The 119,251-nt window shown below is 36.0% G+C and overlaps 8 protein-coding genes and 3 long non-coding RNA genes across 13 annotated transcripts; 6 read left to right on the top strand and 5 right to left on the bottom strand.

Moving 5' to 3' along the window:
• Window positions 1-3,679: 3,679 nt before the first annotated feature.
• LOC139431284 (E3 SUMO-protein ligase ZBED1-like) lies at window positions 3,680-4,132 on the top strand. Its single transcript, XM_071198929.1, has 2 exons — window positions 3,680-3,688; window positions 3,833-4,132. The coding sequence occupies exons 1-2, from the start codon at window positions 3,680-3,682 to the stop codon at window positions 4,130-4,132; spliced, it is 309 nt and encodes a 102-aa protein (XP_071055030.1).
• A 23,134-nt stretch (window positions 4,133-27,266) lies between these two features.
• Window positions 27,267-28,136, top strand: LOC139431283 (histone-lysine N-methyltransferase SETMAR-like). Its single transcript, XM_071198928.1, has one exon. It carries the CDS (start codon window positions 27,267-27,269, stop codon window positions 28,134-28,136), a length of 870 nt encoding a protein of 289 aa, XP_071055029.1.
• A 3,022-nt stretch (window positions 28,137-31,158) lies between these two features.
• Window positions 31,159-31,973, bottom strand: LOC139431060 (uncharacterized). The gene is made up of 2 exons (XR_011641369.1): window positions 31,746-31,973; window positions 31,159-31,679 (listed from the first exon to the last, which is right to left on the bottom strand). It is a non-coding gene; the product is annotated as an uncharacterized lncRNA (long non-coding RNA).
• Window positions 31,974-34,143: 2,170 nt separating this feature from the next.
• Window positions 34,144-35,020, bottom strand: LOC139430981 (uncharacterized). The gene is made up of 3 exons (XR_011641329.1): window positions 34,731-35,020; window positions 34,392-34,551; window positions 34,144-34,232 (listed from the first exon to the last, which is right to left on the bottom strand). It is a non-coding gene; the product is annotated as an uncharacterized lncRNA (long non-coding RNA).
• A 16,430-nt stretch (window positions 35,021-51,450) lies between these two features.
• On the bottom strand, window positions 51,451-52,407 carry LOC139431282 (uncharacterized). Its single transcript, XM_071198927.1, has one exon. It carries the CDS (start codon window positions 52,405-52,407, stop codon window positions 51,451-51,453), a length of 957 nt encoding a protein of 318 aa, XP_071055028.1.
• A 2,316-nt stretch (window positions 52,408-54,723) lies between these two features.
• LOC139431281 (uncharacterized) lies at window positions 54,724-56,595 on the bottom strand. Its single transcript, XM_071198926.1, has 2 exons — window positions 56,429-56,595; window positions 54,724-56,374 (listed from the first exon to the last, which is right to left on the bottom strand). The coding sequence occupies exons 1-2, from the start codon at window positions 56,593-56,595 to the stop codon at window positions 54,724-54,726; spliced, it is 1,818 nt and encodes a 605-aa protein (XP_071055027.1).
• A 966-nt stretch (window positions 56,596-57,561) lies between these two features.
• Window positions 57,562-58,314, top strand: LOC139431280 (uncharacterized). Its single transcript, XM_071198925.1, has one exon. The coding sequence runs from the start codon at window positions 57,562-57,564 to the stop codon at window positions 58,312-58,314; it is 753 nt and encodes a 250-aa protein (XP_071055026.1).
• Window positions 58,315-58,394: 80 nt separating this feature from the next.
• Window positions 58,395-59,459, top strand: LOC139431279 (uncharacterized). Its single transcript, XM_071198924.1, has one exon. The coding sequence runs from the start codon at window positions 58,395-58,397 to the stop codon at window positions 59,457-59,459; it is 1,065 nt and encodes a 354-aa protein (XP_071055025.1).
• A 233-nt stretch (window positions 59,460-59,692) lies between these two features.
• On the top strand, window positions 59,693-62,566 carry LOC111416825 (uncharacterized). Its single transcript, XM_071198923.1, has 2 exons — window positions 59,693-61,961; window positions 62,004-62,566. Exons 1-2 carry the CDS (start codon window positions 59,693-59,695, stop codon window positions 62,564-62,566), a joined length of 2,832 nt encoding a protein of 943 aa, XP_071055024.1.
• Window positions 62,567-64,344: 1,778 nt separating this feature from the next.
• LOC139431278 (uncharacterized) lies at window positions 64,345-65,820 on the bottom strand. The gene has a single exon (XM_071198922.1). The coding sequence runs from the start codon at window positions 65,818-65,820 to the stop codon at window positions 64,345-64,347; it is 1,476 nt and encodes a 491-aa protein (XP_071055023.1).
• Window positions 65,821-80,660: 14,840 nt separating this feature from the next.
• LOC139431108 (uncharacterized) lies at window positions 80,661-81,920 on the top strand. Of its 3 annotated transcripts, none has more exons than XR_011641409.1 (3): window positions 80,661-81,210; window positions 81,264-81,718; window positions 81,776-81,920. It is a non-coding gene; the product is annotated as an uncharacterized lncRNA (long non-coding RNA). The 3 variants fall into 3 exon arrangements; XR_011641410.1 differs by having other exon boundaries at window positions 80,661-81,568; window positions 81,627-81,718; XR_011641408.1 differs by having other exon boundaries at window positions 80,661-81,718.
• Window positions 81,921-119,251: the final 37,331 nt, after the last annotated feature.

Genomic DNA, 119,251 nt, shown 5'->3' with positions numbered 1-119,251 from the left:
AAGTGGTAATGAATTTAATCGTCCCACCAGAAAAGGTTGAAGAGGAGATCATAAGGCGGACCAACCCAATCCAACCAGAAAATGTTGATGGAGGGGGATATACAGTCTTGCTCTTTGAACTGTATCCTTGATCAGCCAGATCAACGAGCCCTTTCAAATGGTCTGTTCTTTGATCATGATTTTTATATGTTCGCAGCTTTCCAAACAGATTTTATCTTGGGACAATATTCATATAATGGACAAACGATTTCATTAAGTAGCTCTGACTTTAGAACGCTAATATCAACCGAAAACATGATTTGTTCTTCGTCCAAGATGTACACAAGTTCATGGGTTGCAGATTATTGCATAGATTCTCTGGCATTTACCTTTTTTAAAGACCGCGAAGATATTTATTACATCGACACATTATCCGTCCAAATTTTGTCTTCAGATCAGATAAAGAATTTGTCTAAATTTTTACCTTTTATAAAATCACTTAAATTGTAACAACAATCATTGGATATTAATTATATTAGATTTGACTACTAACTCTATTTGTATTTTGAATCCTGGTAAATATTATCGTATATCACACGAGGAAATTATAAAAAAGGTTAAAAGACTATTTCCCACTAGAGACCGTCTACACCTACACGAAGACAAACTAAATGCTAGGAAGTGGAAACTAACAATAATAGCATATCCTACCCAAGAGACTGAGGATTCAATCAATTGTGGAGTCTATGTACATGATGGTTTTGCAAAAAGTGAGACACTGCAATATTTGTCAACATCATTATTACAGAGTAATTTTAATCCTGATCTTTTCAGAATTTTTTTACAAAATGTTTTATTACTGTCATCTCACGTTATGTATGATAAATGTTTTAAACGTGGTATAGGATCACAGGAAAATTATGTAGGCTGCAACTTATGTAACAGATGGTTTCATATAGATCGTTGCTCGAACATATCTAATGTAATTTCTATAGATACCTATATATGTCTCTAAAATATTTTGTTATTCATTACAAAAACGAGTTACAAGAAATATACAATACCAGAGATACAAACGATTTTTGTGAGCGGTACCGTTCTGTTGATAAACCAGAGTACCATTTGAAATGGGATATGTCAACTCCGTTTATATCATTTAGTGCGGCAGTCTATATATGTAGAAAGATAGTGTCAACAACCAATATACCAGACAAGGCATTTGTGAAATATGTTCTTCTAGGATTTCTGAATTTAAAAATTATACGTAAATATTACGGAATGAACGACGAAGCAAGCTTGTTTGAGCAATATAAAACGCTTTATGATATTACGGAAAGGAATCATGTTTATTCAGATCACTACACATTAGACCAAATTCAGTTTTAATTACAATTATATATATATACATTTCGAACATGTTATTTAAAATAAAAGAACTTTTTATTATTAATATTGTTGTTTAATTTTCTACAGATTAGGTAAAAATTTCGTCCAGTTAAAAACGGTAATCATATCTTTTAACCTTTTCAACAAAAAGATTATATTAAAATTTTAATCGACGTCACCAAGGAGATAATTACCAAAATTCATTTAGATACCGATCACTGCACACCTGGTCTATTGGTTTATTACCCAACCGGCAATAAACGAACGGCTCCTAATAAGGGTAGTAGTCTCGGTCGACGGTACCATAAATTTAACTGTCATTTTATTTTTCTTAATTTTTGTCGTAAATAGCGAATAAATCGCCAATTTTTTTGGTGTGAATTTACTTTACTATAACTCCCCATTTATTATTATACACCCCTTATCAACATAATTTCCGCGTGTCTCATAGATAATATATGTTATTCGAAACGTTATTTTCGATCTTTGGACTGAGTTTGGAGGTGTCACAAAATTTTTAGACAAAGTTATCAATTTTTTACGTATTTCGGGGGTGATTTTGAAACCCTTATCCTCTGAATTTCCGGGTGGTTCTTAGATATGTTATTCGAAATAATGATTTTGATATTTGGAGTGATATTAATGGATCATCAAGCTTTTTCAATAATATGAATTTTTCACATAATGAGAGGTTGATTTCGATCCCACATTTTTATTTAATAATAATTAATTTTCGTTATACATAGTAGTATCGTTTTGAAGGGATTTTCTATTTTATTGTCTCCGTAATGCTAATTTTGATGTTTTTTAGTTGTTATCACTAATAAATACGAAATTATAGATAGAGTACACTATTTGTTTGGTCCGTTGTAAAAATGTGAATTTCGTTTCTGAATTCGTTGCCAACTTCAACGACATGATCAAAGTCAAGTGTTTTTATCAAATTCATGTGCTGTATTAAACATGATGTGTTTGCCAAAGTTAGAGTTGTTTCGTGTTAAATGTTCTTTTATTCTCGTGTGTAATGCTCTCCCTGTTTCCTCTATATAGGTGGCTGAACAAGTTGCACATTCCAATTTGTACACTCCATTCCCGTCCATGAATTTGATTGGCTCTTTGTTGTTGATTAGGTTGTTATTGATGTTTTGATGTTGAGGTTGTTATTGATGTCAAAACAAATAAGTTTTGATTGTACGTTTGATGTTGTTCCTTTGAAATACTTTTTTAATCTTAAGACAAAAGTGACCCGGGGATCGTATAGTTCTGTATTTAGTTTCTTCGTTATTGTTAGTTTCATGTGTTAATGATAAACTATTGTTTAATTGGCTTTTGTAAGTTTGTCTATTGATAATTTTGGTAATGATATTTATTGGAAATTTATTATTGCAATTTCTTTGATAATATTAAAATTATCAATATATTATCAATATAATATTAAATTACTGCCAGTCCGTCCAATACAAAATCTATTACAGTCGTCGCAATTATAATTGGAAATAGGGAACAATATTAAATAATATATATTGAAAACAAATAATTTAAAATAAAAACAAGGTGAGTGTTACTATTAAAAATGTGTTAGTATTACGTAAAGTTATATGTTTTAATTTATAGAATAAATTGTTTATTATAATAGCTAAAAAATTCGTAGCTTTTGACGGAATGCATTTAAAGACCATACAGCTTAAATATGGAAATCTTTCTGTTTCAATTTTAGTCTATGACGGTAAACAAACGCAACTTGTACTATTAACTTTAAGACGATTAATGTAAACGCATTTTTGTACTCGTGCCTAAAGAGGAATGCTAAGCATTCGAAACAATTGATAGCACCGATAGCTGAAATAAATAAATGTTTACTCAAAGTTTAAACCAACTTACAATGTTTCATTAATATTTAATTACTCTAACGATGAATATAGAATCAATACTCGCAAAAGTTTGAATAATTCATATAGCATCCCAGTAAACAAGAAACATCTGTGAAACATTTCAATTTTAACGTACAGTAAATTAAAGGAAATATCTTATAACTATGTTTCATATACGTGACAAATACGATTTTTACGAAACGTATGTAAAGATATGTATCAAATACATTTCAGTAGAAATATTTATGAAATATCATTAAAATATGTAGCAGAAACATTTCATTTGAAACATTTCGCTCATCAGCGCCTGTGAACGTATGCGCATGTGCCAAGACGCGGTGACGCGTTAGCGTCTTGTCATATCTTGTTCAATCTTGTTCTAGCGTTCTGTTCTCAGTTCGAATCAAGTCGAATCGTTCGAATGGTTCGAATATTGGTTTAGAATGGCGCAGGTAAGTTTTGTATAAGTTTTTTTATATATCACCACCAGATTTAGTTAATGAAAATACGGCTGGTGAACACTATTTAAAGAAAGAGACCGTATGTAAAGAATTTTACAAAATTTCAAAATTTTTCTAAATCATCTAACTCCACAGGACACAAGCGACATTGTTAAAAAAGAAATGGATAAATATATAGAGGAACCCTTACTAGCAAGAAAAGATATTTACGGTGTGATACAAGATCCATTAGTGTGGTGGCATCAGCGAAAGCATATTTATCCAAATTTATTTCAAATAATGAAGAAACAAATGTGCGTTATGGCAACATCCGTTCCTTGTGAAAGAATTTTCTCCAAAGCAGGGCAAATTGTAAGCGAAAAACGTGAGCGTCTAACGACGAACAAAATAGCTCAAGTGGTATTTTTAAGCTACAACTTAAACAGTAGGGATTAATGTTGTTTTAATTCATATTTTTTACGTTGTTAAGTTTTTATTTCAATAACAAAGAATGTACCTTTATTTTTTTATACTTGAATACTAGAAATGTACTTTTATTTTTTTATATTTTATAGTTCGTTTTTGATATAAATTATTTATTTTTACCTATGACATAGGTCTTGTATAAATAGGAACTATGTCATGTATACAAACTTCTGTGTATTATTGAATATACGTTTTCCATGTTATACATGTTGTTTAATTGAATGTATTAAAATATGATTCATTAGTTGGTGTATTAAGTTCTAGCAAATTCAGGTTTTATACGTGATTAAATGATTTATACGTCATAAAAACTGCTTGGCAACAAATTCTGAATTCATTTCATACTTTTACCTCATCATGGATACTCTAAGTGTGGCAAAAAAGGTCGAAATGATTTTTATTTATGGAGAAAGTGGCAGAAAAGGTGCTGATAGTATAGCTTTGTATCGAAAACGTTTTCCTGATCGAAATACGTCTTCGAGAAGTACCTTTTACAGAGTTGAGAATGATTTCACTTACACTGGAAATATGGAATCAAGAAAACGAACTCGGCGAGCAACTGTAACTACGGAAGAAAAGGAAATTGCGGTATTAGCTAGCGTTGAGGTAAATCCTTAAGTTAGCACTCCATGGCGTGCAATTGACGCTGGAATATCGAAGACCAGTATTTTAAGAATATTAAAGCGCAACAAATATCACCCATACCACATTTCATTGCACCAATAACTTTATGCAGGTGATTTCGAAAATCGATTAATATTTTGTCAACGTGCTATTCTCGGATGAGTTTACTTTTACAAACAAAGGACAAGTCAATAGACATAACATGCTTTATAGGAACGTGAAAATTGATGGTTGCGTGAAGTAGAACATTAACGACCTTGGTCGGTTAATGTTTTGTGTGGCATAATTGGTGATAAATTTATCGGTCTATACTTTATTGATGGTATGCTGAATGGGGAGAAGTACCGAAATTTTTAGATGACGTCTTACCAACGTGACCTGTAGATTTGGGCAGGGAAGAAAGACAAAATATGTGGCTGCAAAAGATGTTTCACCGTCGTACTGGAAAAACCATACGGTATTTTTTTTTTTTTTATATTTTACTTTTATCCATAGATTTAGATTTTGCAATAAAAAACATAGGGTGCCGTTTAAAAAATTAGTCGTGACCTTCATAACACCTTGAAAATAAGGTCAAGGTAAAAAAATGTTATCGTCATATGGTTTTCCCCTTCGCACAGAACAACTTTCATTTGGTTCATTTTTATGTAAAATGAACGGTTTTCGAGATAATCGCTTGTCTCACGTTAAATGCCACACCCTGTATGTATATTTTATGTAGTTTTGTACTTTTATGTAAGTTATTCAAATTTTAGTAAAATTTCTTAGTCTTGAACAATCATAAAAAATTCTCTTCTCAACTATGTTTCAATTAAAACACATATGACTACAAGTAAAGAACACCTATTTATTTTTTATAAATGTTGTTGTTATAAGTGAGACTACATGTTGTAAAAGTCTTTTTATCAAGAAAAAAAGTGTCAGTATAACAAAATAAGAAAAACGAAAAAAAAAAACAATTCCACAACTTTAGTATATCTTTTGTGGTACATTACTTGTTTTATTGTATTATCTGACATGCAAATTGTCATGTAACTGTTTTTGGTCAGTTATTTTGTAATACTGATAGTTGTTAATAAAAAAAATTCATCAGCATCTACCGTCTGCGCCCCGGGTGGTTTGCTCAGAATTGCTTCCTCAGCATATGCATTTCTTCTGAGGAAGCATGTATGAGCATGTTGTCCGCGATGCAGATGTTAAACGCCAACGAAATTATATCTTCGGGTTTTCTCAAATGTCAACGAAACCTTTCAGAAATTATTTTTAAATGTTTATGATACATACTAGTAATGTAATGTAAACGTAAACAAAACATTTCAGAAATAATTCAAAACCGTTAATGAAACATTTTAGTAACATACCGTAATTGTCAGCTGTATGTTGCAGAAACGTTTTAATAGAAACGTTTCAATGAAACATAAAAAGGGCCGGACATTAGCAGTTTCAGACACGTTTCAACTATGTTTCAGAAATATGTCGAAGAAACATTTCATGTTTCAATAATATGTACCAGAAATGTTTCTGAAACGCAAATTTGTTTACTGGGATTACTGTATCTTCATTATTACCGTTTTCGGTTATTAACATTTCTTTTATGATCCCTACCGTTTGTTGAGTGGGTATGTTAGTGTATAGATTTACAATATCATATGAGGCGAGGATAAATGAATTAGGAAGATTTATGTTATTAAGTTCCACTAAGAGTTGATCTCTATTTTTAATGGTATAGTTAGGTTTCAAATTTAATTTTGTATTAAGGATATTTAACAAAAATTTTGATATTTTATAAGTGCTTGAGTTGTTAGATGAAATAATGGGTCTGACTGGTTTATTTTCTTTATGAGGTTTGATCATGGAGTATAATCTTGGTGTTCTGGGGTTCATTGGTAATAAGAAATTTGGTTGTTGATTATATTTAGCTAGGATAAACTTACTATCATTTAAATGTTTTTATTTAAATTATTATAAGTTGTTGTGGGGTTTCTTTGTATAATTTTGAAATTCTTATCTTTTAAAAAATTTTCTGTTTTTTGAATGTAATCTATTTTGTTAATAAATATCAAACCTGCATTTTTTATCTCCTTTAGTAACAATAATTTGACCTCCTTTTTTGTTTTGAATTGATTGTAAGGTCTTCATTTCTTGTTTTCTTCTTTCTTCGTATACTTTTCCTTCTGTTGTCTTCTTCTTTTTTTTGTTTCTTCTTTGATGAGAATTTGTTGGAGATCAATCATAATTTATAATTTCTTGTATATGGAGGCTTTATTATTATTTTAATATATGAAATACGATATCAATTTCGTCCTTTAAAATGTTTATTTCTAAACCATTAAAAATAAGTAGACGTTTCGGGAACTATTCCAGTCATCACTGATGACTGGAATGATGACTCATCAGGCTTTAATAAATTTCTTACCTAAAGAAACAACGAATTACAAAATTAAACGTTACTATAATTACTTTTACACAAATAAAAAACATATTTTATAATAAATGTAATAAGTGTATAAATATTATATCGTATTTAAATACGATACTAAACAAATAAAAACACAAAACAAAACAGCTTTATGCCAACATTCGGTAACTTTAAATCATAAGTTTGATTTTGAAAATCCCAACATATTAACAACAAATAAAAACATACCAATAAGGAAAAATTTAGAGTCAATCTTCATAACAAAAAACATTAATAAAACAGTTAATTTTAAAACTGATGTGGGACGAAAAGGCGCATCATGCTGATATTTGAAATAAATTAGTTCTATGATGGAGTGAGGGAGATGAAAACAGGTTTCCGACAAAGAATAGAATTGCAATTGACCGTGTTATGAATTAGTAAAAAGACCTGAACGTGTTAAGAATGTATATTGAACGTATATCAAGAAAAGTATAATAAAAGACGATCAATAATTATAAAATTGATGAAATGTTGTTGGGTAAGAATCATATTCTGCATGTTGTGGTTTAAGTGTAAGAAAATAAATGTGTTTTTTTGTGTGTAAAAGTAATTATAGTAACGTTTAATTTTGTAATTCGTTGTTTCTTTAGGTAAGAAATTTATTAGCCTGATGATGGGAATATTAAAATCAATCATAATGTTTTGCTCTGTTTCTTTAGGCAATCCTTTGGTTACAGCTTCTAGTTCGATAGCAGTTCTTCTCAAAGTTGGTTTATTATGAATCTTTATTATGATTCGACTTCTTCCAATCTTCTGTACTTACGTGGGTTAATGCTTCATGGAATAATTTCAAAACATCTGCAATTTTAAAAGTATTAGCGCGAGCAACATATCCATTTATTTGAGCCCATATGAGCTCTATTGTGTTTAACTCACAGTGATACGGAGGCAATCGCAAAACGAAGAATGAACTAATTTTTTGCTAATTCATCTACTGCATACGAAGTTGTCGTTGCGTTTTCTTTAACAAGACGTAGTAGATCACTTTTCAACATGTTTTCTTCGTACGAAACATTCTTCTTCTTCAACCAATCTTGTATTGTTGCCTTTTTGTCCGATGTCGTTGGGCGCTTATCCAGTTTCCTGCTATGATACGGGGCATTGTCCATTACAATTACCGCATTCTCCTTCAACTTCTCCAATATGCTAACAAATCATTCTTCAAAATGCGTTGAATTCATTTCATCGTGGTAATCTCCAGATTTCTTCGATTGGAAGACCAACTGTCCTTTCCTTTCCCGGATGGACTCCTTAAACCTGTGGACAAACCATCTACTACATAATACACTAAAAGTTTGTCTGTCCGAATTAACTGACATATCTGTACAAATCTTACCCACAGTGCGTCCTGCGTCCTGCATTGCATTTTTCCCCTTTTAACATACCTATAAGAAATGTAATAGATTTTTATTTACTGCAGATTTTAAAACACTTACCTAAAATTCATTTTATGCAATAGTGTACTTAAAGAGGTTCTTTTAAGATCTGGCAAATCTTCGTTACTTTCAATATCTGCTACTAATTTCTGTACTGTTGGACATATGTTCCTAAAAAAGTAAGAATGAATTATTCTACGAATAATACCTTTTTGTTCCTCACAAATTTTGTCCAAGACTCCCCTTGCTCTATGGTATATCTTCGGGGGTAAAACGTGACCATTTTCGTTGACTTCCCTTAAAATATTATATACGGTCCTCTCCGACACTTCTACAAAAATACAACAAAATAATTATTTATTGTAATACCGTGCTATCAATTACATTTGCAATTGGAGTATGATATGATTTCTAAATATTATATTATCCATTTTGGGTTAATCACATTGAAATGTCAAATGAAATAAAATTTACGCTCCGTTTCATAATCAAAATTTCCAACGTCACTTTAAAAAATTACATTATGATCAAAATTGTATTTAAATTGTAATTAAAATTTATTCCTCTTAGTCCTACCTTAGTTACAAATTGAATTGGAAGCACGATGCGATATACAATATAGTTACCTGCGGCTTTTACAGTAAATTGTACGCTATTTACTGTTGATGTTGGATATTCCTGGTGAGTCCTGAAAATGTTCAAAATTCTTACTTTTCTTCTATACATAACTTACCAAGTTTTCTCTTCGGAGTATCCATGATAGTGTTACGGTTCTTTTCGATGACATGCCAACTTGATCTTAATAAAGACTAGGGGCTACACGAGCCTTTGCGCATAAAAGCGAAGATTCAACAGTACCATGGACTTGACAGCGTAAATAAGCAACAGCACAGTGTCCAACTTGAGAGGCATCAGAGAAAAGATGCAATTGTATGGACTCAGAGTTATTCGGAATAACTAATCGAGGTAAATTTAAATTAGATAATTGAATGAGCTCATTCTTAAAGATTTTCCTATTTTCAGAAATGAACAATGGAGGCGTGTCGTCCCAGGATAATTTCAATTGCCACAATTGTTGCATGAAAGTTTTTGTTTTAAGTGTGCATGGCGTTAAAAATCCAAGAGGATCATATACTCGGGCAATGTCAGATAGTATAGAACGTTTGGTACAGGATTTATGTATGGGAGTGAAGGAGTAAGTAAATAGATCTCTTTTGGGGTCCCATTGAAGGCCTAAAACCTTTACGCAATTAAATTCTCCATAATCCATGGATATTGGCCTTTGTAAATCAGTCTCCGCAAGATCTTGTAGAAGATCTGGACAATTACTCGCCCATTTTTCAGTTCGAAACCTCCTTTTCGCAATAACGATATCTATTAAAGAACTCGCTCCTGTGACAATGTCATCTACATAAGTATCATTTTGTAGAATCTTTGAAGCTTTCGGAAATTCATCAGAATATAAACGTGAAAGTTCAATAATTGTTCTGATCGCCAAAAAAGGTGCTGACGAAACGCCATAAGTCAGGGTATATATTCTTCAATGGGATCATCAGGTGAGAATCGCTATAGAATTTTTTAATAATTCCGGTGATTTTCCGAAATCAAAATCTGTCGATACATTTGTTGAATATCGCAGGTAAAGGCAAATTGATGGTAACGAAAATTAAGTAAGACTTTGACGATATCCTGTTGCAATTTAGGACCAATAAATAAATTGTCATTTAACGATTCTCCATTTGAAGTGACAGCTGATGCATCGAAGACTACTCGAATTTTGGTAGATGCGCCTTCTGCGCGTGTGACACAGTGGTGAGGTAAATAATATGAAGTAGAGGAGAGAAATGGATTAGTGGCGATCAAACTCGTATGGCCAGATAGGAGGTAATCAGACATAAATAATATGTAATCTTGGTGTAAGGAGGGATTTTTTAGAAGGCGATTTTCTAAGGATTTGAATCTTCTAATAGCGGTTTGGTAGGAGTCTCCTAAGGAAGGTTTGCTAGATTTAAAAGGTAAAGAAACGACGAATCTACCATTAGTGATGCGTTTGTCAGTATCTCGAAAATGTTTTTCACATGTTTCTTCTTCCGAAGTATTCAAAGATTTTACGGGAATGGATTCAATTTCCCAAAATTTCTGGATAGTATTATCTAGAGAGAGTGACGAGGAAAGAGTTGACAGGCAAGTTGTTGGTGATGCCGAGGATGACGATGATAAACGTGGCATAAGTAACCATCCGAATATAGACTCTACAGCAACAGGATCGTAGCGAAGTTAGACATACTCCCTGAATAAATTAGTGCTCGAACGAGGTGTAATTTGCCAAATTGACCCTTGACGTACAGGAAAGCAATAGGTAAAATTACTTGATGGTTTAAATCATTGTTCGGTTGGTTAACGTAACAAGCCGTAGTTCCAACGGGAACTGGTGATGATTTAGTTGATTCGAAATGTAGAGAAGTATGATGCTTTTGATGGCAAATCTTGCAACAATGCGTCGATATACAGATATTGGTCTGGTGAGATTTGTTAAGACAATTACGACATAGGTTGTTATCTCTAGCAATTGATAATCGTTCTGCTGGTGATTTTGCCTTAAACATTTAACACTGAAGACAACATTTAAACCTTGAACTTACTACGAGGATTTTGATGGAATTTCGATTGATTAAACGTTTTCTCATTTGAGGTAAGCACAACTGACTCCAATGCTTGTTTTTCCAAGAAATCCATTAATTGAACATATGTTGGGATTTGAATCGATGCTTCAAAAGAAGAATGTTGAACAAGAGAAAATCCCATTCGTCAACTGGAAAACCCAGCGCGCGAAAACCCTCAACGTTTTCTTTGAACGTATCGATAAGAAATGTTATTGATTTTGATGATTCATCACGAATAGCTTTTAGGTTAAAAATTTCATTAAAATACAGCGTTGCTAAATGACGTTTATTGTGATACATTCCTTTTAAGGTGTTGTATGCAATCGAGTAGTTGTCATTGGTGACAGGAAAGCCCTTTAGTAGATTGAAAGGTTCTCCTTTTAAAGAGGTTAGTAACTATTGATATTTTGCTATAAGTGATAAGGAGTCATTTTCATGAATTCATTCATGATTTCCATCAAATATTGGAATGGTAATTTTATTTAATTTGGGTGACGACGTTGATTGAACTGTTCCGGAGGTTGCATTGGAGCTGGGCTGTAGTTGATTAAAGATAGCTTTAATTGTAAAATAAGCCAAATCACCCTCTCGGCGAATATCATCTTGAGAATTGAAGTCGGTCTCATCAATGCGTCCGATAATCTGATTATGTATCGTGTTAAATTCTTAGTAAGTATCGTCAGCATTTTTGGATTGTTCCAGAAATATTAATCGTTCGGTTTGATCATCAGAAAGACTGCGACCACTATCTCGAGCTTCAAAAAGACGATTCTGAAGGACGTCTCGACGTAGCTTTAGTTTCGCAAGCTTCTCCATTTTTAAGGAAAATTGGAAGAATCGAGGAGAGGTGTAAATATATATAAGGATATATACGTAAAAGAATATTAGGCAGCCAAGGAGACAACGAAAAAAAAAAATTTAGAAGAAAAAAAAATTAAATTAAAATGTATCTCTCTTATAGTAAGAGTGTTAAGATAAGAAATGTATTTCAGGGGAATAAATTCTCAAGGAAATAAAAATAAATGATTCCAAAAATTCGAAAAGAAAAATATTCCACGGGGAATAAGTTCTCAAGGGAGAACTGAAAAAATAAGAAAAAATTTAAAAATTCCAAGGGGAACAAAAAGAAACTGAAATTAACGCTTAAACAGCACACGTTGAAAACATGCATAAAATGGCTATCGACAACCGTGAAGAGGATCCGGCTCGAAGGACCAACTGAACACGCTAATAAAAATCAGATGTTCTAAATTTTAAATCGGTGCTGATTCTAATTTATTATCGAAGGACCATAAATTATGTAAATTTAAACAATAAATTTTAAAAGTTCTTACCGTGTCTTTATTACACGCGCGGTAACCGGTTCTCTTGCTCGACCCTTCAATCACGACGGTGACAACATGAAAGAGGGCGAGTTTAACGGTGTAATACAATTTAAACACGGGCGCTCGTGGTGGGGGTGCGATTAACAAAACAAGACGAATTTGAATGAGAGAGTTTTATGCGGAACGGACAGGGATAATTAGTCCCCGAAACTAATAGAATAAATAATAATTAATTATAAAAAGTGTTTTAATTGATTTAAATCCTACGATGTCAAAAAATCAAATGTTATCGTGTGCGTTTCGGCAGTTGTATCCATCATAGTTCTAACGTGAAACATACCTTTTCAAAATGGATAAGAAAACTTTAGCTACATTAATTTTGTTAGAAGAAGAAGATGATGACGATTACATGAGACTCTTGCTATCCACACGTGAAGAAACTAATGAGATTTACAAATCTCGGAATCAAGAGGGATATACCAAATACTTATAAAAAGCCATTTAAATTCTGACGATGAAAAGTTTCGCAGTTTTTTTAGACTAAATAAAGATCAGTTTAATTTTGTGTTGAATGTTATCGATACAGATTTAACTAAACAGTCCACAAATAGTATGAAAATCCCAATTTCTGCAGAGGAAAATTAGCATTAACATTAAGGTAAGAAAAACTTTTAAACACTATTTATACCAGATTCAATATAATTATTATCATTTACAGTTGTCTTATTTATTAACGAAATTATAATGTTTTAAGTTTGTGAAACATTAACATTAGATGATGCAGCAGAGTCTTGCATGTTACTAACCAAAGTTAGGATTTGCAATTTCGCTTGGTTAACCAAACGGGGCGGTAGTTTTTTTACCATTAAGGCTATACTTTTCATGAATCAACATCATCGTCCTCTTTTTATTGTGTTAATTGTGTTAACATTTGTAAGCGCTGGTTTGAACGCTCTTCAATATTACGGAGCAGTTTAGATTTTGTTGAAATGCTCGGTGTGGATCTTCTTGATACGGGAGTATGTTATTTTTCATAGTTGCTATATAAATACCGATGGTTTCACTTGATGCTTGAGTTCTCTTACGAATTTCTTCCAACAATCTACCATCATAGTCTAAACGTAATCCTTCAACCAATTCTTCCCAACTCGTAAACGAGTCTCTATTGGCTCTATACCATATCAAGGCTTTACCTTTGAACAAATCAATCGCTGACAAAAATAATGCGTTTCGAAACACCCTCCTCGCAACGCTCAATTCTTTAACTCTCTCCAGGAATGCGCTCAAGGAACGTGTTGGTTCTCCTGTAAATTTAATTCCCCATTTCGTCACAGGAATTGGTTTCATACACATAATTTCTTTAGCATCATCAGTTGAATCACTTGTCTCTTCTCCTGACGAAGAATTTCCTGCCATTAAACTTAATTCAGCTACTGATTTCGTAGGTGTCGAAGTGTGAGCTTTCCCTTTAACTTCCAATCGTGAAATTAAAGAAACAATCGTAGATATTAATTTTAATTTATTATCCTGTTCTGCTTTAGTTGTAGGTTTTATTCGTGTAGCTCTATCTAAGAGATGAGTAAGTCGACTATCTAACTTTTTGTAATTATTTGAAGCCTTACTTCCTGTAAAATCATCAACTAACGGTGTGAGTGTGTTGATTTTATCGTCCACAGCTTTTGAATCCTCTTCATAAGTAAATGGATATGTGGGCCATTCAAAACTTGAATCTTTTTCCATCTTTCGAAGTTTTCTAAGAGTATGTCTCATTTCATCGCAAGAAAATTTCCCTGTAATCCCTCGGATAGCTAATTCGTAGTTTAACTCGTCGACATTCAACCTGTTCACATCCATGATAATTGAATTTGACTTCTGCTTTACGTAATATAATAAATGTGATAATTATTAAAAAAAAAACTAACAAAATCAATATAATATGATCACAAGAAAATATACACTGGAAAAGAAAATTTTGTATATATTTATTTATTTGTGGCCCCACGTTGGGCGCCAAAATGTTACGCCTTCAAAACAAATTGAGAAAAGAAGATACAAAACAAAAATAAATTGATTCCTAATTCCCAATCTAAATAATATGAGGCTAGTTCAGGGTTGGAGGGGTAGTTCATTTATTTGGCGCCACACCATTGAAATCCCTTGATCCACACTAATGGTGAAGTGGGTTGTTGGAAAAAGAGAGGGAAAAGGAAATTTAAAATCAAAATAACGATATAAACAATTCTATTCAAGAGATGCAAAGGTAACACAAAAAAAAAAAAAGTTAATATGAAAGATAAAAAAAAATCACACATCAAATTCTTTTTATAAGAGATAAAATGGGAAACAAAAAAAAAAACAAATAACAAAAATATCGCGAAACTTAATGATTCGCCCCCCCCCTCTACAAGCTTGTCAGGGAAAAACGTTTAAATCAAATTAAAAAAAAATAATAAAAACGACTAACTAATCCCAATTTTAAGTCTTTTAACAAACGAAAATAATTAAGTTTAAATCTAACTGTGTAAGTATTTATTTAAAAAAAGTTATCTATTTATTTATTTATCTTTCTTTAAGAAAAAAAGTTAAGTTGAACGAATTAAATTAAAAAAAAATAAATTATAACAAAGGTTTGTTTACATTTTCTTACAAAACTTTTGAACAACAAAAAAAATATGTTCATTTCCCTACAAAAATCGTTGATTCCAAAAGAAAATTGATACGTTCTGACCTTGAAATTTTGTTGACGATATGTTTTCCAAAAAAAAGTGATATCCTCCAGGGACGATCTCCACAGTAGTAGCAGTAATCCTTCTTCGTGAAAGGACAATGATTATTGTAATGGCTTAGGTCTTAGATTTCACAAACTGTCTAATTTTTGCTCCTTTTAAATAGGATATGAATTACCCCAAAATTAAAAGCCTAAAGTGGAAAGAAAATCGAAAACGATGTATTAGATTTAATTAAGCAAAAAAAAAATATTTAAATTTGATCACAAATGTAAATGGATTAAAGGTAAATTAAATGACTTTAATAAAAGTTAAAAAAAACTAGATGAAACCTACCTCCGATCTTCGAGGCCTTAGTCAGTAAAAAAACTGTTTAATTTTCGTTAAAATAATTAACTCCGGAATAACTCCGTAAATTTATATTCCGTCAGGAATTATAAATAAAATGAATATCTTCGTGATGACTTCGCTAACAGCGGATATGCCCAAAATAATCCAAAAGTTAAATCACAAAACTCAAAAATTTTGGCAACAAGTTCACTAGATATGTCTTTAACGACTGACTTGGTAAAAGAGAGAGAATCTCATATCCGGATTTCTTTAAATACCGAATAAAAAAAATGCGAACTTAACGTCACATCTGGTACCAACAAAATCAAAATATGTTCAGAATAAATTTGTTTATTAAAAATTACTATGTGAAATTTATGAAACTTTAATTTAAAATTCTAATAAAATTAAATAAATGAAATTGAAAAGTGAAAAGAACTGAATTAGAGAAACGATAGACTAACTAAATTGAATAATTTAAAAAAAAAATCTTATCAGAGACAGCCATTTTTGGAAAGGGTAACTACAGAAAAATAGGACTCTGCACCGCCGTGAATATCGTCACTGTAAAAAAAAAAAAAAACATATTCTCTACAAATTAAAAAAAAACTTTGCATCTCTAAATAGAATTAAATAAAAGAAAGAAAATTGGGAAGGATAAAAAAAAGGAAACAAAAAAGGTAACAAGTACCCGAGCGATTTATACTAGCAGCACGTTTTTGTTTTTTGGTTCATTTACATGTACAGGAATATCGCTTTCCGGTCATCCAACGTTAGGTACATGTACAGGAATATCGTTTTCCGGTGATCCAACGTTATGTACATGTACAGGAAAATCGCTCTCCGGTGATCCAACGTTATTTCCATCTTCCAAATCAGTGACAAAGTTTTCTTCGTTTGCTTCGTTGGGATTCGGACATTCAAAACTTTCATGGCGGCTACAATAATAACAAATAAGATATCTTTGAAACATACATGAACTGTTAAGTTAAACCTCCGTTCAAATTTTACACCATTTAGAAATTAAAAACGCTGCTGAACCGGTCCCCAATTTCTGTCTTCTTTTTTGTTGTAAATAGTTATCGCGGATACTTTTCCAGCGACCTTTACAGTCTTCAGCTACAAAAATAATAATAAGAAAAGCACAAAAACGTCAATAAATATGAAAGAGAAAGCATTAGATTTTTGGAATAAGTGGAACTTTCCGAATTGTGTCGCAGGTGTTGATGGCAAGCATGTCCGAATATTTTGTCCCAAGAAGAGTGGCTCTCTATTTTTTAACTATAAAGAGTATTTTTCGATAGTTCTACTTGCTATGGTAGACGCAAATTGCAAATTTTTGTTTGTGGATGTTGGTGCTTACGGCAAAGAAGGAGATAGTATAACGCCGTTACGTACCGGAATCAACAAAAAAAATTTTTGACCAAGATGGTTTTCCCTTAACCCTTCCGTGCCAACCCAAAAAAATGAAAACATCGCCGAACCTCAACTAGCTCAGTGAAGACGGGGAGGTTCGTTAATTTATATCTGGCGCCACGTAATTTATTACAGCGATGTCCATCAATTATGAAATGTAGATGTTCCGGAATAGGAATAGGCACACAAGGATCACATATACAAAATTTCTATAAAACACCTGATATTACAAAAAAATAAGTTGGTTTATTAAAACAAAAAAATTGAATTGTAGAAAGAAATTGAATAATAAAAAAATGAAGATTCGAAAATATAAACTAAAGTATTATAACATAACTCAAATTTAAATAAATGGGAAACCCACTGTTTTGGGAGAAGTTAAAATTAACTTTAAAATGAAAATAAAAAAAAACTGTAGAAAATATTCGGTAATAAAAAAAATTCAACAAAAGAAATTGAAACAAATTGATCCCGATACGTTTTGTTTAAAGTACAAGCTTGTCTTTTGAAACGTAGTAAAACCAAAAAAAATTCGACGAGAAAAAAAAATAAAAAAAAATCACCCCAAAATTTAGGTTTTACCCTTACAATCTGCAATAATTTATTTGCAAGGTAAGTAAAATTTTTAAATGTTTATAGTAAATTCTCAAATGTAAGTATTATTAACTTTTTTTTTATAGCGATTCAACACATTAATGAACACAAAATAACTTTACATATACGTTCTGACCTTGATACGGGTAAGATTCTTCTTTATGCAGCGATTCCTCTGGAGAGGGAAAGTATTCGGAGTCGGCAGAGGGGTGGCACTCCACCATACAATTATATTATTTGATTTTTTTTTTCCTTTTGGAATGGAAAAATCCCAATGTAAAAATCCAAAGAAACTATTCCCGGAATAATAATATCCCAAAATAGGAGGCCTAAAAATTAGTAAAAGGACGATACAAAAAATTAAAAAAGAAGGAGAAAGAGAAGAAAGAAAAAGAATTATTAAATTATTAAGTTAAACAATTTTTTTTTTTTTTTGAAATTATCAAATATTATAAGTATTGATTGTGTCTGAATAAATGATTGAATGATTAAATTTCTATTAAATTACTATCACATACCTCAGATGTTAAAGGCCTCGCACGTGTGAAAGGTAAATCGACTCAAAACGCAAAATAGCCGGGTTAACCGTAAGAAAGAACTTAAACTTGTTCTCAAATAAATTGTCGATGTGATGATCCCGATTAATTCGGATGCGTTAAATCAAATTATGACCAAATGAATCACTCAAATGTCAACCAAAACGCCTACACAACGACGTTACACGTTGAGTCTCGTGCCACCAAAAAGAGTGAGACTTCCTCTTCCAAAACCTAAATCCAATTTCGAAAAAAAAAAACTCGACCTGCGCGCAATAACTTTTCCGTATGAAATTTAAAATAAGTAAAGAATTAAGAAAATGACATCTATTAAAGAGAAGGCGAAATATAAGAAAAGAATGGAAAGAAAAGAAAATTTATAATTATAATTCCGTACAAATGAAGGAATAATAGGAAGGGAAAAAAGGATCTCCAGATTCTGTCGCTTAAAAAAATTACAATATAAAAAAAATTTACAAGTAACATAAATACAAAACATTGGAATAAATTAGACTGTAACAATAGTACCATATTTTCTAGCTCGAAAATAGGTAATCAAGTATATTCCGGCAAATTATTTCCAGAAGATGAAGTTCTTCCTAATTCAAATAGAAAGCTACCATACGTCGTAGTTGGCGATGAAGCGTTTAGACTACACCGACATTTAATGAAGCCATACAGCAAGTTATCAGTTAAATCTGATAAAAGGAAGAAAATTTACAATTCTCGGTTATGAACGAGTAACTGAAAACGCATTCGGATTATTATGTAAAATTTTTCACATTTACTATACACCGAAAGCTATAAAACCAGTCATGCGATAAGCTAATCATAGCAACTTGTTGTTTACACAACTTATTACGAGACGCATATTTGGAAAAAAGCCATTTTACGCATATGAATCCGATGTAGAAATGCCGAAAAATATAACTCCATTAGTAGCGAGAGGAGAATTTGCAAATGCAAATGGATTGGAAGTAAGAGACCAGTTTGCAGACTGTTTTAATGAAGAAGACGCAACCCAATGGCAAAACAAACGTGTTTTTAGATTAAGTAGTTAATAATAAAATTATTTGCTTCGTATTTATTGTAAATTAAATAAAATCATTAAAATGAAATAAATGAAATAAAAATAAAAATATATGAATATTCTCTAATAAGTAATTGCATGTTGGTAGTATTAAATAATTTATTTATACTTACGATTCTTCGATAATATACTAGAAATTTGATTCCATGCATTTTCTCGTATCTGAAAATCCCTAAAATCTTTATTTTCATGGCCATAAATGCATGGATATTCACGCACTTGTTCAACCAACTGTTCGTCGTTAATACGAGAACATTTTTGCGACATTTTTATGATTATCCTAATGAACGTTCTACTCAATTGGTTAAATTTGATAGGCGTTTGTACAAAGCCTTGGCGTTTGACTGGTACCGTACCAGTCGAGACGCAACCGTTGACGTCTCGCCATTTTGAGCCGCCAAGACGGCGCGTCGATTCGCGCCGTCGTCATTATCGAATTCGAGTGAATTCGATAATGCGGCGCGCATTATCGAATTCACTCGAATTTAAAAACACTTGAAACAGTTCTTGATTGTCGGACGTCGCGGCTAGCCGCAGATGCTGGACGTTGCAACGAAATATCATATCATGATTCTTAATAACTTTAAGTAGGTACACATTTTGTATTTTGGTGAAGGATTTTTCATCTTGTTATGTTGGTCTCTCTTCGGACAACATACGGCGTCGTCTTTCTCTCTTTTTCGCCTTTAGGGAGTTTCACTGTGTGAACAGGGTTAGGTTGGCTGTTTATTGACGGTTATAGATTATCGATAATGGTGCGTTCTCCCACCTTATGACCTTACGCCATCAATAATCGCTATAATCAACATGTCTCTTCTCGCTCGTACTTTACCCTTGTATCAAGAGCTTCACGAGAATGATTTCTAAAGCCCAATTTCATTTTGTCGTTGGGCGCAAACATCCATTGCTGGTCAGTAGAAAATCCTTATTAGTTACGTGAAATGAATTATCAACGATCTTGGGTGTGGTATTATTATTTGTTATAATAAAGCACAATTAAAATGTTCAAAACTATGTTATAATGTTTATTAACATAAAACAACTTAAATGCTTAAACAGTTTGGTTTCACTTAAACTATGTATATCACGCTAGGTGATGCTTCTCAGTTGGTGGTCGTGTGTTAACTGTCCTTGGTCGTCGTTGCACTCGTTAACACGTGAGCGTTCTACAATTCTGCCGCTAGATGTCGTCATAATACTACTGAAGTGGTTGGTAAGGGTTAATGAATTTAAACTCTTAAACGCCTTTCAAATCATTCGTCTATTTTATAAGTACTTCTTACAATAACTTCTTACTGACTACTTGCGTAACGTATCGTTGACTGTCGTCAACTCTACTGCTATTATCGCTACAAACTACCTTTACTCAATACGAATTGAGGTCGATGCTTACACTTCAATAAGTGCACTACACCTTCCCCTTTTAAAAGATTATTTTATATCCCATATACCTACCCCCTTAAAAATTTCATCTACAACTTACGTTTTTATCTAATTAATGTATATAAATTCATCTTTTTTTTTTTTTTTTTTTTTTTTTCTTGAAATTGGCCAATTTCTTCGTATTCTACTTAGCTTACTTATACATAATTATAATATTTAACTAACCTATTCTTATGTACCTTATTTAATTTTCCTTTATTATCCTTAACAATACAATTATGTTCTTCAATATTTTCTACAATAAACGGTCCTTTATAAATGGAATCTAACTTATGTCTAGTTTCGTCTGTTAGTAACACTAAATCGCCTTTTTTAACATTTAAAGGGTTTAAGTTTACATCAAAATAATTCTTTCGTTTCTCTTTAATATCTTGCAAATATTTACTGGACCGAGATAGTGCAATTTGCAATCTATACTTAACTTCTGTAGCATAAGAATCAATATTATACAGTGGATTGATGTTTCCTGAATTTTGGGAAAGATTTTTCGGTAATGTACGAGCTTTCCCAAACACTAATTCAAAGGGACAGTACTGATGTACTGAGGAGGGAGTGGTATTGTAACAATAGGCGAAATATTGGACCCACTCATCCCAATCATTCTTATGATCATTAATGTACATCCGTAAATATTCATTTAATACTCTATGGTTTCGTTCGATTGACCCTATCGTTTGAGGTCTATAAGCGGTTGAAGTTTTATGACCAATATCCAACATTTTAGTTATTTCCGAAAAGGTTTCATTGACGTATTCGGTACCTATGTCTGTGCGTATCTCTTTCATAGGCCCATATTTGAGTATAAAACTGTCAAAAATCGCCTTAGCTATTGTTTTTGAATCTTTAGATGGTACGGGTGCTGTTATCAAATATTTTGTGAGATCGCATTGCATAGTAACAATATAAACGTTATTATTCATTGTTTTTGGAAGTGGTCCTACAGTGTCTATCAAAACCAAATCAAAAGCTGTTTGCGAAGTATTCGTTACACAAAGAGGTTGTTTAGTTTTAAATTTAGGTTTATTTAATTGACATTGTTTACATGTTTTTAGAAAAATTGATACATCTTTACTCATTTTTCTCCAAAAATAATATGATTTTAATTTAGCTAGTAATCGTTTTCTACCGCAATGACCACCTAAAACTGGATTAATATGAAACATTTGAAGTAATTGTTGTTTCTCGTCGTTATCGGTAATTGTTTTTATCGGTTTTGTGAGTAGTATTTTTAAGAATTTAAGCTCTTTGCTAACCCTACATTTAAATTCTGACAGTGGGATATAATTAAAAAGATTATTATTTGACTCGAGTCTCATTCTTGTTATCCCTTCTTCACCGGCTTTATTATCTAGCCTAGAAATAACTTGCTCTAATGCAAATTTTCCATTAATGAAGTTTCTGCCTAATTCAATTACTATTCGCGCGCGCTTTTCTTTATTTATTTTTACTTCTAACCTAGGAATTTCCGTATTTAATATAAAATGTAACTTGGGTAACTGAAAAGCTTCAAAATTCTCTATTACTTCGTAAATATTCAATTCTACATTAGTAGTATTGTCGTTATTGTGATTCTTAGTTTCTATATCGTATTTCTTAGCCATTGACCTTGTTTGTACAGCAAATATTTCAGCTGTTGAGACATTCGTGTCTTTTAACTGTTGAATATCTATTCTCGATAACGCGTCACTACCTACATTATGTTTACCTTTGATATACTCTACGTGAAAATTAAATTCCTCAAGATCCAATCTCATACGCGTAAGCTTCGAGCTAAGGTTTTTCATAGAAAATAAATAAATCAAAGGGCGATGATCTGATTTAACGATAAATTTAGTTCCATAAACATACGGTCTAAAATGCATAATTGCCCAATGAATTGCACTTAATTCTTTTTCAATTGTTGATTTATTTATTTCTCCTTTCGTGAAACTTCTGGATGCGTAAGCTATTGGAAGTTCCTGATCATCATGCATCTGACTGAGTATGGCTCCGACCGCAAATTTTGCAGCGTCTGTTGTAATAATAAACGGTTTATCAAATTGCGGATATTGTAGAATAGGTGGATTCATTAAGGCATTCTTTAATAGTTGAAATGAGTTTTCACATTCATCGGTCCACTGAAACTGCGCTTTTTTACGAGTTAATTTATTTAAAGGATAACTGTACATTGCAAAATTTTGAATGAATCGCCGGTAATAATTACAAAAAGCTACGAATCCTTTTACGGAATCTGCATCTTTAGGTCTCGGATAATTTTTTATTACATCAAATTTGGATTGATCTGGTAGAATTCCCTTATCAGTAATATGATGTCCCAAATAAGTTACATCTTTTCTAAAAAATTGACATTTTCCTGGGTTTAATTTTAAGCAATATTTTCTACAGGTAGCAAACACCGATCTCAAATTTTTTAAATGATGATTTTCTGAACACCCTATCACAATTAAATCATCCATGTACATGAATGCTTTCTCCGGTGAAAGTGCAGCAAAAGCAATACTCATCATTCGCTGAAAACTGTTTGGGCTAACCGATAAACCAAATGGCAGCCTTTTAAAACGAAACGTTCCAGCATCTGCTGTAAAACTAGTTATATTACGCGAACTGGTATCCAACGGTATCTGATGAAACCCTGACATCAAATCTAACACACTAAACCATTTTGCTCTACCTAGATGATCTAAAATATCATCTACGCGTGGTAAAGGGTAACGGTCTGCTATTAATTTTTTATTCACTTGCCTAAAATCAACAACCAGCCTCCATTTTTTCTCCGTGGTGTTTGATTTTTTAGGTACTAATAAGACTGGAGAATTGTAAGAACTTATTGAGGGTTCAATAATATCATTTTTTAACATTTTCGAAATTTGGCTATTTATCTCCGCCTTTTGCGAATGAGGTATTCTATAATTTTTTACATAAACTGGAATGGTATCCGTGGTTTGTAGTGTTTGTTGATAAAAATTATTGTGTGTCAACTTATCATTCTGTAAAGCAAATATATCTGAAAATTCCTTACACAAATCAGTCACATTTTTAACGACAAATTTTGGTACATCATTAGTGTTTAAATTTTGTAAAAGTTCGAATTCCCTGTTATGATTTTCATTTTCGATTGAATAAATATTATAATTATCTAAATTTTCATTTTTTAATTTTAAATTTTGAATAGTGACATTAGTTGTATTTGTATTAATGAAAGTTATTAACGCTTTTGATGACTGTGTTATAGTACGTTGAGTAAAAACACCGGGTGCAACTTCCTGACTGGGAACAAAAACGTATTTATATGGTTCTTTTATTGAAATTAATCGAGTGACTTCTGACCATGCTGGAAATATGAAACAATTCTCTTCTGGACCAGTTGTTATAGGCATAAAACTGCAAGTTTTAGCTAAATTGATAGTTAAGGTCCATTTGTCGTAATCTACTATACATTTATAGCGAGTCAAAAAGTCTCTACCAAGGATTCCGTGTGAAGGTATAGGAAAAGAATCATCAACTACTACGAATTCTTGTGTTACATAGTTATTGTTTTTTAAGAAAATTTTTGTTGATATCGCTTATGAAGATTTTACGCAAGAATCCGTAATACCACGAATGCTATAATTTTTGAAATATATGTAATTATTCGTAACAATACAACTTTCTTTGATTAGTGAAATATCTGCTCCTGAATCAACTAAAAAAGTACATTCTTCTGAAGAAATTTCCAGATCAAGTGTAACAAAATTTGAATATGACAAATTTATTATGTTTACAATTCCCCCATCCGTGTTGGCTGGGGGCGAGTGTCGTTTCCCGAATTACACATTCTTACACTCGCCGAATTTTGGGAATTATTAAAGTTTCCTCTGTAATTACCTCGAAAATTTCTATTTGAATTTTGTTGAAAATTTGAATTTCGGTAATTTTGATTATCATTAAGGTTTTGATTATTATTAAAATTTTGATTATTTCGATAACCATTATTTCTATTATGTCCGCGGTTTCCAGAAAAATATGCGCAGTTTCCGCGTGTATGGGAATTTCCTCTACGGTTTCTTTGATAATTTGCATAGAAGACATTTGGTGAATTATTTGTTTCTGTGTCAACTGTAAGAAATTTAGTAATAGCATCTTGCAAGGTCTCATAGGAACCTGCCTCCATGACAAATTTAGTTTTTTCGGAACGCGCGTTCGATGCCATTGCTTTAATTGCGCGACTTTTAACGAACGTCTCGGCCGTATCTTCACGAACGCCTTCCGAAATATACGCTAAAAGTAAATTTGCAGAAATTTCATCAATTTCTTTAGTAAATACGGTCGCGTCTTTACCATGCTGCTTTACATTAGCTAATTTAGCCTCTATAACGTGTGACTTTTCACCTTTACATTTATATTTTAAAACGGTAATTACTCCTTCTAAATCTACAACATCAGATGTTATTGCAACTCTAGCTTTACCCGTTAACCTGGTTTTAATTAAACTTAAAGCTGTGACTTCATGTCCAGCACAATTTTCTTTTAAGATAGTTACTGCGTCTATAAAAGAAATAAGCGCAGAAGGGTTACCGTCAAAATTTTTCGGTAATATTTTGTCAGCAAAATTTATGAACTCATTTAATGACGCCATGGTATCAAGTTGAATAATTTCGTTATCTGAGTCGTCGTTATCTGACTCAGCAGTTGTTAACACGATGTTTATTTGTTTAATTGGATCACGGGGAACAATGTATTTTACGTCTAATTTGGCAAAAGCTTTTACTGTTCGATCTCTTAAATTAGAAAAAGAATCATTAACCCACTTTTTATGATCAATTGAAAGTTTATTCCCATAATTATTTGCAAGATCTGAAAAATCGTTAAATTGAATTACTAAATTATCTCTAATATCATTACGAACTGATTGCTGTTTCGGCGGATTTGTTTTAATCGCTCGTTTAGATTCCCTATAATGTTCTAATTTAATAGTTGTAAATAATTGCTCTAATTGATCCCATTTTAATGACATAACGCGTACATATTTCTAAATTAAATTATTGCTTACGTTATTTTTATTTGTAATCTGTTTGTGTAATTAGTAATCACCAACTCAGCAGAAATTGTTTCCGGGCGTTGATCCACGATGACCCGATTGAACACCTCTCTCTGGGACGTACCTTTTCTTGTGGTAGCAGATTTTTCTTTTTAAACTAACGATTGGGAAGCAGCCCTTCTGACAGTCCTCTTCTTAATGCGTCTGGAGTATTCTTTCAATGCTTTCATAATGAAATTCAGGATCATTATTGCAAACATGATATACAACATTATCTTCACATCTACATCAACTCTTATTTGTTGTTCTTGTAACATAAAATTCGCATTTACGGCTCCTGTTTCCGTAAGTTCCTGGTTTGCAGTAGCTTCTTTACTTTTCGTATTGCCCATTTTCTTCCTTTTTTCTGTTCTATTTTATTATCCAAAATAAACGTGTCACGGTCGCCATGAAGTGGTTGGTAAGGGTTAATGAATTTAAACTCTTAAACGCCTTTCAAATCATTCGTCTATTTTATAAGTACTTCTTACAATAACTTCTTACTGACTACTTGCGTAACGTATCGTTGACTGTCGTCAACTCTACTGCTATTATCGCTACAAACTACCTTTACTCAATACGAATTGAGGTCGATGCTTACACTTCAATAAGTGCACTACACTACATTGGGTAATCAATGTGTTGTGTGGGATTACAGGCGACACTTTAATTGACCCTTTCTTTATTGATGGTACATTGAATGGGCAAAATGTACAAACTCTCATTCACGAACTTGATGGAATAACGGCCGTTGGAATTGAGTTAGGTCAACATTATCGGGATGAGGCCGTTATAGAAGGATCTCTCTCCAGGTAAGCTTTCCTCAAATTTTTTGCGGTTATTGGGTGTGCGACTTTCTTGGCTAATTTGGATATTGGGTAGCCCAACACCGACTATTCTAAAAATAATCAACCAATGGTTTACGATGAGAAATATTTATTAACAGAATCTTTCAGTGTGACACTGTTTCAAATTCAAATATTTTTAACAATTTAAGTAACCTACAATTTACAATAGAAATGGAAAACCAAAATAGTTTGAACTTCTTAGATCTCACGATAACTAGGAACCTTATCAATAACCTTCTCAATTTCAACATATACCGATTGGTAACTTTAATTTTAGGAGATACACCCAACACGGACGTACGTATAAGTATACGTGTGTGTGTATATTCGGTGTCGTTAAGTGGGGGATAAACAAGCGTAAGGGTAATGCACAAATTGAATCGTTCATTATCGTTCATAGATTGTTGAGAGGCGAAGTTGGTCGTGCTTTGCAGTTAACCCTAGCAAAAAAAAACTAAGATGTTGTTTACTGTAGCGGAAAAGGTACAGATTATAAAATGGTTTTATGGTGGCAATTCTGTAGCACAAATAATTAATTTGTTTCCTGTGGCCTATGAAAACAGATCAATTCTTAGTCGCGGAACAATTTCAAATATTATTAAAAACTTTGAGCGACATGGATGTGTGTCTCCACAGAAACACAAATTACGAAAAGGGTAAAAGAGATGAGTTACGTGATACGATGATATGTGCTGATGTTGAACGCAATAAAAATCAGTCAAGCAGACAAGTTGCGGAGACGTTTGCTATCAGCCATGTTGCCGTCCTAAAAACATTAAAGAAACACGGGTACAGGTCGTACAAGGTACAAAAAAGTCAGGAACTCTGCGAGAACGATAATATTACAAGGGCGGAATTTTGCTTTACTATGATGGAAATGGCCAACGGAAATGTTGATTTTATAAAAAACATTTTATTTAGCGTTGCTCGATATTGGAGTCGTGACAATGAACACAAAGTTTATGCGGCTCGTACACAATATCCCCAAAAATTAAATGTTTGGGCTGGCTTAGTAGGTGACCATATTATCGGTCCTTTTTTCATAGAAGGAAATTTAAATGGTCATAAGTATTTAAACATTTTGCAAAATGACGTAATCCCATCGCTTCAACAATTAGACAATGTTCAATTTGGAAGTATCTGGTTCCAACAAGATGGTTGCCCGGCTCACAACAGCCGGCAAGTTAAAAAGTATCTTAACGCACAATTTCCAAATCGTGTAATATCTATTTGCGGAACGTTAACTTGGCCGCCTAGATCACCAGATTTAGCCCCCAATGATTTTTTTCTATGGGGATATTTAAAATCGAAAATTTATGGTTTTGATGAAGAAAGGACAACCAATCTGGATGACTTACAAACAAAAATTCGCAATTGTATACAGGATATTAGTCCCGATATACTAGCGAATGTAAGGCGAACTTTTTACGATAGATTGGGCTATTGTTTAGCACAGAATGCTGGTTTATTTGAACACCTAATATAAAAAATATTTTATTTTTATAGTTTTTTGTTTTATTTGTTGTTTTACAAAGTTTATTTCAGTTACTTACGAATTGTTTTTATTTTTAGAATTAAGAATTTGCTTTGTCTTATTTGAATTTCATTTATTATATTAGTTATTATTTTTATAATATTTCTTATCATTGAACGATGTCAAACGACTGACTGCTCTCCGATCCACTACTCTTGCGATTCCCCTCCCACAAACATACTCCGCGCGCATATGCACACACACAAGTATACTTATACGTACGTCCGTGTTGGGTGTATCTCCTAAAATTAATGTTACCAATCGGTATAGAAAATCGACTACCACCGCCGCTATAATCCTAAAAAAAACTCGTTCAATTACCAACAGTACAAAGAAGCTGCATTCAGATTTTTTTTAACAGGCTATTTAATATTCCTCCTAATGAAGATAACTATAATTCAGAATTAAAAAACATAATAAACATAATAAATTAAACAACCCACAATTCTTGTAGTAATAAAATGATATATCCCCATTTCACTTCACTTTCAAGATACATCTCTGTTCCTTTTATACCTTCACTTGAGCTCAAATTTAAAAATAACCTTCAAAAATTGAATAGTATTCATAGTATTAATAATACTAAACATAGATTCGGAATCGATGAGTCGAATGGAGTTTATAGGATTTAGTGCTTTAACTGCAATATGTTTTACATTGAACAGGCGGGCAGACATCTCAAAATTAGATTTAAAGAACACTTAACAAAGGAATCTTCAGCTGTTTTTAAACACCTTGAATCGCATAGTCACAAAACCGATTTTCGTAACATTAATTAAGGCAATGGATTTATATGAGGAGTATTACATTTATAACCAATGAAATTGTATAACTAGAAGCACATACACTGTGTTAATTAATTATCGTAACCCACCTAACATGTGTAATAGTGGCTGCATATCTCAATGAGTGTGGTAGCTTGCATAATTTTAAATAAATAACCAGATGTTGACAGCTGATCGAACGTTATTGTTGGGATTGTCGTACCCTTTGTGAGTTTCCGTATTTTCTTTGTTCTTTAACCGATTTTTGCTGCCTTTATATTTTTCGAATCAGTTCTTTTTAGAACTATCGTTGTTTCTAGCAGTTGCGTTAAGCGGTAAGTCAATAAACAAATCAAAATAACGAAAACGTTCAGTGAAAATTTCTTTTAGATTTTCATTTTTTTCGTTATGGTCTTCACACCGGAACATGATCCAAGTGGTACGCAGATGAGAACGGTAGTTGGGTTTATTCCATGCAAAGTTGCATCCAGCAATTCAACCAACGTTTTCCAGACATTGACGTTGATTATGACACTTTTAAGCATAGGAAACATGTAGTTGTAAGTCGTTTTGAAGACCAAAGTTGCATTTGTAAACAAAAACCTGGATCACGTACTGGATAGAACCTTTTTTAGTGATGAAGCGTGGTTTCATTTATCGGGATATGTCAATTTCAAAAAGTACAGAACCTGGCCCACCGAAAACCCAAATCAATTTGTGGAAACGGATCCAATAAAGGTTGGCATATGGGTCGCAATGTCAAGACGACGAATTATTGGACCAATCTTTTTCTATGATTCAATTAACGGGGCACGATACCGAGAAATTTTGAGCAATTTTATAGAACATCTCCACGATGACAAGCTACAGTATGGATATTTCCAACAAGACAATGCACCGCCCCACACAGCGAAGGAAACCATACAGTATTTCTCGGAGTACTTTGTGGATAGAACCATAAACACAAATCGATGGCCACCGCGGTCACCAGATCTAACTCTGGTTGATTTCTATTTGTTTAGAAATTTAAAAAATAAAGTTTATAAAAATAGACCTCAGAATCTGGAGCAATTAGAGAAGAAATTAATAATATAACAGTAGAAGAGTTACAGCGAGTCTTTGGTAATTTACGGAGAAGAATAAATGTTTGTTTAGAAAACAATGGACAGCATTTCCAACACATACTGTAAATTTCCTTTTTTTTTATTGTAATATTAATAATGTAATAATTATTTTTTTTAATAAATAAATAAGAAAAGCACTACTTTCAACATTAATTTCAAACTATGTGTACACTAAAAATTATTTTAAATAAAAGGACAGAAAGTTAAAACTTTTTTTTTAAATATTTTTTTAATTATTAAAATATATCTAAATATATTTTAAACGGCTTTTAAAGTTAATGAATTGCCGCCATCGTTTTTTGTAAGTTTCGTCGCGTTGCAATACCAATTTGTGATATTGGTTGCATACTTTGTCGGTTACGATCATATATATACTACCTCCTATATCGCTGACTCCCTATCTAAGCAATGAGTGGCGAGCGTTTCCATCAAAAGCAGACGGAATGATATATGTTTTGTCTTTGTCGTGCCCCCATGTCGTGAAGGTGCTTGCGCGAATCGTAAATTTTAAAGAGTTTGAAGTGTTTCGCGCGTATTTTATGCAGCTTTGAAATGCAATTATTGTAGATAATTGACTTTAATTATAAATTATCGTAGATGCATCAAATAAATTAGAATATATGTACTTTTGTGCGAAATTGACGTTGAATATTGCTTTAAATATCAACTTTATGTAGGTTGTTCATTAAACATTATATTCTTTAAAATTAAATTAATACATATATACATAGTAATTATTAAAAATGTGTACCAAAATATAGTTATTAATTTTTAACATAATTTGTGAGCATACGCCTTTTAATGAAGTTGTTACATTAATTAAAGATATAAAATATGTACTTAGGGTACTTACTATTTAATGTACATAATATTCTATCATAAAATTTTCATCATATCGATGTAATTATTAATTAAATTTTTAAGAAAAATGTTTCAAGAAAAGGAGGGCTTTGGATTCTTTTTTATTACACTGAGATCTTTCCTTCTACCTGCTCAACCAATTTTTAGGCCCCAAAAATATCTCCCCTACTCTTTTTCTTTTTTATTTTACTTTTAACAAATTTTCTTCACTTTCTTAACAAATAATAATTAGGGTAAACATACCAGTTATTGGACAGTTAAGCTTTTTTTCAATTTCAGGTCGCTACCACTGGATTATTTTTCAACGGATATTATTCTGCCTATGCCAGATCTTAGTACATATATCCTATTTTAAGCTAACGGGTTTTAAATATTTCTAATATTACAGTTCTTTCAGAAAATTTTAAAAAACTTGAAAGGGTTCCAAAAAGTTAGTTATTGGACAAAAAATTCAATTACTAGACACAATATTTTCAGTTATTGGACACTGGCAAAGTAATGATTAAAAGCAAATAAAAAATTGAAATCAGTGTTCAAAACATTTATTAACTTAAAACTAATCACTTGTGTGTACCTATTTTTCATTTCATTTTCGTACATATTAAATAGTTCTTCGACTTCCAAGTCGTCATGTTCTGTTCCATAGTCTTCCGAATCTTCTTCACTTCCCATTTTTGGTTCCTCACACATTTTGCTGTCAGGTTTTATTTGATCGTCTGTTTTGATTCCTCCTTCATTTTCTATTTCTGAAATATCATCATCATCACTTTCCTCAGTGAAACACATGTGACACAAGAATAAATCCTCATCACCTTCTTCAGGAACATGTTCATTATATTTTTTCGGAACACATCGTCGGTGAATTCTTTTCTTGCAGCTATCACATGATAGGTAATTATTTTTATGTCAATATCGATACTAATAGTACAATGGGACCATCTCAACAAAACTAAGCAAACTACTGAATACAGAATTCTTATTTTCAGCTGAAATAATTGGGATGTCCAATAGCTCGCAGGTGTCCAACAACTGGTAGGTTTACCCTACATTTTAAATTGCTTAGTCCTAAAATATGTTAATAATTATGTTATTATACACATGAAACCTATAATATATATAACTAAATATTTAGATTTTAGGTTATGTTTATGTCAAACATTTATTTGGTGTTTTATAAACATCAAGGTCATCAGCTGCTATTAATTTTTAATTTACCGTCCAATAAGATAAAAGCGTACTCACCACGTGTTCACGCATGTCTCTTGAGTAGACGGGGGCACGACAGAGACAGATATATATATATCTGCACTCTAGTGTTTACACTCTTTTGCTGCCTTAGTCAGCGATATAGAAGATAGTATATATATGGTTACGATAATTAATTAACACATTGTATAAACACCAAAAGTTGAAGCCAGCGTTCGATGTGTTTTGTTTACGTTTTCAATCAGTGACATGGTTATCAACTGGACTGCTGCCGAATAGAGTGATGCCAGTAGGGTATGCAACCAATATTTGTCATTGTAGGCAGAAGCCGGGCCGCGCCATAAGAAAGCGCTCTTACTAAAATAGCATAATAAGACAAGTATGAGCAAGTTGGTTCATGTGAATATCTAAAATGACATTATTAAAATATTTTAAAATGTTATTATTAAAATATTTAAAAAAATGATTTTCAAAAACAGGTACTTTGTCATTTTGTCACTGACAAAGCTCTGACCTGCTGTAGGTCAGAAAATACCCATAGTAGAAGGGTATTTTTCTTATTTGCGCATTTATCAGCCCCGCAATAGCATTAACCTTGCTGTGTGGCCGGTCGCTTTTGCCTACAATGGTCACTGTTGGTTGCCTAGCCTATTGGCACCACTCTTTTACACGGGAACTATGCGGAACGCACAGTCTAGTTAATAATCATAGATAAAGGTATAATAGATATGCAACTTACCAGCAAGTTTTTGTTACCGCGTAAGCGCTATCTAACGAGATCTTCGCCGTCGTTTTGAAACTATTGGTAGCCATCTTGATTTGATATTATTTTTATTTTATAAATTGCCATGTCGGTCTAATTCGCAAAATCCGCAACTTCATATTATTTTTGTTACACTTAAAAAAAAATAAGTATAACAAAAAAATAATAAGTTACACATTTTGCGAATTACACAGACAATATAGAACAATGGGTCCAGGGGCAAAAATTAAGCAGTTAATTATATATATATTATATATTTATCCAAATTCTGCTTCTATCATTAGGCATTACATATATTATATAAAAATCATAAAATAAAAGTTACAATAATATTTTCATTTATATAAAAGTTAAATCAATAAATTTATTTTAAGATAACCTATATCTATTCTTATTACTGTTGTATATATGTTGTGCTTGTTTATACAAATGAGAAGTAAAAACACACTGCCTTGTATCCTTACCAGCCATAATACGGTTTATTCCGGTACAAAGGCAGTGTATTGTTATTATTACAATATTATTTAAAATTAAATTTACAATCTCGTCTTTATGTTGACACATAAAAGTAAATTGCACATGTTTTTGTAAATAAAAAATAATATTTTTTTTAATATTTCTACTAAATAGCGAATTTAGAATTATACTCTTACTAATACAATAACATTTTTCTATGTCTTCAATAAAGGATACCTGACAATATTGCAAACTTCGATATTTACATAATTCTTTTTCTTTTATAAATGTATGGTATGTAGTATTTGCATCACGACTTTGGTTAATGAGGATGTGTAGTTTGCAAAAGTTGCAGAAAACTGTTTGCAATAACTTTTTTTGTGATGAAACCGCTTACATATCCAATAGCCGCGGAATCTATCTGTCTTTTTTTCTATATTGTTTATTATTGTGTAGACATTATCGTTTTCTACAAGTTCTTCCTGGACAGTATTTTGTGCAGAAGTTGCTTTTGTGTATTCCCTTAATTGAAATAAGGAAGAGTCGAAATCTTCCTCACAGTTAGCACCCACTGAATGGGTGCTAACCATTTTTCTTATCAACAGACTTTTAAATGTTTCCATGAACTGTTTTGGCGTGGGATTGGTGTTTCGACGTCTATGCTGACACACCTGACCGAAAAAGTTTTCCAGAGGGTCTTGGTTGAGACACCGTGGAAAATAATAGGACGCCCCATGTGAAAATAGTACTTGGCTGAGGTCAATGAATCCAATGCATTGGATTCCCTCCAAATTCAAAATAAAGTTTTTTAAACTGGGTGGGATAACTTTTTCATTACTTCCTTCCTGTTGAAAAAACATGTTCCTCATTTTCTCTAAAACAAAAAACCATAAACTTTAATTAAAACTTGGATTTTTAACCATTGCAAATTTGTAAATTATGTTATTTTTTGTAAATTTCATTTAAATTATAGTACATAATATTTTATAATATTCATCTTAGTTTGTTTCATACATTAATGCGTTATAATTACCTTTTGCATCCATCCAAAAACTGATGTGTTTTGACCGCTGAGTTACTGCACCGCGTAATTGCTTTCCAGGAGTTGGCCTACAGCTTCCCCCATTAACACTATCAAATAGCTGATCAAAAAATTTGAACACCAATTGCTGCCAATAATCCTGATACAGGTGCTAAAAAAGTGCAATTCCAGTATTAGTTCTTTAATTAAAATCTATAAGCATACACATATAAATCCTTAAAAACTCTTCTCTAAATTTTGAAGGAGTTACATGTATTATAAAGAGTAAGAAATAATACAAAACTAATAGAAATAAAATGATTTTATAAGAACCATATTAATAACACATACTTGCCCCTCAAATACAACACTGTTTATAATTAATAGCATATTATTATAGCTTTCTTCAAACTAAAAATGACCCCCTTAATGGCGATAATAAAAAATATATTAGGTTAAGATACATTGTTAAAGCCCAATATAGTTATAAGTGTATAGTACGAAACTCTTAGGGAAGCATCGTTTGATATGTATGAGATATATCCCGGGTTGTATCGGTTCTATGAGATTCCATTTCATCTTCAAATGGTTGGCGAATATAATCGTGAAACAATAATGATTGCTTTAGAAACATAGCATCAGAAACGTAAAATCTAAAAAAAAATAAATTTAGTAATTTAAATACCTATATAATATTACTTTTAATTAACAGGCAACCAATAGGTGTCTAATGTAATTTATACCTTTTGTTGGCAAATGAAGAGTAGGTATGGTGTTCGGTTTCAAATACTGCTGCTTCGATCACATTCCTTGAAATGATTATGACAAACACGATGTGATCTGCACACAATCTGTGGTGGTAGATTAGATATTTTCTGATTACCACATCTTGAAACCCATTCATTGAACAAATGTTCTTTCTTCTGTGGATTTGGGAACATATGTCGGGTAGAAGTAGTGTCGGTACACCCAAAAACCGCACAATTGCGATACTTCTGAATACATCTCTTCATTTTGAAGTTTTGATGAATAACACTGCAAAAAAGTTTGTTCATAATCTCTAAAACTAATTTATACTACAATGGAATGGTATTACAATTACTACTAGGATAGGATATATACTAAGAACTACTATTAAAAAAGGAACTATTAACTACAAAAAATAACTACTATTAAAAAAGAAACTATGACTATAAATAATAACTGCTATAAAAAAGAACTATTAACTTATGAAAACACACTAAAAATAATATAAACCAAGAATAAACACAGGAGGGACCAAACTATTGAGGACAAGAGTAATACTCAAGCAACAAACAGCAAAGGAATGAAAGACTTAAAACTTATTTTGAAAGACCCCAAAGTTCAAGAGGTTCTGCATTCCAAAAGGTCTTCGATTCTAATTTTAGAACACCAAACTTTTAGCTACTCTGTGAGTTTTAAAAAATTGTAAAAGTTTCTTTCTTCACACTTTTCGATTATCTTTTTCACTTATTAAAAAAATTGTTATTAATTCTAAAGGCAATATTTTTTATAAAATCCTTCCAAAAATTTACCTTCTTCTATATGCATATTCCATTTTCGAATTACACCATTTTTAATCGGAACTATCACATCGGTATTACTAATTATAAGATTACAACAATAAATTTGTAGGTTATTTTACCATATTTATTTACGATTACGAAAAGTGCACTATTTTGCGATTAATACGCTATCTATTGAAATAGATTACAACTAAAAGAACAGTTTCACACCAGGCTTTACCCGTCAGCGACATCTAGTGAGATCTTCGCCTTAAAAATCAACGATTTTGTTTAGGGCACCAGCGTGCCCACACCCTGTTAATAATCATGTCACTGTTTCCAATCAGTCCAGAAAGGAACGCGCTGAGATCGGACCGTCCGGCCGACGATCACCGAGTATTCCCGAATAGTCCAATCTTTTTTATGGTTTCCCTGAAAATAAATTTACCTGATTAATGTTTATTCATGTTTACCAAACTCTAATAAAAGAACAACTGTCTCCTAAGTAAACAAGACTTGTGCGTATTTTTTTCAATAAATTGTCTTTAAATTTGAGGTGTGTCTTATCGCCCGAAAAATACGGTATATTTTTCTTAAAAAAGATTTCATTCAAAATGATTTCAGTTTCCTAAACAGAAAAAAAAATTGTCACAAAACCATTTAGAGATTTTTTAGTGCAGTTAGGCGACGTTGTGGGTATTGTAACAATCCTACTGCACTACAATTTGAACAAGCATACAAAAAACTATTAGTACATACAGGCAGTAAAGGGGCAGAATCTGGAAATGCAATTGTATTATAAGAACATACTAATATTTTAAATTGTTAATCAATACTCAAAAAGAAAAATGATGAAATTGAAATACTGGGTATTATAGACGTTGCGAACTTAGACAACATGCATTTAACTACCATTCAATTTGATATTGTAGCATATATTGTAGTAGGTTTTATTGTTAAAATTATAACAATTATATTAGTTTTTAATTAAAAATCTAAAAACTAATATTACTTGCCAATTTTCTTTAAATTAGGGATTGCAATCAAGAAGGGTTTTTATAATCCCGTTGTTCCGTCGCGGCATTGTTGACTGAGGCGCCCTTACAAGTGGGACATTCCGTCGCTATGGAGACCGAAGTGGATGGAAAATACCGGTTGTTGCTAGTGTGGTGTGAGGGACCACAATGTTATCGTACTCTGTGTGCAATGGATGGGTGATCTTGTTACTTAACCGAGTTTGAGCGAGGGATGTTTCTGGGTATGCACATTGAAGGTGTATCGTTCCGCGAAATTGAGCGTCGTCTCGAGCGGTCGTTATCGGCAGTGCAACGGGCATGGCGAGAATGGTCTGAGGTAGGACATAGGTACCATCAGTCGCGGCCGGGACGACCCTGCGCGACCCCAGCACACGCGGATCACGCTCTTGTGCTTAGCGCTTTAGCGTCGTGTGCGTTCTCCTCAAGGCAACTTGGAGCTGTTTGGCCACCGGCAGGGGAAGGCGCACTTACTACGCAAACCGTATGGCGGCGTTTGGTAGATAGTGGATTGCGCACGCGTCGTGCGATACAGCGGATTCCAGTAACACCCGTGGGTCGACGCTAGGCATTAGTGGGTTGCCGAGTAGAGGGTCATTTTGTTTTCCGACGAATCAAGATTCGAATTGAGCACCGGTGATGCGCAAATTTTAGTTCGTCGGAGACGTGGTGATCGTCTACTCGAGCAGTGCGTGCAAGAACGCCCTATTCACTGACAACCGAGCATTATGGTATGGGGTGCGATTACACATGGTGGACGTACACGTCTGCTGCGTGTATAGCAGACCATGACGGGTGAACGATACGTAGATGAGGTGCTACGGTCCGTTGTGCTTCCCTACGTTCGGCGACGCTCAGATCTGCTATACGTGCACAACAACGTCCGACCGCACATCGGGCGTGTTGTACAGACCTTTGTGGAAGAGCACCGTATACGAATGCTTCCATGGCCAGCTCGTTTTTCGGATCTGAATCGGATCGAACATGTTTGGGACATGACTGGTCGGAGACTTCAAAGTATTATCCGGCTTCCCCGGTTAACGTTGAAGAACTATGGAGGCGAGTTGAGGTGGCATGGTTGGCCATCCCTCTCGCTGCAATACAGCGACTTATAAACTCCATGCCACGTCGTGAAGCGATGGTACGCGAAGCTCGCGGGGGACACTCTCGCTATTGATGTTTCTCCCCCAGCAGAGTTGTGCCGCTCTCCATGTGAGAGTAAGTTACACTACTTTAGTACTACTTCCATACCAAATTTTACTGCGCTAGACACACGCATTCAGATTATACAGGGTGTGCTCGTGAATCATTTCCAACAGTGTATTATAAAGTTGCATAGATATAAAAACAGCAATTTATTGTGTGCCATCACCTTTTGTTTTAATTAAAGAATTTGGCATTTATCGATTTTCTTAGATGCGCTGTCCGCAATTGTAAATAATCGGAACGCCACCTGTCCCAAAATCTTTTCAACGTTTTCTCTCTATCTCTCCACCTTTTCAATATTTCAGATCTACTTATCTTCTTCGAGGTTAAATTCATACAAAATCCTACTTCAGTCTTTCCAGTCAAAAATGAGAAGGATATAATATAGTCAAATCTGTCCAGTCATCACTGATATACGTAAGTGGACGACAATTTATTGTCGCCTCGATTTCTATTAAAATAGTTTCTAATTCGTCTCGTTCGACGTATGCTCTACCTAAAGTTATTTTTAATGCGTTTTTAACGGTTTTTACCATTCTCTCCCAAAAGCCACCCCACCATGGAGCTCTTTCCGCTATAAACCTCCAATGAATCGCTGCTTTTTCGCTGCTTTCTAACTAAAACCTGAATCTTTTTTGATTCCAAGATAGCGGATAATTTTCTTAATTCAAGATCTGTTCTCTTAAACGTTTTGGCATTATCAGAGTATACAACATCAGGAACGCCCCTTCTGGCAATGAACCTTCTCAACCCTCTTATACAACATTCAGTTGTCAAATCTGGAACCAATTCCAGATGGACTGCTCTTATAACCGCACACGTAAATAACATTATACCGATTGGTAACTTTAATTTTAGGAGATACACCCAACACGGACGTACGTATAAGTATACGTGTGTGTGTATATTCGGTGTCGTTAAGTGGGGGATAAACAAGCGTAGGGGTAATGCACAAATTGAATCGTTCATAGATTGTTGACAGGCGAAGTTGGTCGCATCGCTTTGCAGTTAACCCTAGCAAAAAAAAACTAAGATTGTTTCCTGTGGCCTATGAAAACAGATCAATTCCTAGTCGCGGAACAATTTCAAATATTATTAAAAACTTTGAGCGACATGGATGTGTGTCTCCACAGAAACACAAATTACGAAGGGGTAAAAGAGATGAGTTACGTGATACGATGATATGTGCTGATGTTGAACGCAATAAAAATCAGTCAAGCAGACAAGTTGCGGAGACGTTTGCTATCAGCCATGTTGCCGTCCTAAAAACATTAAAGAAACACGGGTACAGGTCGTACAAGGTACAAAAAAGTCAGGAACTCTGCGAGAACGATAATATTACAAGGGCGGAATTTTGCTTTACTATGATGGAAATGGCCAACGGAAATGTTGATTTTATAAAAAACATTTTATTTAGCGTTGCTCGATATTGGAGTCGTGACAATGAACACAAAGTTTATGCGGCTCGTACACAATATCCCCAAAAATTAAATGTTTGGGCTGGCTTAGTAGGTGACCATATTATCGGTCCTTTTTTCATAGAAGGAAATTTAAATGGTCATAAGTATTTAAACATTTTGTAAAATGACGTAATCCCATCGCTTCAACAATTAGACAATGTTCAATTTGGAAGTATCTGGTTCCAACAAGATGGTTGCCCGGCTCACAACAGCCGGCAAGTTAAAGAGTATCTTAACGCACAATTTCCAAATCGTGTAATATCTATTTGCGGAACGTTAACTTGGCCGCCTAGATCACCAGATTTAGCCCCCAATGATTTTTTTCTATGGGGATATTTAAAATCGAAAATTTATGGTTTTGATGAAGAAAGGACAACCAATCTGGATGACTTACAAACAAAAATTCGCAATTGTATACAGGATATTAGTCCCGATATACTAGCGAATGTAAGGCGAACTTTTTACGATAGATTGGGCTATTGTTTAGCCCAATTTTTGGCCCAATGTTTGGTTTATTTGAACACCTAATATAAAAATATTTTATTTCTATAGTTTTTTGTTTTATTTGTTGTTTTACAAAGTTTATTTCAGTTACTTACGAATTGTTTTTATTTTTAGAATTAAGAATTTGCTTTGTCTTATTTGAATTTCATTTATTATATTAGTTATTATTTTTATAATATTTCTTATCATTGAACGATGTCAAACGACTGACTGCTCTCCGATCCACTACTCTTGCGATTCCCCTCCCACAAACATACTCCGAGCGCATATGCACACACACAAGTATACTTATACGTACGTCCGTGTTGGGTGTATCTCCTAAAATTAAAGTTACCAATCGGTATATGTTTTTGTTCGTTGACCTGCGACGTTGGCGTATAGTGGACCAGCAAAATCAATGCCTGTTATATTAAATGGATTTGTCATAGTTACGCGAGTCTTTGGTAGTGGAGCACATTCTTCGTTTCCAGGTTTTCCTTTCAATCGTTTACATTTCAAACATTGGTTAAGGATTGCTTTAACTTTCTGACGTCCTTGCGGAACCCAAAATCTTTTTCTCAGTTCAGCTAAAGTCGCATTTACTCCATAATGATTTACCCCCTCATGACATTTCCTTATAATTTTTTCAAGCTTTCAACTCGTTCGGAAAATCCTTTTCTTGTATATATTTTATCCAATAAGTATCTGCTTCATTTAGATCTTGTGTCGATAATCGCTTTGATTTGTACATCTTCTTTGTTAATTTAATAAATCTTATAACATAAGCCGTGATTCGCATAATTTTCTCATATGTTCCATAGTTTTCCAATGGAAATATGGGCTGTGCTTCCGGTGTGGATTCGTTTCGTTGTATAGTTAACAAACTGCTAACTTGATCCACATCTGGTTCAAAATATTCATCGCTCAACCAATTCTCTTCATCCTTCAGCCATTTAGGGCCTCGTAACCATAAGTTAAATTCTATTAATGTTTTGGCTGAAATTCCTCTCGTTAATAGGTCTGCAGGATTTTCTTTTCCCGGACAATATCTCCATACACTATCGCTCAATTTGTGTATTTCGTTTACACGATTTTGTACGTAAGGTTTCCATTTCTTGGATTTTCCTCTAATCCAATATAAGGATATCTTTGAATCTGACCACAGAGTCGTCTTCTGGATCAGGATCTTCATATTTTTTGTAATGTAATTTTGAAGTCTCGCTGCACATAAAGCTGCTGTCAGTTCTAACTTAGGTAATGTAAGTTCCCTTTGACCTGATTTGTCTATTGGAGCAACTCTGTTTTTTGACGTCACATAGTTGCATTCGTTGTTTTATAGGCATCTTATGTAAGCTACTGCTCCATATGCATATGGACTTGCGTCTCTCAAGATCTACGTTGTCCGTTTTGTTTTGAATAATACACCTGGGCACTCTTAGCTCAGACAAGTCATTTAGTTCTTTACACCATTTTGACCATTCTCCGCTTTGTTCTGAGTCCAATACATCATCCCAATTCAGTTTTTTCTTCCACAAGGTTTGCAGTAGAATTTTCGATTTTACTGTGCATGGTTCAAGTAATCCTAATGGGTCGTAAATCGTCGCTACTGTTTTCAGAACTTTACGCTTTGTCGGTACTGTGTCTTCTTCCTCTGACTGTGCACTTACTCCTAATTCATCATGTAATGTATGCCACAATATGCCCAATACCTTTCGCTCACCTTGTCTGGTTACCTTTTCATTTGTTTGAAACACTGCCATCATTGTTGCATCATTAGAGCACCACTTTCTTAAATTCATATTTGCAGCGTGCAGAATTTGCATCGACTCGCTATATAAGTTCTGAGCTTGGTCCAGGGTACTTGCTGCCGTCACTAAATCATCGACGTAAAATGACTTGGACAAAATTGACGCTGTATTTTGTAACTTATCTGGCTGGTCTTCGAAATGTTTACGCAATGTTGCTGCCAAAAGGAATGGACTGCTAATGATCCCGAACGTTACTCGCTTCATGCGGTATGTCGTTATGTTTGATAGTTCCATCGCTGACGTCAAGTTTTCAGGTACTGGATCTTTATACCACAGGAATAAAGCACGTCGCGATCGTTGTCGTTTATCGATGGCGTTTGTAGAAACGCCTTTTCGATGTCAGAAGTTACACCTATTGCACCTATACGGAAATTCAATAACATTTGTAATAAATCAGGAATTAAATTGTCTCCGCAGTGCAATTGTTCATTAAGCGATTCGAAACCCGGCGCATGCGCGGATGCGTCAAACACTACACGAACTTTACTTGTGTCTTTATCGTCGCGGTAGACAGCCCTGTGTGGCATATAGTATTTCCGGTTCGCGTCTGTCTCGTTAGTTACCTCTTCTGCACAATTGTCTTTTAGGTATTCGCGCATTGCTACGTCATACTCATTTAACTTTCCGCTTTTATGTAGTTTAGACGTTAGTGCTTTTAGTCTCGCTAGAACTCGAGCGAAATTTGAATCTAAAAATTGATCAATTTTCCACAGTAACGACAGTTCATACCGCCCGTCTCGCCAGTTTATGTATTTGTTTTTAAAACTCGTTGTAAAATCACTTTGCACGTTCGCGGTCGCGTTTATACCGCGAGTTTCCATTGACCAAAAGCGTTTCAAGTCCATAGAATCGCTTGTTACTTGTTGTAATGTATAGAGAACTTGAATGCGCATGACTGCAAACAGGTTTGGGTGATTAGGAGTATCAGGAGAAGGAGTCGGTTATAAAAGCGTCAAGAAATAAGATGGTAAAAAGACATGTAAATTAAGTGAGAATAAAGTTTAGTTTATTATGAAGCGAAGTGTTTATTATAAACCATTACACTTGTGCATGTAGAACCGTCGCTGTGTTAAAGTTGACCATGAAGTCGTATTGATTAGCTACACTGTGTGGTATCGTTGAAGGGTTTTAGGTTTTTTTAAATAAAAGAGTTTCTTCCCAACTACATGTGAATGTATTTTACCCAAAGGTTCGTACAATTCTGATGCTTACAAAAGCGTAATCAATTTTAAAGTATTACAGCAATAATGCTTACCACGGTGATACGGTTCAACGGACGATGACCAGATACTTATTAATTAAGTTGCTGAGCCTACATTTTATAGTTAAACGTTTTGTAATTTACTTAAACAATAATGAATTTGGATACATTACAACTGCTTGGTCCGTGTATTGTCCACCCTAATGTGGAATTTACTGCTGTCAATCCATTGGCCAGTTGTTTTACTTCGCCCGTGACAAGCTGCCAATAATAGTCTGCGCCAGTCAAAAGCACAATTCCGTTACACTGTCCTTCTTCAGAACTATCAGCCAGCTGATACTTTGCTGCAAATTGTCTGATCGCTGGTTCGTTTAATGTAGGTGGATTCAGTGTATCAAAACAAATTTCAGGAACTTCTATTGCATTAATCTGAGTTATGTTTCCTGTATTCAGGCATTTGAGGTTTGCTTGCACTCGATTGCATAACTTCGTTGGTGTTCGATCTCTTTCGCCAAATGGTTGAATAGATATCTTATGCTTGCCAATAACTTTTAGTCCTAATTGACGAGAGATACATTCTCTTATGAATGTGAGTTGGCTACTGCCGTCCAGCACCAATCTTATCGTTGCGTTGTCATCTTTCGTTACTATTTGTGCCCACGCTGTCTGTAAATACACTTTGCCCAGTTGGCCGTTTGTTAGCAAACTTGTTGACTTTGTCTCTGTATCCTCGTCGTCTGTACACCTCGCGTCACTTAGTTTTCTTCGCTCGCATACTGTCGTTGCATGTCGCTGGAGGCATCTTCTGCACTTGATATTAGTTTTGCACTCCTTTGATAGATGCTTGCGATTTTATTCGTGTTTCGTCAGGGCCGACGTTAAGGACCTTAGTAGTGATAGTTTAAAGTTAGTTAGGTGTTAATTAGTTAAGTTTTGTGAAAGTTATTAACGTTTTAGTGATTAAGTTTTGTGTCGGGTGTACGTAAGGACTAGAGTCGCTCACTGGCTTCGAGTCAGTGTGCGACGAAAAAGGTCTCTGTGCGACAGGGAAAAGCATGTAAAAGGACCGCTTGGAAATTTCTTGACGTGACGTCAGCGGGCGAACATATACTGGGTGAGCACAGTTAATTTTATTATACCGTGTGGCGAAGTGAAAAAACGGCCGTAACTAGCAAACGGAAGCAAGGAGAGAAATTCTGAGGGTGGTTTTGCCCCCCTTATAAATTCCCCAGCTTTGGGAAGGGAACATTTGGGTTGGGTGCACTTCCGGTCCGACCGGAAGTGGGTCACTAACTCAGGAACGGTTCGTCTGATTGAAGCGGGGAAAAGACCGTTGTGTGCAGGGGGTTGTGAGTGACTTTCGTGGCGGGTCGGGGCACTTCCGGTCGAATCGGAAGTGGACGTTTTTGCCCGTAACTCGGGAACGGAGTGTCGTAGAGGAGTGCGGGAAACGTTGTCGCCCTCGGGGGGCTTTCCCCGGACTGGTGTGAAGTTATCCATAAATCCCAGCAATAAACTTAAAACATTAATAATTCCGTAACTAATACGATTTGGGTAACCAAATTTCACACAGAGGTCACTCTTACCCTCAAGAACAGCTTACCACCCCCATTTGGTAAAAAAATTTGTTTCAACCCCCACCCCCGAAAAAGGGATGTTTTCGCCCTGATGGGCACCTTCGAATTAAACCAAATTCTACCACATAATAGAACACAGTTCTAAGTATTTTTATCAATTTTCAAAACACCGTAAGCCCTAACGGTTTTCGAGAAAAAAAATCATTCTTATAAACCGCGGATGGGACTTTAGGGGTGAATTTGACCCCGTTGGGCACCTCCAAAATTGATGAAATTTTAGGATGATTTAGAGGATGCCTTTAGCGATTTAAATCGACCATCCAAACACCGTAAGGTATAACGGTTTCCGAGAAAAAAAATTTGTTATTAGACTATAGGTATACAGCGCGGCGCGGACTTTGGGGGTGAATTTGACCCCGTTGAGCACCTCCAAAATTGATGAAATTTTAGGATGATTTAGAGGATGCCTTTGACGATTTAAATCGACCATCCAAACACCGTAAGGTATAACGGTTTCCGAGAAAAAAATTTGTTATTAGACTATAGGTATACAGCGCGGCGCGGACTTTGGGGGTGAATTTGACCGCGTTAAGCACCTCCAAAATTGATGAAATTTTAGGATGATTTAGAGGATGCCTTTAGCGATTTAAATCGACCGTCAAGACACCGTAACCCTCAACGGCTTCAGAGAAAAAAATTTGTTATTAAATTGTACACGTATGTAGACCAGATAGCAGGTGCCTTTAGCGATTTTAATAGATTATGAAAACTGCGAAACTCTTAATATTTCATGGAAAAAATAAATTTTGTTAAGAAAGGCATTTTGTAGTTTTATGAGCTTTTAGTCGTTACTGACAAAGGGTAAGAACTCCGCCACGTGCAGTTACAAAAGGCGCAGGTATTAAGGAAAAAATATGTCCATATTTTTTGCATTATAAGTGCATTCCGGGAAAATAGTTGCCGACTTATTCGGCGTTGTTTTAGAGCGTTATACACATTTTTTAGATTTTGCCAGAAGGGTGAGGAGTAAACTTATAAATGTGCTTAAACTATTCTATTGGGGACGGAGATCACTAGTTGATATATTTTGCTGTAGTTCGCGCTTTATGGATATTTTATCGGTTCTCTTTAGAATCAATCTGCTTCGATATTTTCGTTAATATTTTTGTGTATATAATATATTGTGTATAAATAAGTTATTATATTTATATATAATATAAATTATAAATTACAAACATAGTTATATTTAATTAAATATATAATATATATATATTAATATTTTGCCGAGGTAACGACGTCCTCATTTAGAAGCGCGAAGTTAATAAAGAAATAGTGATATTCAGAAACTTATTTTTGATGTTAATAAATGTACAGGGAATTCCTTTTTAACTTCTTTTCAGTAAAAAGGTCACTTAAGCAGGTACGTGGCTTACGAGTTAGTGCATTGTAAGTACACTTACACCGGCTTTGACCAATCATAGCCATGGGTATTACTGTAACACAGGTAAGAACTTAATAATATATAAAGATTCCTCAGCTATTGCAGAGATCAGTTGTTCTGCTTATCCCTTGTTAAAACCAGTGACCAGTGAAGATGCCGACGAAATTACTGTTTTTGGGCGATAGTAATTTTTGCCGAATGCTACGTCTAATAACAAATTTTTTTTCTCGGAAACCGCTATACCTTACGGTGTTTGGATGGTCGATTTAAATCGCCAAAGGCATCCTCTAAATCATCCTAAAATTTCATCAATTTTGGAGGTGCCCAACGGGGTCAAATTCACCCCCAAAATCCGCGCCGCGCTGTATACCTATAGTCTAATAACAAATTTTTTTTCTCGGAAACCGTTATACCTTACGGTGTTTGGATGGTCGATTTAAATCGCTAAAGGCATCCTCTAAATCATCCTAAAATTTCATCAATTTTAGAGGTGCCCAACGGGGTCAAATTCACCCCCAAAGTCCGCGCCGCGCTGTATACCTATAGTCTAATAACAAATTTTTTTTCTCGGAAACCGTTATACCTTACGGTGTTTGGATGGTCGATATAAATCGCTAAAGGCATCCTCTAAATCATCCTAAAATTTCATCAATTTTGGAGGTGCCCAACGGGGTCAAATTCACCCCTAAACTCCCATCCGCGGTTTATAAGAATGATTTTTTTTCTCGAAAACCGTTAGGGCTTACTGTGTTTTGAAAATTGATAAAAATACTTAGAACTGTGTTCTATTATGTGGTAGAATTTGGTTTAATTCGAAGGTGCTCATCAGGGCGAAAACATCCCTTTTTCGGGGGTGGGGGTTGAAACAAATTTTTTTTACCAAATGGGGGTGGTAAGCTGTTCTCGAGGGTAAGAGTGACCTCTGTGTGAAATTTGGTTACCCAAATCGTATTAGTTACGGAATTATTAATGTTTTAAGTTTATTGCTGGGATTTGTGGATAACTTCACACCAGTTTTTCCCGGTCGTTTTGGCTCCGGTCGTGCACTCTCGGAAATACCGGAAGTGACCTTTTCTGATCGGGTAGCCCTGAAAAGGGCTTGTGCGGGTTGCCATGAGCAAAAAGGACTCTGGCGAGAAGGTCTTCAAACCATCCCAAGTGTTGGCGAGGTCTCCTGTCGGGTCCCGCGCGCCGGATGGGACCAGAAAAGTAACGGGCGAGTCCAGTGAGGTAGTTGGCGGGGAAGCGGAAAAGAGTGTTGTTGAGAAAGTCAAGGAAATGGAAAAGAAGGAACAGCAACAGCAAAGGAAGAAGGAAGGCGAGATGAAGAAGAAGAAGGAAGGTGAAAGCAAGAAGGAAGAGGATGGGAAGAAGAGGGCCGAAGAGGCGAGGCAGTCCGTTGGTAGGGCGCTGGAGGTGGAGGTCACACCGCGGGGCGGCGACCCGGTGGACTGGGCGATGGACTCGGCATCGGTCATCAGTTCGAGGGCGTCGGAGGCGGGCGAGTCTACTATCATGGAGGAGTACGGGAAACGGTAACGTGGTAGTGACAGCGACGACGACAGGGAGTCGACCACAAAGATAGGTAGGAGTGGCGTGTCTGTGTTTGTTGGAGCGGCCAAGGGCAATCGCGCGGATCCGGTTGATCTGGAACGTGAAAAAATCGAGGTCGTTAAACGTGAGAGGTCGGCTCTACAACAGTACCTGCTGCTGTCCGCGTCGAAGGTCAGTAAGGATGCGTCCGCGGTAATCCTACGATCGTGGAACGTTCTCGAGGACTCTTTGCGGGACACAATAGTCGATGTTATTAGGCTACGCGAGGAGTTGAAATATTTGCGGCTGTTGAAGAACGCTCCGGCGGATAGTGCGACGGGGGATGCGGGTTCTCGCTCCATTTCCTATGCGGCTGTTGCTGCTAGTGCGACGGTGGCGGCTGGTGGCGTGGTTCGTGCTTCGGGAGGTGGTGCGCGCGGGAAGTTACCGATACCTGAAACAGAAAAAAAGAACGAAATATTAGTAAAACCTGTGGAAGGCTCTAAAATCGCGAGTAGTGAGGTTATCAAAGAAGCCGTGTGCAAAGTCCTTCGGAATGAATTACGCGCGGTTAAAGTGAAGGGTATTCGGACTACGAAAAATGCCGGCGTGTTGATCGAGGCGGCCGACCTAGCCGAGGCGACAAAAATTCGGGACTGTAAAACGATCGCAGAACACGGTTTCCGGACTGAAAGACCAAAAAGGCTACGGCCAACTGTGCAAATATTTGACGTCGCGTGTGACCTCACAGATGCCGAAATAGTTGCAAACGTGTACGACCGCAATTTGGTGGATACAGGATGTGATAGGAAGAGTTTTGCAGAAAGTGCGAGAGTGATTACGCGGCTGTCTAAACGCGAGGGGTGCAGTAATGTTATAATGGAGGTGGACCCAACGACATGGAGGACGATGATTGGTCTGCAGCCAATCATCTACGCCAAATTTGTAGAAAAGAACCGCGACGATCCGTGGGGCATAGTGTACAAGGTCGTGATGGACAAAGTGCCCGTGCGTAACCTGCTATCGCCGGTAACTTTTAACGGGTCAGAGGTGATGGGGTGGGTGGAAACGGGAAGGTGCGTTCTTGACGCCCTAATACGGTACGACGCGAGTGAGGTGGGAGTTATTGAGCGCGAAACGTATTGTGCGAAGGTGCCGGATGAGTGGGTGCGGATGAGCGACGTAAATGACGCGGTGAACGCGATGAAGTGCGGAAAGTCCCCGGGGTATGATGGAATTTATCCTGACTACGTAAGGCAGCTCTGGGCAGTTAAACCGGGCGTGCTGAAGGATCTGTACAACATGTGTTTCGAGTACAAACGTTTTCCAACGCAATGGAAGCGTGCGGTGGCGGTTATGCTCCTTAAAGACAGATCGAAACCGGCTACGGAGCCGAAGTCTTACGGTATCATATCGCTGTTACCGGTTTTGGGGAAGCTGCTAGAAAAAATACTATGGTCCAAAATCGAGTGTCGCTATGAGGCGAACGTCGACCATAGCCCGCGTCAATTTGGCTTCAAAAAGGGGATGGGGACGGTTGACGCGCTGTGCGCGGTGAGGCGTGTCGTTACCTGTTCGACAAACAAATATGTCCTCGGTGTTTGTATGGACATTGCGGCGGCGTTTGACAACTTGCCCTGGCCGGCGGTGTTGAAACGCTTGCGGCGAGCGCGGGTGCCGGGGAACGCGTATGAGGTAGTTCGCGACTACTTCCGGGGGAGGCGGATGGTTATGTCGTCGGACGTGGGATCTGTGGAGAAGTTGGTTACCAGAGGATGCCCACAGGGATCGGTACTGGGACCACGGTTCTGGAACATCGTTCTGGACGAGCTGCTGGGATACGAGGCTGATGGGGTAGAGATGGTGGCCTACGCCGACGACGTGATGCTGCTGGTCGCCGCCGACAGTCGTGCCGAACTAGAGAGAAGAGGAAATGCGGCGCTGCTACGCGTGGACGAATGGACTAGGGACATGCATGGTCCTCCTTAAGGGCCGGCTTGCTCGGAATCCAATTCTGCGCCTTGGATGGGACAGTATTGCCTACAAACGCGAAATCAAATACCTAGGGGTCATCATCGATGAGAAGTGGACGTTCCTGCCCCACCTGGCCCGAGTCAGAGACAAAGTTCTCGTGTTCGTCGAAAGACTGAGGCGAGTGATGCGGACGGAGTGGGGTTTGGGACGCAGCGCGATGGCTGCCGTGTATGACGGGCTGTTTCTGGGGGTCTGTCTCTATGGTGTACAGGTCTGCGGGGACCGGGTAAGTAATGTACATTTCAAAAGAAAATTAGTCTCGTTGCAGCGGACGATGCTTCTTGGGATGCTGCCGGTATGTCGTACGACGTCAAACGTGTCCCTACAGGTTCTGACGGGTTGTCCTCCGTTGTATCTGGTGGCGGCTGCGAGATATACGGACTATTGGGAGAGGTTAGGCGAGACAAGGCCATTGCTGGGTTTCTGCGGCGCGGCTGCAGGGAGTTCAAACCTGAAAAGGAAGAAATTCATGGAGTTACAAATAATGCAACATTGGCAGAGAGAATGGGAAATGGGCGACCATGGTAGAGTGACCTTCCGATTTGTGCCGGAGGTGAGACATAGGTGGCCGGATTGGTTGCGTATTGGATTACATATGGGTTTCGCGCTCACGGGCCATGGTCCGATGAGACAGAGTCTCCACAAACTGGGGTTGGAGGATAGTGACGGTTGTTCGTGTGGTGCTGTTGAGACAATATATCATATTATGGGTGAGTGTCAAAAATATGTGAATGAAAGGAGGGAGTGTCTGAGGAAACTATGTGTAAATGATTGGATGAGTGTCAGGCTTGAAAGGTTACTGTCTAACAAAAACAAATTTGATATTTTTAAAACGTTTATTGATGAAGTTTTTACAATCCGTCGAAGAGAGTGCTGATGTCCGGGGTGTTGTTTTGATTGTGTTTATATTTACATTTTTAATTATTTATTGGTGTTGTCATCTGTATTTTATTTTGTTTTAGAGTACTGTTATTGTGATACAAATGTTACTTTACTTATTTTATTTATAGAGTTTTTATTTAACTGTTAATTGTTGACAGAGCTTTATCTTTATTTTGTTGTTACAGAGTTGTTATTGCTACTTATTATTATTGTATTTAGAGTTTATACGTACGGTACTTCGTGAACTGTGGTGTCCAGGTTGAGGCTCTCCTGTTAAAGCATGATGAGTTGGTAGTGTTTAAAGTTTCAATTTGTTAAGAAATAGTCGAGACCGGCGCGGGAAAAATCTGAGACGCTTATAGAAAGTTACTTAAAAACGCGGGTGTTAGAAAAAAACTGTCAAAAAGGAAAAATCTTACTGTTCTTGTAGAATAAGTAGAAGTATCTCTTTGAATAGCAAATAAAAGCCGAAGTGCTTCTATCGAACGTGTGTATTAACACGATTGAAACTACTTTTTAACGAAAATTACACGGAACGATTTATTACGCTTTTTTATGTCAACTGCAACAACTCGTGAGAACAACTGAATAACAATAACGAATAAAATACGGAACGGCCGACTAATTAACTTAAATTATAAAAACTTTGAACATTACCGCCCGCCTTGCCGAATGGCAACAGAAAATTTAAAAAAAATATACAATAATTTGAAAATTGACCCTAACTGAAATGATTACAAACTAAATAAGTAAAAATGACCGCAGGAAAACAAACTTTTACATTAAATAAAATAAGAAAATATTTAGAAAGAAATTAACAATAAAAAGACTGAATTAAATGTAAATGAAATGAAATGTGAAAAATAACTGCAATTGAATAACATTACTAATTTGTACAATCTGGCAAAATGCTTAACTTAGCGAACGGACGAACAAGCGTTGAATTTGCGGTTTTGAGCGTTGCGACGCGAGCGTGGCCATCGGCACCGGAATGAATTTGAAGAATTCTTGCTAGAGACCATTTCGCCGGAGGTAATCTTTCATCTCGGATGAGTACAAGCTGTCCAATTTGAGGAAGATTTTGTTGATTGAACCATTTCGTAGCGTTCTGCATAGATTGTAAGTAAAACTTTTCCCAAATCTTCCAGAAATCTTCGACCATACGACGAAGAAGCTGCCATCGAGAGAGTCTCGATATCTTTTCATCGAAGACGGATGGCTCCGGAACAACGGTGAGAGCGTTACCGATGAGAAAGTGAGCCGGAGTCAGAACATCAAAATTGTTCGGATCGTCAGATATTGAACATAGAGGTCTTGAATTTAGCACGGCCTCAATTTGAATCAAAACGGTGTTGAATTCTTCATACGTAAGAAGTGTCGATCCGACAATTTTTCGAAGATGGCCTTTAACGGATTTTACTCCTGCCTCCCACTTTCCACCGAAATGTGGTGCTCCGGGAGGATTGAACTTCCATCGGGTGCCGTCGCCGCTCAAGAGACTAGCCATTTCTTTCCATTCTTTGGACGCTGCGGAAAACATGGAACGCAGCTCACGGTCAGCTCCAACAAGATTCGTGCCACAGTCGCTGTAGAGGCATTCACTGATACCTCTTCTTCCGGAAAATCGCTTGTACGCAGCAAGAAATCCTGAAGTAGAATAATCTGTGGCCACTTCTAAATGGACGGCTGAAGTGGCTAAACAAACAAACAGAATAAGATAACCTTTATACGTCTTACTACCACGTCCTCGAAGATGCTTCAGATGAAAAGGTCCGGCGTAATCAACACCGGTGTGTAGAAACGGGCGGGATGATATGACTTTTGAAGGCGGAAGTTGGCCCATCAACTGCTGGCTGATAACTGCTCGTTGTTTCGCACAAATCATACATCGATGAATGAACGAACGGACAGGTACTCACCCTCCAACGATCCAGAAATGGCGTCGGATTGAATATAAAGTTAGTTGAGTTCCTCCATGCAACGTAGCTCGATGATGTTTGTCGATCAGAAGAATCGTAATTGTCGAATCTTTTGGAAGGATGATTGGATGCTTCTCATTCCAATCCAAATTTGAAAATCGAAGGCGCCCGGTCACTCGTAGAAAACCTTTACCGTCTATGAACGGAGAAAGTCGGAAAAGAGAACTTGAACGCGGCACTACACGGCCGTCCGTTAGTATTTGAATTTCGTCCGAGAAATGAAGTTGTTGACACTCGCGCACCCAGAACATTAAAGAGTCGTTCAGTTCATCAGGAGAAAGTATGTCTGAAAACTTTGAATTAGTCTTTACTTTATGAAAAAATCTCTTACACCAAGCAGTGACTCGCAGAAGCTTGTTCAACGACGAATATTTCAACTTTAAATCCCATCCTTTTTTCATAGCAGTTGCGGTGTTGGATGTATGAATAGAACGTGCTTCTAGAATTTCTTTGGCATCCGAATTGGGCCGAAGAGATGGCCATTCTGAGGGTGGTGAGCGAAGCCAAGACGGTCCATTCCACCATAACGTTTCGGCTTCAAGTTTCGTCACTGAAGACAAATCGGCCGGGTTTTCTTTCGTCGGAACGTAGCGAAAATGAACATGAGAAAGCTCCTGAATTTCGGTTACTCTATTCCGGACGAAATCTTTCCATCTTGAAGGATGACTGCAGATCCAAGAAAGTGTCACCGTAGAATCGCTCCATAGAAAAATTGGAACTTCGTTGAAATCCAGTGTTGCCCGAACGCGTTTTATCATCCGAACTAACAACACGGCGGCGCACAATTCAAGTCGCGGAATGGTTACGCGTTTAAGAGGTGCCACTTTCGTTTTAGAAAAAAGAAGAGAAACGCGAACATCATCAGCTCTTGAAACGCGAAGATACACTACCGCACCAAAGGCACTAGTCGAAGCATCCGCGAACCCGTGCAATTCAATCGAAGAACAATCGCGAGTAATTCCAAGCCATCTCGGAATGCGAATTACCGGACAGGTCTGAAAAGATTTAGCGTATTCGTTCCATTGAAGAGAAAGGTCATGTGGAAGGATTTCGTCCCATTCGAGATTGCAAGTCCACAAATTTTGCATAAAAATCTTCGCAGTTACAATGATCGGAGAAAGCCACCCGAGGGGGTCGAATAAACGCGCAATGAATGATAGAACTTTACGCTTAGTAAGTTCTCGGAAGTCAAAATCGTCATTATTGAAACAAAATAGAAAGTCATCGGTCGAATTGTTCCAAAGAATACCCAATGCGCGAGGGGAATTGTCATCTTGAACACGCAACGTTTCTGTATCGGATAGAAGGTCTGAAGGAACATATGCGAGCGCTTCTGAAACATTTGAAATCCACTTTCGCGCTAGGAAACCGCCCGCCGTTAAAACTCGATTTAATTGAAAGATTAATTCTTGAACTTCATCAATGTCATTAGCACCGGAAATGATATCGTCCACGTAAGTGTCGCGAAAAAGAGCAGAAGAACCGAGAGGCTGCTCTTCAACATGTTCTTCCGCTAACTGTCGAATACAACGAATTGCGAGATACGGCGCGCATGAAAGTCCGTACGTTACCGTTGTCAGATCGTAACTTTGAAGAGGTTCCGAAGGATTTTTACGCCAGACGATTCGTTGAAACTGCCAATCATCTTGATGAACGTCAATCTGACGATACATTTTCTCTAAGTCACACGCGAACGCGACGGGATGGCGTCTCCACCTTAGAAGAACATCAACAAGTTCACTTTGAAGTTTCGGACCAGTATGAAGACAATCGTTTAACGATAATCCAGATCGTTATCCCAGATCTTAGTCGTACTAGATTCGCGAATCACCCCGTGATGCGGAAGATAGAAGTTGGGTGATTCGACTGGCACTGTAACGGGACGCATATGATTTAAATCGAGATATTCGCGCATAAATTTGCTATACGCGGTCTTGAAGCTTTCATCCCGCGCGAATCTTAACTCGGAACGAGAAAAAGTCTTAACAGCGATCATATAAGAATTTCCCAATTCACGCGGAGACTTTCGAAATGGTAAACGAACAATAAAACGTCCAGAGCTGTCACGCGAATGTGAATTGACGAAATGTTTTTCACAATCAATTTCGTCGGTAGATAAACACGGCTTAGTACTTGATTCTTCTTCTATCGTCCAGAACTTTTGCATTAAATCCGCGAATTCACGATCTATCGAACACTGAAATCCATACGGGTTGAAGTTTGATTGTGATTGATTCGACAGTACGCCGGAAAGAATCCATCCAAACGCGGTTTGCTGAGCAATCAAAGAACTCACTACTTCGTTTAACACCATTTTGAAGAATTTTAGAATATAAACTCACACCAAGAATCAAATCAATTCTTTTTGATGATGAGATATCTGAATCGGCTAACGGTAAATTCAGTAGCTCAATCGGTAACTGAGCAGAATATTTTTGAGGTAAATAAGCGGTTAATTTCGGCAATATTAACGCTTCTTCGTTGAATGAAAGAAATGGATTGAATTGCGAACTTAATTGAACTGTAACAATTCCGTTTGAAATACTTGCTGATTTTCGCGGAAGTTGAAGCTGTTGTACAAGTGACTCGGTGATGAAAGAAACGTCGGATCCTTGATCAATAAGGGCTCGAACGATGACGGAATGTCCACGCGATGATTCAATCCGTACTAAAGCTGCAGCCAACAGTACCGGAGCATGAATGTGGTGCGAATGTAAAAGATGATTCGATACGGTTAAGTCATTAGCGGTGATGCTGGGTTGTTCTTGTATGGGCGCGAAAACTGTTAATGACTTTGAAGGTTCAACTGAAGATTGTATTCTAGTTGAAGTTGAGCGTAGTGGCGCGTCGTGAAGAGACGTATGGTGAGATTTGCGACAAACACGACATCGTTTAGAAACGCGACATTTGTTGACGGTGTGTGAACCAAGACAATTGAAGCATAATTTTCGGGATATCACAAAATCCTGCCGTTCTGCCGGGCTTTTTGAAAGGTAAGCCGGACATGATGAAATGTAATGCGCTGAGTTGCACATAACACAACCATTTACAGGAGAAGAAGCATTATGAGCTTTTACACTAGAGACTTTAGAATCCGTTGAAATGGAATGCACTTTACGGCTAGATTGAAGACTTTCGACAGCTTCCAAGGTGTGAATACGGTTCATCAGAAAGTCCTCAAGCTCATCGAACGTTGACGGATCGCGATGATTTCCAATCGATCTCTCCCATTCTTTAACGGCGTCTGTATCTAATTTTCGTACAATTAAATATACGAGAATATAGTCCCAATGCTGAATCGGACACTTCAATACTTTTAAGGCACGGAAAGCTTCTTTAATTTCCCCGACAAGACGTTTAAGTTCGCTAGAAGAATCACTCTTTACGGCACGCGCGGAAAATAAAATCGATAATTGAGTCTCAATTAATAACCGTCGATTTTCATACCGGTCAATCAATATTTGCCACGATCTTGAAAAGTTATCACCGGTAACAGAAATGTTTTTTAATAACTGAGCGGGTTCACCGGTCAAACTCATTTTTAAATATTGAAGACGTTCGACATCGGTAAGGTCTTCATTGTCATTGACCATCGTAGAACACAAGTCCTGACATTGAGCCCAATTGGCGTATTTACCGTCGAAAGTTGGAAGATCAAATTTCGGTAAATGACGCGAACGCGATGACGAATGACTGACGTTTGAAACTAGTTTTGTATCAACTTCCGGGGTCGGAGACAGCGGAAGAGGATTTAACAAATCAAGCAATGTCCCCTTAGCATCGAAATAAGCTTCCTCACATTCAGAAAAAATGTCCTCGGTGAAATATATCCTATCCGAATACTTGTCGCGATACTGAATTAATTATTTATGAGCATTATTAAACTCATCCCAATTAGTCTCAAGTCGTTCTAAACGACTTTGAATGTTTCCGCGAGTACGTTTAGCGATCGCGAGCTTTTTCAAATTATCTATTGTCCGAGAAATTAACCCGTGAATGTCATTTTGCCGTTCGAAAATCGGGTTTAAGTCAATTTCACGAGCGGTCGCCATGGTAACGTAAACACACAATAACGAAAATGAAAAATCGAAAAATACTCAAAACGTCTCAAAAAATCTCGGCCTTCTCTCCGCACTTCCGGTTATATCCGGCTCGAAGGACCAAAAAATGTTAAGAAATAGTCGAGACCGGCGCGGGAAAAATCTGAGACGCTTATAGAAAGTTACTTAAAAACGCGGGTGTTAGAAAAAAACTGTCAAAAAGGAAAAATCTTACTGTTCTTGTAGAATAAGTAGAAGTATCTCTTCGAATAGCAAATAAAAGCCGTAGTGCTTCTATCGAACGTGTGTATTAACACGATTGAAACTACTTTTTAACGAAAATTACACGGAACGATTTATTACGCTTTTTTATGTCAACTACAACAACTCGTGAGAACAACTGAATAACAATAACGAATAAAATACGGAACGGCCGACTAATTAACTTAAATTATAAAAACTTTGAACACAATTCAAATAAATTTTATTTCTTTTAGTGACATTTATTGATGTATATAGTTAGATTTAAGTTGTGTACATAGTAATATTAAGTAATAATGTTTCTCTCCTTTTGAGGTTCATCGAGCGATTTATTTTTAGACCTCCGAAACTTGTTTTCAAAAATACACATTCTTCTTCGAGAATACAGAGAGTTCAGTTCAAGTTTTGTGTTTCATTTCGACTCTTTCATTAAGTTCTTTAATTCAAGAAAAAATATAGCAAAAGTGTTTATTGCAAGTTTTCATTATTTCGAGGACACTAAGTAAGACTTTTACTCATATCTTTAGTAAAGTTTCGGTTTTCATTCGTTCAGTTTTCGGTTTCTAAATGAACATTTACTGGTCCTTCGAGCCGGATGACGACAAATAACAATAATAATTCACGGCTGATTACGACTATTTACGACGGAGTTTGTTAATAGTATTCGTTTTTTCGTGTGATTTTTATAAATTGGATATTTTTATTCACATTTCCAACATGTCCAACCCCGGTGACAAGACATCGCTAAACCCGTTTTTCGAGAGACAAAATGAAGTTTTCGGTTTTATTTCAAGAACAATTGACAATTTAAAAAAGGTCGGTCGAGCAAATTGGAGTTGCGGTACACTTCGTAGTCGAGTTGAGCGACTTGAGTCTAATTGGAACGATTTCAACGATGTTCACAAACAATTAATTCCGTATCAAATCGAGTACGCTAGCACAGCTTATTTTACTGACGACATATTTAATTTATGTGAAAATGAATATCTAAACGCTAAAGCCTTTATGTTAGACATTTTGGATCCATCTCCAGTTCCAAGCGCAGCGGGATCAGATCGACGATCGTTAGGTGATCTTCCGGTCGAAAATCCTCCGGTCACTGTTAATCAAACAAATCCTCCGCATGTTGGAGTAAAATCTGGTTCGCGACATCTGCCGCAGATTTCTTTACCTATATTTGACGGTAATTTTGCTAATTGGACTCAATATCGCGATCTATTTTTTTCTATGGTGAACAATAATGACGATATTTCAGAAGTAGAAAAACTGCAGTACCTAAAAATGAGTCTCGTTAAAGAACCGGCACAACTCTTAAAAAATTTACTTGTTAAAAGTGCTAATTTTCAACGTGCATGGAATCTATTAATCGAACGATATGAAAATCGGCGCGTATTGATTGACTCTCATTTACCGATTCTTTTTCCGCGCATTCGATTAAATCGGAATCAGCTTCTGAACTTAAACGATTGATAGGCGAAATTAACGAAGCACTAAGTGCGTTACAATCTCTCGGATGCCCCGTGGATTCATGGGATCATCTTCTAGTGTATATGATCGTGAGAAAATTAGATTCAGAAACTATAAAAGACTGGGAAAAGTCAATCGGGAACCATCGTGATCCCTCGACTTTCGAAGAACTTGAGGAATTTCTAATCGGGCGTATCTACACTCTCGAAGCCATAGAAAAGCATTCAGTTTCCAAAAGAATATCTTCAACCTTTTCTAAGCCTTCCAATATTAAAGCTCATAACGCATCTACACCTTCCAACGGTTGTACATTGTGTGGTGCAGTTCATTATATAGCTTCGTGTCAGAATTATCACTCGAAAACAGCTGCACAACGTGCCGAATTCGTCATAAACCGAGGACTCTGTTTCAATTGTTTGGGACCTCATACTTATCGAAGATGTCGAGTTGCAAAGAGATGTTGTATTTGCCGAAAACCTCACCACACGACTCTTCACGAATCTCCATCAGTTATACGATCCATTCAAACAACGAACACACAATCAAACTCAGAAGCAACCCAATCATCTACACCACAAACATCAAACATGATAAGAACTCAACCTACAACATCAAGTCATATTATTAATTCACATCACATTCACACTACAGTTTTGCTAGCTACGGCATTAGTTCGAGTTTCATCTTCTCGGGATGATACGATCATTGTTCGCGCTCTTATCGATCCGGGTTCGGAGATTTCCTTCATAAGCGAATCGTTGGTACAGCGTCTTAAACTTTCACGAAGATCAGCTAATGTTCCCATATCTGGAATTGGTTCACAACAAACTTGCATTTCGAATGGTGTTGTTTCAGTTCGGTTGTACTCTGTAATTGATTCATTGATATCGTTTACGGAGGAAGCGTTGATACTCCCAAAACTTACAGCATATCTACCCAAAGAACATTCGACACAATTGCCTGTAGAATTTAATAATATCCCGTTAGCTGATCCAGAATTTACATCATTCAGAAAAATCGAATTAATTCTCGGTGTCGGTTTATATTCAAAAGTGTTGCAAGAAGGCGTGCGACGGAACGGTGACGGTACTTTAATTGCTCAAAAGACTCAGTTCGGGTGGATTCTTTCCGGTGTGATTTCTGATTAATCATCTTCTATTCGAAATGCTTACGGTTTTCAATGTTCGATTGACAGAATTTCTAGAGCTTATTCAGTGTTTTTGGAAACAGGAGGAGGATACTATGAATACTCCTTGCCTTTCAAATGATGAGCGCGACTGCGAGAGTCACTTTATTCGAACTCATTCGCGAGATCAAACTGGACGTTTTTTAGTGCGCTTACCATTCCGGAAGTCAACTGCCGAACTGGGTAATTCGTTCAATGTTGCAAAAAAAGCCTTTAATCATAGCGAAATTAGATTTGCTCGCGACGAAAACCTTAGAACGCAATATAGCCAATTCATGCGCTGAATATCTTGCTCTAAATCATATGAAACAAGTTACAACAAATTTAGAAGCGCCTCATTTTTACTTACCTCACCATGGTGTTGTTCGGGAAACCAGTTCAACTACTCGATTGCGCGTCGTATTTAACGGATCGCAAAAAACTTCTTCGGGTGTTTCGCTCAATGATTGTCTGCATACCGGTCCGAAAATACAAAATGAGTTAGTAGACGTTTTGTTGAGGTGGAGACGTCATCCTATAGTATTTGCCTGCGACATTGAGAACATGTATCGCCAGATTCTCGTACATGAAAACGATCAACCTTTTCAACGCATAATTTGGCGCGAAAATCCAATAGATGACTTAAAAAGTTACGAACTAACTACCGTAACTTACGGGCTTTCTTGTGCGCCATACATGGCGATACGTTGTATTCGGCAATTGTACATCGAAAAAGCAGATAGTCAGCCTCGTGGTGCAGACGCACTTCAAAACGATACGTACGTCGACGATATACTGTCCGGTGCTAATGATCTCAATCAAGTCCAAGAACTAATCTTCGAACTTAATAATGTTTTAACTTCCGGATGTTTTAAGGCAAGAAAATGGATATCCAATTTGCCTGAAGCACTCTGTTCTTTGCATTCAGATCTTCTCGCTACTTCGGACACATTAAACATCGAAAGTACAGATACTCCTCGTGCTCTCGGTCTTTTATGGAATAATAAGACAGATGAATTCGTGTTTCGTTTAAATATTGATTACGCGGATAGCAAAATCACCAAGCGCTCAGTTTTGTCGTTTATTGCTAAATTGTTTGATCCGCTCGGGTGGCTTTCCCCTTTCATTATTACGGCAAAAATTTTAATGCAACACCTCTGGACGCGAAATCTAGATTGGGATGATCTTTTGACTGACGATTTAGCGGAAAATTGGAAATCCTTTATCAATAGTTTTCGCGAGACACCGGTAATTCGAGTGCCTCGTTGGTTGGGTGTTGATGGCGGGAGTGAGTCGGTCGAAGTACACGGTTTCGCGGACGCGTCCGTTAGTGCGTTTGGTGCGGTTGTTTATTTGCGAGTCCTTAATCGCGAGCGAGTGCGAGTTACTCTTCTTCTCTCAAAAACTAAAGTGGCTCCTCTAAAAAGTATTACAATTCCGGGTCTAGAATTGTGCGCCGCGGTACTACTTGTTCGGTTAGTCAAAAAAGTTCTGACTGTTTTGGCTCTTCACCATTTGCCGGTTCATCTTTGGACAGATTCGACTATTGCCCTGTCGTGGATTTGTAGCCATCCTTCTAAATGGAAGGATTTTGTTCGAAATAGAGTGGTTCAGATTCAGGACCTGGCTCAAGCGACATGGCATCATGTTCCCGGTCACGACAATCCAGCTGACTTCGCTTCAAGAGGGATGAACATTCAGCTACTTCAACGGGAAACGACTTGGTGGTCTGGACCGTCCTGGTTATCGGCTCATCCTTCACAATGGCCTCTTCTTCGTCCATCACCATCAACTGATGTGAATCGTGAGCTGCGTTTGAAGCCAACTTCACACGCAACAACTCAGTCCGGCAATGATTGGGACTTAAAATATAGGTTTTCTTCTTTAAATAAACTTTTGAGAGTTACTGCCTGGTGCAGACGAATTTTTAACAGATCTAAATTTGACTTTTTTCCATACATTCTATCACCCAGTGAGATCAAAAACGCATTAATGTTTTGGGTGCGCGAGTGCCAGCTTAGCGCGTTCGGAAATGAACTTACCACAATTAAAGAAGGACGTTCTCTTCACCGATCAAGCCCGTTATTTCGTTTAGTACCTTTTATAGATGGTGATGGATTTCTACGAGTGACAGGTCGTCTTCGTTTCTCCAACTTGGACTTTGACGAAAAGCATCCTATCATTCTTCCTCGTGATTCAAGACTTACCACCCTCATCATCGATTGTCATCATCGATTGACGTTGCATGGAGGCACTCAACTGACATTGTCTTCCTTGCGACGTCAATTTTGGATCATTGGCGGTCGTGTGCCAGTTCGAAAGTTCATCCATCAGTGCATGATCTGCGCCAAACAACGAGCGGAAACTACACGCCAATTAATGGGTCAGCTTCCTTCTCCGAGAATAACGCCATCCAGACCCTTCTTGCACACTGGAGTAGACTATGCAGGGCCTTTCTTTCTCCGCACAATCCGTGGACGTTCCGGTAAGACGTATAAAAGCTATCTAATTCTTTTTGTTTGCCTAGTAAGTTCCGCTATTCACCTCGAGGTTGCTACTGACTATTCAACTTCCGGATTTATTGCTGCCTACAAGCGTTTTACTGGTCGTCGTGGGATATGCAACTGCTTGTACAGTGATTGCGGTAGTAATTTGGTTGGAGCGGACCGTGAATTAAGGTCTTTATTCTCAGCTGCATCTGGAGAGTTTAGAAGAATGGCCAATTTGCTGATTGGTGATGGTACAAGTTGGAAATTCAACTCTCCAGCGTCTCCCCATTTTGGTGGCAAGTGGGAGGCTGGCATTAAATCAGTAAAGACTCACCTTCGGAAAGTAGTTGGATCATCGTTACTCACTTACGAGGAGTTTAGCACAGTTCTAATTCAAATTGAGGCGGTTTTAAATTCACGTCCTCTGAGTGCAATGTCTGATGACCCAAATAGCTACGAAGTTCTAACACCAGCTCATTTTCTGATCGGAGAAGCATTAACAGTTGTTCCGGAGCCTTCAATTTTAACAGAAAATATTAATCGACTAAACCGGTGGCAACTGCTTCGCCGCATGGTTGAGGACTTTTGGACAAAATGGTGAAGTACTAAAAGTCTCGCTGTTTATTCACAGATTTATTTAACGAAAAAATACAAGAACTGGAAAAACACATACGAACACTTTAACGGTCCAACTACTTCTGTTGTGTTCTTCATGGACTCGTCCGAACATGTGGTCACCGTCATCGATCGATGACGTGATCGTAGCGGCTACAATGGCAAAAATTTTACTTGCAATCTGTAAATGTAAGGACTAAATGGTTTGATGAACAAAATATACCTATCGTGGGAGAATTGGTGTTAGTAAAGGATGAACGACTACCTCCATCTAAATGGATGCTTGCAAGAATTGTTGAACTTCATCCTGGGGTTGATGGTCACGTTCGAGTGGCAACAATAAAAACTCCATCTACTACCTTGATTCGTCCTATAATTAAACTAAGTGTACTTCCAGTTGATAATTGATTATAAAAAAAAAAAATTGTCATTTTGTATTTGTTTCAAGTTTATTTCCAATTTATTTGTTTCATTACAGTTTAGTATGTATCTTCTTTAACTTGAAGATAGTTTTCAATTTCATTCATTATTTAACGTAAACAAAACTAATTATCTTTTGAAGTTATGTTCTGTTCAATTTGTTTTCATTTCAAGTCTGTGTAGGTAGACAGTAAACAGATTTCCTTCTATACCCGCTATTCGTTTTCTATAATTTTTGTTTTATAAGTTGCCGACCGTTCGGCAAGGCGGGCGGAATGTTTAAGGTTTCAATTCAAATAAATTTTATTTCTTTTAGTGACATTTATTGATGTATATAGTTAGATTTAAGTTGTGTACATAGTAATATTAAGTAATAATGTTTCTTTCCTTTTGAGGTTCATCGAGCGATTTATTTTTAGACCTCCGAAACTTGTTTTCAAAAATACACAGTCTTCTTCGAGAATACAGAGAGTTCAGTTCAAGTTTTGTGTTTCATTTCGACTCTTTCATTAAGTTCTTTAATTCAAGAAAAAATATAGCAAAAGTGTTTATTGCAAGTTTTCATTATTTCGAGGACGCTAAATAAGACTTTTACTCATATCTTTAGTAAAGTTTCGGTTTTCATTCGTTCAGTTTTCGGTTTCTAAATGAACAGGTAGTGACTACTACTTATCAGTTTGGAAGTCTGGGCTGGCTCCTCCGGTGAGGTGGTCCTGCGGCGGCTCGGTCCTTCTGGGATGGCTGCTCTGGGGATCTGGAACAGGAATAAGAGTTAGTATAAAACATTGCTGTATGATCCTTGGTCCTTCGGGGGCTGGGTATCCTGGCTCGTTGTCTCGGGATCCTGTAACATAAAATATTAAGTATGTGTATAAACAAGTAGGTATAAATTTTTGTAGTATAAGTGTGACTAGATTGGTGATGCAGTGTGTGATGGACATTGGACCTGGTGACTGGCGGTTGGTCATCGGGGCGGAAAGCCTGGAGGCGGTGCTGTCCTGACAACGTCCTTTCCTGCCCTGCGATCTGGTGGGGCTGCTCGCTGGCTACGCTGCGCTTTCCCCTCTGTCGCCGGGGTCTCCTATGAGCTATAAACGCTGTGGGGATCGGGGCGGCAAGAGGGTGGGCCTTCGGGAACCATGAGTGCTGCGTGGCTGGTGGGTGTGCGCCCGCGGAGAGCGGTGGGGGGAGGCGTGTTTGGGGCGAGGTGCTGTGGCTGGGCCGGATGCTCCGGGAGCTGCGGCTGGTGCGACGGTGCGATGTTCATGGTGTGTCTGGGCGGGATGGTGTGAAGCTGTTAAATGTTGTCCTGCGTTGGTCTTAGTTGTAGTATAGTTCGAGTTGTTAGGGCAGTGGTTTCCTGGTGCGTGGGGCCCCGCCTCCACGTGGCAGGGATGGTAACTTCTCCCTTCGGGGGAAGGCTAAGAGGGCAAGTACAGATGATAGAGAGTGATTGGAGCGGCAATGGGCTAAGCCCAGTAACCGCATGTTGTTTTGAGTATGTTGTGTGTGTGTCGTTGCATGTCGCTGGAGGCATGTTCTGCACTTGATATTAGTTTTGCACTCCTTTGATAGATGCTTTGGTTTTGTACATCTGTAACATCGTCTATCGGCTTTGAGTTTGTCCTCTTTCTGTGTTATCGACAAGGATCCGTTGCAATTTGGTGTTGTATGATCTAACGACTTGCAGAAGAAACACACGTTCTTTACTTCCGTTAACAAACCCGCCACAGTATAATTGTCTTTATTTTTCGCGTACCCGTGACCTTGTTTAGATTTTTGATTATCGGTTTTATTACGGTCCTTGCCTGGTACGGTTGTCACGTACTCCGCTTGTTCTAATGAACAAAGTTCAATTTTTATAAACTGAAGTAAATTTGTCAACTCTTTGTTATAATCCGCGCTTTGAGTTGAATCACCGGTAACCGAAACCGAATCGTCGCTATTCTCGTGTTCGTTATTGAAATGTTCCGTAAATTTGTCCTTATTAAATTTCACTCGCATTTTATACGGTAACGCTTTAAATATTATTGATTTTACTAGGAGTCCGTATTGTTCCGGCGCTATTCCTAGTGTCGCTAAAGATTTTGTTATTGTTGACGCTGTATTAAATAGCTTTCGAAGCCCGGTAATGTCCGTTTCGTATTTTACCGGCGCGATATCCGTTAATGTTTCAACGTATGAATCGACGATACGTTGCGAGTTTCCGAATTCCGCTTTCAAAAGTTCTACCGCGTTTACGTAAGAAGCTCCACTCGACGTCAACCCAGCAATAGTGGCCGTCGCACGTCCCGTTAAATAAGATTTTAAATAAGCAAACTTGCTTACGACATCTAATTCGCTACCATGAACCGATTGTTTAAATTGTTCCCAGAATTCTGGCCACGTCGCGATATCACCGTTGAATTTCTTTAATTCTAGTTTCGGTAACCTTGCCGTATTTTTAACGGTTGTTTGTATACCAATCACTGGAGATATCCCGCTTCTAGCTGGACTGGGCGCCTGGGTAGTCGTTTCTCCGCTAACGGCGCTGATGTCAGCCTTCCGACGGCAGCACTGCAACCTTGCTACGGCGTCTATCGCTTGTTCATTGTACTCTATGATTTTTTCGCACTCCGCTTCCATTTGATCTTCTGCAAACGTAGGCGCCAATCTCTCGTTTACGTTTTCTAAATTTATCTGAACCGCTTTTATTTTCGCTAGTAATACGTCGATTTCATCAACAATATCACTATTTAATTGCCGCGTGATTATATCTTTCGATTGATTTATCAGCTTGGTTAACTGAGCACGTGTTGTCTTTCTTACAGCTAAATCCATCGTTGATTTTTCTTTGTTCTCTACACACACGTCACTTCGCTCCGTAAATTTCCGTAAGCTTCCCTGGTTTCGGTACCAAAATGTCGAAATAGTTCAATAAAACTCACCACGGTTCATATAAAAGCTTACTTATTTACTCTTTAAAACACAACAAAGTAACTTTATATGGAAACAACAGAAAATAAAACATATAATAAAGTAGGGGTGCGATGCGTTTCGAACAACGTTACACCTCGCTGGTTCGAGTCGTACTGGTTATCGGTTGTCGCTGCGATATGTTCCACGCAACCAGGGATTACCCTAGCTTCGTTTAATTCATTCTAAAATTTTCCACAGTTGGAAGCATCAAAGGTGGTGAGAGTGAAGTTGTTGGAGGGGATGAATAGCGTATGGAGAGGGGGTGGGATTCCGGAGGGATGGAAAGTGGGGGTAATTTGCCCAGTATATAACAAGGATAATAAGAGAAGGGTAGAGAGCTACAGGGGAATTAACTTACTAGACTCGGCATACAAGGTATACACGAAGATACTGCTGGGAAGACTGGAGGAGGAGATGGAGTTGGGGGGAATTTTGCCGGATGGGCAGGCAGGCTTCCGGAAGGGAAGGGGAGCAATCGACAACGTGTACGTGTTGAAGCATCTGGCAGATAGAGAGCTGGATAAGAAGGGAGGGAAATTGTACGCCGTTTATAAATTTAAAGGCGGCTTTTGATAAGGTGAATAGGGGAAAGTTGTGGGAGGAGATGGGAAGGAGGAGAATCACGGAACACCTAATTGCGAGAGTGAAGGAAATATACATGGCGACTATGGCTAGGATAAAAGTGGGAGATAAGGTGAGCGACGTGTTCTGGACGAAGAAGGGACTGAGGCAAGGATGTCCGCTGAGCCCAAGTCTGTTTGCACTGTATACGGCGGACCTGGAGGATAGATTGGGGAAGGGGCAAATGGGAGGGTTGGTGGTGGGAGGTAGAAAGGTGCATATGTTAGCATACGCGGTTGACATCGTGGTCATGGCGAGAGAAGCGGCTGAGATGAAGGATATGATAAAGGCATCGGAAAGATATTTTAGGGGGAAGGGGCTGAAAGTGAATGTGGGGAAGACAAGGATGATGAAGTTTTGTAAGGGTGGGAGAAAAAGAACAGAAAACTGGAGATGGGAGGGAAAAGAGATCGAGGGGGTGATGTGCAGGGAGTTGAGAGATAGGGACCGAGATGTGCAGAGACAGGAAAAAAGGACACAAATAAAAGAGGGAAGGTATAAGGAAAGGTACAGGGACATAATTACGGAGGAGCTGCCTAGATACCTGTTATTGGAAGGAGATGAGGAAGGGAAGAAGTTGGTGGCTTGGTTCCGTTGTGGAAACGAGGAGAGAGCTAACAGATACTGGATGGCCGAAGAGGAGAGGTGGTGTAGGCTATGCAGGGAGTAATGGGAAACGATGGAACATATGTTGAATGGGTGCAGTGAGTTGAGGGAGGAGGAGTTGGACCGAGGGCAGATCTTAGGAAAGGGGGGAGAGGGGAAACGATGGATGAGAATGGTTGTGGGGGTGAGGAGACAAAGGGATGGATGAGGGGATGAGTGGGCCGAGGAGCCGAGGGTGTGGAAATGGAGGAAGAGGGTAGAGGGTGAAAATAATATATTATTAATAATGTAAAGAATTGTAGAATTATAGACAGATTATTGTATACAATAAACTCTTAATTAGATCAACGAAACAATTGAATGAACACATTGCTGTATACATAGACAAGCATTGGCATGTAAGCGTATACCCACTGAACTATCTACTAGTTTAAGTGATGCTGTAAAAATTGTAAACTTTATAAAATCGCGATCTACTAATTCCTGTCTATTTCAGGCGCTTTGTGAAGACTTTGGTAGCGTTCATGTTTCTTTATTACTTCACACGGAAGTTAGATGGCTTTCCCGTGGAAAAGTTTTGACACGCTTGTTTGAGTTAAAATCTGAAGTTCAAGCATTTCTTACTGAACATCCATTTCATTTATCTTCTTGTCTATCTGATATTCTTTGGCTGCAAAAGCTTGCATATTTAGCTGATATATTTTGTAAATTAAATGAATTAAATTTGTCACTGCAAGGCACAGGTGTCACCATCTTCGGTGTGCATGATAGAAGTGAATCCTTGCTAAAAAAGTTTAACTTTTGGATCCAATGTCTGCAGATGAGTGAGTACGAATGTTTTAGAAGGAGATATTTGTTTATCCCGTTAGCGACACGTAAAAGTTATTGTTCCAGGATAGGATAATGGATTAAAAAACGACAATCAATTAATCATTCCAATATTTCGATTCTATATTGAATCTTCTTCAGGGAGTGAACTTACTACAAAATATCAAGTCAAAACTCTCAAATTACATAAAAGTACAAAAGTAACTCAGGATTGTAAAGAAACCGGGCAAAAGTTAAATACAAAAGTATTACGTCTTAATTTTTCTTCATATAAAAAACAAAACCACGCCGTTACAACCATAACGTATTAACCCAACCAAACATGTGAGCGTAATGAAACAAAAAGTGAAACGGCAACTATTCGTGAACCGAAAAGTGCGCGAAAGTTAAAATCAAGGTTATGCAACCAAAACAACAACCCAACTACCCAACCAACGATACATCAGAATTCTTAAATTTATTTTTACAAAAATCAAAAATCAAAGCATAAATGTTACTTAAAGAATCTATATCAGTTCTATAGTTCACAGTATCACTGGTAATTGCTATGTGGAACATCTCCAAAAAAATTCTGTTGTGGTAATTATTACTCACATCTAAAACTTTAGTGTTATCAAAATCGAAGATGACCATTATCTAAACTATGTTGTGCAAGAGCACAAGATCTCTTATTACAACGTATGTCACTTCTATGTTTGCTGATTCTCTTTTTCAACCATTGAGAAGTTTGTCCCACATAGCAACCACCGCAACCACCACATGAAATACTGTAAACAATCCCAGATTTGTAAGGTAAGGGTGTTGGATCCTTAAGGTTAGTAAATATAGATTGAGATTTTCGTGGATAATGCTCCACTATTTTAGTATTTTCAAGATTGCAATGATTTTTGAACATTTTTATCAGCTTTTCAGTTAAACCCGGAATGTAAATAAGTTTTTTATATACCGGTTTCTTTACAATCGTGAGTTACTTTTGTACTTTTATGTAATTTGAGAGTTTTGACTTGATATTTTGTAGTAAGTTCACTCCCTGAAGAAGATTCAATATAGAATCGAAATATTGGAATGATTAATTGATTGTCGTTTTTTAATCCATTATCCTATCCTGGAACAACAACTTTTACGAATGTTTTAGTTCTCTCAGCAGCTTTTTATCCGAAAATTCAGTTAAACTTGATGAAAACATTAAAACAAATATATGTGAACATCTCAAATATCTTCAATTAACATTTGACGAATACTTCCCTAATAGAGGCACTATATCTCTACCATATAATTGGATATGTAGTCCTTTCCAAAAAGATCTAAATTTGGAGATCTCTCTACGTTTATTGCAAAAAGAAAAACTTATTGAGTTATCCTCTAATAGCTCCTTAAAAGCGATTTTTAAAAACCACTCTTTAATGGACTCATTTGGCTCAGTATTGGAAATGAATACGCTATTTTGTCAGAAAAAAGCTATCAAAGTTTTATTACCTTTTTGCACAACATATCTATGTGAGAAAGAATTTTCCATATATACTTACTTGAAGGATAAATACAGAAACAGATTAAATCCAGAACTTGATTTAAGACTTAAACTCTCAGACATTGAGCCTAACTTTGAATTTCTGTGTTCTAGCAAAAAAGTGCAAGTATCTCATTAAGAGTAAATTATATCAATTTTGTATTTTGATTTTCTTGTATCTATTATTTTAGTAATTAGAGTATTAGTAATCCATTATCACTTTATATATATATATATATATTTATAAAAGAAAGATTTTATACTAAGGGAATTCTCTTAAAAATAATAAAGATATCATTGATATACTAAACGACAACGGAGTATATCAAATAACTTGTAATACATGTGGAGCCAGCTACATTGGGGAAACGGGAAGACGTTTAAGCACAAGAATCAGAGAACACCTAACAAGACAAAACTCAGCTTTCGGGAAACATCTAATTTTTAATGGACTTGACTTTGATATAAACAAAAATACTAAATTACTACACAAGAAAAATAAAGGACAACATCTTGAATTGCTAGAGATGTTCGAAATATCAAAACACCAATATCTAACCCCGAATGTACAACTACTTAACGAACAGATGACCCCCATAAATGTACCGATGTATTCCATTCTAAAAAACCCATTCAAAAAATAACCAGGTTAGACCCATATGAACGAGGGGTGTTAATTAAGGTAACAATTAACACCCGCAACTTATGGGTCTTTGTAGTTGCCAGTGGAACCTTTCTTTCTCTTTTGTTCCCTTTATTCATTCATCCCAAACAAAACGTTGAATTTAAGAGATTTCATGCTGTTTTAATGATATCTGCATCCTTATCTATTTCATAAGTAGATTTGTCTAAAAATTATGGAAAAATTGAAGAATAGACATGTCGCTTAAAAATCGCCAATTTTTTTTTACCGGTGTGAAGTCGCTCAAATAAGCCGTTAAAAATTAAAAAAAAGTGCGGAAAAGTGAAGAACTTACCGAAAAATGAGTTTGAAATTTCGACGTGACGTCACAATTTGTGACGTCACGAACCATGCTTACGACGTATTTTTCACAACACAATGGTTAAAATTGGGCCGATAAATAATTTGTTCCATATCCACGTGCCCAACACGAATAATGTAAGTAAAAATAAATCATTTTCTCAAATTTAATGAAAGAATTAACAACTTTTTAGTCTTATAATGCATATTTTCGGGTGAAACACCCTTTGGTTCTCGACGCATAATAACTAAAACGTGCTAAAACGCGTTTATTAACCATCCGCCTGCTCGTGTGTTTACCCTCCCCCTACTCCGAACCCGACCCGACATTTCGGGATTTCGCAGTTGTCTAAATGTTAATTAACCTAACTCAAAATCTAATTTCTACACAAAATTCGGAAATAAATCAGTAATTTAGGTAGATCCGAATGTAACGCTTTTTTTTCAACAAGACCATACCAATATTTGACCCACACCCTTCTCCATATCTAATCCGACATTTGGGAAATTCTCACTAGTTTAAACGTAAATTAATCTAACTCAAAGTGAAATTTCTACACAAAATTCGGAAATAAATCAGTATATTAGGTGGATCCGAATGTAACGTTTTTTTTCAACAAGACCATACCAATATTTGACCCACACCCTTCTCCATACCTAATCTTCACGAGCAGGTATATCACTCGAAAATACGATAATACTAACAAGTTGTTAATTCTATCATTAAATTTGAGAAAATGATTTATTTTTGATGACAAATATTACAGAATGACAGACGGACTTCCAATGGGTTCTCCAATATCCGGCATATTATCGGACATTTACGTTAACCATTTCGAGAGTCAACTTTTTTCTAACCCTTACGAGCTCTTCACTTCTGACATATCATTTTACTGTCGCTATGTGGATGATGTTTTTGTTGTTTACGACGGAAATAAGGCTAAACTTAGAGCACTGAACTCCATTTTTGATAGTATTTCAAAAATTAAATTCACTACGGAAGTCGAAAATGACCTGGGTCTCAATTTTCTGGACCTAACCATAAAAAGAAATATTCAAAATAACAAACTGGATTTCGACATTTTTAGAAAGACAACTACGACTGATACTATCATCCCCTCCAACTCATATAATTGCTCGCAACATAAAAAAGCTAGTATGTGATTCTTTTTTGACAGACTGGAACATGTTCCCCTTAATGAGTTGGACTTTGCTAAGGAGATCAGAAAAATTGTTGCCATCGGCTTAAACAACGGCTACACTATTCAACAAATGCAGGATATTTACAATAAGACACACTCTTCACACATTAATAACATTATTTTTCCCAATTACAGACAGAGACCTAAATTCATAACATTACCTTTCATACCATCCGCTCAATTTAAAATGAAACTCAATCTACAAAAATTTGACATCTGCCCGGCCTTTATTTCAAATAACAAATTAAGTTCTTACTTAATTAACAACAAACATAAATTTAACAAAGAAGAGTTGGGCGGTGTTTATAAGATAAACTGCGAAAATTGCGATAAATTTTACATAGGCCAAACAGAGAGAAACCTAAAAACCCGCCTTAAGGAACATAAAATTAAAAATACATCGGCAGTTTTCAAACATTTAAACGAATTCAAACATAACACAAATCTAAACAACGTCACTCTTCTAAAAAACTTAAAGAAATCCAAGGAACTGGACTTCTATGAAGAGTTCTACATATCTAAACACTTGAATGATAAAAAGATCTAATAATGAATGATATCATAGATGTTAAACCGCAAAGACATTTTTTGAAATTTATGTAACTGTTAGAATCTACGTTAAAGAATCTCCCGTCCTTCTTCCACATGACTGCTGCCTCTCTCGACCTGTAATTTGCGCTTGCGCCACTCTAAGACATGATTTTGTATACCGAACACCACATCATTTCCTCTCAATCTCTCAATCCTCTTTTACTACGGACTATGGACACCTGGTTTTGTACTCAAGCTCTTACTTCTGGAAAAATTCTATTAATTGTAAGTTTTTTGAAACAATTAAATTATGTTCTAACATCTATAAAATATTTGTAGTTTAATAAAGAATTTAGCCAACAATCGCCGACGAAGCGTATATTCTCGAATAATAAAATAAAATATATAAAAACAACAACGGGGTTTTCGCTCAGCCATCTTTATAACGGACAAACAAATCTTATAAGTTCGAGTTCTCGTTAAAAATTGTAAGTTTATGTTGTTCGTAGATTGTTTACCCTTTTAATTTTTTGTTTTATCCTTATTTAAGATTTATTAAGAGACTGATATGAATTTTGTAACCATCCATTTCTAAAAGTATAACCCGATACATGTTCACTATTTTGTTGTTATTTGATTGTAAAACTTTAAGAAAACTGTTTCAACATTGCCTATATGTAGATCTCACAAGGTTCCCACATATCTGACGGTAATATACTTGTCATTTGATTTTAATTTAATGTTCATCATTGACCTTTTCTTTACGGTTTTAGTCGTGCCTGAAGAAGACAGCTAGGCTGTCGAAACATTTGTAGCACCGATTGCGAATAATAAAATTATCTTTACCTATCGTTAACCTAAATATCTTTTTATCTTGAATATTTTTGTTGTTGTTTTGTTACCCTGTCCAACGGCCTTAAATACGCGGGTTTTTGTTGTTGTCTCATTCTTTTTGTGTTTGGAATCGGGACTTGTCCTAATATCAACAAAGCTTTCTTATTTGAGCTTGATTCAAATAAGTGGCGCCCAACCCACTTCCTGGGAATTGTATTTTTTTATTTATGACGTTTTATCAGTCCTGATTCCACATAGAAAATTTTGGGTTTCAATTTTTTTTTAACGTCGCAATGAGCTAGTCTTTTACCTCCTTCAACTGGTAGTTCTCGAAAGTCAGTTTAGCTAGTTTATCTCTTAAATCCAATACTAAATCCGTCGTTTTTAACTCGCACACATCTTCCTTATCGGAAACTATTTCAATATAACTCGTGTTCACTTTCGACTTCACGTCAGCTATTTTAGTTTTTGGATTATTCAGTCTATTTCTTAACAGTCTCGTAGAGGACATGTTTAAGGGTAAAACTAAATAAATGTTATTGTTTTATATAACCGTTCAATCACTCAGATTTATGATTTTATCGGGAGCACACACAACACGACCGATTCGTACAAAATTAAATAAGAGATCTAAATGATCTAGCATTAGTACCTGACTGAGGTTTAACTAACGATTTAGACGGCGCATTATCTTCAACTAATTCTAATAAATCAGGTCTACCTTTTAAGCAATCCAATAAATCATCTAATGTGGGTTTATTAATCTGTATTTTTTTATGTTCCCATTCACGGTTTGATTCAAAATATAATTTAGTGGAAACTAAATATATAATTAATGTGTCCCACTTATCGGTGGGTTCCTTTAATGTGTTTAATGCACGTAAATGTTTGCGAATGTTATCAATTAAAGTCTGTATTACATTCGAGTTGACGGAAGTAATTCTTTCAATATTAGAAAGTGCCTTGATGTGATTTTGCACTAATATACGAGGGTTGTTATATCGACTGCAAACTAGATGCCACGCAACTTCATAGCTTGCATTGGTAATATCTAAACTCGCAATTACTTGTCAAACTTCACCCGTTAAGGCTGATAACAAATAATGGAATTTTTGAACGTCATTTACACACATAAAAATCTAATCTAACTTCAAATATTTAAGTTTTCTCAAAATGATATATTTAATTCAAGACATCATATATTTGAAACAAAAATATTTAATTGTATTAAAAATATGAATGTATTTTAAATAAGAAAGAAATATTCCTCAACATTATACTAAATTTAAGTATAATATATTTGAATTGAATACACGTTTTCTTACGTTAAGGAAATAAGAATACTTCTTCGAATGAATTTCAAAACCTCAAATAAATTAAAGTTATATCTTCAATTTAAATATAATTCTAAAATTAAGAATATCGTATATTTTACACAAGTGAATTTCGTACATATTTATGTACGGATTGGCTCTATCTAATTTAAGTGGGGATAAACCGCGTCGTTCCTAACACGTTTGTAACACATGTGCGTTACGTGCATAGTGCGTAAAAATGACCGGTAACAGTAATGAGGGACAAACTGTGGAAGTGTGCAGTTCTACTGAAAACTTGTTGCTTTCATGGGGATGTAATAAGGAAACAGTGAAAATTTATCAAAGTGAAAGTTATTAGTGGTCAGCTTTTACAATGTTGTCGGAAGCAATTATCTCTCCAACTTTACATGAAAATTGTTGGGCCAATAATTGCCACAACAACCGACCACTATATTATTTTGGAAAATAAATTCGTTGGCATTTTAAAAGCGGTAAAAAGGCGTTCGATATTTTGTTTAAAATATTTCACGCTTTAAATATATCTTATCCAGTACAATCAGAACATTTATATGTATTGTTGCAAAAAGGACTATATGGAATTCACCTAAACGAATATAAGGTACCTCCATACATACACGACGTTTTGTCAAAATTGTAGAAATAATTTTATATATTGTATAAAATAGTTCCCATATAGTGAAGTGTGTATATTGTGTTCAGAGATTTTTGTTAGTAGATAAGTATACATATAACTCATTTAGAGTTTATGCACAAGAATGCAGATTATTTTCAATGTCCTTATAATGATTGTTGTAGAGTTTATCATACAAAATACTCTTTCAAACGCCATTACTTACAAAAACATTCGACTAAATCAAACAATTCTTCTAATACATCTACTTGTACTTCAGTTTTTAGTTCAAAAATTACAGCAAACTTATTAAATGCAAGAGATAATATAAATAATGTGAAAGATGATGCCAAAAATGATTTTCAAACAAAAGAAGCGCTCAACAGAGAGCACAATACTGATTCCTTGTTTAAACATTTTATGCTTTACAACTGTTTATATCCAAATTGTATGATGATTTGTCTTTGCGAAGAAGTAGTATTCAACGTATTATAGGTATGAATCATACATTGTATTTGCCTATTATTGATGTTTTTAAAAAATCATAAGTTGTTTGTGGAAATATTTTAACAAGTAACGATATTTGTTTCTTATATAAGATGATTACACTAATTGAAAATCCGTTTTTAAATCATGATACAGAATATAAAAGATTAAAATATTTTGAAGATATAAAATACTTTTTAGAAATACCTAATGTATATGATACGATAGTTACTTATCAAAATGACTTACTTCGAAATTTTGATGAAAACAAAAGTCCTTTACAAAATGTAGTGCATGGCTCCATATATCAAAATATTCTAAAACGTACCCGCATAAACTTATTTTACTAATAGTCTTGTATTTTGATGACTTCCAACCGGGAAACCCTTTAGGAAGTAAAGCCAGCATTTATAAAATAAGAGCTGTGTACTATACTATTGCAACCATACCACCATCATTTATTAATAGACTTGATATTTTATTTTTGGCTTCAATTTTCTATAGCGATGATAGAGTTTTATGTGGAAATGAGCGCACATTTGCATCTCTACTGCATGAAATAAAGGTGTTAGAAAGTGATGGTCTTGGCATTAATACTAAAGAAGAAACAAAAACAGTGTATTTCATACTTGTGTCGCTTCTAGGTGACAACTTAGGTTTACATTCTATACTGGGTTTACATGAAAGTTTCTCTGCAACAAATTACCGAGTAACCGAAAACCAAACACATGAGAATGTAGATCGTATAAGGCTAGAACAAGATTATAACGTGCATTTACAACAAAAATTAGGTATAAAAGAAAAATGCATTTGGCATCAATTGAACAATTTTCATGTTTATAATAATTTGTATAGTAATATAATGCATGGTTTATTTGAAGGGGTATTTAGATATGATATGGCATTGATACTAACTAAATTTCTTGAAGATAAATATTTTTCACTTGATCTATTAAATTCACGCGTGCAACATTTTTCCTATGAACGATACGAAAAAATATTTCTCCACATATAAGGACATTAAATATAGGATATAAATAAAGATTATTAAATATTTTCAGCGGCTGAAATGAGATTTTATATAAGACATTTTAAATTTATTGTCTGTGATTTAATTCCAGAAAGTTACGTTGTAAGGAAAATGTACCGCATTCTTTGGCAGTGAGAGCAGGTTTATGTGTCAATAGGGGTTAAATGATGTTGTAGAACATGGAAAAGTATATGATATAGATTATACTACTATTAATTTTTTAGTCAACTTTGATATTGAACTTAAAAATTATATTTGCACCTCCTGGTACAAAATAAATGGTTTCTATTATGATTATAATAGTATTATTTTGTATGAAAACAAAATTGATTTACCAGGCGTACATTGTTCACTTACAATATTCATATCATGTTGTTAAACTATTAGATATTGTTAGAAATAAACCCACTGTGGCTCACATATTAAAAGACAACAAAATCATATGTGTAAAACTACTCATCTGTATGTATCAGATGTATCTACAAGCTAATTCAAAAGTAATGTTCCAAATGAAAACCTGTTGTGGAAAAGTAATTTTAAATCGAATTGAAAGAATACATTTTTTTCTCATCCACCTTTATTTTCGAGATATTCGCTCCTAACATATACGAAATAATGTTCCGACAAGCGAGAAAATCGTTCAAAAACTGAAATCGAACGGTTGTCGAATAGTTTAATTTGTATTACGATGTATTTTTACCAAATTTTAAGTTTTGTAATAAGGGTTTTTGGGAGCGAATAAAATGAAAAGGGAGGTCGAACGGAAAAAAAGTATGTATTTTTTCATTTTGCTTTAAAATCATTTTCCACGTGGGCTTTTCGTTTAGGACGCTACTTTTGAATGACCTGTATTTAGTGTTTTAATAAGAATGAATAATTTATTTTTTAAAGTTATGATTGAGTTTTAATATGTATAAGCACTATATTATTTATGGATGTTCAATATTTCTTATTGTTATCAATAAAAAATTTTATTTCAGTTTTGTAAATTTTGGGCTTTAAATAATTCCTTATCTACTCCTAATTTAAATAAACAAATCTATTTTATTTAAATATAACGTTTATTTGAAATTATTTCAATACTACACTTGATACAAGAATTATAAATCCTCAAATTTAAACTTTTGACTATTCAAATTAAGTCAGTTGTTTTATTAAAATCAAATTATGGAAATATTACATTAGAAGAGAGTACACCCTTTATTTGAGAATGTCTTTTATTTCGACTGAGCATAAGCTTGTATGACATTCGAATATATGACTTATATATATTCTTGAATTAATGATAGAAACTGCACTAAAATCATGTAAATGGTTTATTTGAAGCTAACTTATAGTATTCTTCAATGTTAAACACAAGCAATGAATGAATCTGAATATGCGGTATATTTGCTCATATATGAGTATACGTTATTCTTAGATCAACGTATATTCACTTAAATTAAGAACAGATTTTTATGTGTGGACGGCATGATTATTATGAATGAACATTTATTGTATCTTTTTCAGCAACAGATTCTGAGTATTCCTTTTTTTTAATCCCTTTTAACCCCTGTTATAATAAAAATTCTTCTTTTGCTTTTGAGAGGGTGTTGTAAGTTCAAGATGTTATCTTGCGCAGACGTAATTTTTTTGATATTTTCGATTTTTGGTACAAGAGACTATTCAAGTTTCTACTCGGACTCTCTTTCTTATCATATTACCAGAGGTAATACATGTTTTCGGGTGATAAAGAAATTTTTGGTTGGTTCTCCATTTTTGGTTTTGGTGTAGAATTTTTCTAATCCATTTTTGTGGGATTCATCATTCGAAATAAAATTTTGGAAGTGTTTTTTTTACCAAATTGTACGGAGATTCCGGAGTTCAACGTATTTTATAAAATTTCTTCTATCTTCTGGTTAAACCTCGAACATCAGAGGTAGGGGAGGGTGGGGCAGGTTGTTACGTGGGGCACGTCGTTACATTGCTTATGCGATCTGCAATGTTTCATGCAAACATTCAATATTGTCTATCCGCGAAGTACTGGTGTGAAGTTATCCATAAATCCCAGCAATAAACTTAAAACATTAATAATTCCGTAACCAATACGATTTGGGTAACCAAATTTCACACACAGGTCACTCTTACCCTCAAGAACAGCTAACCACCCCCATTTGGTAAAAAAAAATTTTTCAACCCTCACCCCCGAAAAAGGGATGTTTTCGCCCTGATGGGCACCTTCGAATTAAACGAAATTCTACCACATAATAGAACACACTTCTAAGTATTTTTATCAATTTTCAAAACACCGTAAGCCCTAACGGTTTTCGAGAAAAAAAATCAGTATTATAAACCGCGGATGGGACTTTAGGGGTGAATTTGACCCCGTTGGGCACCTTCAAAATTGATGAAATTTTAGGATGATTTAGAGGATGCCTTTAGCAATTGAAATCAACCATCCAAACACCGTAAGGTATAACGGTTTCCGAGAAAAAAAATGTGTTATTAGACACTATAGGTACACAGCGCGGCGCGGACTTTGGGGGTGAATTTGACCCCGTTGGGCACCTCCAAAATTGACGAAATTTTAGGATGATTTAGAGGATGCCTTTAGCGATTGAAATCAACCATCCAAACACCGTAATGTATTACGGTTTCCGAGAAAAAAAAAGTGTTATTAGACACTATAGGTACACAGCGCGGCGCGGACTTTGGGGGTGAATTTGACCCCGTTGGGCACCTCCAAAATTGACGAAATTTTAGGATGATTTAGAGGATGCCTTTAGCGATTGAAATCAACCATCCAAACACCGTAATGTATTACGGTTTCCGAGAAAAAAAAAGTGTTATTAGACACTATAGGTATACAGCGCGGCGCGGACTTTGGGGGTGAATTTGACCCCGTTGGGCACCTCCAAAATTGACGAAATTTTAGGATGATTTAGAGGATGCCTTTAGCAATTGATATCAACCATCCAAACACCGTAATGTATTACGGTTTCCGAGAAAAAAAATGTGTTATTAGACACTATAGGTATACAGCGCGGCGCGGACTTTGGGGGTGAATTTGACCCCGTTGGGCACCTCCAAAATTGATGAAATTTTAGGATGATTTAGAGGATGCCTTTAGCGATTGAAATCAACCATCCAAACACCGTAAGGTATTACGGTTTCCGAGAAAAAAAATGTGTTATTAGACACTATAGGTACAGATCGCGGCGCGGACTTTGGGGGTGAATTTGACCCCGTTGGGCACCTCCAAAATTGACGAAATTTTAGGATGATTGAGAGGATGCCTTTAGCGATTGAAATCAACCATCCAAACACCGTAATGTATTACGGTTTCCGAGAAAAAAAAAGTGTTATTAGACACTATAGGTATACAGCGCGGCGCGGACTTTGGGGGTGAATTTGACCCCGTTGGGCACCTCCAAAATTGACGAAATTTTAGGATGATTTAGAGGATGCCTTTAGCAATTGATATCAACCATCCAAACACCGTAATGTATTACGGTTTCCGAGAAAAAAAATGTGTTATTAGACACTATAGGTATACAGCGCGGCGCGGACTTTGGGGGTGAATTTGACCCCGTTGGGCACCTCCAAAATTGATGAAATTTTAGGATGATTTAGAGGATGCCTTTAGCGATTGAAATCAACCATCCAAACACCGTAAGGTATTACGGTTTCCGAGAAAAAAAATGTGTTATTAGACACTATAGGTACAGATCGCGGCGCGGACTTTGGGGGTGAATTTGACCCCGTTGGGCACCTCCAAAATTGACGAAATTTTAGGATGATTGAGAGGATGCCTTTAGCGATTGAAATCAACCATCCAAACACCGTAATGTATTACGGTTTCCGAGAAAAAAAAAGTGTTATTAGACACTATAGGTATACAGCGCGGCGCGGACTTTGGGGGTGAATTTGACCCCGTTGGGCACCTCCAAAATTGACGAAATTTTAGGATGATTTAGAGGATGCCTTTAGCAATTGATATCAACCATCCAAACACCGTAAGGTATAACGGTTTCCGAGAAAGAAAATTTGTTATTAGACACTATAGGTACACAGCGCGGCGCGGACTTTGGGGGTGAATTTGACCCCGTTGGGCACCTCCAAAATTGATGAAATTGTAGGATGATTTAGAGGATGCCTTTAGCAATTTAAATCGACCATCCAAACACCGACCACGGCTTCAGAGAAACAATTTCGTTATTAAATTGTACACGTATGTAGAGCAGATAGTAGGTGCCTTTAGCGATTTTAATAGATTATGAAAACTGCGAAACTCTTAATATTTCATGGAAAAAATAAATTTTGTTAAGAAAGGCATTTTGTAGTTTTATGGGCTTTTAGTCGTTACTGGCAAAGGGTAAGAACTCCGCCACGTGCAGTTACAAAAGGCGCAGGTATTAAGGAAAAAATATGTCCATATTTTTTGCATTATAAGTGCATTCCGGGAAAATAGTTGCCGACTTATTCGGTGTTGTTTTAGAGCGTTATACACATTTTTTAGATTTTGCCCGAAAGGTGAGGAGTAAACTTATAATATATAAAGATTCCTCAGCTATTGCAGAGATCAGCTGTTCTAGTTATCTCTTGTTAAAACCAGTGACCATTGAAGATGTCGACGAAATTACTGTTTTTGGGCGATAGTAATTTTTGCCGAATGCTACGTACTAGAACTAACTACAAAGTATTTGTTCTAACAGATGTGAAATTAATTCCTACTAATGGTATATATTTTAGGACGACAACCAAAACAGTCAAGCAACGGAAAATATTTCCTCGACTTAGCAGTAGGCGGTCAAACAATACTAAAACTTTTGCGGCGCGCAAAGTGTATTCCAAAAACATGTTACCCTTGGTTTTGTGGAGATATTGTTGAACGTCATATCGTTATAATGATAAGAACTAAAGATATACTCCATAAAACATCACCATCCCAACTGAAGTCCCAATATTCTCACCTCTTCCGCTTCCTTCTTTCCTTAAATCCTAAAGGAATACAAATTTGCACAATTCCTCCCTGCAAAAACTTCGAGTCTGTGAACGTAAGATATTATAACTTCTCTGTCATGCTATAAATAAATACTCTCCATGCCTTTATAGGAAATCAATCATTACATTCGACGGTTTTGTGCTGAAAAGCAAATCAATTGTACCGACATTGAAGCAATTGTTAACAGAACCATGATGGAAGGGTAACAAAACGTAAAAATGTTTCTTTTCTTATGTATTTAATACAAATTTCTACACAGGGATGGCATTTACTTAAATGAACAAGGGTTGGAAACGGTCTGGAACGCGGTAGCAAGTAATTATAATCATATTCTCAATCCATTACACAATTTAATTATAAGTAAAACAGACCATTAATATAATAAATTTCTTTCTCTATCAAAAGTTTTTTTTCTATCAAAAGTCCGCCCTCCAAATCATCCTAAAATTTCATCAATTTTGGAGGTGCCCAACGGGGTCAAATTCACCCCCAAAGTCCGCGCCGCGCTGTATACCTATAGTGTCTAATAACACATTTTTTTTCTCGGAAACCGTAATACATTACGGTGTTTGGATGGTTGATATCAATTGCTAAAGGCATCCTCTAAATCATCCTAAAATTTCGTCAATTTTGGAGGTGCCCAACGGGGTCAAATGCACCCCCAAAGTCCGCGCCGCGCTGTATACCTATAGTGTCTAATAACACATTTTTTTTCTCGGAAACCGTAATACATTACGGTGTTTGGATGGTTGATATCAATTGCTAAAGGCATCCTCTAAATCATCCTAAAATTTCGTCAATTTTGGAGGTGCCCAACGGGGTCAAATTTACCCCCAAAGTCCGCGCCGCGCTGTATACCTATAGTGTCTAATAACACTTTTTTTTTCTCGGAAACCGTAATACATTACGGTGTTTGGATGGTTGATTTCAATCGCTAAAGGCATCCTCTAAATCATCCTAAAATTTCGTCAATTTTGGAGGTGCCCAACGGGGTCAAATTCACCCCCAAAGTCCGCGCCGCGCTGTATACCTATAGTGTCTAATAACACATTTTTTTTCTCGGAAACCGTAATACATTACGGTGTTTGGATGGTTGATATCAATTGCTAAAGGCATCCTCTAAATCATCCTAAAATTTCGTCAATTTTGGAGGTGCCCAACGGGGTCAAATTCACTCCCAAAGTCCGCGCCGCGCTGTATACCTATAGTGTCTAATAACACTTTTTTTTTCTCGGAAACCGTAATACATTACGGTGTTTGGATGGTTGATTTCAATCGCTAAAGGCATCCTCTCAATCATCCTAAAATTTCGTCAATTTTGGAGGTGCCCAACGGGGTCAAATTCACCCCCAAAGTCCGCGCCGCGATCTGTACCTATAGTGTCTAATAACACATTTTTTTTCTCGGAAACCGTAATACCTTACGGTGTTTGGATGGTTGATTTCAATCGCTAAAGGCATCCTCTAAATCATCCTAAAATTTCGTCAATTTTGGAGGTGCCCAACGGGGTCAAATTCACCCCCAAAGTCCGCGCCGCGCTGTATACCTATAGTGTCTAATAACACATTTTTTTTCTCGGAAACCGTAATACATTACGGTGTTTGGATGGTTGATATCAATTGCTAAAGGCATCCTCTAAATCATCCTAAAATTTCGTCAATTTTGGAGGTGCCCAACGGGGTCAAATTCACCCCCAAAGTCCGCGCCGCGCTGTATACCTATAGTGTCTAATAACACATTTTTTTTCTCGGAAACCGTAATACATTACGGTGTTTGGATGGTTGATATCAATTGCTAAAGGCATCCTCTAAATCATCCTAAAATTTCGTCAATTTTGGAGGTGCCCAACGGGGTCAAATTCACTCCCAAAGTCCGCGCCGCGCTGTATACCTATAGTGTCTAATAACACTTTTTTTTTCTCGGAAACCGTAATACATTACGGTGTTTGGATGGTTGATTTCAATCGCTAAAGGCATCCTCTCAATCATCCTAAAATTTCGTCAATTTTGGAGGTGCCCAACGGGGTCAAATTCACCCCCAAAGTCCGCGCCGCGATCTGTACCTATAGTGTCTAATAACACATTTTTTTTCTCGGAAACCGTAATACCTTACGGTGTTTGGATGGTTGATTTCAATCGCTAAAGGCATCCTCTAAATCATCCTAAAATTTCATCAATTTTGGAGGTGCCCAACGGGGTCAAATTCACCCCCAAAGTCCGCGCCGCGCTGTATACCTATAGTGTCTAATAACACATTTTTTTTCTCGGAAACCGTAATACATTACGGTGTATGGATGGTTGATATCAATTGCTAAAGGCATCCTCTAAATCATCCTAAAATTTCGTCAATTTTGGAGGTGCCCAACGGGGTCAAATTCACCCCCAAAGTCCGCGCCGCGCTGTATACCTATAATGTCTAATAACACTTTTTTTTTCTCGGAAACCGTAATACATTACGGTGTTTGGATGGTTGATTTCAATCGCTAAAGGCATCCTCTAAATCATCCTAAAATTTCGTCAATTTTGGAGGTGCCCAACGGGGTCAAATTCACCCCCAAAGTCCGCGCCGCGCTGTGTACCTATAGTGTCTAATAACACATTTTTTTTCTCGGAAACCGTTATACCTTACGGTGTTTGGATGGTTGATTTCAATTGCTAAAGGCATCCTCTAAATCATCCTAAAATTTCATCAATTTTGAAGGTGCCCAACGGGGTCAAATTCACCCCTAAAGTCCCATCCGCGGTTTATAATACTGATTTTTTTTCTCGAAAACCGTTAGGGCTTACGGTGTTTTGAAAATTGATAAAAATACTTAGAAGTGTGTTCTATTATGTGGTAGAATTTCGTTTAATTCGAAGGTGCCCATCAGGGCGAAAACATCCCTTTTTCGGGGGTGAGGGTTGAAAAATTTTTTTTTTACCAAATGGGGGTGGTTAGCTGTTCTTGAGGGTAAGAGTGACCTGTGTGTGAAATTTGGTTACCCAAATCGTATTGGTTACGGAATTATTAATGTTTTAAGTTTATTGCTGGGATTTATGGATAACTTCACACCAGTCCGCGAAGTACTGTATTGGTACCTAACGTATTAACAAAGAAATCAGCACTAATTTGTTTTATGTCATCAAAAGCTGTTTTATTTATATTAATTAACTAATTAATTATTAATTAAACTAATTATATCCTCTTAAACCCACGTAAGGTACAAGTCTGAGTATAGAATACTTTTGTTATAACACTAACGGCTTTCCTAAAAATAAAATCTAACCTATCAAACGCACATGGAGGCATTTTGTTGCATTTTGTTTGGGGCACGTTGCTACAGTAACAACCTGCCCCAATCTCTAGAATCTACATTAAATTTATTTATTATTATTGCTATAGAATATCAAAAATGGTGAGAACATATAAGAGAAAAACTATTCGAGGAGAGACACCAATTGCAGCATTTCAAACTCCTAATGCTATTTCTCTTGAGAAAATGTCTATAAGAGCTACTGCTGACAGATTCGGAATTAATTTTATGACGCTGTACCGCTATGTAAAAAATCTAAATCGAATCCAAGTAATCCTCCATCTGTTGGATATGCAACACCGTCAAAAATTTTTACTCAGCAACAAGAAGAGGAGTTAGCTGAATATGTTGAAGTTTGCTCAACAATATATCATGGACTAACTAACAAGTTAGTTCAGTTTGCCTTTATTATATAATATTTTTATGTATGTAACAACTTACCCCACACACTGTAACAACTTGCCCTCTTGCGGGGCACTTTGAAATAAATTTTTAAAATATTTTAAAGCGATCGCCTGTGAAAACAAGATGAGTGACAATAGTAGCTGATGACCGTTTTATTGTTCTAAGCAATCATAGAACGACATTTGTAGAGGCCGCTGTGATGTCAGTGAGAGAACCATTCGCTGAAAACGTGCTAGAACTGGTCTGGCTGCAAGAAGGCTGCCAAAGGGCCGAGGCTGCTTCCTAGATATCGACGTGCACGTCTTCAATCTGCGCGCTTACATGTGAATTGGGAGCTCGAGCAATGGAAGAATGAGTACTGCAATGGAGGTCTTTTTTACGGATGAGTAGTGGTTTTGTCTACTATCACCCGATAGTCAGAAACGAATATGAAGACGTTGAAATGAAAGATTTGTGGACTACACAATTATGAATCAATTGTCCGGTAGGACAGGATGACGACGAATGCGTCTCTGAAGTTAGTCCCAAAGATGTTCGATAGTGTTAAAGTCCGTTCAATACCCATCTCATCAAGATATTCGCTAACCACACGTGCTACGTGCGGTCGCGCATTGTCATGCATTACCGTGAATCCGTCACCAATAAAATGGGAATAGGGCACGACAGCTTCTTGCAGAATATCTTCGATATAAAAGTGGGCATTTAGCGTGCCATTTTCAACAAAGATGACCGCTGTATACGCTTCCGTCGAAATACCCGCCGATACCATGACCGAACCTCCATGGAAAGGTACTCTTTCCGAAATTGTGCAGGTCGCAAACCTTTCATTACGACGTCTCCACACTCGTTCTCGATCATCAGGTGACCGGAGACAAAATCGGGACTCATCAGTGAAGAGCACCTTACCACAGTATAAAGTAAAGCAGTAGTCTCACTTCGTGTCGGCACGTTTGACGTCGTGTCCGTAGATTTTTTACTGCGCATCCGCTGCGCGCATCATTGAAATAAATGTTGCAACAAACTTTTATGTCGATGATAAAGATCACGTACTCATAAGGTAGCAAACGTAGTATGAATGCGCGCAGCGTGTGCGCTGTAGCAAATCTGAGGACGCCATATAAGGCAAGTGAGACTACTGATTTACTTTATACTGTGACCTTACCCCATTGTTCCATTTCCCTATTCGTATGTAGGTGTCCAAATTGAAGACGTGCTCGCCGATATCTCTGGAGCAGTCGCTGTCTTTCGGCAGGTCTTCTTGCAGTTAGATCACCTTCAGCAAGTTTTCGACGAATGGTTCTTTCACTTACGTCAACCCCACGCACGATTTGAAGGCGATGCCGACTTTCTACAGCAGTCGTTCTACGATTCCTCAGAGTGTTTAGCACAATAAATCGAACATCAACTGCTGTTGTCACTCGTCTTCTACCGGAACCTTGCCGCCTAGTAAAATTTCCTGTTTCGACATATCGGTTCCAGGCATCCTGAACTGTTGTTCGGGGTATACCCAACGTATGGGCAACGTACCGCTGACTTTTGCCATCTTCAATTAAACTAATAATACCCGCAACATCAGTTATTGACAACGGCATCTTTGACAACTGTCAATTTACTATTCGAAACAACTGACATACGCTACCTAGCGCGCCACCTTATTTTGTATGCTTATTTGTCTAGTTTTCACAGGCGTTCACTTTAAAACACTCCATCTTCGTAAGTAACAGAGATAAAAAAACAAAATGTTCAGAAAAGATTGGGCTACCGTTTGATTCCAGGTAATACCCTCTGCCTCCCCTCTTGCTTGGGGTGCAGATGCTACAGCAGAGGGTGTTACTCTGCTGTAGCATCTGCACCCCACAGGGTATTAAAAATTTCGAGAAAAAATGCTTTTCTCATTCTTACACCCCGTATATGCTCAAATTAATATCCGAATAAAAATTTCTATCGCAGGATTATTACAGAAGAATCAACCTTTCGATCAAAAAAGGAATCATCAAAATCGAATGAGTGGTTCGCGAGAAACCCACCTTTGAAATTGTGGCAAAATTTAAGTGGCCGGTTTTTTTTGCCGATCAGTTTATTTAGTTTTTGTTCTGGTTTAATAGATTGAAAGAAAAGAATTTATTTGTTAGAAATGTAACAACTTGTAATATTTTTGGCATTTTCTTCCACCCTTTCATATTTTTCTTTCAATTTTAAAACAAACAATCCACCAAATCTATTTTTTTTTAAATCTAACTACTTAAAAAAAAATGTCTAACTACTTAACCCTAGAATACTTAACCAATAAAATATCATCATTTACATAATCCGGGCTTCTGAGACCCGTTATATAAAATCACGTGTAGTCAGAACAGAAACAAAGTTATTGAAGTAAAACTTTATTTATTTATACATATGTACGTTACAAACGTGAGGTTAAATATGAAAGTGAACATTATTGTTAAAAAACATTATTGTTTATTGTTTTTAGGGATTAGAGAAGCATTTAGTGCACATTCTAATACTATGCTCATTGTGCTTTTACGATCAATACTTGCGGGACATCCTGAGAATATTTTTCTCTTAATTGTTGCACTTGTGTGAGCGGCTGGCGGACCACATACATCAATAAATCTGCTCATACACTCCCGGACAGTACGCCGTAGGTTAGGGTTAGTAGATCTTCTCTACATATGTGGTATCACTAGTTCCTTCGCTAAATCTTTCAAAAACATTCTGCGTTTGTGAGTCACTCCTATGTTGTAGTTTGGATGTTCCTTCGTAAAGACTATATATGCATTGAGTGCTGCAACATCAAGATGTTGAAGAAAAATGTTATGGGCCATCGTTTACTTTGCCTCTTGCACGTGTATGTCGACACCATTTGATCCATGATGTCAACACCGCCCTGTGTTTTATTATAATGAGAGATGATTTCAGGCTTCCTCTTAGCGTCGTCATTAATAGATGCGTCGTGGTGCATGGGTGCTTAGTAAAATTACGCATTTGTTCTTTTTACGTGCGTAACTTACCATGGATACGTTATTTTGAAAACAAAACAATGAAGAGTTGACTACACGATCTTTTGAGGCTTTCATTTCTTTCGGAATGTCATGCTTATTATTCTGACGTAGTGTACGCACAACAGTAATATTTTTATCCAACAGATAAGTTGCTAGCGGAACACTAGTGAAGAAATTATCGTGAGATTGCGACCACAATTATGAATGCCACGCACAAGAGTTTGTACTACTTCAAGCCCCAGGTTTTTATGTGGAGGTTCTCCGGGCTGGTGACCAATATAAACTAAACCATCCAAAGCATAACCAGACGTAGATTCACACATCCAAAATATTTTAAGTCCATATTTTGCTGGTTTACTTAGCATATATTGAAAGAATGTGCATCTACCTCTAAACCCAACGAGTTGTTCATCAATAGTTACATTAGTATCAGGTATGACGCAGGTTTTGCATTGCTGAATGAATAAATCCCAAATGTAGGACCCCATTGCTATCTTATCGGTTTCCAAACGCGCATTCCGGATTCTCTTGTCGTCAAATCTGACGAATCTTCGTATTTCTTCAAAGTGAAATATGGACGTTGTGGCTCGGTATTCAGGAATTATAAATAAAATGAATATCTTCGTGATGACTTCGCTAACAGCAGATATACCCAAAATAATCCAAAAATTAAATCACAAAAATCAAAAATTTTAGCAACAAGTTCACTAGATATGTCTTTAACGACTGACTTGGTAAAAGAGAGCGAATCTCATATTCGGATTTCTTTAAATACCGAATAAAGAAAATGTAAACTTAACGTCACATCTGGTACCAACAAAATCAAAATATGTTCAAAATAAATTTTACTTGTAACTTCGTTACAAGCCGTTGCTTGATTATCTTCTACACTTGGGTTTAGTTCGATATCTGAGAAAACAGAATTTGAACCCATTTTGTCACTAGACTGAAAATCCTCTGGAAAATGTACTAGCAAATCTTGTAGGTTCCCGAAAGACTCACAATAATCGTCTTGACTATTCCGTCCCCTACGTAAGGGTGTAATAATCTAGAAATAATTCTATTAATTAATTAGTTATTTATTATCATAAGTTTCGATTTAAGTTAAGAGTAATTTGAGACAGGAAATTCGATGTGAGGAAATGGATAGACGGAACATGATACAGTTCGATTATTAAGCAATCGATAATATCGCAATAACGACGACGTCCATCCGTCGATGCTGCTTACGCTGCTAAAATAATCAGGACAAAGCGCGAGCAATAACCCTAGGCTTAATAGGGGGAAATGCTGCTAATTTTCATTGGTTAAAGTTTAGGAACCAAAAACCAATGAAAATTATTAAAAAGTTTAGAAGCGTAAATGACTAAAATTTTGATAGACAGTTCGTGCGGGATTTTTAAGAGTGATCGCTTGGCTCTCCTTAGGATTCCGATTTTTCCTTTGATTTCCAGGACCTTCCGTCCACACGATCTTTCTAAATTTCCCTGGGTGAGTCTATCCATTTGCTTACAGACGGTTGGCCCTGTCTCAGTAAAGATGATGTTTTAGAGTTTTAGTTGGTTTTATATTTTGTTTTCTCTTTGTTAATCTTTTCAATATAGTTTTGTTAGTAATTTATTTCAGTATGTTTTCTTTTGTTTTTTTTTTTAATATTTTTTTTTCATTAATCCTAACTCCCTTTAAAAGGGGAGAAACGCCTCCATGGGGAAGCAGAGCCGGCAGTAATTCATATTGATTCATTTAAATTTTTAGTTTTTTTTTTATTTAAAATTTTGCTAACGACTTCTGGTCACTTCACCGCCAAGGTTGTTACAAGGGTACAGAAAAGTTGTTAACGACAAGAGTCTTCAAGGCAGCTACGAATTGATGACATGTGGGATTAGTGTTAAAAAAGCCATGTTGGAATATTTGACAAAATAAATTTTCCAGCGGATAATATTAGTTATTAATTTTTCGGAATTAAAAAAATTTAACTTCGTTACACCTTATTAAAAAGATTTAGTTCGTTGTTAAAAAAAAAGGGAAAGTTTGCATTTGTGAACGTAACATTTTCAATTTCAATGTGAATTCTATTTGAGTACTTACTTTCAAAATTTAATTTTCGTTCAACACATGTTAAAAATCGATTCATTTCACTATGTACACTATATTTGTTCCTTTTACTGGCACATTTATCGTTCAAATACAATCACCATTTAATTTCGATGTGCATAGCTACATTGACCGCATTTCGCTGATTCAATCAGTTGATTTTCTTTTAAAGAAAATCTGTTCTACGAATCTGTAATCAACCCGCGTTTGGTACCCCTTCTAGATTTTAAAGGTCGCTGTGCCGCAGTACACCATTGAAGCACTGTGCCTTCTTCCGATTTCCGTTGCTTACAGAGTCGAAAATCGAATTTTTCCCAATTTAATTCACGATAAAAATTAATACGGCGTGATCTGCGACGGCCATATTAAAAGGTGTCGCCCGGTCGGTTTTTTTCTTATTTCGATGTGACGTCACAAAACGTGACGTCACATCGAAATTTCAAACTCATTTTTCGGTACGTTTTTCACTTTTCCGCACTTTTTATTTATTTTTAAAGGCGATTTAACACCTCATCGATAAAAGAAAGATTGTCGATTTTTAAGCGACATGTATATTCTATACCTGAATCGAAAAGTACGGTAATGGAGTCTTTATTATTAGAGTTTGAATTAATAAAACACAAGACACGCCCGGATTATTGTTCGAGAGCAGTTGGGACGTTTCCAATGAAATAATGAAGGGGAGAACGAATCCCAGAAACGTTAAGAATGACACGAACGATTAAATTTCGCAATTCGAACTACTGAATTGTCTTGTGAATTGTTCACACAATAATAAATAATTAATCTCACTAGTTCCCTTTTTCGAAGGGGGAAGTTAGCGTTTAAAAAAAAAACCGACCGGGCGAGACCTTTTAATAAGGCCGTCGCAGATCACGCCGTATTAATTTTTATCGTGAATTAAATTGGGTTGGGTTGGGTTGGGTCGATTTTCGACTCTGTAATCAACGGACACGGGGGTAGCAACAGGACACAGTCCCACATAAAAGCTACTCCTGTAATACATTTTATATACTACAATAAATTGTATGAACACAAAATTGAAAATCGATCAATTAATTCATTAATGGCCTTAAGCATATGTGATCAAGTCAATTCAAGGCAGAACTCAAGCCGCTGCAACGAGATAATGTATTTAAAATCACACAACTGGTGATTTTGAACCCCCCCCCCCTGTTTAACTTCTGAACAGATTGAGATATCAATATGAACAAAAAAACGTCAGTTTCTATATTTTATCAGCACAAATATTTTCTTATGGAAAATTTTGGTATCACTTTTAGTTTTTCCGGAAAATGGAACAGCTTTGTTTTTTTAAATGGAACACCCAGTATATTATGGTATCTTTCGAAAGAATAAAACAATACGAATTCAACGATACCTCACAATCAAATATCGGTTTATTAGTTTTTTACATAAAAATTAAACAAAATGCGGAATTTCGCCGGAAAAACCAACGTATCTTCGTTGACTACCTGTCGAGATACAATGGGCCAGATAAATGGTGGACGGTCAGTTAAAGGTCGGTCTACGCTCGGATTAAGCAGGGTTAAAATCAGCAATTCTTTTAGAATGTTTTTATGAAACAATCAATACAAGAAAAGGATAAAAAGAAAGTTCTTTTTAAAACTTCTAAGGAAAAATTGTCATAACAACAATTTTAAAGTTTGTAGGTACTTTGAAATTTTGTATTTAAGGCAGCATGCAAATATTTTCCTTCATTTCTATCTTTGAATACTACCCGACCAAGTATAACCAAAGAAAGGCGAGATCAAAATGGCTAGAAGGAGTTTAGAGCACAATATCGAAGCAATTTTAATATTCGCTCGTGCTGACAGAAATCTACATGAAACAGGGCGACAATTTAAGGAACGATTTCCTGAACATCCAATTAGTCGAAAATATTTAAGAGAGCTTGTGAATAAGTTTTTGGAAACTGGAAGCGTCGAAGACCGCAAAAGAACTGGTCGTCAGATATTAACAGAAGTATTTAATGTGCCCATGATGTCGTCTGCTGCTATCGCATCAACGTGTGATATGTTAAATATTTCCGCGTCGTTGTTAGATGACGTGGAAATACTTAAAGAAGAATAAATATCATCCATTTTAAATAAAAATGCTTCATGAATTAACAGAAGATGACCGTGATATAGAAGAACAGAATTTTGTGAGCTAATGACAAATTTGGTTGAACGAAATCGATTATACTTGAAACATATTTGTTTCAGTGATGAATGTACTTTCTTTTTGGGTGAAAAATTGCATCGGCGTGATGTTAATCCACATGAATATCGTGACGTTATCACTCAATTTCATTAGAAAGTAAATGTTTTTCTTTCAAGACTTTTGCAAATTGTACAACAGAATTCTGACGATTTTGAAATGGAACTAGTGTTTCATCAAGACGGAGCACCTCCACATTATGCGCCAATGGTACGAAATTATCTTGATAAAAATTTTAGTGGACAACAAGATCACCAGATCTGACACCTTTAGATTTCTTTTTATGGGGTTATTTAAAATCCAAGGTATATGAAATTCCGTTGGGTAGTATTGAGGATTTAAAACAAAAAATTATTGACGTCTGCCAAAATATTGATCACATGTTAAGCCGTGTGAGAGAGGAAACAATACAAAGATGGTACCACTGCCTAGAAGTTCAAGGTAATCATATCGAACAATTTACTTAATATTTGATTCTTAATAAATAAAAAAATCTTTTATTATTCAATAACAACACTACGTTACCTATACTAGCAAAATCTTTAATAAGAAAATTTCATTTCTTATATTGACTTTTTTTCTTTATAAATATTTTTTGATAAAATATGATTAATTCATAAATTTAATATACTTCCAAACAACTTTTATTTCATTTCTAAAAAAAATAAGTAATTGAACTTGCAATTTTAAATCCGTCTTAGCTCTAGCGTATACCGACCGTTAACCTACCGTCCACCATTTACCTGGCCGATTGCATTTCGACAGGTAGTCGACGAAGATACGTTGGTTTTTCCGGCAAAATTCCGCATTTTGTTTAATTTTTATGCGAAAAACTAATAAACCGATATTTGATTGTGAGGTACCGTTGGATTCGTATTGTTTTCATCTTTCGGAAGATACCATAATATACTGGGTGTTCCATTTAAAAAAACAAAGTTGATCTATTTTCCGGAAAAACTAAAAGTGATGGCAAAATTTTCCATAAGAAAATATTTGTGCTGATAAAATATAGAAACTGACGTTTTTTTGTTCATAGTGATATCTCAATTTGTTCGGAAGTTAAACAGGGGGGGGGTTACTTTACGGTAGCACTATATAGTGTACATAGTGAAATGAATCGATTTTTAACATGTGTTGAACGAAAATTAAATTTTGAAAGTAAGTACTCAAATAGAATTTGCATTGAAATTGAAAATGTTACGTTCACAAATGCAAACTTTCCCTTTCTTTTTAACGTAAAGTAAATCTTTGTAATAAGGTGTAACGAAGTTACATTTTTTTAATTCCGAAAAATTAATAACTTCCGAATATATTTCCCACATTACCCCAATCTGCTACAGTTTCCGTCCGATTTAGAAAAATCCAAAAATCGATGCCTTATCACCGCCCGCTTATGCAACTTTATTCGCATTTTCCTTAATTTCTTAATTTCCTTAATTAAACTTAAAATTTTCATAATCATTCATTTAAAACCGTTAAGCCTTTTTCCGAAAACGTTTCCTGACCGAATTTCAAATAAATAAAAGCAATTAGTGGAAATCGCCGAACGACGTAATGGGGTCATACACGATTTTTTTTTATTATATCTTCTGAAAGTTTGTATAAAAATATAGTTACCGTTATTTTTTTTTTTGAATATTTTCTAACAAAATCATTGTTAAAAAAATTTTTGAAAATTTGTATACCCATTTGCGCTTTTAAAATTCCCGCGTTGATGACGTACTCACTTTTTCTCACTTTTGCCTCCCCTGCTACTCGCTCAAATGTGAGAAAATGATGAACGTCATTTAGGTTGTATTGAAAAGAGATAGAATAGTAAAGTCGATTTATATTTTTCAATATTGTTTATGTTTGAGTTTTTGGTTATGTGTTGATGAAAATCATATTGAATTAACTATTTTTTTAGTGATAGCCGTTTAAAAAACATTTATTTAAATTTGAAAAATAATAAAACATAATAAAAGTTTAATTGTAGACACAATTATTTTATTTATTAGGAGTACCTACTACTACTATTTTCTAATGTCAACATGGTCAAACCTAAGTACTGCTTTGTACCAAATTGCTATAATAGTTCAAAAGAATTTCCTCAGAAAATATTTATAACAGTGCCGTATGATAGTAATGTCCGTGCTAAATGGTATGCCGCTGTAAATTCAAACCAGACATTAACTTCAAGTAAACATGTGTTTAGTTGTGAGGATCATTTTGATGTAAGTTAAACTTTACTAAAGTTGTGTTTTGAATAACAGTCAATATAACATGTATTTTTTAGTTGGAGAAGGATGCTGTAAACTGGGTGTATTTTAAAAGGATGGGAAGTAAATTAATTTTGAAGAAAGATGTATTACCCAATAAAAAAATTGAGGGAAAGTACTATGGTTCCCAATTGACTGATTCTGCTAAAAAAGGAAACGAGAAAATCTAGAAGAATGCAGTTTTCGTAAACGACTTTTTGTTAGTAAAGACATAGATGAACCACAACCTTCAACATGTTCAGCACCCGTTCAATTACCTTCTACCCAGCATTGACATTGTTGTGAAATGTCTGAGTCTTCATTTGAAAGTGCACATTTAATTGAATCATCATTTATGTACACACCCTCCAAAACCGCCATTATTTCATCGCCATCAGGAGAGTTTTATGAAGAAGAAGTTAAAGTAAAATGTGACGCAAGCACGAACACCTATCTTAAGACTTCTCATAAGAAAATTCAGGTAAATTTGAAAGGACAACAACGCAGTATAGGCTGCAATACAACGCAGCTAAAACCAATAAATATAAACCATCCTCTGAAGAGAACTATATCTTGGACAGCATCTAGTAGTTCTATTGATGCATCTATTTCAGAATATACGCCTCACGCAAGTTCAAGTTCAACATCAAGTACAAATGTATCATATAAAAAAGCACCACAAAAACAGACAATTTTAAATTTAACTGTGTCAAATGTTGAATCTAACAGTAGATTTTATTTAGGATTGCCACAAGACGAATATTTTTTAATTAGACTCACATGTGAAATAAGTCCTATTACTTACACTGATGTATTAATAACTATTAAAAAAATACGCCGCAATGATCCATACTGAGACTGGCAATAGATTTTGGAATGAGCGTTTCTTTAGTGAATAAAATTTTTATACGTTCGCTTCCTATACTTGCTAGCAACTATCAAGAATTAATTTATTGGTCAAATGCATCAAAAATAAAATGACGTTTACCAGTACCATTTAGATATAGATATCGAAAAGTTCAAACTATTATTGACTGCTTAGAAATTGAAATTGAAAAGCCAGGAAAACCAATCCATCAAGCCTTGACTTGGAGTCAGTATAAAAAATGCAATACTGTAAAATATTTAATATCATCTACTCCCAATGGACTGGTCAACTTTATTTCAAATGGTTTTGGTGGCCGAACTACTGACAAAGAATAGTGGAAATGAGTAACTATTTACAAGTATGACCCTATAACTGTGGAGTTATAGCTGACCGGGGGTTCAAACACATAGATGAACTGCTTGTTCAAAAGACATGTTTACTGATTTGACCACTATCTGTCAGTGCAGGTAAAAAAAGCACCACAGAAGAAGTTCTAGAAAGTAAAAGAATTGCAGCATTGAGAATTCATATAGAACGAGTTATAAGAAGGTTACGCGAATTTTCAATACTTTCTCCTCATGCTTGTGTTAAAAGTAAGCTCGTTCAGTGGTTAGACTAGTGGTTAGACATTATTATAATTGCATGTGGTAATTAGAGTAATTAATTTACAAGGTAGACTAATTAAGTAAATTGATCAAACTAATTAAATCAAATTTTCCACAATAGTGACCGCTTTGGTTTCTTCAAATGATGGAGATGCCACGCAGAACAGTCCATGTTTTCTTTGACTTAGAAACATCTGCAGCTGGAGCTGGGGATAACCTTTTTTAGAGATTTTACCCTCATTATCAATATATTTAACATAATTTTGAGCTTGGGGACATTTTATCTCGATGCAATATTTTTCGGATATTCCATAAGGTGATGCGCCAAATATTGGGCAATCTTTTAATATAAAAATTCCGCATTTCCTTATATTAATTTTATAAATTCTTTGAACCATGTTAAGAACCTCTTCCTCTAAAAAAATATCTCAAATTAGTTGCTATAAAAAAACTGACAAGAACAATATATTACCTAACTTAACGCTGTCTAAGGAATTTTTCCTGAACCAAGAATGCTTTCAACCAAACATCCATCCTCAGTTTTGCATCTACATACTTCATACACTTTTGAAGCGGTTATTCGACCATATCGCGTCTCATACCACTCATTTGATTTTGATTGCTATTTGGTTAAGGCTTCCACTGAAACGCAATCCTCTTCCTGTATTATATCTTTACAATAATTGATAAGCCCATCAGCACTATACACTGCATTCTCTGCTTTATATTTTAAACTAAGGTGATGTATTGACGTTTTCATAATAAGCGATTCTTCATTAAAAATAATAATTTAATAATATAGAACTGCTACCAGCTGCGTTTTCCCTTTTCAACTACAGCTTCCAGGAAGCGCCCTTCATTTTTTCTTAATTTGGGAATTGGTTTAGTAAACATTTCTTGAACGGTTATGTTTTATATAAATACCTTTATATTTACATACCTGTTTTAACATTTTTAATTTCTGCACTCATAAAATTCAAATTTTTGCAATAAAAAGTATGCACCATAAAAGCATTAACAGCAGGTAAATTGCTAGAATCTGCTTTCATAAAGCCTGCCTCCATAATAAAGAAAGGAATAAAATAACTACAAATTACTATTAAGAAAAAACTATTAACTATTAAAAAAATTATGAACTAATAAGAAAAATGCTACAACTAATAAGTAAAATAATAACTACAAAAAACTATTAAAAAATAATTATTAATAATAATAATAATAATATAATATTTATTAACCCCATGTAATACATTGAAAAAAGAAGAGTAATACAAAAAAAAATCAAATGAACAAAGGAAAGTATATGAACTAATAATAATACTAATAAACAATCAATGGAGTTAAAGAGGGCCAAGTCAATTAGCGAAAGCGCAAACTGTTTTTCATTGGCCCTCGGAAGTATTAAATGAAATTATATCTAAAACCCATCCCACCACCCATCCCAAGTGCAACGCCAATTCAAAGGTTTCAAGGTGTCATAAAATGCTTGATATGCCTAATGATTGCCCGCTTCCTCCTGCTGTCTCCGCAGTTCAATTTTTAATTTGTTTCTGAAACCACGCACATTCTCCAGCTTTATAATAAGTGGGATATTGTTATAAATGCTAGGCACACAGTAGGAAAAGGCTCTCTTGAACAGTTCGAGCCGATGCTTCGGTATTGTTAACGTGTAACGGTGCCTAACATTTATATTATGAATATCTGTCCGATAGCAAATTTTGTTGTGTAAATAAGGAGGGGTTTTATAAGTAAGGATTTTATGATACAGACAAGCGGAGTGTAATATTCTACGTCGTGACATATTCAGCCAACCGACCCAACCGAGCGTATGAGAAATTCTCTCACGTCCTCTGATACCATAGATAAAGCGAAGGCAAGAATTCTGCACCCGCTGAATACGACATCTACTCGCAGCATCGATGCAAGAGTGCTAAAGAGCATCCCCATAATTAAAAATGGATAACACAAGTGACTCGCATAAATGAATTCTTAATTGTTGATGCAATAAGTTTTTACTTGAATACAAAAGCTTAAGGGTGGGGTAGGCTCTTTGAAGGAGATTACTGACATGCCCTTTAAATTTCAAATCAGAGTCCATGGCAATACCTAAATTACGGGCAACGTGCGTAAAGTTTAGTTGTTCATCGTTAACAAGAATGTTCAAGGATTGCCTAGCCTCATCCGCGGGAGCACCGGTTCCGAAAATAATGACAGACGATTTGAGCATTAATAGATAAACAATGGTGTTCGGCGTTGTCAACTAGTAACTTCAAGTCCTTCAAGTATGTTATCCCTACTAAAGCGAAAGTATACTTGTGTGTCGTCAGCATACATATAGGTTTTACAGTGCTTTAGGTTAGAACACAGATTAATCGTGTAAATAAGATACAGTATAGGTCCCAAAATCGATCCTTGAGGCACTCCAGAAGTAATAAGGCCTCTCCCCGATAGAGCATCCTGAAATTTAACAATCTGAGAGCGATGTAAAAAATAATTTTTAAAGAAATCAACAGCTATCGGAGAGAGGCTAATATAATGAAGAACTGCTAGAAGTGTCAAATGATGAATCGTGTCAAAAGCCTTAGAAAAGTCGATCAAAACAAGTGCAGTGACACTCCTCTCATCCATCCCACGCAAGACATCGTCGGTAACGTCAAGAAGAGCCGTGGTACAGCTGAAACCAGGGCGAAATCCAGACTGATTGGCTGGTAATATATTAAATTCATTAAGATGGCCCCAAATTCTCGCCGCCACAATCCTCTCTAAAACCTTCGAGGTAACATTTAAAATACTAATAGGCCGTAAATCAACCAATGCATTTGGATTCTTGTTTTTTGGAATTGGTGAAACCAATGCAGTATTCCATTGGTCGGGATAAACCCCAAATTCCAGACAACAGTTAATAATATGACACAAATATGGAACAATAACAGGGCAACACAACAACCACATTTTTACGCTAATACCATCACACCCAACTGCATTAGTTTTAATAGATTGTAACGTACGAAAGACTTCCTCTTCACAGGCAAGCGAAAAGTACAGCCTACCAGATACCTGAGACAGTAAATTACAATTATAGAATTGTATAAGATCTCCATCACCAGGGCTGTTATTTTTAGAGGATAGAAAAAAATTGTTAATAGAATCAGCATCGCCAATGTTACTAGGAATGCCACTAGTTTTATTTTTATAAACTCCCAAAGATCTGAAGGCACCCCATAGTTTTTTTGAATTATTATGCCTGAATACGTCAGATAAAAAGGCTTTCTTTTCACGTTGGAGTGCAATATTGGTAATGTTACGTAGTTGTTTGTAGTAAGTAAAATCAGATGGTGAATTAGAGGATTTGAACTTCTTATAGGCCGTATCTCTCAATTTCGATGTCTTGATAGGTGCATAAAGATTAAAAAGGTTAATGATATGATAATTAAAAAAGTCAACTTTATCGTTAATATTCGACAGCTGCAAAAGTTCCTGCCAAGAAAGTGCACTCAGCTGATCCAGAAAAATTTCAGAGTTAAAGTTTCTGAAGTCTCTATAAGTAATGCTTTCAATTGTAGAACGATGCAAATCAAAAGATAAGATAACAAACACAACTGAATGATCAGCAATATTATGTATAGTTGCGACGTCCTTTCCTGGTTTGGTCCTAGGAAAGGGGTCTTGGTGCCTCTTTTTTTATGTTCGGGATGTTATCGGTCTCGGGCGCCACCTTATGTTTAGAGAGTTAAGGAACTCTTTCGCCTCCAAGTAGCTTTTGGGGGTTACAGTCGGAGATTCAGGGTGTTTGAGAGAGGGTAAAAAAAAAATAAAAACATGCGGTTCGTAAATTTAAGAAATAAAATCAAAGTTTATTAATAATAAAAAAAATCAACATAGGAGTTTAAGGAGGAAGAAGAAAACAAAATCGTTATTTTAAATATATAATTGGTAAGTGTCTGGCCTAGTGCAATCTTGTGGGACTCGTACTTCGGATGTAATTGATATGATTATTCATAAGGGAATAATTGGTCTGGATGAAGTGCTACGGAAAACTCGCGATAGCACCAGGTCGGGAAGATGTTGCGGAAAACTCGCAGCAATACCAGGTCGGGGAAAAGTATTGCGGAAAACTCGCAGCAATACTAGGTCGGGAGAGTGTTGCGGAAAACTCGCAGCAACACCAGGTCGGGGAAAGTATTGCGGAAAACTCGCAACAATACTAGGTCGGGAGAGTGTTGCGGAAAACTCGCAGCAACACCCGGTCGGGGAAAGTATTGCGGAAAACTCGCAGCAATACCAGGTCGGGAGAGTGTTGCGGAAAACTCGCAGCAACACCAGGTCGGGGAAAGTATTGCGGAAAACTCGCAGCAATACCAGGTCGGGAGAGTGCTGCGGAAAACTCGCAGCAACACCCGGTCGGGAGATTGGATAAAAATTTATTTCGCAAAATAAAATCAAAGTCCCACAATTGCACCACCAAAAACAAACTTACGATGAAACTTGTTGATGACGGCTGAAGACTCTTGAAGAATGTCGAAGACTAATCCAGAACGGTCGAAGACTGATCAAGACAGTTGAAGACTCATCGAGACAGTTGAAGACTGATCGAGACAGTTGAAGACTGATCGAGACAGTTGAAGACTGACCGAGACAGTTGAAGACTGATCCAAAATGAAATTTTGACCGGCTATTTATACTTGTTCGGGGTGAAAACTGGATTTTTCCGAGTGGGGGGTCGTATTAAAACAAGTTATCAAAACTAAATTATAATGTGGGGGGCTAATTAATGACAATAGCAAAATTTTAACGGCGCTATCGGATGCGGGGTACAAAATTAACTAAATCCCTTTTTTGAGCGGATAAAATTGATTAAGGAATAGCGGAGTAATTAACAATTAATTAAAAATAATTATCGGAAAAATTTATAACATAATTCAAAAGATACCCTTATTTATGTGGAAAATTACAAAAATATAATTATCAAAATCGGTTAGCGTTTACGGCACTTACATACATAAACATTTTCCCGACCGCGTGTTTCACGTTAACTTCGATTAATCAGTATTAATTAACGCGCACTTCAACACAAAGTAGCTTCAGCGGTTGGGCGGTGTCCGGGGCAATCCTATACGGGTAGTATTTTCCATGGATGACCATCAGGAATGAAGTAAATTAATTAATTAAGATGCGGGATGATTTTGGTTAATAATCATGTTAATCATAATCGGATTGTCTTTAGAATCATTCAACGGTTATTTCATGATACTAGTAATTGTTTGAAATCGGTTTGATTGTTCTACGATTTCTAATTCCGCATCATAAAAAATAGTCGCTGTACGGTAGCTGAACGGTAGCTCGCTGGCTGCTGAAACTCACTCGGGACGGTCGGCCTTGTTTATAGTAACACACTGATTACTGATACTTCTTCGTATTTTACTTCGTTGCGGTGTTATTTAATTATTTTAAATAATAATTTTCAGAAACCATGTGCTTTCGGTAATTACGTCGTTCGTCGATTTCCACTAATTGCTTTTGTTTATTTGAAACTCGGTCAGGAAACGTTTTTGGAAAAAGGTTTAACGGTTTTAAATGAATTAACATGAAAATTTGAAGTTTAATTAAGGAAATTAAGGAATTAAGGAAAATGCGAATAAAGTTGCATAAGTGGGTGGTGATAGGGTATCAATTTTTGGATTTTTCTAAATCGGGCGGAAACTGTAGGAGGTCGGGGTAATGTGGGAAGTATATTCGGATGTTATAAATTTTTCGGAGAAAAAAAAAATGTAACTTCGTTACATAGTTGTCACACCCGATTCAAGAACAGGAACATCTATATTTAAAATCACAAAGTCAATCAATGTGGCGGAGGAGTCGGTTACACGAGTTGGGCTCGAGATAATTTGTTGAAGACTAAATTGTTCAATAGTAGGAATGAACCGACTGCCATAGCAGCCATTTATATCCATTAAGCCATTAATGTTAAAATCACCCATGCAGACAAGTTCTTCTGATGTTGGAGCAAGAAAAGATAGAACATCCTCGAAACGAGAGAGAAACTCGCTAAAGCCATTGTGAGGCCGGTAAACAACGGCAATAACCATGGTAACAGGAGCATTGACAAGTTTAAGCCAAAGATGCTCGATAACAGGAGATATCTCTTGAAGTAAAACATCAAATTTCAGAGTCGACCTGATGTAGAAACCGACTCCACCACCGCCACCGACGTTGGAGTGATTATGAAAGCGAGATCGACTAGCAAAGAGGCAACGATAGCCGTTGACAGAATATGTCGCAACGTCTGCATCCGTATAAATCCAAATTTCAGTGATAGCAAATATATCAAAGTCTCCATCAACAATCTGATCGCTAATAGCTGGAAAATGAGCGGGCAACGAACGAACGTTTAAATGACCGAATTTCATGTGAAAAAGGCAGATCCAAACGAGCCCATGACAGCAAGAGAAAACAAGGTAACAACCAATAAATAAATGGAAAAATAAATAAACAAAGTAAAAATAATAAAGATAATAAAATTAGAAATTAAAAGAAAAAACGAAGGGAATTGGCAAAGTGCAGTAAAGTAAAGTGGTAAATAAAGTGGAATTGGCGAAGCACAAAGAGTTGACAAAATAATGTAAATTATACTTAAAATTTAAAACAAAAGAAAATAAATGGTAGGTGGCACTATGGAATGGGTTTCCGATCGAGAAAACAGAAAGAAAAAAAGAGAAAATATATACAAATCTAACAAAAAAAACACAATAATAAAAAAATTCAAAATAAAGAAAATAATAATAACAATTTTATCTACTGTGTAACTAAAACCTAGAAAAAAAAATATACAGTCAGATAAAGCAACCAGTACAATTAATTAATTGAACGTGATAATTGAGCGTTTAGAAAACAAGAAAAAATAATACAAGTAAGGAATCGTTAATTCTTGTTCACTTGTCGCCTGGTTAAAAGCTCACGTTGACTCTTTACAGTCTTCTCTACAGCTGCATCGGCAAGGTCTTCATAGGAAGAGATCTTCTTGACCCTGTTGTTAGGAAGGGCAACAAAAATTCCACCATCCGAGGTCCAACAATTCCTGAAACCAGCTGCCTCTTTCACAGCCGCAAACAGCTTCATTCTCTTTTTCGTCAGGGACTCGGTTATCAGAAATTTTGTACCCTTAAGCAGTCTTTTGTTATTCCAAATTATCCTCCTGACTCTATAAGAAACAAATTTAATTATTATAGGGCGAGGCCGGGAAACCGTATAAGCATTGGTTTTTCTTTTAGGCCCAAGTCGATGGGAACGGTCAAGAAACTCAAGCTTGAAGGAAAATTCCGGAAACTTTAGGTGTTCCTCGATAAACTGAACAACAACGTCATCAGTATCTTCTCCTTCCTGTTCATGTATTCCATGGATAAGGAGACAATTCCGTCTTGAGTAATTCTCCAAATCATCAGTTCGGTCCTCGAGAAGATTTATAAGATTTTTCATGTCGCTTAAACATTTTAATATGTGATTTCTAAATTCATAAAATTCTTTAGCTAGGTTTTCAAGCGTGGGAGTCAAACCCATATTAAGAATCATCATTATCATTAACGTTATTCATCTAACGAACGGATGTGAACACCCCATGAGGTTATGTTTATTATGTTTTGTTTTGAAACTGTCATACCGCAAGCGCTATCTAATGGACAATTTAACTTGTTTTAGGCAGTGCGGTTCCTACGTCACAGAAAACCGCGAAATTATTTCGTTTGAATATTTGCTATTTTTCACTTCAAATTACGCAAAATATAAAATTGATCAAAATATTTCTTTTACTTTGTGTTCATGCATATACTTGCATATATCGTTTGACGTAAAAATGTTCTCTAAATTTAATAAGTGTGTATGACCCCATTACTGAAAGCACATGGTTTCCAAAAATTATTATTGAAAATAATTAAATAACACCAATTTTATGATGCGGAACTAGAAATCGTAGAACGACCAAACCGATTTCAAACAATTACTAGTATCGTGAAACAACCGTTGAACGATTCTAAAGATGATTATTTTATAATTAACATGTTTATTAACCAAAATCATCCCGCATCTTAATTATTCAATTTAGTGCATTCCTGATGGTCATCCATGGAAAATACTACCCGTATAGGATTTCCCCGGACACCGCCCAACTGCTGAAGCTACTATGTGTTGAAGTGCGCGTTAATTAATACCGATTAATTGAAGTTAACGTGAAACACGTGGTCGGGAAAACGTTTATGTATGTAAGTGCCGTAAACGGTAGCCGATTTTGTTAATAATATTTTTGTAATTTTTCATATAAGTAAGAGTATCTTTTGAGTTATGTTATAATTTTTTCCGATAATTATTTTTAATTAATTGTTAATTACTCCGCTATTTCTTAATCAATTTTATCCGCTCAAAAACTGGATTTAGTTAATTTTGTGTCCCGCATCCGATAGCGCAGTTAGAATTTCGCTATTTTCATTAATTAGCGCCGCGTATTATAATTTAGTTTTGATAACTTGTTTTGATACGATCCCCCACGCGGAAAAATCCAGTTTTCACCCCGAACAAGTATAAATAGCCGGCCAAAATTTTGTTTTGGATCAGTTTTCGACAGATTTCGACAGCCTTCAAGAGTTCGCCAGACTTCACCGAAAAATCTCTGAGCAGCTATACTGCAAGATATCCGACGAGTTTTGGAAATAACCGAATTTCATCGTAAGTTTGTTTTTGGTCTTGCAATTGTGGGACTTTGATCTTATTTTGTGAAATAAATTTTCATCCAATCTCCCGACCTGGTGTTGCTGTGAGTTTTCCGCAACACTTTCCCGACCTGGTGTTGCTGCGAGTTTTCCGCAACACTTTCCCGACCTGGTGTTGCTGCGAGTTTTCCGCAACACTTTCCCGACCTGGTGTTGCTGCGAGTTTTCCGCAACACTTTCCCCGACCTGGTGTTGCTGCGAGTGTCTTTAATATTGCCAGATGTGCGACCACACGTGCATGTCCGAATTTTAGGAAGAAATTTTTCGGCTCTAATTGACACTAGAGCTGTTCATTCGTACATTGGAGATAACATTAATCGCCGGTGTCAAGAGACGAATCAACATCATTTTGAGGTAAAGTACCAAAAAGGAGTACTGAATAAAGTCGCAGATGCTTTATCAAGGGCCCCGTTAACCGTAGCTGGTACTCTCGAAAGATAAACGAAGTCCAGCACAATCCGATGTCATTTCCCGACTACGTTACCGACATTTTTGGGATACCTTAGATTACACTGAAGTGGAGATGGCAGATCCGTGGAAACTATATCTACCGAAACCGATGAGAATTAGAGTACTACAAGAAAATCACGACTCTCCGACCGGTGGGCATTTAGGTATTGCTAAGACAGCTCCGAAGATTGCCCGACACTATTATTGGCCGCGACATTGCCAATTATGTAAGAAGTTGTGAATACTGTCAGAAATATAAGACATCTCAACAGCAGACTCCGGGGAACATACAATCATATCCGAATAATGGTCCTTGGGAAATTGTGAGCACCGACTTGGTGGGACCATTACCGAGATCTAAAAAAGGACATTGTTATTTGGTAGTGTTCTTTGATCGTTTTACCAAATGGGTTGTTTGCCGTCCTCTCCGAAATTCCACCGCGAAAACCGTATCTCAGGCATTATATGAGGACGTAATTACAAAATTTGGATGTCCAAAAATATAAAAACTATAAGAACTATAAAAACGATGCTTGCACAATTCTGTGACGGAAATCACAAGACATGGGATGAGTCCCTACCGGATCAGCCGAAGATTTTGAAACGGAGGAAGGAAGGGATGAGGAAAACCAGAATGTCGCCGGCGAGGAGTTCGTAAAAATCCACGAGGGCATACTGGCGCCTATCCGAAATCCTACCGTTAGTTACGCACCTGTCGCTACCGAAATAATCCCGGTCGAGTATCCAACCGATTTCGCAGATTTCGACGACAAAAATACAATATATACCGCACAGGTTACCTTCACCGACGCTGCCACCCAAACTGACATAGAGGAAAAAGTACAACCACCGCCCCTACCACCGTTGTGGGAAATCCTGGATGTGTTAGGGAAAAGTCCCAACCGATCGGCACCTACCCCAATCCCAGATTGCGTGAGCATCAACCAGGAAATTTGCTGGCGCTGTGGGAATGATGGACATCGTCGGGATACGTTTGGTACACGTCCGGCCCTATTATTTTGCCCCCTTTGTGGGAAAACTGGAGTGATGTCCCGAGATTGCCGCTGTACTTATTGCACCTCCTGTAAGATATGGAGAGTACCAAAATCCGAAAAATAAAATGTTTCAAAATTGAAAAGCCGAAAAGAAATCCGAAGACTTTAAAAAAAAAGTACTAAAATTCATTTTTTTTACTTGTGGGACTTTGATTTTGTTTTGTGAAATACATTTCCATCTAACTTTCTCGACCTAGTGCTATTGCGAGCTTTCCGTAGCACTTTCCCGACCCTATGCTATTGCGAGTTTTCCGTAGCATTTTGTTACATTCCGAATTTTTATGTTATGTGTGGTTGACTTGTTTATGTGTAATGGGTTATGAGTTGCATACATTCGGAAACTTATTATTATTTTTATTTACTTTGTTTACATTTTGTTTGTTTATAACATTTTATTGTTTTCTCTTTCAGCAACATATTCTGAGTATTCCTTTTTTTCCTTTTAACTCCTATCACTTTAAAATTCTCCTTTTTGCTTTTGAGAGGGTGTCGTAAATTCATGATGTTATCTTGCGCAGACGTAATTTTTTTTTTGATATTTTCGATTTTTGGGTATACCGTTCAAGTTTCTTCTTGGGCATCTCTTTCTCACTATATTACCAGAGCAATACGTGTTCTCGAGTGTTAAAGAAATTTTGGTTGGTTCGCCATTTTTGGTTTTGGCGTAAAATTTTGTTTCTAATCCATATTTGTGGGATTCATTACTCGAAATAAAGTTTTGGAAAAGTGTTTTTCTTTTACCAAATTGTACGGAGATTCCGGATTTCAACGTATTTCTTTACATTTTCTTCTGTCCTCTGGTTAAACCTCGAACATCAGAGGTAAGCATTTTTGTAAGGTCTTTATTAATTAGTTTTTGGCATATTCCTTCACCCTTTCACATTTTTCTTTTGATTCTTAAACTAACAATCTACTAAATCTATCTTTCAAAAAAAAAAAAAATCTAACTACTTTAAAAAAAAAATTTTCTAACTACTTTAAAAAAAAATTTTCTAACTACTTAAAAAGAAAAACTATCCTACAAACAAAAATTCTTAAATCTAATATTTCCACGTTTCATTTTTTTTAATTTCTATATCCAGGTTTTTATTGAGGGGAGCAACTTTTGGCATCTCTTATTGGGACAACTTTTTTTATTGGTATTTTGGAACCATTGTCCAAGGGTATAATTTCCATTACATCCTAAGGATTCTAATTATTTTTTTTGGAACAAAACAAAGAATATTACCTTACCTTTCCTGAGTCACCAGAATTTGTTGCTGAGGATTTATTTTCGAATCGGGCCGGTGATCAAGACTTGGAGTAAAGGTCAGATAGAACAACATACTATTATTTTGGTCATTGAAGAATTTGTATCTTATAAATTTTTTTTTGATTTTCCTTAAGAAAATCTTTAAATTAATTAATCATTGGAACATTAAACGTTGATTTTTTTTATAATTTTTTTGATTTCACGTTGAGCTCAACCATACGGAGTCAGACGCGGGTTAATTTTTCATTTTCATTTTTTTGGTATTTTGATTTAAATTTCCTTTCAGTTTTGACTTTCATTTTTTTAAAGCTCGCAAACATCAATATAGTTTTTTTTTTGTTGTTTTGAACCTAAAAGTTTACGGTTTTATAATTTTGTTATTAGTTTATTTTTTTACTTACCTGTTATTTACGGGAGTTTTAATAAATTTTGTCTGCAATTCAAAACCTATTTTGTTGAGCGTTTATGTTTTGTTGTGTTATTTGTTTATATCACCATACTCCATTATCTCACGTCACAGTTCGTGTTGTACGCGGGGTTAACTGTGTGGCGCCATATAAATACCCCTCCCTTCTTCACTGAGCCGGTCGAGGACTCGCGTACATCTCAGGGTGATAAAACTAGTTTTGTCCTTGTTGAAAATTTCGTTAATTTATTTTTGTTTTGATTTAAAATCATTTAACGCATTTGGCGTCATAATTTTCCCGACCTGGTGCTATTGCGAGTTTTCCGTAGCACTTTCCCGGTCTTATGCTATTGCGAGTTTTCCGTAGCATTTTTCCGGCCTGGTGCTATTGCGAGTTTTCCATAGTACCTTCCCGACTTGGTGCTATTGCGAGTTTTCCGTAGCACTTTATCCGTACCAATTAATTCATCTTTAATAATTGTTTCAATTGAATCAAATATTTGAGTCCCACAACATTGCACTAGACCTGACATAACCGAATACATGTGTCAATAAAGATTTTTTTTTGTTTCCCGTAAACCCCTATGTTGATTTTTTTTTATTTAATGATAATAAATTTTCCGACTGTAACCCCCAAAAGCTACTTGGAGGCGAAAGAGTTCCTTAACTCTCTAAACATAAGATGGCGCCCGAGACCGCTAACATCCCAAACATATTAAAGGGCACCAAGACCCCTTTCCTAGGACCGAACCAGGAAGGGACGTCACAAAGGAAGTAAACATAATTTTACCAACGGTCGAACTAAAGTAAGGTAGTTGACGTCTTAATGGTAGCCACGCGAACCAAACCATCTCTTCCATGGTGAAGTTCAGTAATTCTTGCTAAAAGCCATTTCGAAGGGGGCAATGGCTCGTCTTTAACTAGTACCAAATCTCCAATCGCCGGTAAGTTTTTCCCCTTGGACCATTTAGTAGAGTCTTGTATAGATTGAAGATAGAAGTCTTTCCACCGCTTCCAGAATTCCTCAACCAAACGTCGGAGATGTTGATAACGAGTGCGGCGGGATACCTTTTTATCCAGAAGAGCCGGTTCAGGCACTGCGGAACCAATTTCGGACGAAATCCTTCAATCTGCTCGGATGGCTGCAAATCCATGAAAGCGCGACTGTGGAATCCGTCCATAGATAGATCGACACGCCACCGAGCTCGTGGGCGATCGAAACGCGCTTAACCAAACGCACTAAAACAATCGACGCGCACAACTTAAGCCACGGTATTGACACATTTTTTAACGGGGTGTTACAGTCTAATTTCAATGTTTTGTATTTATGTTATTTGTAAATTTTTTTTAAAGCGATAGAATCTGGAGGTCCTTTTTTCCCCTTCCTATTATTCCTTAATTTGTACGGAATTATCATTATAAATTTTCTTTTCTTTCTGTTCTTTTCTTATATTTCGCCTTCTCTTTAATAGATGTCATTTTCTTAAGTCTTTACATATTTTAAATTTCATACGAAAGTTATTGCGCGCGGGTAGAGTTTTTTTTTGGAATTTGGATTTAGGTTTTCGAAGAGGAAGTCTCGCTCTCTTTGGTGGCACGAAACTCAACGTGTAACGTCGTTGTGTAGGCGTTTTGGTCTGACATTTTGAGTGATTAATTTGGTCAAATTCGATTTAACGCATTCGAATTAATCGGGATCATCACATCGACAATTATGTTTTCAATTGAGAACAAGTTTAAGTTCTTTCTTACAGTAAATCTGTTTCTTACGTTTTGAATCGATTTACTTTTCACACGTGCGAGGCCTTTAACAACTAATCGGCAAGAAGTATCTTCGAACGATAATCGTGGGAGGCAAATTTAAAACGATCTATTCGGGGTGAACGGTCAAATAAAGTACAAGAACAACTTTTTACAATTTGCTAATATATTTCGGTACAACCTTCATCAGAGCGAATTTACATTTGCTGTTAAAGAGAAAAAAAATTCTTAAAATGATAGAACTTTTAGAAAATAGGTTTAAAAACTTACTTGTTTATGAAGTTGGTAAACTAAAAACGTTATTGAATACATTGCTATTGAAATTACTGAGTTTAATTAAAATATGGAAATAAATGTTAAAATTATTAAGACTATTAAGACAAAAGTTTTACGTTACAACGTAAAAATTTTTCTTTCTTGTTTTGATTCTGAAATTCTGTTTTATTTGAAACAAATTGGAACAATGCGCACAGCGCATGCGTTAAAATGTAAAGAGGAAACCGTTATTGAAATTCAAATTTAAAAATTTAAACATGATGACAAAAGTATACAAAACAAAAATTTAGAGTAATCCCAGCGATACAAAGGGAGATTGTGAATTTGGAATAGGTTGTGAATTTGTACCCTTCTGCCGACTCCGAATACTTTCCCTCTCCAGAGGAAACGCTGCATGAAGGTCAGAACGTATATATAAAGCATCGAGATACATATAATTTACTGGAGTACGTGCTCACGATATTCGCTTGGTAGAGAAAACGGTCCGATTCGCCAGCATGTTCCCCCACCCTATAACGGCAAGAAATACAAATAGTACTAACTAATGGATATAATTCAGCATGAATTTATTCAATATTTACTAAGTAATTCAAATAATGTTATTCAATAATGATGAAAAATACCAAATAATACATATTTAAGTTATTATAGTTAGGAAAAAAAAAAAAAATAATAAATTTTACGTATGTTACGTTGAAGCTTTTTACCGTTATGGGGTGGGGGAGGCCGGCTCGTTTTGTAGCTCAAAGCACGCACTCCAGTAAACATAGTATATCTCGATGATGTAAAGTTATTTTGTCTCCATTATTGTGTTGAATTGGTATATTAAAAAAAAAAGGTTAATAATAATTATATTTAAAAATTTTACTTACCTTGCAAATAAATTGTTTCAGATTGTAAGGGTAAAATCTAAATTTTGGGGTGATTTTTTTTTCGTTGAATTTCTTTTTTATTTGATTACGTTTCAAAAGACAAGCTAGTACTTTAAACAAAACGTATCGGGATCAATTTGTTTCAGTTTCTTTTGTTGAATTTTTTTTTTATACCGAATATTTTCTTGAGATTTTTTTTTATTTAAAAGTTAATCTTAACTTCTCCCAAAACCGTGGGTTTCCCATTTATTTAAATTTGATTTATAATACTTTAGTTTATATTTTCGAATCTTAAAGTTTTCATTTTTTTTATTATTCATTTTTATTACTACAATTCAATTTTTTTTATTTTGTTTCCTTGTTCTTAATAAATAAAATTTTCTTTCTTTATATAATATCAGGTGTTTATAGAAATTTTGTATATGTGACCCTTGTGTGCCTATTCCTATTCCTGAACATTTACATTTCCTAATTGATGGACACCGCTGTAATAAATTACATGGCGCCGGGTATAAATTAACGAACCTCCCCGTCTTCACTGAGCTAGTTGAGGTTCGGCAGTGTTTTCATTTTTTTGGGGGGTTGGCGCGGAAGGGTTACGGCAAAACTATCTTGGTCAAAATTTTTTTGTTGATTCCGGTACGTTATAGGGCCATTTTTGATTTAGAAGTAATTAGAGAAACGCGCACATCCGAAGCATCAATCACACCCAAATAAACGACCGCACCGAACGCACGAACTGAAGCATCGGCGAATCCGTGGATCTCTACGGAAGTGGTATTATTATGAGTACCAATCCAACGCGGAACGCGGATAGCAGGACATTGTGAAAGTCTTTTAAAAAGGAGATCCAATTTTTAGTTAAATAAGAAGGGAACTCCTCGTCCCAATCAAGATCAAGGATCCAAAGTTCCTGCATGAAGATTTTCGCGGTGATTATAAATCGCGATCATAAACCGAGGGTAAGTTTATTTAAAGTTTCACTCGCTTGACTCAACATAAACAAAAATTCATCAGTTTAATTGATCCAGGTCAATCCCAAGGCCCTTGGGGCGTCATTCTCTCTTAAATCTACTGTTAAAGTATGAGAAACATCGCTTGGTGAAACCCGCACAAGAACGTCCGGTTTAACATCCATTTCCGAGCATGAAAGCAGCCCGCCATAAGAATCGTTTGTAATTGAGAGATGACTTACTGGGCTTCAAGAACACCATCAGCACCTGACAGAATATCGTCGACGTAGGTATCCTTCAGAAGAATCGCTGCACCATTTGGTGGATTACTGGAATATTGCTCTGCCAACAGACGAAAACAACAAACAGCCAAAAACGGAGCGCAATTTAAACCGTAAGTAACTGTGGTTAATTCGTAACTTTTTATTTCCTCTGTAGGGCTATCTCGCCAGACGATTCGTTGGTAATGTAACTCATCACAATGGATCTTAATTTGGCGATACATTGGTGGTTAGAGCTTACACGAAAGTGTCTCCATAAAGGTGTCTTCCCTGATGTATGGAAGGTTGCGAGGGTGGTGTGGTTACCCAAGCCTAATGGGGGGATTAGGCCCATTTTCTTGGCGTCTGCGTTGGGAAAGGTGCTTGATAGAATTTTGGCGGATAGGTTGTTGACTTTTGTAGAGCGGCATGAAAGGTTGGATGATAGTCAGTATGGATTCAGGAAGAGGAGAGGAACGATACAGGCATTGGATGGGTTAGTGAAAGGTATGAGTAGGTGTAAGCAGAGAGGATGGCATAGTGTGGTAGTAGCTTTGGACATTTCCAACAGTTTCAATGCGATCTGGGTCCCAGGGATACTACGAGGAATGGTCAAGATGGGTGTGCCTGACTATCTGGTGTGTACAGTGAGGAGTTTTTTAACTGAGAGAATGCCGAGGTGTGAGAATGCTGGTGTAATAGGAGAAGAAGCGACCAAGGCAAAAAGTGTGGTTGAGACATCGACTTTATTTTTCACTGAAATTGTCATTAACCAATTAGTAGACCGCACTAATCAACACATAGCAAAAGTGAAAGAAAGGTTTGAGAGAGCAAGAAACGGCCGATCTACTAATACTGCAGAAATGAAGGCATTTTTAGGCTTGCTCTATCTAGCGCTTGATTGTCCGATTTTTGGACTACTGATGGTTTAGGGATAGATATTTTTCGAATGATAATGCCAGAAAAACGTTTCAGATTCCTAATAGGGTGCTTACGCTTCGACGATAAAGATACCAGGAACAGAAAGTTGACAAATTGGCTGCAGTGAGAGAAATGTTTACAATGTTTGTTGAGAATTTTCGAAAACATTTTGAGTTAGGAGAAAATATAACTGTCCTGTTCGACAATATATACCATCGAAACCCACCTAGTATAGCATAAAAATATTTTATCTGAGTGATGCAAAACTGTATTATACCAGTAACATGGAAGTATACTGTGGACAACAACCGGAAGGTCCGTTTAGGCCTTTCAACCAAATTCGGCTGATTCCATAGTTATACGATTGTCCAGACCGATTCATAGATCTAGTCGAAACATCACTGCAGACAATTGGTTTACTACTCTAAAATTAGTGAAACAACTGGAAGAAAATAAAATCTCCTATGTAAGTACAATTAGGAAAAATGAACGTGAACTTTTATATCGCTAAAACATAGAAATTGTTTTAGCAGTATATTTGGCTGTACAGATCATGAGACACTTGTTTCATATGTACCAAAAAAGGGAAAATCTGTTCTTCTGCTGTCCAATCTGCACGTAGATTCAAGCGAAATTTCTAATGACGAACAAGCGAAGCCGGAAATAATTTCTTTTTACAATAGAACCAAATCTGGTGTTGATGTCAGCGATAAGCTTTGCGCAAACTACAACGTCAGCAGATCAACGAGAAGGTAGCCAATGGTAATTTTTAACCACTTGATGAATGTGAAAGCAGTAAATTCAAGGATAATTTTTGTGTTGAACAAGAATGCATTTATTTCAAGAAAGGACTGCTTAAAAAAATTTATCCAAGTGTCTTTTAGAAGACAAACTAAAAATACGGGCACAAATTGTAAGTCTTCCTTTGGAAATCCAAAATATGCTTCAAATGTATAAACATTTTGACGTGGAAGAAGTGGAATTACCAAGTACTTCGACAACAGCCAAGAAACGACGCTGTCATCTATGTTTTACTGACAACAGAAAAACATCACTTAGTGTTTACTGCTGCGAAAGATGTGGTGTTTGATTGTGCTTACAAGGGAAGTGTCACAACTGTGTCTCACCGATTTCGATGCAATTTGGTACAGTCATAGAATGGGCCAAAATAAGGTTCGCACATTTTTTTATACGTGCGGTAAAAGCCCCTGGGGCGAGTTATAGGGGTTGAAAGTTTGGAGAAAAAGTACGTTTTCACTTATATTTTGAAAACGAAAAGTGCTATCAAAATTTGGTAAATTGTAACTGATATTCATTTTAAAAGAGCTTTCTTTTGATGTGTCACACATATAGCAGAGGGTTAAAAAGGGCGAACTACCCCTATTTTTTTGGAATTATTTAAAAACCACCCTATCGATTTTGGCGGCATTAAGTATACTTCTAGTGCGTTCAAAAATATTAGTTAAGGGTTTTTTCCCATTCGCCCTAGATCAACCCCAGCGAAGTTACGGGGGTTAACATGTAAGCACTTTTCGTAAGAATGATGTGATAAAATTGTCAGGTATTTTGAAAATACTTTAAACAAAACCGTAAATTAGTCGCACAATAAAATGTTTAGTGTAAAATAAGGCATAATACACCATATAGGGGTTGTTGGGGTTATCCACCCCCTTAAAAATTAATTCTATCCCGGGCGTTATTTGTCGATTACGGCGAAATTTGGTACTGTGTTTGTTTTATATTTGAAGTAAAAATTTTTGAAAATGGTTATAAGGGTTACAAATTAGGGGTAGTTTTTTGTTTATACCTCGAAGATGAAAACTGCCATCGTAACTGTGGTATTGTTTTTTAAAAATCTATCTATCGATGTTCCACGAGGTAAACTACCCTCATTTTCTTTAAATAATAAATATAAAACTACTAGATAAATAAGATATTTTATTTATTTATGAGTTAAAAAGCAACTGACAAAAAAAATAGTTCAATATACCAAAGAAGTTTATTCTACATTACTAATTGACGTTTTTTATGTATTATATTAATTTTCAATATTAAATTTATTTTTATTCTACGTAGTGTTGGCAAAAATGAAAGTCGTGGAAAAAATGTTTTAAACATAAGGATTTTTTACACCATGCACATGTTATGACCGCTATATCCCCACAGATATCACACGTTGGCTTCTCACTCGAAAAGCAAACTTCCACGGGATTTTCAAAATGGTCTGGTCTCTCCTCTATATAGCCACTTGCAAACCATGCGTATTTAAAAACATTTATAAACCGAGGGGAAGCCAACTGGTTATGCGTCAACGATTGCAATTTTAATATGTTATCCCTCTGATGTAAATTGACATCATACTGGTAAAGAATAATCTGATCAGAGAATCTTCTAATAAAATTTTTCCATATTCTGAAACCAAATACATCTAGGGGCTGTATTTGACCTGTTGTCCCTGCAGGTATAGATAAATGTTTAAAATTAGTACCTGATGGAGTTATTTCACTAATAACTTCAGGACAATGGCCACTCCAAGAATCTAATAATAATAATGATTTAGAACCAGTATTTGGAAAATATACATTTTGGAGCCAATTTTTCATGTGTTCTGAAGTTAACTTTCCAGATTTTGATGCCAAAACGTATATATTGTCTGCTTTAAACATTGTATTTGCTACCCTCGGTCCAAAGCTGCCAGAGGGTTCTTTTAAAACAATAAAAAGTGGAGAAAGAAGTTTCCCATCAGCAGATATTACGGGTTGAATTGTGTAACTGTGCGTTGTAGATGACACCGACTGGACCACACTTTCTACGGTTTTAACTCCTAAATCGCTTAATGTTCTTCCCGAATGGAATTCCAAGTTAAAACCGCTCTGATCCGAATTGTAGGTGTTTTCAGGTCCATATATTTGGATTTGTAGCTTTGCCTCTTTAACGAAATCTTTTGCTAAAGTTTTTACTCGATCAACATTTCCAATTTGTTTTTGGGATAGAAATTTTGTTATTTTTCGGCTTACTAACCGATTTGCTTTCTTAAAACGTTGCACCCAGCTATGAGATGCTTTGAACAGTTGAGGAGATAAATTCTTTTCATTTCTAGCTTGTATAGCCCATCTGCGTATATCAATATCATGTAGTGGCAATTTATTATCTACGGCGGCTCTCGCTTGATTAATTACAAATTCGGTAATTTCTGCTAATTTTTCTTTGTATGTCCCTCTTTCTTCAATATATTTAGACCATCTGTGCAATTGGGTCTTTGACGTTACTTTTCGGTATTTGTTTTTTACGGTTTCTAGTTTCAAATAACCTTTCTTCCCACTTGTCCAGTAATTTACCGCCTCTAATTTGTACTCGTAGTCGATGTCATCCTTCAATGGACAATGAGCATCAGTATCTTCTACAAACCTGTCAGTTGTATCCTGGTCTTCAATAATTTGCTGACCGTCATTGATGCCATTGGATGAATCGAAAATTAATACAGTTTCGTCTTCAATTTGCATATTGTAGTCTTCCATACTTTCCATTAAAATACGCTGTATATTTTCTTTTAAACTAACTTCTGCTTCATTTACAGGAGTCTGGGGAATATTCATAACAGTAAAAACTGTCATTAGCAAATTTAAAACGTTTATTGGGTTTATTGTAACCATTGCTTCTGTCAGTTGCTCTGAAACTAAAATCTACCCACTGGGCACACGTTCTTTTATACTAGAAAAAACTATTTTGAGAAATGACCTTTAGCAAGCGGCACTAAAAAAACAAATATTGTGCCAAAATTTTTTTGGTAGGTGTATTTTTGGCAACATTATGTAGAATAAAAATAAACTAATAAACTATATAAAACAAACACAGTACCAAATTTCGCCGTAATCAACAAGTAATGCCCGGGATAGAATTAATTTTTAAGGGGGTGGTTAACCCCAACCACCCCTAAATGGTGTATTATGCCTTATTTTACATTAAACATTTTATTGTGCGACTAATTTACGGTTTTGTTAAAGTATTTTCAAAATACCTGACAATTTTATCACATCATTCTTACGAAAAGTGGTTACATGTTAACCCCCGTAACTTCGCTGGGGATGATCTAGAGCGAATGGGAAAAAACCCTTAACTAATATTTTTGAACGTGCTGGAAGTATACTTAATGCCGCCAAAATCGATAGGGTGGTTTTTAAATAATTCCAAAAAAATAGGGGTAGTTCGCCCTTCTTAACCCTCTGGTATATGTGTGATACATCAAAAGAAAGCTCTTTTAAAATGAATATCAGTTACAATTTACCAAATTTTGATAGCACTTTTCATTTTTAAAATATAAGTGAAAACGTACTTTTTCTCCAAACTTTCAACCCCTATAACTCGCCCCAGGGGCTTTTACCGCACGTATAAAAAAATGTACGAACCTTATTTTGGCCCATTCTATGACTGTACCAAATTGCATCGAAATCGGTGAGACACAGTTGTGACACTTCCCTTGTTAGAAAAACATTCCAAAATAATATGCGAAAATTGTTTCAACGATGAACCAGAATCATCGCAAAATATCTGTTATTGTATCAACTTACTAACTATATGTGTATTAACTTTTGTAATCTTTATTTATTATACGGTAAATAATATATTTTGTATACATACATGTAAGCAGTTTCTACTTAAACAAAAAACCCATACAAAGTATAGAATAACATATTTTAATTGATAAAATAAGTAAATTTATTATACATATCAAAAAAAATAAAAAATGGCATCTTTTACTCTAAAGCAGACATTTAGTCACCGCGGTGATCCTGGTTTCTCGGGGTCTCCGAGGACGACTATCACTCGCCCGTTACCCCACACCGGCGTCGCGTAGCCTGCCGAATTCAGATTTCTTTCAAATACTTTACTCGCTCCAAAAAAATCGAAATAATTTTATTTTCCAAAACTATTATCGGATTTCGACATACAGATTTATTACGCACAATTCAGTGCACAACGCGTTGAAATCCGTCCAGCCGTTTTCGAAATAACAGCATCCCCTTTAACCGCAAAAATTCGCGAAACTATACAAAACATGAAAAAAATAAAATATGCTTCGCATTCTGAACATATTAGGGTATCACTTGTTGAAACACCAAATATTTTCGTCTTATCTACGGAATTCTCAAAAATCGGGTGTTTCTTTATGTTTATCTCGCTATAAAAAAAAAAAGAGGAGCCAAAAATTTTCAAATTCATGTTAATATAGTAGAAATGATCAGTGATTATAACAAAGTTTACCGCAAATTTTTTCATTGATCGGTTGTGAAAATATCGATCTCTAAACAGACGGCAAGCAATTTTATGCATGTATCTGCTGGATACATGCGCGCCTAACGGAAGGTTAAATTCGGTTAAATCGTTGTCGTTGCCGCCGCACGAATTGCGCGTTAAAACGGGAGTGGTCGCATTAATATTAATAAATTTGGATTTGGACGGCGGTCTCTGCAACTTCACCAGACTGAAAGTTTTAAGGTCATCAAAAAAAGGGGGCTTATTATATGTACCATATAAACAACAACAAAACTGTTAACTTTAGAACGGATATAAACAACTTAAGCAACATCTATTCTTACATTTTCGCTATTACAAAATAAAAAAAAAAAAAAAAATTGTAATTTTGGTTGATTTGTTTTTGGTTTTTCAAATATTGTATTTCCTGTTAATTAATTGAATCCGTTGGCGAAAGTACATGTGTGTCACTCGTATTTTATTATATATTTCTTGTTTTTATCCTTTTCCGTAAGGACTTGATATTTCAATCACTTGTGTCCGCGTTGTCGAACAAATAACATGTGGTGTCGGACAGGTTCTCTTTGTATAAGTTGGCTTATTTGACTAAGTATTATTTTACTCTAACTGACTTTAAACATAATTTTTAATTTGTTAATTCGTTTGTAGAACCGAATCATCCTGAAGAAGAAACAATATAAGTTTCGAAAAATAGATGTTTTAAAATTTAGTCCCCTTTTTTTGATGACCTTATAACCTGAAGTTAAAGGAAAAAAAATTTTTTTTTTTCT

Source organism: Onthophagus taurus, chromosome 8, assembly GCF_036711975.1.
Source record: "Onthophagus taurus isolate NC chromosome 8, IU_Otau_3.0, whole genome shotgun sequence".
Taxonomy (NCBI): Eukaryota; Metazoa; Arthropoda; class Insecta; order Coleoptera; family Scarabaeidae; genus Onthophagus; species Onthophagus taurus.
Note: the sequence above shows the minus strand (reverse complement) of the source record. Positions and strands in the feature narration are given on the sequence as shown.

Coding starts and splice junctions, on each gene's coding strand:
- LOC139431283 (XM_071198928.1), top strand. CDS start 27,267: ATGGATGTGTGTCTCCACAGAAACACAAATTACGAAAAGGGTAAAAGA.
- LOC139431282 (XM_071198927.1), bottom strand. CDS start 52,407: ATGGGCCAACTTCCGCCTTCAAAAGTCATATCATCCCGCCCGTTTCTA.
- LOC139431281 (XM_071198926.1), bottom strand. CDS start 56,595: ATGGCGACCGCTCGTGAAATTGACTTAAACCCGATTTTCGAACGGCAA. Junction 56,375..56,428: donor CTTGAGACTAATTGGGATGA/GTTTAATAATGC, acceptor GTATTCGGATAG/GATATATTTCACCGAGGACA.
- LOC139431280 (XM_071198925.1), top strand. CDS start 57,562: ATGTCCAACCCCGGTGACAAGACATCGCTAAACCCGTTTTTCGAGAGA.
- LOC139431279 (XM_071198924.1), top strand. CDS start 58,395: ATGATCGTGAGAAAATTAGATTCAGAAACTATAAAAGACTGGGAAAAG.
- LOC111416825 (XM_071198923.1), top strand. CDS start 59,693: ATGTTGCAAAAAAAGCCTTTAATCATAGCGAAATTAGATTTGCTCGCG. Junction 61,962..62,003: donor CACAATCCGTGGACGTTCCG/GTAAGACGTATA, acceptor TTGTTTGCCTAG/TAAGTTCCGCTATTCACCTC.
- LOC139431278 (XM_071198922.1), bottom strand. CDS start 65,820: ATGGATTTAGCTGTAAGAAAGACAACACGTGCTCAGTTAACCAAGCTG.